At 40.7% G+C, this 105,068-nt stretch overlaps 2 protein-coding genes across 9 annotated transcripts; one reads left to right on the top strand and one right to left on the bottom strand.

Annotated features, from left to right (window-relative positions):
* Positions 1–2,512: 2,512 nt before the first annotated feature.
* Positions 2,513–11,469, bottom strand: LOC105010580 (serine/threonine-protein phosphatase 2A 55 kDa regulatory subunit B delta isoform-like). Its single transcript, XM_010869966.5, has 10 exons — positions 11,284–11,469; positions 11,039–11,113; positions 8,297–8,394; positions 8,018–8,183; positions 7,826–7,938; positions 7,524–7,701; positions 7,222–7,386; positions 6,127–6,296; positions 5,917–6,008; positions 2,513–5,809 (listed from the first exon to the last, which is right to left on the bottom strand). The coding sequence occupies exons 1-10, from the start codon at positions 11,288–11,290 to the stop codon at positions 5,530–5,532; spliced, it is 1,344 nt and encodes a 447-aa protein (XP_010868268.1). The 5' UTR covers positions 11,291–11,469; the 3' UTR covers positions 2,513–5,529.
* A 15,462-nt stretch (positions 11,470–26,931) lies between these two features.
* Positions 26,932–99,722, top strand: LOC105010579 (transcription factor COE3). 8 transcript variants are annotated; one of them, XM_010869961.4, is made up of 16 exons: positions 26,932–27,662; positions 27,934–28,090; positions 28,360–28,423; positions 28,663–28,718; positions 30,254–30,327; positions 31,675–31,743; positions 69,976–70,057; positions 71,795–71,936; positions 76,230–76,363; positions 76,573–76,699; positions 92,191–92,279; positions 96,995–97,060; positions 97,168–97,339; positions 97,427–97,612; positions 97,841–98,008; positions 99,148–99,722. In XM_010869961.4, the coding sequence occupies exons 1-16, from the start codon at positions 27,532–27,534 to the stop codon at positions 99,177–99,179; spliced, it is 1,749 nt and encodes a 582-aa protein (XP_010868263.1). In that variant the 5' UTR covers positions 26,932–27,531; the 3' UTR covers positions 99,180–99,722. The 8 variants fall into 8 exon arrangements, with proteins under 8 accessions (XP_010868263.1, XP_019902562.1, XP_010868265.1 ...); XM_020047003.3 differs by having other exon boundaries at positions 26,935–27,662; positions 71,795–71,912; positions 97,841–97,930; XM_010869963.5 differs by having other exon boundaries at positions 27,532–27,662; positions 71,795–71,912; positions 76,233–76,363.
* Positions 99,723–105,068: the final 5,346 nt, after the last annotated feature.

Below are 105,068 nucleotides of genomic sequence, written 5' to 3'. Positions count from 1 at the left end.
AGTGACATGCCAATTAGTCTATTTCCCCGGCCCTGGAATTGGACATTGGCGGTAATGATCTGGAGTCAGGTGGCTACCACTAGGTAGCCACTTGCAGTGACTACCTACATTTTCGTTTGTTTTAGGATTTTGCCATTTACTATAATGTTTACATAATTATAGTGATTTTGCCTGAACTTTCCTCATACAAACTTGCTGACTTGCTATCCTCAAGCTCCACCGTGGATGCTGCAAAATCCATTTTGCATGCCCCCAAGACAGCAACTGTAGATGAAGCAGGTGTGACTGGATTAGCCAATCAGCGGCTAATGAACACTCACTTGCCTTGATTGACATATCCCTTATTATTTTGAAAAAGGCCATGATATTTTGAAATATGTCTTGTGATGAATAAAAGCTATTGGGAAATGCATTGCATTCTAAAGAAATATAATACCATTATTTAAAACAAATATTTAATGAATGTGCCACTTAATATATATTTAAAAGTTTCATTATTTTCTTTATCATTTTGACTCCTTTGTTTCTCCTCCATATTAAAAAAATACAGCAATTGCCTGAAATAGTATTAGTCATAATCCCTGTAAAACCTTGCAGCAAACTCAAAAATTGTCTCAGCATTATAACAACATGTATTTCTTCCATTGGGGATGTTTAGATCCACATCAAATAAGGTCTTGGTTTCATCTAGGCTTACACCACCTCAGTATTTTAAAAGCTGTAAATGTCCATAGGACAAGGTGCCCAATATTGGCTAAAAAACAAACACATTTCTGGTAGATTTAATTGAATTTAAAGGTCATGATACAAACAGCAGGTCCTTCTAGAAAACTTTGCATCCTCTTGGTATATTTGCATATAGTTTGAACTACATTTAAGTTAAGCATGTATAGTTGTGCTCATAAGTTTGCATACCCTGGCAGAAATTGTGACATTTTGGCATAGATTTTGAAAATATGATTGATCATGGAAAAAAAACTGTATTTTATTTAAGGATAGTTATCATACGATTATGACTAATAGGCAGCCATTTATTATCACATAGTTGTTAAGCTACTTTTTAAATCATAATGATAACAGAATCACCCAAATGGCCCCGACTAAAAGTTTACATACCCTGGAATGTTTGGCCTTGTTACAGACACACAAGGTGACACACACATTTTATATTGCAATTAGTGTCTGTGTATAAATAGTCATTGAGTTTGTTAGCTCACACGCGGATGCACTGAGCAGGCTAGATACTGAGCCATGGGTTGCAGAAAAGAACTGTCTAAAGACCTGTGTAACAAGGTAATGGAACTTTATAAAGATGGAAAAGGATATAAAAATATATCCAAAGCCTTGCAAATGCCAGTCAGTCCTGTTCAATCTCTTATTAAGAAGTGGAGAATTTGGGGATCTCTTACCAAGCCAAGGTCAGGTAGACCAAGAAACATTTCAGCCAAAACTGCAAGAAGAGTTGTTCGGGATACAAAGAAAAACGCACGGGGTAACCTCAGGAGAATTAAATGCTGCTCTGGAAAAAGACGGTGTAGTTGTTTCAAGGAGCACAATACAACAATACTTGAACAAAAATGTGCTGCATGGTCAAGTTGCCAGGAAGAAGCCTTTACTGTACCAATGCCCCAAAAATCCTGGCAACAATATGCCCGACAACACCTTGACACGCCTCACAGCTTCTGGTACACTGTAATTTGGAGTGACAAGACCAAAATAGAGCTTTATGGTCACAACCATAAGCGCTATGTTTGGAGAGGCCTATAGTGAAACGAATACCATCCCTACTGTGAAGCATGGTGGTGGTTCACTGATGTTTTGGGGGTGTGTGAGCTCTAAAGTCATGGTGAATCTTGTGAACATTTTGGTCAAAATGAATGCATGTTATCAGAAAATACTGGCAGACAATTTGCATTCTTCTGCACGAAAGCTGCGCATGGGACACTCTTGGACTTTTCTGGTCATCTTGCATGAACCGCACGACAATGACCCTAAGCACAGGGCAAGTTGACCCTCCAGTGGTTACAGCAAAAAAAGGTGAAGGTTCTGGAGAGGCCATCACAGTATACTGACCTTAATATCAAGCCACTTTGGGGAGATCTCAAATGTGCAGTTCATGCTAGACGACCAAAGACTTTGCATGACCTGGAGGCATTTTGTCAAGACGAATGGGCAGCTATACCACCTGCAAGAATTCAGGGCCTCATAGACAACTATTACAAAAAACTGCACACTCTCATTGATGCTAAAGGGGGCAATACACAGTATTAAGAACTAAGGGTGTACAGACTTTTGAACAGGGTCAGTTCCTTTTTCCCCCTTTGTTGCCATGTTTTGTTTCATGATTATGCCATTCTGTTATGACCTACAGTTAAATATGGATCCCATAAAAAATAAGACATGCACTTTGCCTGCTCACTCATGTTTTCTTTATAAATGGTACATATATTAACAATTCTCCAAGGGTATGCAAACTTTTGAACACAACTGTATACTTTTAGGTGTCATTACGTGTTTTTCATAAAATAATTTATTGCCATGTTTTTGACCTGTGCTCCAGCATAATTGACCAGCTTCTAATAGTCATTAATGTCAAAAAATGAAGTGAATGACATTTTTTAAAATCATTAATGTAATGCACATGAACACAATTACATTTTATTAGACTTTGGTCAACAAATCAAAACAAGAGAAAACAGCGCCAGCATGTTAAGAATCATAATAAGAGACAAACTGTTTATTACCAGTGTTCCTGTTTTTAATGTTGTAATAAGTACATGTTTGTCTATTATTAAACCTTAATTTTTGCATTGATAACTTGGAAAATAAAGTATGCAGTTTTGACTTTATTGGCATCCCAATGAATGATCATTAAAGGGCACATGTGAGAGGCTTGTCTGGACCATCACCACGTACCACACAAAGAACCATCAAATTCCCATGTTTTGGAGGCACTCTGTATATAACTAGATCTGCGTGTGAAGTATTCTTCTTTAAACAACTGGTGTTTTTACAGACAGCCACAAATAGCAGCAGTAATGACAAATCTACAAAATAAAATTGAAGAAAATATAATGCACATAAGGTTTGTAAAAGTTTTAGGGACATAACTGGTAGCTGTCATTGGTAGACTTAGACAGATTAAGGCTGTATACAGTACTCCCTTTATATTGTCTCCTCCCATGCAGTTTCCAGCCTGAATCTTAAATGAGAGCAATAAATAAATTGACACTAGCACATAATTGGACTCTACTGTACAGTAGCTACAGAAAATGTATGCTCCATTACCCGTTACCAATGTTATATAACATGTAATTGTGTGTATATACATATATAAAAAGTATTCTACAAAGTGTAGAAGATTGAGACTGAGAAGTTATTCTGTCTCATCCCAAGCTGACATGTGTGACGTCAATGTTTTTTAACGGAGTTATCACAGTTTTTCTTTGGGTTGCTTACATGTCCAAAACTTGGGCAGCAGGTAAACCAGAGGTTAGGAGCACTGGGCCAGGAACCAAAAGGATGCTGGATAGAATCCTGAGACAACAGTGTAATAAACAAAATCCTTTCCATCTACCCTTCAGCCAGGCAGTCAAATTGCTTCCCAGGTGCCCAACCAGGTTTCCTAGTTTCTTACTCTAGTAGTTTTTTCTACCCACTGTGTAAACATTTCTTGGGGTTTGCTGTTTGGGGTTTTAGGCTGGATATCTGTATGAGCATTTTGTGACAACCGCTGATGTAAAAAGGGCTTTATACAATACATTTGATTAATTAAATTCAACATGACTGTCTGCAGAACTTTGCTCCTAAACTGTATTCATTACTTAAGTTCAAAACCTCACCTCAACTCAGTTTGTTGTCTAGGTTTAATTTGACACTAACGGAAAGAGAAAAAAAATATACCAGCAAACACAAGGCCCTCTGTGGAATGAGTAAAACATCCTGCTTTAATCCTACTCATCCATTTGGTACTCATCCATTTGGCGTGCAGCTGCACTAGACTGATCTTAATGATAGGTGGCAAAGTATGTTTACCTTTAAATATTCCTATGGGGCTAGTTAATTGGGGGATAATAAATCAAAATGAAAACAACTTGTCACTGTCAAACAACAACCGATTGAAATAATTTGGCAAAATATGTTTTTGTAGCCCCCTACGAACACAAAATAATTTCATTTTGCCATATTGGCTAGCATTTTCTTAATAAAAACAAATGCTACCAGAAGTGATAGCAGGACAGAAAGATATTGAATGAACAGAGGAAAGCTGTCAAGATGGTAAGCTCATTAAGCTGTTCAACATGACATTTCATAGGAGTACACAGACTGTGTGGGGTAACATGTCTTTCTCAGTCCAACTTATCCAATGAAAGGAAACTTCAGCTTCTCTATGACAGCTATGTTTGAAATCATCTGATAGATAGCTTAAATATTAATTCCACATTTTGCACTGAGTGGAGTTTCTGCGCCATTTTAGACTATTCCAAAATCTTTGCAAAAACCGGTACAGTAGAAGTAGTTTCATACAGTTTGACAATAAAAAGATCTACACAGATGGATGAGGCATTTCTCACTCAATACAAAGTTTGGATAAAAAATGTCAGAGATGTTAATTGTTTTGTTGATTATCACCTATATTTGGAAATTGACATTTAAAAACTGTTTTTGTTATATTTAAGAACAAAAAATGTATTGTCAAAAAGTTCCTTGCCAAGCTGTAATGGGTAAGGGAGCATAACCCATCCTGTTAAACATCCGTAATCATCTCAAATGGTGGTTCTGAATTGTCATATGGAAATTGCAACAACATTTTATAAATAAATAACAGATTTTTTCCCCCCACCTCTCTACAACATAAACACATGCAAAGCAATTAAGAACACGATTTAAAACAGCTAGTTATTCTTTTTATTTTTTTAGTTTTAGTTACTTTATTAACTGAATTCACCATAAAGGTGTATTTGAATAGATACAGTCAGTGAGATAACGTTACCATGTCTGGGAGATGAATTGAGGTAAAGAGTGGTAAAGAAAAGTCCACTTTTCAAATTCAACTTATTGCAAGTTGGCCTGAACACATAGTGAATATGGGGGAATGTTAACAGGTATAACCCACAGAATAACCATGTTCAAGAAAGGCCCCAAAATCTCATTGAGGATGTTCTAATAATGACATGGGTCATTTTCCAGAGCTTTCCATAGTTCAGTTGTTAGATAATGAAATGAAGGCTGAAAATGTCTCAAACACCAATGTTCAAGAGTCTGATCACTTGGGAGTGCCGTTCCATTGATTTACCGCAAGGTGGGATCTTAGGGTCCAATCTTTGCCCAGGCACTGATTCACCCAGGGCAAAATCAACAGACAAAAAACAAAAAGAAGAAAAATGTCTGGCCAATTGTCCTCCCGCCGCAACAAGGAGGAGAGTGCTTTCAACTTCACCAGAAGGAAGAGAGGGCAATATGTTTCTGTTACAGATCAACCACTAGGCTTAACTAAGAAGGAACAGTAAAAGCCTTTTTTTTTTTTTTTTAGTTGATCTTGTCCTGGAAAATATACAGGTTATTGGTGGCTGCTACGGCAATTACGTTTTCTTTGGGGTGCCAGGCAGTGTGCAGAATCTTCTTGTTGAAATCCAGGCTGTCCACACTGATTTCATCCTTCTTCCTCTTGCCACCAGTGGAGACTTTGCGGGGTTTGAGTGTGGCCCGCGGTTTGCTGCTCTCCCTGGACGCCTCCAGTGTGATGTCCTTCCTGGTATTGCGGTCAAACATCCGAAAGAAGTTGTTGTAGGAGCCAGTCATGATAGCACTGATAAATAAAAGAATCAAAAAAAGAAAAGAATCCTTAAAAACTGGACATTATCAGAAAAACTAGTTGTTGTAGACTGCCTTATAAAAAGTGCTAGGTTTTCTAACCTGTCGCTACCGTTCCAGCAGCACTCAAACTTGTCGAAGATGCAGTCATTTTCATACAACGAGCAAAGTTTGCTGCGAAGATATTCATGAACCTAGACCGGAGAAGATTAATTAGTGTATTTGGAAAAATAATGGTATTTTTCCAACTATGATACACCTAATTAAACAATTGTGGGAAAGTAGACAAACCAATATAACAAAGGTAGGTACCTGATATGTCTCCACTGGCCTGTTCTCCATGTTGAGGTCCCACACCTTGACTGAGAGGTAGTCCCGTGTCATCATGTAGCGCCCACTGTGACTGAACTTCACATCAGAGATGGAGGAGATGATCTCAGAGAAGAATGATCTGCTGCTTGGATCCTCAGGCTCCTCAAAGACTATAAGAACAGAGAGCCTCAGAATGACTAACAAATATCCTGACAATAGACAATATAAAATGTATCTGTGACTGAACATTTCCACTGCAGAGGAGAAAACTTTCCATTACAAAAAAAAGCTGAAAATAGAATGCTACAAAATGTTGTCACAAGTCCACAAATGTTTTCCACTAGTAGTGAACCAGCAGCAAACCTTTGGCAGCAATAGTATTTATTGTAATTATTATAATAATTTTTTGGCAAATTCTCAAGCTCAAAAGCTGACAATTGTTTGCCACAAGCAGCAAACAAGTTAACCAAATCTCTTCCTGATGAACACAAATTCCATGACCAAGAACCATTGATGGCCATTTAGGTAAATGTATCTGTAGGAAAATGGAAACCAAGATAACTAGTTAGATATTTACTAACTGAAGTGGTCCAGGGAATAATTTATAAAATCTTCATGTTAATCATGTTAATATGGTAAGCAAATGGATACACTATTCATATAAATGTAGTCTATTAATTAATAACGTAATATTTAATTGCTTTAAAATAGTAGCTACCTCTTTCTCATCTGTTATTCCTTCACTCCTTCAAAAAGCAATCTTTACATTACATATTAGGCATAACTGAAATTCCATGTTGCTTCTTTTTACACCAAGCCATCTCATGCATTTATAAATAGTGTTAATTTTTTTTTTATAAAAACGATAAAAAATTATAATAATGGTATATCTTGAAACAATCAAATACAAGCAAAAAATTACTTCAAGAGATCCATCTGAAGATTATTTTCCCAGAATTTAATGTAAAATGAGTAGTTTTATTTTCTTACAAATATTTCCCAACATAATTTTTTGTGTCCGTTTTAAAATATAAACAATATTAATATCAATGTACAAATGAATGTATAAATGAATGTGTTTATATAAATACTCACACTTGGTGTGCCTATCGCAGAGTGCTGCTGCTCTCATATCACATAGACGTATGGTGCCTTTGCTACTGCTGTACACAAATACATTGCATTGATTTGGATGGCACTCTGCAGCTGTGATAACCTCTGTCAGTTCTTCCATGTTGGCGGGCTTGATATCTACAATGTCTGAGATCACACTGTTAAGGAAAACATGTTTCTAATGGCTCATAAAGGCTCGTAAGAGACAGTTTGCACAAATCAAATATCTACATCCAAAAGTCATTATGTAATTTTTTTCTTTTACCGAAAACGTCAAAGGATACTAAAACTTCTGTCTGTTATTTCCAAATGCCAAAGGTTAATTCTTAGGTCATCAGCGGAGAGGTAAGTTTCATGATCACTATTTACAGATATTGAATTAATATGATATGTGTGAGCATTGGCAAACACCCTCCGAGGACTTGCCTCTACCATGAGATCCATGGGCATCAGCACTGGTACCTGTAAACACAACATATCTATTGTGGCGTGCACACTATAAGCACAAAAAGCTGACCTTTTTCCTTGTACAGTGTTCTCATACAGTTATTGTAAACATTTTAAAGGGCAGACAAACAAAACCAACCCGCAGTGAGGTAATTCTAAAAGGATCCCTGAGACGTCCATTTTCGTCTTTTAAGTTGTAACCCTCAGCCCTTTTGTCTCGTTCACTGATTTTCCACAATTTGATTGTTTTATCTGTACAAAACAAAAACAAAGAGTATGTTGATAGTGAACCTAACAAAAAGGTTAGTAGATCAAACCATAATGTTCTTACCATTTGTTGAAAGTAGAAAATGTGCTGAGTTTTGTTGTGGTAACCATCTTATTTTGTTAATCTTTTCTTCAATTTCTAAACTTTTCAAGTAGTCAAATTCAGGTTCATGACTCTGAAAAGTGCTATAGACATTGTATTCCCCTCGCAGCTGCAGTCGATTTTTACACTGAAAGAGAAAATTAGAGTGGGTGACAAACTTTGATTTAAAACCAGACACTGTATTTGGTATTTGTATTTATGTCATCCAGTTCATGAAAATAAATGTAGTGCAAAATTCACCTCCTCTTCATGTTGAAATATGACAACTCTGCCTCCCTTGTCTCCAGTTGCTAGTAACTCTCCAGAATGGTTGAATTCAACCGTTGAAATTATATCAGCTGAAAGGATGACATCACATATTAAATCTGGATTCTAAAGCATGACTAACACGCTCTCCTTATCTAATGCACACAGGTAAATAATATGAAATCTTGCTCATACTAATAATGGTCAGAAAGGGATTTTGGACCTGAATGCCAATGCATGACTGAGTGTTATGCAAAATCAATCTCATTAAACATCAGTGTCTTCCCTCAGAAGATTAATAGAATAATTTCCCACAGTCAACATTGTGGACCTAGGAGTTTTGGATTTTAAGTCTTGGTAAGTGCCAATTGAAAAACAATACTGTGAGGCGGGGCTCTAAATTGGAGGCAGGACTCAGGCAAAAACTTTCCCAGTGACTTATGACCAAGAACAACATATGCCCTGCTTCCAGCTACATTCTTAACCAATTACATATCTAGCAAGTAAATGGCATCACAAGAAGACTACCCCCTTAAAAATCTAGTTGATGTGCATCTCCTTTGTAGAGGAAGCTATCACAATAAGAACTGCAAACACCATCTCTTTATAGGCAAGAAGTTCAGACGGATACGATAATTCTAGGGCACTACACTGTAATGATTTTCCTAAATCAGACAATGATAATGTTAAAATGTTGACTTTGGTAGAGTACTAGTACTGCAGAGAAAATACAACAGAAGCACAACACAAATTCAATCTTGTGAGTTGCCAAATCACCCTCTTTCAAACATTTTACCTATAAACACATTACGTTAACCTACTTGCTGCATAAACGGGGTAGCAAACATGACACTGTAGCTGTATTATTGCAACCGTAGCTAATGCATTTTTGACTAACACGGAACACAATGCTGGTCATACCTGATAGACTAAACATTTAGCATAACCTGTTAGCAAGTAAGCAAACAAGTCTCTCCAAGGGTTTGCATATTGCACTGTTCTAGGTGTCCAACTGAGCCTTCTACTCAGCACATCCTCAGTGAATGCTGATGATTTGGTTTATAGCGCATTACTGAAGAATGAAAACTTAGTGCAATCTCTAATTAAGGAAAAATCCTCTCATTTTCATTTTGGCAGATTGTTTTTGGACACAGTGTAATGTTATCTATAATTGAATAATGATAGAGAGTTATACAACAGTACAAATAAATTCATTGCAGCTCTACCGCAACAGCAGAAGAGGCAGTTAATAAAAAAAATACTGCGTACTAGCCTACGCAGCTCCTAACACCTCAAACATGTTTACATCAGGGCATCCATTAGCCAGCTATAGCCAGCTTTTGGATGATACAAAATAAATAAAAAGCCAGTAATATGATTCAATGCCGGCCCAATTGTCCTTGAATTGTGAAGTTTCTAAAACTTCCAAACTGCTCGCCAAGTCCTCATAAGGGACTTCAGTGAAGTGTAAACTAACTGGGCAAAACAGTCAAAGATTGCCTTAATCACCTCGATTTACAGAACGCCCAAAGATTGGGGATTATCTCCAAAAACCAAATAAAGTCAATCTCAAGACCCCGTCTTCAGATGGAAAACTTAATCAGGTTAAACATTGTCTCCCCAATGCATTCAAGCAGCCTTAAGCATCAGTCTAATATAAAGACTGACAAAAGCAATGAGTGTGAATAGCTGCGGACATGCGCCCGTACTCTGTGGTTGAGAATAGAAGGTTTCGGCATCTTCTAAGTTGCTCCAGCCATGTTACAAATGTCAATGCATTTTTGACTTGTAACAAACTGTGACCCTCAAACTGCAACATGTACTGTACCGTGGGTTAGATGTACTATTGTACCCCTAGTTGCTTATGTTGTAGTTTGTTCCTTTTAAGGACATAAATGGAGTTGTCTCATATGTGAAAAGTTGCCAGTCTGCAGGTATCCATTGGTTACTGTGCTAGCTTGGAGGCGTTTCTGCAACCATTGCAAAAATGTTTGTAAACAAAGAAAAGGGTCTATGTTGACACTGCGTGTTTGGTGGACTGACAAGGAATACAAGACCGCCCTGGGACGCAGCGAACTCCCTGTTAACGTCTTGACTGAACACATCTCAATCAGGTGTGCGAAACAGATTTGTGCGATATTATAGAACAAAACCATTTCATTTCCACCGATCAAAATAGTAACGTAACGATGCTGACTTAATTAGAACTATTACGGATTTCTACCTAGTTGTAAAAAGTATCGGCAAATAATCACACAGCGGCAGCTCAAGCCACATAACGTTTGGTAGTGTCAAAGGAAATAGGCTAACATGGTCAGTTAGCAGGATGACTCGCTAGTTGATACATGAAAATAATGTGTACAACGTATTTTGACAGTCAAAGTGAGATTAGGTTACATACTTGATAAGTTACATGGCAGTTTTTTGGCTAACGTTACAATGTTAATGTCATAGTTTGCTTGGTTATGCTGCTAGCAAACTTAATTTGCCAGCAAGCGTTAGTTAATAAAACTCTATTGCCCATACAGTAGCATTGGTACTCAAACATTGTTTAGAAAAGGCAATTTTTTAAGTCTAACTTACAGAACTGCAGCTAACCAGTGAAATAATAGGCGAATGCCGTCATACCTTTGATGACATCTCAGTTCAAACTAGAAAGTTTAGCCAGCTAACTCGTTAACGTAGATATTTAGCTAGCTACATAATTTAGCTAGCTAGCATTAGCTAACTACTCACCTTCTGCAACGTCTTCATCAATCGCACCCTTCACTTGTGAGAAACACCACTGAAAATCATTTCCACTGGCAACTCCTGCATAACAAAAACAACACAAGCGTCAGTTCAACAACCCATTTACAGTAAACTGACGTGTTGTCGATAATGTTAGCAAGCCTAGCTAGCTAAGTTAGAACTTGCACCCAGGCCACACAGCAGCAGGTGAGTGGTATGAGGACCCTTTTCTGGTTATAAAAGTAGCTTACCTGCCATTCTTTCATTTAGCAGAGATAGCTATAACTGAACACTGCTTATTCAAGCAATGCAACTTATGTCAGGGGGGGAAAAAAAAAAAGTAAACCTCTACAGGCAGAGTAAGGAGTCCGGTGCAGAATTCTGTCAAGAGACCACGGAAATCTTCAGTGATTTTTTTTTTTTTCATGCAAAATGGCGCACATTGCATGATGATGACGTCGACATGACTTACCTCCAATCATTCTTTCTATCCATATCGATATATAAAGTCAGCTGCTGTATATACTCTCTATATCGGTTTATCAGCTCATCAATCCATAAAAGCAGTATTGTCTGTACTTAAGTCGGCCTTACTCCTTGAAACTTTAGACAGCAGTTAGATTGAAGCCTCACCTCTTAAAATTGTGCCAGCTACAGGGACTATATTAGGGACTATAAGCAAATAAAGAGCATCTTTCACATACTGAGTTTCTGTTATGAAACAGGTTGCTCAAACAATGAATAGTATTTCACAGAAAGGTGGATGAGATTGTACCACGGATATTATAAAATATACATTTTTACTGTTCTTGTTGCATTGGAAAATGGTTTATAAAATACCAGTTAGGCACCTTATTACCCTTATTTTACTAAGTAAGTAAACTGAGAATAATTTCTACTTAGCAGCGTTGACTAAGGAGTTCAGCCTCACTGAATCTTACTTAAATTTATGTTTTATTGGGCCTGGCCAAAGACACTTCATTAACATTGACAATGTTGCAAATTCCCTTTGTTGCTAGAAACAGCTGATTTTTAATGGAATATCTACATAGGCGTACAGAGGCCCATTATCAGAAAACATCAGTCCTGTGATCCACTGGCATGTTGTGTTTGCTAATCCAAGTTTATCATTTTAAAAGGCAAATTGATCATTAGAAAACCCTTTTGCAATTATGTTTGCACAGCTGAAAACTGTGCTGATTAAAGAAGCAATAGAACTGGCCTTCGGTAGAGTAGTTGAGTATCTGAAGCATCAGCAAATGTGGGTTCGATTACAGGGTCAAAACATTTTTTTTTTGAAAAACGAGATCAAGTTTTATAAAACAAAAGCATGTTTTATAAAACAAAAGCACACTTGAAAAAACAAGAGTATGTTTTATTTAAAAGATAATTCAATGTCACCTCTAGGACTCCGTACAGATGCAAGTCTGACTAAATCAAACACAAATGTGGTGTAGCTGGTAACTATGAATTGCACCTTTTTCTAGCAATGCCACTGAGGACGTTGCTATGGCAGCCATACTTAAAACAACAGTTTAACAATTGATTGGTACAGAATGTCATTGTCATCATTAGTCAAGCTTGAATATTGAAAATATTGTACCTTTGATTTGGGAACGTTTTAGTATATTGTTGAAAAAAACACACTTTAAAGGCATTTCCGCTTATATTATAAGTTCCGGCCCATAGTATACATAGAATTGTAGGCATTGTAGGCAACATGAAGCCTGAATCATGTGTAAGATCAAAACTGCATTGTATCTTGGTTACTAAGTCTGTCACAAAGGAACTGCCTTTCATTTTAACATTGATCTCAACTGCCTTTCATTTTAACATTGTTTTAATGTGTTAGCACACCTATGATAACATTCTAAATTCTAAAAAAATAAAACAGATATTTAAGTAGGCAATAGGGAAGCAACAGAAATAATGTACACTTATTCAAAAAATTAAGGGAACACTTAAATCATACATCAGGTCTAAAGGAATGAAATATTAAAGATCTAAATATTTACTGTACATTGTGGAATTAGTTGAGAACAAAATTACGTAACAACAGTTAATGGATTCAAACTCACACTGAAGTCTCAACAACGTCTGGGCATGCTCCTGATGAGATGGCGGATTGGTGTCCTGGGGGATCTCCTCCCAGACCTGGATCAGGGAATCAGTGAGCTCCTGGACAGTCTGTGGCGCTACTTGGCAGTGGTGGATGCACCAATACATAACATCCCAGAGGATCTCAATTGGGTTCAGGTCTGGGGAACACGAGGGCCAGTCAATGCCATCAATGCCTTCGTCATCCAGGAATTACCTACACACTCTGGCCACATGAGGCCAGGCATTGTCCTGCACCAGAAGGAACCCAGGGCCCACTGCACCAGTGAAAGGTCTGACGATGGGTCTGAGGATTTTATCCTGGTACCTAACAGCAGTCAGGGTACCGTTGGCTAGCACGTGGAGGTCTGTGTGACCCTCCAAGGATATGCTTCCACAGACCATCACTGACCCTCCACCAAACCGGTCATGGTGGATGATGTTGCAGGCAGCATATTGTTCGCCTTGCCATCTCCAGACTCTTTCACGTCTGTCACATGTGCTCTGTGTGAACCTGCTCTCATCTATGAAGAGAACGGGCACCAGTGGCAGACCTGCCAATTCTGGTGTTCTCTGGTGAATGCCAATTGAGCTTCACTGTGCTGGGCTGTGAGCACAGGTCCCACTAGAGGACGTTGGGCCCTCATGCCACCCTCATAGAATCTGTTTCTGACAGTTTGGTCAGAAACATTCACACCAGTAACCTGCTGGAGATAATTTTGTAGGGCTCTTGCAGTGCTCCTCCTGTTCCTTCTCGCACAAAGGAGCAGAGTCCGGTCCTGCTGCTGGGTTGATGCCCTTCTACGGCCCTGTCCAGCCCTCCTCGTGTAACGGCCCATCGTCGGTTGTCTCCTCCATGCTCTTGAGACTGTACTGGGAGACACAGCAAACCTTCTTGCAACGGCACATATGGATGTGCCATCCTGGAGGAGCTGGACTGCCTGTGCAACCTGAATGGGCTGCAGGTACCACCTCATGCTACCAGTAGTGACAAGGACACTGGCAAAATGCAAAACTAGAGAAGAATCAGTCAGGATAAGGAGAAAGCAATTGTCTGTGGACACTACCTACAAAACCTTACCCCTTTTTTGGGGTTGTCTTGCTGTTGCCTCTCCAGTAAATCTATTGTTACTTTCATTTGCACCAAAACAGGTGACATTGATTCACAGTCGCTTATGTTTCCTAACTGGACAGATTGAAGTTTAATTGACTTGGAGTTATACTGACTTGGAGTTATTTAATTTACTTGGAGTTATACTGTGATGTGTTCCCTTTTTTTGAGCAGTGAATTTACGACGCTAGACAGCCTTAGCAGCTAACTTAATAAAAAATAGGTTGTCAAACTGGCTAATATTACACAGAATGTGGTTTGAAATTCACAGGTAGTTAGTCTATCCTGCCTGTGGTATAACTAAAAACTGAACAAGCAAGAGATTGTAAAAAAAACTTGCCCTAGGCTATATTGTCGCAGGACAGAGAAAGTTCATAGGTTTAGCCTTAGGCGCTAACTGTATAACAGCTAGATAACTTGCCATTCTTTTTAATGTTATACAATGTGTGATTTGGAATTCTCATTTTTATAGGTTTGTCTTCCCATGGTATAACTTCAACTTCTAACTTTTCTATATATCCTTGGGTATTGGCGCAAACATCAATTTGGGTAGCACCTACAGGAAGTTGTGAAATTCCAGTTTTGGCTTCTAAGTAGCTTACATGTTTAGGAACAACAAGGTCAACTGCAAGATTTTCAACTGCACAATGACGCAACCAAATCAACTAAAGAAAATTGTTGGGAAGACGTCTAATTCACTGAGCATGAATACACCAACAACAACAGACTATTTGTGAAGTATTCCATTTCACCTAACATCTTTCCCTAATGCTGTTTATAATGTTATTAGCATTGTTTTGCTTGTGTATGGTGGAAATGTTACAAATGGTTCCTTTAAATAACAATTTGTAAACTAGCCACTAAAGTCGCCTCATATTTTGTTTTGTTGTTTTGTTGGCCATCCTCCACATATTATTCTATATTGATTACAAGTGTCACCACATAATTCTATATTTATTGATAAATGGCGCTATGCAATCTCTTTCCCAAAGGTTAATGGATTAGTTCTAGTAGTTATAATGTTTTTATTATTATTATTAAAATTTTGAGATTCATACACCTCAGTTCCCCTCAAAGAAGCAATGTTGGAATGCAACAAAATGAGTCAACCTTTAGAGTTTTGCGTGCATGCAAAGTCTAAGGTTTGCATGGATATATGCATACTTTCCTATGAAGTTAAACATTAATGAATACCAACCTTTCTGGAAAAAGTGGCCAGTGCAAGGTTTATTATGTTTTTGTGTGCACACACCTTTGGTAAATGAGGCACCAGTCAGTCTGAGACACAATTCTCTGGACCTGTCGGTTCTGCTCAAGGGCATGTGTTCTATCCAACCCTTGGTCTTCACTCACAACACAAAAGCCAAACACAATCAATTATTCAGTGCTGACACTTGTTTGGTTTCTGTGGTTTTCTTATTATTTCTTACAAGCAGAGAGCAGAAACAGGAATATATAAAGCCTGAGCATTTTCGTTTGGCTTGTTAAATTGGCATTGGTGGCAGTAAATATATGCATCATCTTCAAAACTGTCCTTACTGTAGACATAAAGCCTTGCAGGTTTCTACAGCCTGTAAGGTAGTATTCTGTTTGTTTCTTTATTTCTTTGGATAAGAAAAACACAGCCAGTTATTCACACATGTCAAACTTGCACAGGTGATAAATAGATGTGTAGAATGTATAGTTACCCAAGCCTGTAACTTGTGGATCTACTTTTGAGTTAAATCACACAAAAGCTTTATTGGTAATGCATATTGATGCTCTGTTTCAACAAGGTACTGACCTTTTCTGTAGCATATTATATTCCACTAGATGGCGGAATAGCACTGAGTATTCACATTACTTACAGCCTTATGCTCTGTTATGGCAAACAGGCTCCTGATCAGGATCTAAAATTGATAATTGTGCAGTTTCAAATTTGCATGTAATAGGTCAGAATGTATGGTAAGCATCAACTGTTTGTGTACCAGAGAAGGTCAATGTAGACACTTTCTACAATTCCATTAGTTCAATTGATAAGTGCATGGTAACTTCCAGGAAGCCAGTTTGAGAAATGCAATCAACATTGTAGTCTGGATAAGTGTGTATGCTGAATTATTGAAAAGTCAATAAAAGTATATGACATTCCACATATACTTGAAAAATGAATCTATTTGTGTACATCTGAACCATTCTTAGAGAGGCAGTTAAAACATGTTTATATAAGGCATACAGTTCATCAATAAGCTTTATTTGTTTCACAATCAACATAAACGGTGATCATATGCTGCTGAATTAATAACACCGTAAAAGGCACAATCGTTTCCCTGTATGAATCTTTCTGCAATAACCAATTATAGAAAATACTTGATAAATTCCACTGCAGTCTGTGTGTCTGTACAATATCCATAACAAAAATGGACAATGAAGCATTGGTGATTCCATGACACGATACAGGACAATGAAATGTCAGACAATCACATGTATGTGCAGGGTCAGTTGCAACATAAAAGGTACATTTCTGCACTATACTGGCCCACCCCAATGAGCTCATATACACCACATGTATCAAGACCACATTTCTGACAGGATTTCACAGAAACCACACATTTTTAATTGGTTGTTTACTGAATCCATTTAAGCTTGATCACATGGTGTTTGTGTACTTCATTTGATTGGCAGTATACTGCAGCTAAATACCCTTTTTATGCTAATTGATGTGTGTATTTTGAATAAGGTAGAATAAGCCGTGTTGATATTTTGTCACCAACACACTTAAATAAGAAAATATATAATAATACCAGTATAATTTTGACATTATTTATTTTTCTTAGTTAACATTAATTATGTTGCTTATTGAATTTAGTGGCTTCACATGTAAATATAATCGATCTACACAATTATATACAGATTATCCAGCTGTGTTTCATAAATACTGACCCTGTTTTTCTCTGGTGAACGTGTCCTTTACTTGAACACTGACACTTCTCCAGCATTTCCACCCACTTTGAGTCTTTGATCCACATTATTCCAGTTAAAGTTACACCCATGTGCTGCAAGTTGAAACTTTCGTCATTGTTGCTCAGGGGAACCTTATACCCGTGGTGCCTTCTGCTTTTGTCCTTCCCTTTAGCAACAAAACTCTTCAATGGTGCAGGACAAAAGACTACTCACGACACCATTTTATGATCTCTGTGATAAAACAGTTTTTTCTCTCCTTGCATGTTCCTTAGATCTGTCCCTTTTAATTGAGGATGTAATGTCACAGCACCAGAAACGGCAACGACAGTCTTGTGACATTGATTTGAAAACACCATGTTGAGGTTTAAACAGTTACAGCTGTTTAGCCTGAGAAGCAGTTCATACAGTATGGCTTTTCTTTTTTCTTTTGTTGATGGAAACATTGTTGAGCTAAATGGATTTCATTTGTCTATTGTCTCCTTGTGTTGCATCTTACAGGCTTCAGTGTGTTCCTGCAAGTTTTTCTACATTAAAGCTATATGGCATACAACTTAATTCATTTTAAAGTGCATCACACAGACAACTCCTTAGATGTTTACATTCCAGTATCTTATACCCACATAACGCACTCTTTACATTGCTGTTCTTCTGTACAGTTAGCTTGGTATGTTTACATCATATTTCTGTATTGGCCTTTCATTTCAAGTCGACCAACTGACGCTGAAAAGAGTATGATTATCAACAAGGCTACACCATATAGCGTATGCTTTCCAAAGAGCTATAAAACATTATATATAGAACATGCTCTCCTGAATGCTATTTCTCCTCTTCCCACGTCCCTCTGCTACTGACTGCTGTGGAAAGTAGGCCAAGTGAGCACCAGGGCGTTGCTTTTTTAAGATGATCATTTTTAAGATGTTTTTGTGTGTGTGTGTGTGTGCTTAGGATGGCTATTCATGTGGTTTGACTCTAAAAAGAACAAAGGGCAACATTATACAATTTTCACTGCTTCCAATAGCAAGGGAAAGAGAGAGAGATTGCAAAATAGGGACTGAGCTATTGCACAAGGAAATAAAGGGAAAAACTGGTTTGTATCATAACTTTATTTACTTCACAAATTGTACCGCTTAGTTAGAGCAAAATGGTTCCTAAACAGTGGCACATTTATAATTATAATTTATGGTGATAAAACCCTTGGAATGCAGTTTTCTTCAGTGCATTCTGGCACTAAAGGAGAGATCCTTCCATTGTCTTTGTGTTTTCACATTAAAGACTTATTGAATTTAAAAACAGCTTGCTAAAACAAGCATTCTGTCTTCTTGCTTTTGTCATTTAACAAAAGAGTACAATCACGTTATTGGTTATTCAAGCTATAAAGCATGAGGGGGTGTTGTGTAACCAGTAGCTGCCCTCAGTGCCTTGACACAGCATTAAGCCATGTATATTGGCAATATACCACAAACCCCCAAGATGCCTTATTGCAATTAATAAACCATTTATCAATGCAATTATAACAGTAAAAAATGATTTGACCTCACAGCTGTGGTATACCATGGCTTTCAACCAATCAGGATTCAGTTCAGGATTTAAACCACCTGGTTTATATTTTATATTTAAGGCATTCCACAGAGGCTCTTATCCAGACCTCTTGACAGTAGTGAGATTTTTTGTTTGTATATTGGAACCCAGAGGAAATACTGTAGAAACCTACAACACATTCTTATTGTAGAGATGTTTGGATTTGTTGTAAGCACCATGCTCAACCAAGGAGCTACAGTGGACCTGAACTGTCACACCTCATACTGCATATCCAGTACTTGCAAGGTCATCCTTACAAATAACCACTGATTCTCAATTGGCTTACCTGGTTAAATTTAGGTTAAATAAAAATGTTCCCATGAAGTAGGCTGTTTGTTCCTAATTAAAATGAATGTAATGTTGTTTGTTTATTTCTATGCTAGAAAATCTGCATTATTCTGGTCTTTTGACACAATGTTTTATAAGCCTGCATAGATAGAGTTCCTCCTACAGTATGCCCCTTAACACAACTCTAAAATTCTTCTTCAGACCTTGAACATTTCACAGGTTCCTGTAGGTGGGGCAATATCCCCATAGAACAACTTAATCAAGTGGCTCAATGAGTGAAACAGGAATCTCTAGATTCAGAGGGAACACTCCATATATATATCAGAAACCCTTTGGCGTGAAGACTCAAAATTGTGTTTTGCTGGCAGGCATCACTTGATGATGATTAGCATGGTTGTTATTATTGCCATGTAACATGGTTAAGATTAAGGTTTCATCGTTATTTTTAGATAAGTAAAACAGATTGGAATGAAGCTAGTACCGACAGAATACCATCTAAACGGTTATTTATAAAGAATGCGAAAATAACTTGTTACTGTTGTTTTGACAGTTTATGGTGTAAACATTTAACAATCTACTGACAGCATTTTAAATGAGGGATTTTAGTGCGGTGTAAATAGGAATGCTTTTGTAGGGCTCAATTTCCAGGGGATATTTTAGTTTTTAATTGCCCTGAAGTGGTCTTGGTTTCTTATTTAATTTCTCTCGCCTTTATGTGAATCGCCTGCAGACTGCGCCGCAAGGGTCGAACCCGCGCAGAATCTCTCCTAATTTCCAGCGGAATAGTAACGCAAATTGTGCTAGTAGCCAATGCCCTTGACAGAACTCACAACTGCCCAATTAACAAGACCACTCTCACTGAAGTTGCTTACGCAAATGAGAGCTCACAGTATTACTGTAAAATTCTACACATATAATAGGCCTAATATTAAGCAATAGCAATAATATAGAAAAAATCTAAATAAGAATTATTATTACATCATTATTAATTTTAAACTGAAATTGTCTTAAATATATTTATCGGATTTTAGATTCTGTCAAACTCGCAGTGCACGTTTTGAGAAAATGTTTTGACTTTGGGTGGGAAAGAGACTGCTTAAAGATGCTTCTATTTTCAGTAATAAAAAGTATGAATGGACCATAGTTCATACTCAGAGAAAGACAAAATGTAACAATCCATTTCTTTCAATCCATGTTCCATTTCTAATAGCCCGGGACTGGGTAAAACTCTGCTCATTCAGTTAACTTGAACTATAAATATTCGTAAAATGCCATCTATATCATGCTGTCAAGTCATTTTTCTGTCGACCTATTGAAAGTTCGCATCCAAAATGCGACTATTTCCTGCTATGGCGCGTTTCAATCGCACTGTCCAAAGTCTGTAAAAACAAAGCAAAGTAAGGACATAAACCCTCAAAAAAAATTTGTCCTGAAGAGACGGACCAGTTTATATTATCGATTTAGGGAAATTGCGCTTGACAGCCAGTATGCCATGTCCAGCTACCTGTTTCATGTCTCAGGTAGCCTAACCAGCAAAAGCCATGTACAAAACAGAATCATTTACGAATATTTTCCATATGACCATTTCGATTGTCATGTGCCCACTGTATTGTTATGGTGTTACTGAACACTCGAGGGTCTGAGATCAGCAAATATATTTTGGTCAAACTCAAAATAGAAATTCAGGTAGTATAAAATGCAAGTCAACATTTCTATGTATAGACAAATTAGACTTTTTAAACCAAAGTTAATTCATAATTTAATGTATAGGCTATTTGAGCTTATGGTAACGTGATAAACACGTGTCTATCATACCTTATTATTATTCTGCAATCATTAATTCTAGAAAAAGTTACAATTTCCATAATAATTTGTCTCAATAAAGACAAAATAAAAATCTATTTATTATAACATTTATTCGATCTTAGGCAAAGTTGTTCAATATCTGCGGTTTCCATTACAACTGTTTCAAGGATTATACTTGTTTTCCGAGATTTCTTTTGTCTAATAAACCTAAATCAGTGGAAACCTGCTTACTGAGGACAGCTGGCCTCAATCGACACATGATCTCTACTGTAACCAACGAGGGGCGCTGTCTATCAACTGTCCTGTTGCGTCTCCGCTCTCCACATGTGACTTCAGATATGTTCATCTAATATCTCTGTACAATTCTGCATGCGTTTTGCAAACTAAACGAACAAACAAAAATGTTTGAAACAGTTTGGATTTTGTCTAAAATGTCTGAAAGGGAGGATATGTTTAATGTCACCCCTAGGCCTACGCGTTTTTCGAAAAATTTATTTGTTATTCATAATATTTTTATTAAGCGTCTTTATTAGGCTGTCTCTATCTGCTTGTAACTCCTTTGTGTCATAGAGGTTATACAATCTAATCATTATGCTACAAGTCTTTAAAGCTGAATCCTTAGTTTCTACATCAATCTTTGGACTTGTAAATGAATGATATGCACCGATACATTTTTAAGAACCTAGACTATAACATGAATCATGAACTAGTTGAATGGTCATACCACCAGGAACTCAGCTATAACCTATTTTACTCCAACGTTTGTAAACAATGTAAACATAAAATATCAAAACATAACTAAATTATTTGTTATTTTAATACCATGAATGGCCAGGCTTTGCTTTCATAGTTTTAAAGTAGTTCGATTTTTCTACACACATTTCTATGCTTTTCACCCCAAAACTTTTTTGTTTTAAGTAAGGACCCCAGCCTAAAGAGTTTGATTACAGGCCTAAAGGACAGCCTTGTGTAAATTTAAACTCCATGCAACTTTGAAACAAATTTTAAATACTTACCTTCATAAACTTACCGGTTACACTATAGGCCAATACATCTTTAAGAAGTGATTTAATTCAACGCTGTGTTGTTTACAATATGGCACTTTAGGCCGTTTCAAATATTAAATGGCGTTTGAAATGGGTATTTTCTATTTTTGTTTCCTATAAAAACGACTGACAGTTCACTAAGATGGCTTATCCGTTAATTAATCAATTCAAAACATGTTGTCTAATCAATGCTTTTGATTATTATCGTTGTCCTTAAGTCCACAGTCTTCAAGACAGCTGGGCAGCGGCCGTCTGATTGACTTTGCCTTGACATCTGTGAGGCCTGCTGACCTGTGGCACGCGCGTCGGCTGATGTCGCCATTAACATGCAAATTGACCTCGCCCGGTAAATTCGAACAAAAAGAAAGACATCGCCCTGAGTAAGGTGGAGGCCACGCAAGATCTTAAGAAATATAGCTTTGTAATGTTACCGTATTTTGATTTATTGCTTATATTTTTACAACGTGCGAATTTCAAAAATACGTTATATTCTCTGTCATATATGATTAAGATGCTTTGAAAAACATGCAATTTTTCAGGAATCTAGCCCTTTTTTCAGGAATCTTGCTTTCCATTGTAATACACCTAAATGGAACGACACATTTTCGATTCGAATGTGAAGAAAATGTTTTCATGTATTGGATTATAATTGAGAAAAACAGAAAAACAATACATATCAGATTCTTCATCGACAAACTTTACTTAGTTTTATACAGAACATCAACATTATTTTATTTGGAACATGTGACTGCAACATTCTCCAAATGATAGCAAACCGTGCAGATGATCCCGGAGAACGAGCCGAGACGGATTCAGGCCTGTCGCCTGCGTGGAGCAGCTGAATGCTTCTCGCCACGTCCAGATGGCTTTTGAACACAGATTTGCATTCATTTTCCTCTAATATCTTCTGAAATAGCGGGGCAGCTGCATTTGTTGTCAAATAAGCATACGTTTTAGAGATCTCTTTCAGGACAGCATCGTTACCTACGTAACAGAGATACATTTTCCCATCTCCAGTCAAGAGAATCAGATCTAAGAGGATTTGTCTCAATGTATCCTAATTTGAAAATCAGATTTAAATCGCCTTTGTGCGTGTAATTAGGGTTTAAGTTCTAATAAATTACTTGAAGGCCATTTTACAAAAGCGGTTGGCTAAAGGCCTGTAAATAGACAAGTTGGCAATCTAGAATGCACAGGGCCTCCTTTCCAGGAGCCTTCATAGTGTTAGCTCATGTAAGCATTAACCATGTAAACACAGACCACCATGTATAATGAGTGGCAGAGATGTTCCCTGTAGCCAGATTGACAAATGGGCATGCAAAAGTAAGTAAGTAGGTGTAGCAGTGGTTAGGTAACCATGCTGAAACATAAGTATGTGTGTGTCTGTGTGTAACATCAATATATGTATGTTAATGTTATCTTTAAGTGTAACAAGTGTGTGTGTGTGTGTGTTTCTTGTGAATGTATATATTCAATTCTATTTTGGGGGGGCAAAAAAGACTGAGGCAGATGTAGGGGGTATCATATATAGTTGATAATCTTTTAGGTGTCTTGTTAACAGTCTTATGTCTTGGAGCTACAATCTGGTTCTGTAAGGCACTGGAACCAGATGTAATGTACTACCACTGCCTTGTAGTAGTATACAGAATAATCTATTACTTTAGTGGCAGGGTCCTTTACTATTATCAGGGCCTTCTTCTGACTCCACTTGGTAATTGTTTTGGATGACAAGGAGCTAGTTATGAGAGGATGTTTGCTAAGTCCGTTGCTAGACCTTAATTCAATACTGATACAATACTGAAAATGTTTCATCTGAGATCAGCTTTCTTCACTCATACATTAGAATCATCGAGCCTTTGTAGAATTAAAATCCCCATCATCTGATTTTGACCATGCACCAAAACCAAATTATGTTTATTTTGTCAACAATAGTTGACAAAATATTGCAATTGTAAAAAGACTATTGAATGATAAAACTATGCTTTGAATGAAAAACTGGATGTCTACATTAAAAGATTAATAAGCTACATGGGTTCATTTTGAAGGAATGGTCGATCCCAGGGTTCAATATGTTGTTAACATAATGTTCAAACAAAGTTATATTTTGCCACTGCTAATATCCATACTTCTGGACTGAGTATGTGTGGTAACGTGTGCAAGGATATGCTTACTCCAGAAAAAAATCCTGGTTCAGCAAGCTTAGTTGTAAGAACAGCTTTGTATGATGTGCATCTGAGAACACCTGTCTCAAACTTAGACTCTCCAGCACCTGCTATGGATTTGTTGTTATGAAACCGGACCTGAGAGCAGAAATTAAGGTAATTGGTTGACTCAATGGAGAGGCAGCACATATGTCCAAATTCTGAAGTCATTCAAATTAAGTTTAACACTGTACCTTGTGTTGTTTATGGCTCTGTTTGTATTGATGGCACAGACAGAGCCTAGAGATGGTAATGACTTTCACTCTCTAAAGAATATGCCAGTATTAAGTATTTGTGCAATGAATCACTGTTTCATCAGAGTGAGAGGTTCTGGAAGACAGTCTTCACTGGATCATTTGTAAAACAGCTAGAAGCACTGAATAGGAAAGCAGGGACTCAATGCTATACAATTGTATTATTTTTTCATATACAACTTTCACTTTCTTTAGCAGATGAGATTTCTTTTCAGGACTTTCTCTTCTTACAAAACTGACAGTCAAGTATTAATCGTTTGGGCTACAAAATACTACTCAGTAACCTCATACTAGTCAGATAAACCAGTTACATTCAGTGGATTCTGAAGAACACTGGTTTTCAAAGAAGAGATTAAATTACTGAAACAAGGAAAATTATAAAAAATGCCTCTGTAATAGCTTTGACCGCTACTAAAGTAGCTAGATGGCCTGACAGAAATGTTAATTTAATCAAAATGTGTTAGGACTCATCAAAAAAGTAATGTCAACTCTTCTTACCATCCGAGGGTTTGAATTTGTTCCTCGCAATCAACAATGTTTTTTCAGTCCGTTTTTTCACAGGTATTGGTACTATGAAAACTGAGACATCCATCTTTTTAATGGCGTCTTCTGCAATCACAGTGTATTTCCATGAGTTCACGAAAATCATTGGATTCATTTTTGCTGAGGCATAAAAAGTTTCAGTGTAATTACCTTTTCTGTCAGGCGGTGGAATCTTTTGCAACTAAAGATTAGTTAATATCTCGCTGCTAGAAGGGATTTTCCTATTTTTCAGATTTGAATACATAGTTTTGCCATGTACTCATTCTTTCTAAGAATCAATTTCTACAAAATGAAGAGAAAATACTTTTATGGGTTAAAATGGTAACAGTTAGAGTAGGAACAAGCATTCAAACAATTTGAATGCAGGCTCCCCTCCATTATATCCATTGATTTGACCAATCACATTAATTTCTTCCTTCAGGCAGATCTCCCTCTAGTACATTTTTAGTAAGTAGAACTCACATGTGTACAACATTGGGAGAAGTAAGAAATTATAGGGAAATCGTAGTCAGTAATATACATGCCCTCCCCCACAAATGATGTAGTGCCACTATTATTTACAAATGTATAATGTGATCATGACGTATAAAGGGTTATTAGTAATATGGTCATGACTCCATCTGGGTCATCCAGAGGCATCAGCCAATTATGCCCAATCAAGCTGTAAGTGCAACCCAGTTGACTACATTAAAATGGTGGCTGCCGGACGTCTATGCCAACGTGGAATAATAGCTACTTGAGGCCTCTATCCTACTCTATGGGCAAGACATTCACCCCAGTGCAATCATAATCCGCCTGATGTGTCTGAGATTTGCGTGTATATTCACTTGATTACTATAGCGCCCCCCTCGGACCGAGTCTCAACGGCAAGACAGACCATTCTCTCAAATTTCGTCAATATCGGGCCAGTGCTGTCTGATAGATCACGTGAGACTAACACAGGCGGAGACCGATCATTAATGTTGCATCTGTTACCATCATGGTAATGCAGAAGTTACATCGCATCTTGGATACAAGGAACATACACATTTCCCAGATCAATTCCTCTGTTGTACGGTTTGGTAGAAGGGCCAAGCCTGACTGCAGAGTACCTACATTCCTTATCATCATAAATTGTCCAGGCCAACATTTTGAAACCTTTTATATAAACAGAAGTAGAGGGATAGTGCATCTCATTACGCGGATTGGCAATAAAGCAATTGTGTTTAACTGATTAATATAATTTGGAACACACGTTATTTGTGCAAATTCCAAAATAATTTTAACTATTCTTACCTTACCGTTTTATTTGCAATGGTGTCAACAACAACTTGAGACTCTAAAAATGTTAACTACTGCATAGCAGTAAATTAAACACAACACAATCAGTTGAACTATTCAATCGACATTCATAGTTGATGCCTTTTAAAAAAAAATGTAGGCTATTTGAGATTAAATAAAGTTATGACACGAATTAATTCTTATCTAAACCCTTATTCATGAAGTATGGGCCTATTAAATGTATTCGTTGGCATAGCGTACATTCAAATCAATCTCGTATATCATAATAGCCTACCCTCAATTATCTAAACTAATTGAAATATGAAAATACTTTATTTGCCGACACATTTAAAATTTTGAAATAAAGTTTGGCTAGCATAATTAAAGCGTCAAAGAAAAATGACAGTTAAAGGAATAGGTTTATAAAATAGTGAATGCATGTTGTGTGATTGTCACACCTCGTTGAACATATAATTGAAAAAATCAACTCACCACATTGCAAGAGGAAAGTAGAGCGAGTGTTCTCTGGTTGCTACTTTAGGCTATAATCGTATCGTTGAGCACCATTTCTTGACAGGAACTGTCAGAGCTCCATATATGGTAAAAGACACGCCCCACAAGCGTAAGATTCTGACCACCCTCTGCAAAGTTTGCATATAATAGAAACATCCGGTATAAAGTGAAAATGTAATCTTCATCCTTGTCCGCTTAAGCCAAAAACCCGGATGTCGGTACACCGCTTAGGCGTTTCTTTTACGCCCAGTGCGTTAGGTTATATTCTGCCTGAGCCTCTCCCGTGGGTTTAGAGTTTTGGCTCCCGGGAAAGATTTCAGTCCTGGGGGAAAGAGGGCTTAGTTTTGCATGTTCCCATCCATCCTGCACGACGCGAAAGGCCCCTTATCCATCCACCTCTCATGTGTACCGGGAACACCTCCACAGTGATCAGCTCCTGTGTTTGTCTTTAGGAGAAGTAACCTAGCAGCTTTCCTTTTCAGGAGTTTTTTTTCAATTGTCCTGGAGGTTCTGGATTCCGTGCTTCAGGGATGTCGCTACTTTGAGAGCATCATCCACAAAAACTACCATTGCATTTTTCTATGAATAAGCAAAACAAAGGAACAATAGCAAAAAATCGGAGTCTGATGAACAAGTAACTTTTTGAGTCTGTGGATACCACTCAAACTAATTAAGAGTATAGACTACTTGAGAATTGTTCACATCTCTGCAACTCAGGACGGACTGAACAGGGAGACGAGACCTGTGGACTGGGTTTTCCTCTTGCAAAGCTGATACGGCACTTACGACTTATCCCGCAAACCCTCAAGGATAACACGTTTGGACGTTTCACAGGAGGCTCTTTGCACGTACATTTTTCTAAATGTTTGGGATTCAAGAAACTATATCGCGGGGTGGGACGACGATGAAGGAAGAACCGCTGGGTGGGCTGAATTCAGTCCGCTCATGGATGCACACAGCTGGGGTGGTGGATGCGAACACAGCCGCCCAAAGGTAGGCTACACATGCCAAATCATCAGATATTTGCACGCATTTCTCATATCGACCCTGAATCCCCTCAATACTCTGTAACAATTACGGTCTCCCAATGCCCCCCTTCTGCTCTCTCTTCTTTCATTACATCAGATTACCCTTATTGTGACAAATGAAGAAATCTCGCGTAGGCTACTCAACCGTGCTTCCACATCACTGTTTTCATCAGCTCCATCATCTATCCCCCGTGTCTGATACTTAACCGAGATGGTCTCTTGCTTTCTCCCCGCAGCGGTGTTGGTTTGGCACGGGCACATTATGAAAAGCAGCCGCCTTCCAACCTCAGAAAATCCAATTTTTTCCATTTCGTCCTGGCACTGTATGACAGACAGGGTCAACCCGTGGAAATCGAAAGGACAGCTTATGTGGACTTTGTCGAGAAAGAGAAAGTAAGCGCTTCATGAGAAAATCGTTTTTTGAATTTCATAATCTGTATTTTTAAATTAACTTGATGTAGCCTACTTAAGAGATGACTGTGGTTCAATAAGACAGGTCACGTGCAATATCGATTTTTAACCTCTTTTCTCGGTGACAAGAGAGTCAATTTTCAGACCTAAGTCTTGTTTTTGACCAATTATTCATTTCAAATATCAGATAGATATAGCCTAACGATGTTTTATATTCAACTGACCATCATCTAAATGTTGATAATTTTCAGGAACCAAACAGTGAAAAAACTAACAATGGGATACATTACAAACTACAATTGTTGTACAGCAATGGTGAGTGAAAAAATATTTTTTTTCAGTTCAATATCATCCAAAAGATTAAAGCTATAAAATAATAATTAATACATAACGTATACGCTGCATACTTCTTTAAATTTTCCAGGTAAAACAGTTAACAGAATATATTTGTTCAAAAAACTTTTAGTATCTTTTGTATTATTTGTATTTTATCCTACTTTTTTTTTTATACACCTCTATACGTTATTTGCCTTAACCTCATATTTTCCCCTCAGGCGTCAGAACAGAACAGGATCTTTTCATACGGTTAATCGATTCCATGACGAAACAAGTAAGCTACTGTTACTTGTGCTGTTATCTCTTACAGCTTGCTTAAGCATCGCTTATATACTTCAGACTTTGACACATCTATACTACCTATGAAATTCATATAAAATTAGATGTTTCATCTTTATGCAGTCATGCATTAACTGAACCAGCATGCTGGTGCTTTCTACCGACACTGATAAAATAGTATTTCATAAAAATATGTAGCTTTTTTTACAGGCTATACAATATTATAGACAGTATTGGAAAGTCCCTATGCTTGCCTGATTTTATTGATATCGAGTCACTTATTTTAATTTGTGACATAAAGACATCACTAGTCTTAACCCATGACCCATAGCCTATTAAACGTAGGTCTATCTAATATTTGTAAAAAAGCTTCTGCTGAGGCATTTGCATTTTTATAACAATTCACGCAATTACACCTGAAATCCCATTCCAATACGGTGACTGGACATCTGTCTTCTCACAAAAGGCCTTATTTTAGACGTTTTAACATGGTGGTTGTTATTGGGCAATACTAATTTACAGAGGCTTACAGTCTGAATAGAGCCGTTAAAGCTTCCACCACACACCTCTGCGAATGATCCAGCCAATGACGCAGAACAAGCAGTTTATGGATTTCTGTTTCTGCTGCTGCAAATAGCGACATAAATCAAAGTAATAATCGCTCGGTGCTCAACAAACAAAAACAGAGCCATCAAAAAAGTCAAGTGGATTTCCACCCCAGCATGAAAAATACGTCAAACCTTACAGAGTTTAATTGTGTATTTATTTCTTCTAATTACAGGCAACACTTTATATTTTATATGTCTTTAATTTAAGTGCCGTAGGCCTACTGAAAACATGGCAAGTTACCGTGCCGTTTAACATGCATGTTTGAGCCAAGCAAGTTCAATAAAGGAGAGCAAAGTGCCTCTCTTCAGAATAGTGGGAGGGAGGAACCCGGGATGGAGAACGGCACAACTGATAGCTGCACACCATCTGTTTCAGCCAATGCTCAAAAATTACTCAACCGTACCGCCAGACACCGCTTTTATCCACGGAAAGATCATTGTTAGCAGCTCCAAATAAACAACAGATTGCCCATTAACACTTTCCCCCAAATATCCACAGATTAAAACCATAGGCCTTAATGACAGTTCATTGGATCGTCTCTTACACAAAACTCCACCTAAATCTTAATAACGTAACGTCTTATAACAAAAATATCAACATAAATTATATTTATAATAATACTACTACTAATAATATAGTATAATCATCATAATCTGCTTTTATCATTAGATAAAAAGTACAACATTTTATTAATTTCGTCTTTGTACAGCATAACATTTAGTTTACATATATCATACTGTTATTTTTCCAACAATATAGTTATAGATATGACAGTAACATTTTTGGACGGACATGTTTTTAAATTTATTCTGTTCAAACACATGACGTTTAAATTTCGGCTACTATGAAGATGTTTATGCAATTGTTAATTATATGTATTTAGATATTGGGCAACATACTTGTGTCTTTTTTCTCCCTAAGGCCATTATATATGAGGGTCAAGACAAAAACCCAGAAATGTGCAGAGTTCTTCTTACGCACGAAATTATGTGCAGGTAAGTTTTTTTTAGTTTTTTTGCCTCTGAAGACCCATAGTTGTTAAAGAACTATACAATATGTTTCAATATTGTCTGTTCATTATATTGGCACAGTATCCGGAGTTGGCCTAAGTGGAAATTAAACCCACTGGTACCCAGCTTCTTGAGTATTTTTTGTCTGATGCCAATGAGTCTGCGCCTCAAAATAGGCGCTCAGTTCTTGGTTGATCCCACCTGTCATCAATGATCAGCGAGATTTTTAGCTTCATTTAACCACGTATATCTCAAGCTCTCATGTTGCTCTGTTATTCAATGTTGTCATTGATACTTAAAGGAAAAACGTCTTTTGTTGTTACTGTTGAACCCAGCGTGAGCTTTGTGAGAACTGAATTTGGATACTGTTGGTTTAACCTTTTTGTGGCACCGCCACATTTTTTCCTAGTTTTTCGCGAGCAAATGTACTCACCAAGAAATGATAATCATATGTACGTTTTTATTGCATAACATGCTCAATGTATAGATGCATACATTACAAATTTGTAACAAGTGGAATATGCGTGCGTTCTAGATGGCATTTTACTGTTAAACAGAACGTGCATTCGCGTTTGAGGACTGCAAAAGGATGTCATTCAAGAGTGCATGCTATTATAGTCTTGGCATACTAAAGTATATTTTTTGGGGGAATAATTTGCGGAACTAGAATCAAATCCACTCAACATATCGCTGCATGTTTATTAAAATGGAAACGGGACATCATATGATTTGACTGATATGAATGGACTCATAGCTTTTAAAATGCTTTGTGCTTCTTTTCTCACTATATGGCTTTTATTAATCAAATTTAGATCTGTAGCCTATTTACAATTGTACGTTTCCACTTCAAATTGTGTTTAATTTGTTTTAACTAAAGAACAAATCGAAGAACTGAAGTTACATTGTAGGTTTAGAGATGGTGGAGGAGTTGCTTTCAGGCCATACTTGATAAATACCCCACAGAAATATTGGTTGAGGGTGGCATCTTGCATTTCCCCACATTAAAAAGCAGCTTGGCAATTAGAGGTAAACAAAAGCTGAAGCTGTGAAAAGTGACTCCCCTGCCTCCTGGCCCAATCCCCTCTCTCCTCCCTCTCAACCACCTCTCCAGTGGTATGGCAAACAGTGAACCGAAAACATGTAATTTTTCCTGTTTAATTACCCATCAGCATCTATGAAAGAATAGATATGGTGAAACCTGTTCCTCTGTCATTTTCTGCAATTTCACACAATTGCCTTTTGCATTAGAAAGGGACTGTCTAATGCCAAATATGGTCATGTAAACAGTAACTGCTGTTGTTATGATCACAAACATGGTCTTTATTCCCCTAGCCGGTGTTGTGACAAGAAAAGCTGCGGCAACAGGAACGAGACTCCATCCGACCCTGTGATCATCGACAGGTAGGACTTGCTCCATGTCTCCTTCGTACTGCTGTGATTGTCAACCATGTAAGATTCATCCCCATGCTCTGCTGGGAAGTGAGGGAGTTAGAACTCCCCAGTGTTTGGGTCCCCAGTTGGGTCGGCTCCAACCTTCTGGTTCACTCTGTGGGAATGGGGGGGGGGGGGGGCAACGACTTGTGTTCAGAGGGGTGGTCACCACCTGGAGAACGAAGTTCAATCAGAGGGGCATCATGCAAGGTATTCACAGCTGAAAAGTGTGTGTGTGCGCGCGCGTGCGCACGTGTGTGTGTGTGTGTGCGTGCACGTGTGTGTGTGTGTGTGCGTGCGCGCATGCCTCAACATTGGGGCCATGTAACTCTCTATGCTGTGGGTAAAGACAGCAATGCTAATGGAGTGGATAGAGGCAGCAATACTAATATTTGACTAGCCAGAATCACTGTTTGCTTAGCAGAGAATGCATGGTATCTGACAGAGGGGACAACTCTCTTATTAGTATTCAAATAAGGCCGAACAGTTGTTCCTGCCACTCCAGCAGCTTCTCATGCATCAGGAAGTATGCTGCCCTCGGTGCCTCCTGGATTACCACAGCCCCTGCTCCTCTGGACGGCTCTTTTTACTAGAACTGTTGTAGCTTTACTATGAGGGTTGTTCTTGAATTACAGTAGCATATATGCATGGCAAAAAAATAAAATAATAAAACATAGTAGTAGTTTTCAAGATTAAAAAAATAATAATATGTTTAATTACTTACTTAATAAAAAAATTAAAAAATCATTATAATAATATTGTGCCACAAGTAGGAGTAGGAACATACATTGTGTTTGCCCCAATGAGACGTTATAGGTAAATTAGATTTTTTTTTGAGACAACAAAATTAAATCAAGATCAACTATCCTTCAAGATTTCACTAAAGTGAAATTATTAATCCTTAAACTAACAATATTATGCTCCTTCATTTAAATGGAGTAACACCAAGTGACACAAAATTATAATGGAATACTAAAATGTATGGTGCTCATAATAAAGACCCCTCCCCCGATAACAGTTTTCCACTGAATAGAATGGAGGACCTTGTACCTTTATTGTCTACAATATTAAAGGCAGTAACACCAATCACATAAAACTGAGCGACACATTAAACTAGGTGCATGAATAGGAATAATAATTATTAATAGCCTTATTTTTTTAATATAAAAGATTCAATACCTTGTTCACTGTCTAGCCTTCATAAAATTCCAAAAGTTTATAAAATTCCACATTTTGGGGCATTTAAAGGACATTTATTTTATAGATTGAACTACATGGTCACAAAGTCAGATTTATGCATTTAATACCTCAATTGAAAAATGACCTGCATAGGAATGGATGAAAAATAATATAAGGGGCAGTACTTTGTTAATCACTTTTATTTTAAGATGTGGATTCTGATTGATTAGATTAATGTATTTATTGGATACATTGTTCACACAGAAACCTAAAGCATGAGAGCTAAACAAGTCGCTTCCACTGCTTCTACCTTGTATTGCCACCTTTGTTGTATTGAGTTTTACACTCTATTGTTCTTAATTCTACAGTCACATCGTGTCACATAAGAACAATAGCCAAAATGAATGCATGCAGAATTAAAGTCAGAGAGAGAAAAAAAGAAAAGCGGATGGATATTGTAAGCCCAACCAGTTCAGAAAAAAAAGCTCAGATTTTCATTGTGACTGTAGTGAATGGGAGTAAAGTATCCTTTTCCTTGCACAATGAGGGGGTCTGTTGAATCACAAAAGCATATGTTCCTCATTAGACCCTCCCATTGTCTCCATGTCGTAACTATGAGCAGATCAGTTCACCCTCCCAGACCTATACTACTTCCCATTGACTTCCCACTGACTGGAGGGAATTGCATAAAGGCTAGTTGTGGAGTTTCACTCACGTGTGCTGTAGGCCTACTGCAGACACATTGCAATCAGTTTACCACCCTGATTTAGTATTTTTTAGTGAACATATGGGTGAGATTTTTTTTAAAGCTTCAATGTGTAACAGACTCTCCTGTTACATCTGTCAGCTTCTCATGCAAATTGTGAGTGGCACCTGTGCTGTGGTTGCTTCAGGCTGAAAGTGATTATTTTCTATTGAATTGTGCTTAAGGTTGATTGTGTGGGAGAGTTACAGTTTAAAACAACTATTTAAGCTCTGCTACATTTCCTAGAGGATCAGTAGTATCTTTAAGGCAGACTCAGTGAACTGACGTTACCAGGAGCAGCACTGCAGATACAGTGATGAGCGAGACACAAGATCTCACTTTAATACAGTCCTACACAGCTTCTCTGCTTGTGCACTTGTTCACTTCACGCTGTTGCAGAATAGGATCCAGGGGACCGAAGTAGAGAAGTTTAACATTGCGCATCATTGCTCTTAGTTTGTGTCTCAGAAACTGACCCACTTTGCTGTTTACTTGGTTTATCTACATCATATTTCTGAATTACCTTTAACAGATTTGGAGTGAATCATTGATGGCATTGCCTTGCTGTAACATTTTCCCAGATGGTACGAGGGGAAAGCGCACACAGCTAGCTGGCATCTAGCAAGACATTAACTGGCGTTCCCATGGATCTGGCATATCCGACTGAGTTTGGGAAACATATCATTCCAAATGTGTCCTATTTTCCTGTGGTCAAGCCAGACATCTGTTTACCCTATTTTCTCTCAGAGATTTTTTTGAGGGAAATTATTATTTTAAAAAGTTGAGCTTCAGTGCTGGTGGATCTTTAAATATTTCACAAGTTATGTTTGATGTCATTACATAATTTTAATGTGTTTTCTGGAGAAAGAAAGTGACTGTGTGTGTGTGTGTGTGTGTATGCTGCTGGGAAAAGACTATCTTCTGTTCAGACTGTAAAATTAAAGTATGCTATTTTTTGTATGCATATTTTAATCAGGAAATAATAATGTTGGAAACAATGTTTTCTCTAGCAGAAACAAAAAGACGCTGATTGAATTTGGTGACTAATTGTACCACTATTTCTATGACTACAGCTCTTTGTAGTCGGTTATAATCATATCTTCCCGGTAGGAAGTGAGTGGTGGAATGGATGTCACATCTATAAACTAGTGGCGCCTTAAAGTGAGTGGGGGCGTGGGTTTATACAGGCAGTAATTTGAGTCTCTAGAGTTATAGTGATGATGTGCCCAATATCTGATTAGCTGGTTTCCTCATTTACAGTATGTGTAGAGCTGTGTGCCAAACATAACTCAATTTGTGAGGACTCTCCTACCCTGGTATCTGTCTTCACTCTCCTGCATATTGACTTTGTTTTCTTCTGTGTGAAAGATTAGATATGTGGTCCAGGCTTACACATGGATTTTGTAATAAGAATGAAGAACATGCTGTTAGGAAAAAAAGGAAAGAAAATGACTCTTTCTAGCTGTCAAAGTTGAAAGGTCACTTGTATCACAGAGAAGATACAGCAGATTAGGTGAGGATAGCTGAAGAGGGAATGTGTTTTCAGAGCTCACGCTGCCCATACATGAATTTTGAATCTAATATACGTACACACAGCTTAACATCCGTGTCAATTTAAGCTTCCATCCAGAAAGGTGGACCAAACCAAAACATGTCAAGTCTTCTTCTTCATGTTTCATCTTCTATCCCTTTTACTTCCTGTCACAAAGGTCAAAGAGCATTGACCTCTGGAGGCTGGCCAGCTACTGAATTATTCATGACATTGACTGTTTTTTAATTTTACTCTACATGGTTGTGCTGAGGGATGGTTTTATTAATTAAGCTTATTTATAATGGCCTCTTCGCACCTGTTCGCCTGTTAATGCAATTAACGTTTTTTGCAAATTATGCTTAGCTTTTTGTTACGTCACTCATTATTTCACTTTGTTCTCTCTCTAAATGACTGCATTATCGTTAATTTGTGGAACACTTATGAAGTCATACCCAGTGTAATGAGTTGATGTCAAAATGTTTTGTGAGGAACAAAAGACTCAGATTTGGACCATCTCACATGTACTTTTTCTTCTATCTAAACAACTCATCAGATTTATTTGGTGGTGTTTTCCCATCTGTTTTTTTTCCCAAAAGCGTGATTAACTCCCAGGCTGAACAAATACATTTATTTTGCTGTGGAAATGCTACTGTATGTAAATGAGAACCAGCAATATAGAGAATTTAGGCAAATTGTAATTAATTGTGTCCTTTAATGTCATTTACATTTTTGGCTAAGCCCTGGACTATCAAAGAGGATTGCAGAGACCATTTTAATTACACATTGAAAAAATGGGCTGATTTTATTGAGCCAGTGTTTTGATAACCTGTGAAGAGTGTTTTCCTTATTGACTACCTAAATAACATGTTTTCACTGCATCTGCTAGGCTCATATATATATATATATATATATATATATATATATATATATATATATATAGTGATAATTTCTATTCTGCAAGTGAGAATAATGCAATGCAGTGATCAAGTAATGCGCAGTTTGTACTGTTGTGTTGAACACTGGAGGTGTTGCTCATGGAAGATGTAACTGCCTATGGGGCAAACACATGTACATGAATGCATGAACACACGCGCACACACACACACACACACACATCAGCCACACACCAGCCACACACCAACATTTCATATTCATGCCACAACAATATTTGCATCTCCCTGTTTTATTTACAGTTGTTTTCAGTGTAATTCCTCAGACAGATGTGGGTTTGTGACACCCTGTGAAAAAGGAGAGAAGAAACTGTCCGGCCCTGCCTGGACCTGAGTAATGTTTTAGTGAAGATCTCCTCTTGAGCCAGAGTACGAAGAGCAGGAAGTGTTGAGAGCAAAAGCTGTACTTGGCAGCTCTTTGTTGGCTTACACTTGCCGAAAAATGAAACCTAGAACCTTTCAGCCTTGGAGCCAGAAACTCCTTCTCACTCTTCCAACATTCTAGATTGGGTAATACTTTTCACTGGGTAATACTGTTCACTAAGCAAAACATTACCTCAAATTATTCTGCTCTGCTTCTTATTCCCTCCTCCCTCATGTCGGTTTTATCGCAGTTTGTAAATGTCAAAACGCGTACAAAGACGCACATTATAAATGATATTTTCCAAATTATGCTCTCATGTTTGGGTTCACATGAGTGGCGTCTGAAGGTAACATGGTGCCTGATGTTCCCGGAGGAGACCCACCTCACTGCGGTATGATTCCCCAGAGGCCCCAGCTAATGGCAAGACTTGACAACAGCATGGAAGACAGGGGTGTTGTGTTTTACTGGCGCTGAGCAGGGGTGATGACTTTAACATGTGTGGAGAGAAAGAGCGAGGTGTGTGTGTGTGTGTGTGTGTGTGTGTGTGAGAGAGAGAGAGATAAAGAGAGAGTGTGAGAGAAGTATATGGTACAAGAAACTAGTCCGGGCCAACCGAGCGACAGATTCGGCTCCAGCTTGACGGCAGTGAAAGACGAAACATGGTTCCACATGTGTTGAGAAAGAGCAGTCCATCTGTCCGTAGAGAGAACCCCTCCCCCCTTTCAACCCAGACCCCTGTCCCGTTCTCTTTCTCTCCCCCTCTCTTCCCCCATTCTACTCCCCTGGTTCCCTCTGCTGACAGAAACAAGGCCAGAGCTGAGGTGATGGGATAAAGGCTTGGCCAAGAGCAACACTGGCCCATACACTCACTTGCATGTTGCGCTCATATATCTAAATGGGGAAATCAAAATTGATTCCCCTCAAAAATTATGTATTTACTAATCCACAAAACCTAACCTTAACCCTAAAACTTAACCCTAACCGCTAAACCTAATCCCTAACCCTAACATCAATTGAAACCTTTAGCCTAAAGTAACATAAAGCAATTTTTTAAAATATTTTGTCACTGTTTAAATAGTAACACAGACACACACAAGCACGCAAAAAAACATTTTATTATTGTTGTGGACATGAGAAAACCAAATGACCATGTTGAATATCCCCTAAATGTACCCTAACCCTAAAACTAACCTTCCCTAATCATAACATAAGTCTAACCCTAAAAATAACTTCTAAACATTTTTGGGGATCAGCTAAAAGCCTTGTGGGATTTGTCAGATCCCAAAATCTTTTCTGCTGATGATGTTCCATTCTCTTCTATTACTGTAAATGAAGGTAAATGATATTGAAAAAAAAATATATATATATTGAAATTAAACACAGTTCTTGAAAATTACTAAATATTGGTCGTTAATAAATACATTTCTGTTTCCCAAAAAGTTGTGAAGCTGTGAAAATTTTAAGTAAAACAGAAACCAATGATGTGCAAATAATTTAAACCCTATATTCAATAGAAAATAGCTGGGGCAGGGGCAACAAAAGACTAGAAAAGTTGTGTAATGCAAAAAAAATATGTGTGGAACATCTCACAACTAATTAGGTTAACTGGCAACAACATGACTGGGTATAAAAAGAGTCTTTCAGAAGTAAAGATGGAGAGAGGTGCACCACTCTCTGAAAGACTGTGCCGGCAAATAGTGCAAAAAATGTAAGAGTTTCTCAATGTTAAATGGGGTTTGGGGAGCTCTTCATCTACAGTACATAAAATCAGAGAATACAGAGAAACCTCTGTACGCAAGGGACAAGGCCGAAAACCAGTATTGGATGGCCGTGATCTTCGGGCCCTCAGTCGGCACTGCATTACAAACAGACACGATTCTGTAGTGGAAATCATTGAGTGGGCTCAGAAACACTTCTGAAAACCACTGTCTGTCAACACAGTATGTCGCTGCATCTACAAATGCAAGTTAAATCTCTACAATGCCAAGCAGAAACCATATAAAAACAAGATAGAGAAATGCCATTGCCTTCTCTGGACCCGAGCTCATTTAAGATGAACTGAGGTAAAGTGGAATACAAACCTGTGGTTTGACGAACCAAAATTAGAAATTATTTTAAGGAATCATGGACGCTGCGTCCTGTGGGCTAAAGAGGAGAGGGACGATCTGGCTTCTTATCAGCACACAGTGCAAAAGCCAGCATCCGTTATGGTATGGGGGTGCGTTAGTGCACATGGCATGGGTGACAATATATACAGGTTTTGGAGCAACATATGCTGCCATCCAGACAATGTCTGGGAAGGCTTTCAGGGAAGGCTTTGCTTATTTCAGCAAGACAATGCCAAAACACATTCTGCACATATTACAACAGCATAGCTCCAAAAGTAAAAGAGTCCGGGTGCTAAATTGGCCTGCCTGCAGTCCAGACCTGTCACCCATTGAAAACATTTGGTGCATTATGAAACAAAAATATGACAAAGGAGACCCGAACTGTTGAACTGCTGAAATCCTATGGCAAGCAGGAATGGAAAAACATTTCACTTTAAAAACTACAGCAATTCAAACAGTTCCCTCCTTCCGTTCCCCAAGGCTAACAGAGTATTGTTAAAGAGGTGATCCAACACAGTGGTAAACTTGCCCCTGTCCCAACTTTTTGCTGTTGCTGGCATCAAATTCAAAATGGGCAGGTATTTTAAAAAAAAAACGATGTTGTCTTTGTACTATTTTCAAATAGTACAAAAAGTACTAAGTATAGGGATAAATGATTTGCACATCACTGCATTCTGTTTTTATTTGCATTTTATGCAGCAGCTCAACTTTTTTGGAAATATGTTTGTAATCATTGAATACAGTTAATGTATTCATACTGAATTTCCATGAAGCAGTAGTGCAATACAGTCCACAATGTCTGTATTCTTGTATAATGGAAATCTTACATTATTAAAAAATTCAATCTAACCTAAATAAAACATGTTGATCTCAAATATTTAACAGATCTCCTTTATAATTAAACTATGTAGCTGTTTAGAAATCTTTGTTTGGTTTCTTAAAGATGGTGGAAAAGCTTTTTTCTATCTTATCAGTTGCATTTAGGTCACCCCGTTTCTACATATTTTTTCTTCCTTTTGAAAAAGGGTCTTCTTTCTGTCTTTTGGCATGTTTTCCCCCCATTCAATCCTTATTAGGTTCCCCCTAATTGTCAAACAAACTGTTGGGTCAACCTAAGTTGTATCTGGCCGTAAAACAGCACATTAGGCCCTGGTGAGGGATATATGTGGTATTTCATCGGAGACGGAGTAATGCTGGGGTTTTACGGTTAAGTACCAGTTCACGCCCATGCCATTTGTTTCGCATTAGGCTGGAGGTTTTGTAAATCAGATCAATATGTTTGCAGTGATGTGATTCCTCGCCTGGATCACAGAGTCGTTTCTTTCCTCAGGACTTCTTGTGGGACTGGTTTAATCACCCCTCCTTTTATTTCTCTCTCTCCCCCTTCATCCTTCCATCTTTATCTTAATATATAATATATTTTTTTTAATGTAGCAATTTGTAGTTTGACATTATGATGGGAAGGAGTGGACAACTGCACCAGAAATGGTTGTTCCTTAAGGTGTGGGGTCACAGGACAAAGATGTGGAATTCTGGGATGTGGTCATCAGTTACCTCAAGGAAATAAGCAGGTCTAGCAGCTCAGATGCCCCTCATAGGTGCCTAGAATGGATCTTTTTTTTTCTTCTACGATTTGATTGTTCCCGGTTTTTCCACGAATCACCAAGGTATGATAAATGTAGGGATGACCCAGGCTTTTTATACACATTTTTGATTCAGTCTGGCGCCATTTGTGTTCCTTTTTAAAAAGCAAGAAATAGCTTAAAATCAAATTACACAGGAATAAATTAAAATATTTCAAGATACATGGAACAGTTTGCTTTAAAACCTTTGTGTTCTAATAATTGAAAACTTTCCTATAATATATGTCTGAAGTTGACCCCAGAAGCCTTCACGTTATATTCTTTTTTTCTAAAGCAAGCCTCCTTTCCAATGCGGAGTAGTGGCTCGTCCTCATCCCCCTTACATCCTGCCCCTACTGTGTTAATGATATATGACAGACATTTTCTTGTGCTGGTTCAGTGGCAGGAAAGGTCCTGGCTAGTCTCTGTCAATCCATCTGACTTATGTTCGCATGTCTTGAATTACTGCTTGATAGAAACCTGCTGCTGGCTCCTCTTGCCAATTGAAATCAGATCTCCTCCACAGCCTGGTGTGATATTGATCCATATTTAACACCCAGTCTGCAGATCGATCACTATTGATTTACAATAAAAACCACTCCTCTGCTTGTTCAGCCCCAGGTTTGATACGGTGAAAGAAAACAACTGCATTATGTCCTTACCATGCATGGACCGCAGCCGTAGAAACATGTGAGGAGCTATATCATTCCAATAACCAAAAAATAGTTATTTCTAAAAATGACAACATGGTTAGTGTGTTTCATGGAGCGCTTAAACCGAAACAACGATCCACTTAATTCCTGTGAAACAAAGTAACAGTAATGGATTTATTCGGATGACATGTCTTTTAGCAGTAATGTATTAAAGAAGACCTGCCCCGTTTCTTACTGATAACAAGGATCTATATTTCAGTTGGAAAGTATCACTCATATAACATCTGTCTGAATCTGAAATGGAATGCTTTAAGCTTGGGTTCATCCATGTTCACTTCAGATTGATTTCTGCGTGTTAACACGATGACATGACTTCCTATGGCTTTATATAAATCAGCCCCTCACTTGTTATCCCACCCTCACATAGACATGTTCTCTCCCTTCCACACCCTCAGTATTGGAGCCCAGTGTGCGGTAGAGAGCGGCACTAGCAGTTCCAGATCCTGGCCTCTCCGTGTCATGTCTTAGTCTTAATCACTCTGACTTCCTCCACTCTGTGAAATAACTGTTCCCATCCAGCAGGTCTGAGTCCCAGCGCAGGCCTTGCGGACATCTGAAAGAAATTATCCCCAATCTCTGACATCCAGGAGTTTACAGTTTTATAATGATTGGGAAAAACCACATGTCCTCCGAGGGAGCTCACATTTTTTAGATGCCTCCCCATCTGAGCTGCACTTGGAGCGGACTGACCGGACAGCCCGGCACATTTCACCGTTTCCATGGAAGTCATTACGTTACAGGGGGGTAAATCCCCACCCAAATGTTCCCTCCTCTGTGAGTGTGGCACCATCTCCACTGCGTTTGTCCCTGTGTTAGCGCCGGTTGTTTGTTTGTCCTGGGGAGGTTGACTGTGCTAATGCAGGGACCAGACCATGCCGGGTCGGGGGCGACACCAACCTGGAGCCGCCTGGCATTGCTCTGCACCCTCACCGCCGGGCTTGTTTGGACTGCAGCTCCGGTTTGCTTTCTTAGAGGGAAGCTGAGACTTCATAATCGCTGGCCCTACCCTCGGGTGGGGAGCGCTGCGCGGGCCAGAGGGAGTGATGACATAGTCCTAGGGGCCTTGCCAGTCCACCCTTGTGCTCTTAGCATATTTATTTTCTCTGCTCATTGTGTGGTTTAAGTCACACCATATTATGTTCAGCCCCAATGCACGTGCAGATCACTCTTATGTGATGAGGTAAATGCCAGAGACCCGTGGGCTTTGTTTTCACTAATTATTTAGGGGGATTACTGGCTGGCTGACCTGAGTGTATTTTTATTAGTCTGTTTTAGGGCCTGTTTTGGGGGTTTCATAACTGATCTAATAAAAGGAGACAGATAGAGAAAACGGAGACCATTTCCAAAGGATTCTTGGAAGATCCAGAAATATAAGAACCACAGAAAGTGTGTTTAAAATCTCGCTCAATGTCAAATGTGAGACCCGGTTGTTTTTCGGCTTTGGAGAATGTTTTTATTCAGTGCCACTGTTGTGTTCTGTTGTATTATTGAAATGGCTTGTTGCTTCGAATAGAGTCAACCTGGTCTGACAATACATTGTATCCAGTGGAGAGTGAAAGCCATCTGAGCAGCGTGGGCTCGCCAGAACACACAGTGAGATTGGAGGAGGGGGCTGAGTGCTCCTCCACATGGAGATCCAGGATAACAGAGAATGTCCAGGCCATTTTCCAGAGATTCAGTAATAGGAATCTACACTGGCTTGACAATTAAGTTGTGCACACAACGAGGAGTGAGGAGGAAGAGGCGGAGATTGTGTTGATTAAGATGGACAACCCACATGGGTTTACCTGTCTTAAGCCAAGTGTCAAACAGGGACTGACGGACATTTCAGGATATGCAGTCTGTTTGGTAGTGAACTGCCTTGCTAAAAGCTTTTTTTTTCCCGGGTCCAGTTGCAGAAGTGCATGTCAACATTTGCTTGTTGTTTTGGTTTTCTGTTCGAAAAGGGGAAAGTAAAACAAGCAGGTCAGAAAAGGTTAGCGGCGGGGGTTAAAAAGGTTGCACTATTTTTTTTTTCTTTACCTTTGCAACCTCATATGGCTAAGCCATTTTACAAGCTCTCCAAAACGTGGTGGAAGGTAGCGTGAGTGTGTATGTGTGTTTGTCTGTAATTGAAGGGGTTGAAGGGTAGGCGCTCCAGTGATCTATCAGCAGCAGCACAATCACAGACAGGATGGCAGCCACTGCCACTAAAAAGACAGAGACAGATTGGCAGGACTTTCTCAGTTAAGATACATAACACCAGAAGCAGAAGTCAAAAAGGCTGAGAACAGTGGAGGCTGAACTTTGACCTCTCGTGCAAACAAAATGTAGGACAACTATATACTCACTAAGTGATTTGTTTTATTACTAAAGTGTTTCCATCTTCCCACACTTACAAATTAGCTATAATTGTTCTAGTGTTAGTTCCACTTAGCACCGCAAGGTCCCCCAATTTCTCTGAAGCTGCATTTTTCTTGACGACAGTCTATTTGTGTAAAGATTGGCCTGTCACTTTGTGAAACAACATTCATGATTTTTTATTGTTGCTCTGCCATCACCTTCTCTTCCTTACTACAAAGTGGCTTTTTGTCATTTGAGGGAAGTCAACTTCATCAGGTCGACACAGAGGTGTGCTTCACATGTCATTCAGAGGAGCTCTCCCCTAATGAAATGCTGCATACAGATTTCTGCCTGCGGGCTCGGGGGGATAAGACTGTGGAAACAGAATGAAAAGAACCCCTTTCCGCACACACACGCACACACACGCACACACTTGCTTGAGTGCATCCATATGAAGAGATTCAAATCTTCAATTTATTCAAATATTGATATTTCTACTTGTCAGGAGAAAGGTGCTTTGAAATTTCCTATGAGTACTCCTGTCAGAAAAATAGCATGGAATATGTCAGATCATTCATAAATGGAGTTCAGCCCTGTGAAGTCAGTAGGGAACAGCACAAATATATATGCTTGTCAATAAAGAATAAGACCAATATTACAGAGACTAGGTAGTGCTCCCTCTTCCATCATGTCAAGGATGATCTGTTTGTTTTCTTTCTCCATCGAGACGCCATTTTCTATTCTGCTGCAGCCTATGGGAGTGTGGCCCTTCTGCAGAGGTCCGTAACTGGACGCTGCCCCTCCATGTGGTTTGAATTAGGGCCCCTGAAGCTGTGAAGGACGCCTCACATGACGTGAGGCACTAACACACAAATTCCAATCTGCTGAACGGTGGAGGAAAAGAGCTCTCTGGGAATCCTCCGAGGTTTTTTGGCACGGGTCCGGAGCGATTAAAACAGGGCGGAAACCAATAACTCAGTGAATCATGACTAAATGTCCTATGAAATCTGCTTCGCTCAGTTACATTCACGTCCAACACAACCACCTCAGATTAGAACCTTTCAAACCGAACCAGAGAAGTGTAGAGTTTAGTAGTCGTTTTGCTGAATGGAACTCTTAATGGTGGCAACAGATATCAACCAACCAATCAAATGTATTTATAAAGCCCTTTTTACAACAGCAGTTGTCACAAAGTGCCTTCACAGAAACACCCGGCCTTAAACCCCAAGTAGCAAACAACAGTAGTGTTGAATTTCAGGTAATCAGTCTTGTTTTCCTGTTAGCTACCTCTGGCCTTAACGACCAGGTTCAGATGATGCACGGGGCAGAGAGGCAACATTGTGCCAAGGCGACACAGAACCAGCATCTCCGGTGGTCATGTGATGCTATAGTTCATAGCTGTTGACGAGGAGCGGCTTGGCACAGCTTGGGACCCATCTGGGTTGTGCAGAGGAGCTGTTTTACAGCTAGGCATCTGTTTGGCTGAAGAGCTATTTAGCATATGCTGCTATATAGGAGAATTTGCTGTGACTTTGCCAACCAAGCCCCATGCTGCGCTTGATAGATGCAGTACAATCTAAAGCCGGCCGTGTGAATGATAATGTTGGTATTTATTTTGCTCTAGTAAAACTAGTTGACTCTACTTAGTTATGGCTCTGTTGAATGGTCAGTGTTAAGGCTGGGACCGTCACAGGAATCTCCGTGACACCATTCAGAGTGTCTCCATTGGGGGTATGTGAAACATGAACCAGTGCTCTGCTGCAAGGAATAGGGTTAACATTTACCGCTGCAATCCTCCGTTAATTCTGTTAAGGTCTTTCCATCCCTTTTGTATATAATATTATTGATTGGGTTGGTTTTTACAAAGCAAAGGCTTCCACAAAGAAATAATGGCTTGTTGGTAGTACTGTAGAGGTCATGGGAGTCTATGTCCATGAGTTGCGATACTATCTACTCTATCTGTCCTTCAACTTATCACAAGTAAACTGCAAATTTTTTTTTTTGCAAACCATTCAATAGCAGACTTAAACCCCCTGGTGGTAAGAGCATTGTCTGGTACTGGCTGACTTACACGGTAGACCGTTTAAGCTTCCATACCTCTTTCTCTTCCTTTCCTTTCTTCACAAGAATGCCACACATTGACTCCCTCACAGTGCTCCCCTCCTCAGAGATCAGGACCTGTCGGCGGCGCTCCGTCACGTAGCAGAGTGGCGTTGAACTCACCCAGAGCTGTTGAACAAACACGAGCACAGCCTGTCAATAGCACCTCCGCAAATTAAATGTCTTTCAAATGAACCGTTCCCAGAGCCGCCTACGCACGCTTTGACTCCGAGCGTACCTTTTTAGAAGACAAGAGACGTCAGTGGCCCTTACACTCGTGAGATTTTCAGTCATTAAGAGAGGAAATGTAGTGCACATTTCGCTTGGCGTGTTATTACCGCACAAAAGCCAGGGTTTACAGGACGTAACCACTCATTACATGGTCGGAGACAGCACACCCCGCACCAACTGTTATTGTCCCGTTTCTCCTGTAGTCATTAGATGGTAGTGGTGTAGTAGCCCGGTTGGGTCGTCTCTGAGGCTGTGGTAACAGTGCAGCAGGAGTGACACAGCTGGGGAGAGCAGCTTGAGGCTGCACGCTCAGGAATACACAGGGGCGTTCAAAGTCCCTCTCTGAATCCTGATCAGAACCCTGCCCTGGCCAACTGATGGCCTATTAAATATACATGGGCAGGGGTCAGATCTGGAGGTCCCTGCTTCCTCACAGCCATGTGCACTTAGGTGGAAGGGCTGGGCAACAATAAAAACCTCCTCTCGCTCCAGTGAGCTGTCCCCTGACACCTCCACCTCCAGCTAGTCCGTCAAGTACAGAGCTGGCCTATCACTGCGTACAACCTTGCCTTTGTGAAAAGGCTGAATGATGCTTTTTTTTTTTTTTTTTTACATCGGCCATTATATATTTATATTCAATAACACCCAGGACTGCCCTGTCTCTCCCTCCTCTCGACACAAAGCCCTGGTTGACACTAAGAGAGATCGGTCTGGAGCAGAGATGGAAAGGAACGCTGGAGTGGCTCTTCATGCCTGTGCGTGATTAACATATTCAGTGACAGCCACTCGGTGTTGTTCGTTAAGCCTGCTCTGTTGGCCTAATGAACTGCCGTAGCAGTTTTATCAATTAACTCAGTGGTAAACCCACTCGCGTCAGGAATAGCCCTTTTACCAGACCGATCAGGTTGGTGACCTTTCACCGCCGGCGAACGTCAGACGAGGTTAAAGCCAGTGACAATGACATCTGTACTCCAGCTTTCTACTGAACGGGCGTTCGGGATTGTTGGACGCTGTTTTAACTCGGCGGACGTACACGAAGATGTGACGTGGACCGACCCTCTGGGTGTCCAACATGGAGCCGTTGTGTCATCTGCTCTAGTATTTCACTCTCTATATACACTTAGTCACAAAAGCGCATGTTCTTCAGATCAGCTCATGTGGTTGCAGTATTGATCCACGGTTCTTTGGCAAAATATGTCAATGTAATCATGAAGTATGCATTAGTACAGGCACCAAAAGTTATGATAAATAGGTCAGTCGGACCGCTATATGAAATAGGTAGAAATACATAATTACATATTTAGTTAGTGATATGTCATCACTTCTTCTGAGTCTGGAGACGGCAGATTTACATGTCCCACCATGCAGGGAGGTCTGCTGGATGGAATGGAAAGCATGGAATGTCTGCACTGGGCTCTCACTTTGCTGGACAAACCGCTTGTTGCCAACTGGATACCTGTTTCCTCCTCATAAATCCTAACGAATTCCTCATAGTATGTTGCATATGTAAACCATGATTTAAGGCAGTGTTATATCACAGCTACAGTGTTTTTACTCCATAGCCACCCAAATCCAGTACTATTGAAAGATATTGAATGAAACTTCCAAGCAGGCTATACAATAAACTCTTATTGTTCTGGCAAAGATGTGTTTTAGATTAAACAAAAAATCTAGAAAAAACCTTTGCTATAACACACTTTGCAATTGGTCTAAGTTGGGGGTGTGAAAGGCACCAAAATTGAGCAATAACCACAGTGTGGATTAGTGCACCAGAGCAGAGGGGCCTGATGGCGGGGAATTAATGTTGCATAACAATGTTTGTCATTACTCATGGCCTCTGGAAGGTTTGTAGAAAGCATAGTAAAAGAGAGGAAAGAAAAAAATTGGTATTTGTTCAAAATTAATAGAACAATGTGGTTGTCCTGTGGTTGTCAACAAGCAGCCTCCATGCAGTCTTTAAATTTGTATTTTGAAATCATAGATGTGTAATTCATTACGGTGTGTATTTTATAAAAATCATTTATTTTCTCGAGCCTCCTTTGGCCTTTGAAAACCTCAGGACGGTTTTGGTGTTCGGCGGGAAAACAAATCAGAAGACAGTTACATACAGGCCTGACTGTCTGATAGACTAGTGTTAAGCCCAGCCCTTTAGCCCAATTCATAGTCATTGGCCTGTTATATAAGATACAGTTACATTTGTAACTGTAATAAGTAAACCCAAAGGTTTCTTTTAATCTGGGGTTACTTTGAGGTGCACATGAAGAGGACTTTTCAAACATGCCCATTATTTACTCAAAAGACAAGTAAAGCTGATGTCTCATACCAATCTGCCTGTATGCGATTTTACGTATAACAATGCCTGAACTTAGTGCCTACCGTCTGTTTCTGTGTACTGAAACAGCAAACTTTCTGAGTCGAATCAGACGTGTAGCTCAGTGTTGTAGCTCCTAGTGATTATGGGGTAAAGGACAGGTTCCCCTCAGTGATATGCTGACTATGCCTGTACTTCATACATCAACAATTCCCCCCTGCATGTACCCCCACCCCCAAACACACACATTGTTTCTTCCTCCACCCCACGTCGCTAGTGTTCATTTACACTGCAGCAACCTGCTTTACACACGTCACCTTTCTCTCGTGAGTAACTGCGATGGTCTCATGGAGGATAATGTGGTTTAAACTCCATATTGCCTGTCTATTAGGAGAGACATGATGGCCACCACAAATAATAAAAGACATATTTATTCGTCTGTGTGTGACGCTAACTAGGCAACATATCAAGCTGCTGCTAATGGTCTCTTCCTGTCAGATATTGCACCCTCTATTCCAATTCCCCAAGGACCTCACCGCAACATTTTTTTTTTTCATTTTCCAATGGAGCCTGGCCATAAATGCACATGCACCTCATATATATTTGATAGTTAATATTTATCCTCGCCAGGGAAGTGCACTCTACATGTGGTAACATACGATTACCTGCGATTTGTATGGAAAAGAAACAATCCATATGTATATATAATTCATGACAGAGGGCCTATCAGTTTTTATGGCTCTCTATCCAGGCTTATTAAAGTTTTATCGTAATTGACTGGAAGCAAGAGTTTTTTTTAGCATGTTTCGTTGCATGACTTTCTACCTTAAATAATTAAGTCAAGTTTAATTGGTTGTATTTTGAAGCACCTAGATGATACTAGTCCCCAAATTCAGAATCCTGAATTGTAGACAATAATGTTATGCGTTGTAGCAATTTATTTCTTCAGTAAGGCAGAGAATGTATGAAATCCAGAGCCAAAAACAACCCAATTCAAACCCTGTTTTTGCTGGTTAATGCTATGACATGACATTGTCAATCAAAACTGATTCACCGACTATAACCCCTGAATCGACTCCACTGATTGGTGGTCAAGTTGCTCTCTTGACGGCAGATTGACAGGAGGAAAATTGCGCTTTCAAATTTCACCCTTCATTCGTTGCAGTTGTTCTTCCACACCTCAAACCTCTTCTCCATGCCTGAGACAGACGGAGGATTTATCCGTTAGGCGTTAGCAGGGTGAACGGCTGGACAGATTGAGGTGGGATGCAAGAGGCGGGCCTGGAAGACAATCCTACATTTGAGCACTGTGAGGGAAAATCAATCATGTCGTCATAAGTGAGAAGTATGGATTCATTTCATCAGCTGGTTCTTGTCCTGTTCATGCAACCGGCTCACTGACTGTTCCGTCCTGCTGATGGGCTGCCTCCGTGACCCCTGAATTTGAGAAAGGAGGGATTTCAAGAGCTGTTGTAATAAGGTTTCTAGTGCATTCAGTGCAGTAGTCTGCTGGAAACCTCTGGTGCTTTTCCTTCAGTATGTGGTAATGGCCTAGCCATCAGATTTTTTTTAGCAGAACATTTTGGATAGTTTTGTAAGACAATGTTTTGCAACTATCTCCAAAGTGTTTTAAAGGGCACCAAGTTTGTCTGTTGACATGTTTACCTCATCGTTTCACGGGGTTACATATGGGCGATAAAAGCACTGCGACAAAGCACTGCACTTAAAATGAAGGTGCTAGATTCTGAAAGGGTTCTTCAGATGTCCCCATAGAAGAACCCTTTGTAGAACCCTTTTGGTTTCAGTTAGAATGCTGTTTGGTTCCAGTTAGAAAACATTCCATTGAGAACTCTACATGGAACCCCAAATGTTTCTGAATACACCAAGAAAAGGTTATCCATTGGTGCCAATCAAATAACTCTTTTGGAAACCTTTTTTCGAAGAGGGTATAGGGTGTGAAACACTCCAAAAGGGCTGTAGGTGATGACTTGGAAAGCAGCAAGTAGAAATCGACAGCTAGTTTACAGCCTTGTTGTTGATTCAAGAGAGCGAGATGGAGAGAGGATCAGAGAGATTGAGCAAAGAGAGAGAGAGATAGATGGAGGGAAGGGGAGGGTTAGTGGTGATAAATTTAATGGAAAAATCAAATACAAAACAAATTCATTCCTCTCCCCTTGATGCTCGAGTCGTTCCTTTCTTTGCCTGTGTATAGACCTTAAAATAAACTCACTCCTTATCGATTGCATCTGAATTGTTACAGAGATTTCTGAAAAGTAGTCTTGACACACCACAAAAAGTCATCTCGGGAGATGAGAGCATACAGACTGAACAGCTAACAATTCTTTTCTTCTTGCCTTTCTAACTTAATTCACTAAGGTTGCACGTTTCATTTATCAGTGCGCGGCATTACAGAATGGGCAATACGTGGCTCTGTATCAATGCCATTGCTAATAAGCGCAGGTCTTGCTGTCAATGTGACGGAAGAAAACAATGTTCCCTGTCATCGGAAATGTTCGATGAAAACCACAATATAAAAAGGTTGTGTCAGTCTACTGTTTGTCCCATAACAATATTTAGTTTTCAGCAAAAAACGTAGGTCCAGTGCTGTTATTAATAGCGAGGGAAAATGTGTGACGTGGTATGCTTCATTATACAGTATGTGTGCAGCGTTTTGTGTCACTCCCACCCAGATTCAGCGCTGTAGCTGGGATTCAGTGGGAGTTGGAGAGACACTGAGCAGTGGTTGCATCCACTCATCCCCTGGCTGACAGGCCTGAAGCTGGAGCAAAGGATCTATTCGGATTGACTGCCATTTTCTCTTCTTTAACAAGGAAATTAGTGTGTAAAGGAGATCTGTCAGGATAAAGTGCAGCTTGACTGCTGCCACCCTCCCTTGCTGTCTCTCCTCCTCCCCTCCTCTCACTGGCTCCATCTCCCTTCTCACACTTCTCTTCTACTCCTCTCTGTCTCTCTCTCTCTCTCTCCACTCAATGACTCCCTCAGGGGATCTTCCCTGTGCATTAGCAGAACACATCCAATGTCCCAGCTACATGATTTCATGATATGATTTGTACCGGGGATTTACAATAATCCCCAAATAAAGTTGAAAGCGATTGACTCTCAATATAAGGCAAAGACGAGCAAAACCAAACCTTTTAGAATTTTTATTTATCTTCAACAGCATGACAATGAATTGGCTTTACATTAAATTACAGAATATTAGTAACAAATCCAACATGTTGTTTTGGCTTTTTATGCTGATAATTAATTCCAACAGAGGAACCTCTCTGATATAAATAATGCATCACACGCTCATTTAAATGTTCAGTTCCTTTGTTTTTGTAGTTACTTCTCATTACCTCTGTTTTTGTAGTTACTTCTCATTACCTCTGTTTTTGTAGTTACTTCTCATTACCTCTGTTTTTGTAGTTACTTCTCATTGCCTCTGCTTTTGTAGTTACTTCTCATTGCCTCTGCTTTTGTAGTTACTTCTCATTACCTCTGTTTTTGTAGTTACTTCTCATTACCTCTGTTTTTGTAGTTACTTCTCATTACCTCTGTTTTTGTAGTTACTTCTCATTACCTCTGTTTTTGGAAGTCTGCTACTCAGTTGTAGTCAGAGATATTTGCTGGCATTGCAGGATGTCATATTGACATTCCAATTACAGCCATTTCTCAACACTGTCACCACCTTCACCCTTCTCATCCTAATCCTCTATTAAGCCCAGAATCAGTAAGATATAACCTTTTACCTCAAGTGGACTGGGATAAGATTGACCCACGTGTTTTCATCAGTCTGCTAGCTTAGGGTTATGAGGTAAAGAAGAAAAACCCATGCAGGCTAATTTGAAATGTACCCTGAACCTGTGATTGAAAGCCCCCTTGCAGGTAAGCAAGAGAGAGACAATTAGTCAATTTCCATAAGAGAATATACAGCACACTAAAAAACACTGAGCGCTGGTCCTCCATCAGGCCCCCGGTGTGTGGGGAGTAGCAGCTGAGGTCTGGTTTCAGCAGTCAATCACTGCCGTCCCACCGTGGGGTGTGTATCCTGGTGAGACATTCAAGCGCCAGTCATTAGCCAGCGCTGCCAAACTGCACTGGGAACGGCCCCGCGCGCCTCCGCGCCGCAGTTCGAATATCCCCCCCCCGCGCTGTGACGGGATCAGTTCAGCGATCTACCGGATTGATCTCCTCTTTAAAGTTTGGCCTGAGGCGACTCTAATTGGGAACGAGGTCGACTCCCACTCCCACCTCTCCCTCGACTGTCAGTCAGTGCTTTGTTTACTGAGGACATGCCCAAACCTATTTACTGAATAATAAGGAGACGTAGTGGGGAGGCTGCTGATCTCGCCGGAGTCCACAGCGGGATCTCACCACTTTGTGGAGGCAACTCGGTTACAGGCTTTTCCAGCTACTGACAGTTAGCCCCTACAGTAATCATAACACTGAGTGTCTTTTTTTCCCTTCTTCTTCTTTGTTTATCCTACATGGCACGGAGGGCGAACAAGGTGCTTGTATACCTCAGGGGAATGGTTTTCTTCTGGCACCTTCCAACAGTATGCAACATATGAGGGGCATGTTTATGAGGCAATGTACAGAAGAAGGAAAAAAAAAAACTGTCTTGCGTACGTACTGCGTATGAAAAAATGAAAGCCCCATTCGACAATCCTCTTGAGATATCTGGAGATATCCTGATACACAACAGATTATTGTATTTGTTCAGCTTGCTGCAGAGCAGAAACCCTGTAATCTATAAAACATTAAAAACAAACCATGTGCAGGTGTCTTGGTTAATACCTTCCAGGGCACCACTCTGGAGGAGAGTGCTCTCGTCTGATAGGCCAGTTCCTACTCCCTTTGAATGAATGCCTCCTCAGATTAACATACTCATTTAAGATGTTTTCAGTGGCGGTGAATGACAGAGCCTTTGGCTGGTCTGAATAGCCATGTCCATTGATGCCCACAGGGATTTATGAATGATGAAGTTGAGGGCCAGCCACTATCAGAGGGACACAACACTGCTCTTAATAGAAAAGCATTTACAGGGAGATGGGAGGGGGGGCTGGGGGTCTCTCTGACACTCTACTGATAAGAGACAGCTCTTCAGAGGTGATGGCGGTTACAATGAAAGATGCTGATGGGGATACAATGACACACATGTTGCACCTGACAGCCGCTGATTTAGACGTGGGGGAACAGCTGGACTGGGGACACAGTTTCTCCATGATCCAACCTTTTTAGCTCCGCAGCACAGCCATACAAAACATTTACAGTAAATGCCAAAATAAAGGAAACACTGTATAGTGAAAATGAACATCCCATAGTTTGTGTGAAAATGTTCGATATGTCCAGTGGTCTATTTGTTTGGTCAACGTGGTTAGAAGAAGTTAATTTCGAAGAGATGCGATTGTCGGTGCAAGTTTGGAAGGAGCTTCAGGGATGAAGACTGCCTAACTTGCTGAGGTTTGACGACATGCAGTGGGTCAACCCAATCGACACCTGGGAAATGGAGTTTTTTCGTCTCCACCAAAACAATAGGTTTTGGAAATGATTGTTGAAGTATGGTGTCACATCATTCCGAAGGGGTTTCATGCACTTGTAGAATAAAGCTGCTTGCCTTGAAGCTGTTCTGGCAGCCTATTAAGACACTATACTGGTGCTTCTTTTATCTTGGAAGTTACCTGCACCTTCTGCAGGACTAGAGTCAATTCCCGTTAATTCAAAAGCGAACCAAACTTTTTGTTTACTTCCTGAATTGACTGGAATTCAAATTGGAATTGACCAATCCCTGACCTAGCAGGCTTCATGTTGTAGTACGCCCAAACTGAGGAGGACAGACAGAAGAGAGAGCAGTGTAACAGAGATAGACAGCTTTCCATTTTTATATAATGAGCAGGATAAGAGTGAGATGGTCAGTTGAACTAGGTAGAGTACTTCTCAATGAAACATGTAAACAACAAGCAGGCATAAACAAAGATAGTTAAATAAACAGTACACTACTTTGTTATTACGGTACACTGAAATGTAAACTATTTGAAATGATTCATATATCTTTTAAAGATTAAAACATCGGACTTGGCCTGAAGAAGGCCGTGTTCAATACCCCTGCCTTGTTGTTTTAGGCCAGAACAAACAGTCTCATCTGTCTCATCTGTTTGCTGACACATTTTGATTAAATTAAATCCAATGCGGTTGGCATTATCATGTTGCTGTTGTTGTTTGCTCTTTAAAACATTATTGATTAATTACGGACTCCTCCTTCGGCAGGTTTAATGGCCACAGTGTTGGAGCTCTCCAGGCCATTTGAGAGGAGGGGAATTTCAAGAACATTCTGACTTTCTTTCCTAAGTCCATAATCAAACAAAGTCCCAATACTCTTAATAATCCTACAACAGTGATAATAAATTATTTCCAGTAATTCTTATTATCTTTAGGTGTTTAGTAGTATTGCTGCAATGTTAGTAGTAAGGTGGTGTGGTACTATATTACATTACTGTAAGTGGTGGTTCTATAACGGTGTATTTTGTTGAGGAGTGGCCAAAGTCATTTATCTTCTGTCAGCTCTCCTCAGACCTGTATCTATTTCAGGTGGTGTGTCAAGTGAGAGCAGCTATATCTGGTTGGCAATTAAGCTGGCCCTGCCTCCCCTTGATGCTTGATTAGTCCGATTGATGGAGGAGGCCATATGTGGCGATGTCAAAACTTGGCAGCCAGGCTCCATCCTCTCAAATGAGATGCTGGCAATAAAGAGGCAGGCTGCCAAGGGATGCTGTACGTATGTGGGCCCGCAGCGCCACAATGTGGAACCCCTCTCCGGGGCCCTTTCTCTGGGGCCCTTTCTCTGGGGGCCTGACGGCCACAGCGCTGTTCAGCCAAGTTCCAATAGTGGCGAGAGGTGTCACTCACACTGGACAACGCCTCTGCAGGCTTGAGAGGGAGTTTGCTTCACAGTGGCTGTGTGAAGAGGCACAGAGAGCCGAAAGCCATGGCCTCTTTCCCAGTCTTGCTCTGAGACAACAAAAAGAGAATGCTTGAGAAGGGGAAAGCAGCAGGAGGAGAGCACAAAGACAAAGGCGCAGGCAAGGTCAGCTCAGCTAATAGGCCTGAGCTGCAGGCTGCCTGGGGCTAGGCACACTTCTGTTCTCTCTCCCACACCTCACCGGGCCTTGAAATACCCCTGTCTACTCCTCTCCTCACATCCTTGGGTGAATCACCCCCAAAAACCCCATACTGGTTCCTCAGAGGGAGGACTACCGTGCCATGTTAAAATTAGAAGTTTTTCCATGTCCCCAAAACATTGATACGCCTTGGAAACTAGGGACTAGGCATTGGTGAGCACTATTACAATCAGATAGGCTAGTGGTTTTGCTAGGATGTCGTGGAAGGGGATGGTGAGACTCTGGATGGGGATGAGGCTGTGGAATATGGTTGTGAGGGTTCTGGGTTTAATTCCAGTGGAATTACAACCAAAATATAACCTTGACTTCACACTATCCCAAACCTTAAACCCTTAATAACTTAGAATGAATAACCTAATCTAAATATAACCCTTGACTAAACCTTAGAGAGTTGACCTGGTATAGGTTTTACAAAATGCATCAGAGTTTGTTGTAGTTTTGGTTTCAGAGTTGCAATAACAACGTTTCAACTTAAGCCATAAATATGTCGCCCACAAATGCAAATGCCTGACTCAAACAAGTACATTTCTGATAACACACCTCTTGTAGAAGACAGAAATACACGTGCTGTAAGTGGCGTTGCTACTTGGAATGCGTGTTGAAGATCATTACTCCCCTCTGCGCAACACCCAAGCTTCCAGCTTATCGAAGTCCCTTCCAGTTGTTCTCATATCGTCCTGTAAGTCACAGAGGAGCTGAACTCTTCAGTTTGCCTGTTATCCTCGACGTGGCCTAATTCCTCAGAGAGACAGACAGGCAGAGAGGCAGGCAGGCAGGAAGGCTGGCATTGAGTGGAGTTGTTCAAGGAGGCACAGTGTTGTCAGGTTGGCTGCCGTTGCTTGGCTCCACTCACAGGCTGCTTTAATGTGCAGCGGAGTAGAATAAGTGAGTGGTTGTGGGCACCAGCTGAGCTCAGCCTCGTCTCTGCCTGGTCGCGGTGGGGCGAGCTGCTGCCACCTGACACTGGGCACCCTGCTCAGTGCTCCTCTTGGCAACATGGCACAGCACACATGTCCCCTCATTTGGATGGAGGTTCAGACACACAGCACACAAAGCTTTGCTCCACACCCCCCCCCCCCCCCCCCCATTGCCTGTCTCCCTCATTTTTTTTCTTTTCTTTTACTTTTGACAGCATCGTAATAATATGGGTATCTTCTTGATCATGCCTTGTATTTCTCTTTTTTTTCTTCTTTTATCCTTCTTCTTTGAGACGAGTTTGAAATTGCCTGCGTCAGGACTTTGCTAATTAAAGTCATACTTTCAAAAATGCCATAATAACAGTTAATTAGCTTGATTCTATTTTCAGCATAATTTGCTAATTAGTGGAAAACCTGTACAGCGTTTCTCTCTAATTACAGTATGGCTCTGCACAGCGCATCTGTGCCTTGACTCCAAAAGATACCATTACAAAGTCCCATATTAAGCATTCTCAAAACAGATAATTGCCTCCACAGATACTGAGATACTTCCGTCAGCTGATTTCATGGTAACAAATGGACAGGCACAGACCCAAGTCTCTCCTAGTCCATGTTTAATCAATATGGAAAGAAAAACATATTCTGGTCAAGTGATTTAGCTTAGGTAGTTAAAGCACATTTTACAGGAAACTACCAAAATCTGATAATTCTTTGAACATGAATACTATAGTGAAAGAAATTGCTTAGCGATCACTCGTCTGCCTAGTGTAATCTAACAGGTAGAGTATCACAGAATGGCAACATGACCGAAGGATGACCCCAGAACATGTGTATACTAGAGATAAATTATGACTCACTAAGTGTGGGGACTGGCATGATTGGCATGACCTTTGACTCCACTCAGCTGTGCCCCTCCTCCTCCGTGCCCTATTCCTGACAGCCACCAGCAACCTGACAGGAGTAGCATCGGTGTTAGCTAATTAATGCACCACTTCAGAGCCCCTTTCATTTATGGCTTCTGAAAGGCATTATTAAATTAATTAAAGCACCAAGAGTTAGTCATTATGAAATCAGGAGGTTTACATGGATGACAGCGTTTATGAATTAAACATCCCAAAGTTCCTCGCAGGAGATACCCGAGGATGAATGTGAGTACCTAGTGCGACAGATGTTTGCCCCCCCCTCCCTCGAGCTAACCTGTATCGCAAGCAATTTAGGTCTCGTTTGGGGGTTTCAAAACTGAGAAGGAAAGAAAAGAATGTTCAAGGGTAGTTAATGAGCAGAAAAAGAGAGGGGAAAAGGAGGTCATAAGCTCTGTTCATCTGTAGATAGTACAGGTGTCACTTTTTCAGCACAACCCTCAATACAAAGGCAAACAACAATGGTCGCTTGAATGTTGTCCACTGGAAAAACTGTAGCTAGGTCACTGTTAGTTTATCATGGTTATGTGATTTAAAACTACAAATACTTCCAGACATTAAGTCCTTTAACTCTGGTTTAGCTTGAGTGCACAGAGCGGAGTTAAGTGACTCAAGAGCTTGGACGATACATTCCTTTTCATCTGTCGATTGGGATTCACTGAGAATCTCAAGAGGCTCTCTGTCTCTAGCCTTTTTCTGTCTTTTTTTACATTGCTCTTTCAGCCCTCTATTTAGGAAGTTTGCCAGCTAGTGTCTTTGTTTACCATGCAGTGGTAAAATCATGAAATAATTTGTAGAATATTTTATTTACTTTTTCATCTTCCTAATCCAACAGTTTACTGAACTTGATAAGTGTCCTATCAACATGCTAATCAAATTACTTCAGAACCAAAATTGACAGTTTTCATTAATTATACAAGATTATTCTAATTGCAATTCAAATTTATTCATTCCGAACAGAAGGTATTCAGTAATATTTTTACAAAATTTGCATATTAAATGGACTGAGTAGTGCATTATGCATGGTAATGTATGCACAGCTTCTTATTTTTAACTTCACGGCCATATGTGGTGTCGTTGTAGGAGCAGGTGAAAAGTCTAAGTGTGTTTAATTTGCTTGACAAACATTGGGCTGGAGCTTGTCAAGGGGAGTATTGTCGAATGCCAATCTTTATTCCCCCTTTATTGATTACCCCAAACTCTAAACATCTGGAAGTAAATGGCACTGAGGGAGATTAACAGAATCTTGGGATTAGTCCCTTTGATGGCTGAATCACTATACATTAATCTTATAGCATAATTTAAGTGCGCTGTATAACTAATCTTATGTGGTTTCATCTGGGGTTATTGGAACATCTAAGAATTTCCTTTTTAAAGCTTGGGGACTGGAATTTATGCAACCTTCCATACCTTGATTTAGATTCACCGATATGATATGATGTAGGCGCATAAAGTTAACAGCAAAATAGGTCAATTTCTGCAGCGGCTAATTGCATTGAAGCACGAAGTTAAACATCTCCACTGTTCGGGTCCTTTAGCTTCCAACACTGTCACAGCATGATGCGAAACCAGTGCACATGTGCAGATGCTGTGAATGCCTTTATGGGAGTTAAGTCATGCGTCCTGCTCAGCTGAATATCTGTGGTGCTACTCATGACAAGTAATTTCGCTGAGCCAATCTTTAAATAATATACCTCTATTTCAAAGAAATTGTGTTCTCATTTGTACACTATTAAAGCTTTAGTTCAAGTGTTCAACTTGGTAGAAAAAGAATGTAAAAAAAAAAAAAAGAATGGGTTAATAGTGTAAAACAGACATGTTTACTTGGGACACAAAACCTCCCAATTTGCTTGTTGTTTTTCTTTCCTAGAGCAGCCGCTGAAGTGCAAACAGCTTACTGGGAGGCCGTTTACTATATAAGGAAGGAGGGATGTGTGTGTCTGTTCGTGTACGCGTGTGTGTTCTAGCTCCACAGGCAGGGGCTTGTACTGTAATGTAAGCGTAATAATTATCAAACAGCATTGGGGGCTCGGGGTGTGGGCTTAACACTGGGGAAGTATGTTTGATGTGTAGAGGCAAGCCACAGTGCATCCATACAGCATGACTACATCTCACGGTTCAGGGAGCACATTAGTATGGCACTACATCTACCCGCTTTCTAAAGGGGATTTCCATTTAGACACACATTTCCTCATGAAGATAAATATGACTTGAATCGTAATTTCCTTGAAGTGAATAAAATAGAAATGCAATGTAATACAGCGTCAGGCCAAGCAGCCTAATAGATTACTGGCATGTTTTTTCATTTGCGTGGTGTTCTAGCAGGTAACAAATTGAATGTTTAATCCATCTCAGGGCAAATTGAGGATATCAACAGACTGGTAGGTAGCTAGTCTCCTGTGACTGCTGGTACATTAGATATGTCAGCTCTTCAGGGGCTTGTGGAATGCCTAGAAGTGCAAAGTGGAAGATACTTGCAATTCTTTTTCTTTTATAAAGGCATCTGCTATTTCTCAAAATAAGCATTTGGAGTTGTGGGCAGGTTACTCAGTAGCGGGATTTTAAAATAAGGAGGAATACCAGGAAGACTTGCCTTTCTGGTCAAGAGTCAGGCTTTTTATTTCTGGGAGACGAAATAAACATGAAAAACCAGGAAAACTTCAATATTTACAACAAAATAATAAACCATTCAGCAAATACAAGATAGGCCTAATGACTGAGCTGCCTCAAATAAAATAGACATACAGCATAATGACCTGTTCTCTGCCCTTTTTGACAACCAATGAACTGATAAGATTTATGCATGCGTCAGCCAATGGGAATAAGACCTAATGGCTCAATGACCATCAAAAGGCAATAAATGGAAGATATTCATGACAGTTGTGTATTCATACCAATCAATATATGTACTGCACCCTGCTTTTATTAAGTATTATAATCAGTGATATAAACATGTGTCCCCCGGGAACATGCATTTTCATCTTTCTAGTTTTAGTGTACAATATTGCACTCAAGTGTCAAATTTTCCTATCAAACTCAGATCAGAAAATTTACTCATACTCCTCTTTAGGAGGACAATGTTAATAAATGTTTAATTGTTAAACCAAATCACTTTTTGTTTGTAAGATGGACAGTTAATAGCGTAACACTACTGGTGCATGCATAACAATAGGTTAACCCAAAACAAAAGACAGCATTTGACCCAAATCTAAAATGACACAGCTGAATGGGCTGAAGTGTAACCATTTGTCTTTAAAAGTCAACTAATGACTTGAGTCCACATGTGTGCAATTTTTAAGGTGTTTCACATGATTCTGGTTAAATATACCTGTCTCTGTCTCTTAACATGTCCTAAGTGCTGAATAACCCTCAGAGCACAGTGAAGATCATTATTAAGAAACACAGAAGAATGTGGCATAGGTCATAGGCCGTACGCTGGCAGCATCACGCTATGGGGATGCTTCTCTGCAACAGGGCCTGGACAGCTGGTGAAGAGAGAGGGCAAAATAGATGCTGCAAAGTACAGTCCTGGAAGAAAATTGTATAATGTTGGGAAAAACATATCTAAATACTCATGGCTGTAACTGCTGCCAAAGGGGCCTTTACAAATGTTGACTTAAGGGGATGAATACTGCAATCATGAATCTCTGTTTTGTATTTGTAACTCATTTAGAACAATTTATATATTACATTTTTCCACTTTGACAGTTTGAACTTTTGTGGTTCAGTGGCTGTATTTAGCCTGTATTTAGCCTGCTGGTCCAAAAACACTGTATCATTGGAACACTTATCATTTCATTCTGGTCTTTGCGTGTCAAAGATCGGAATGAGACAGTAAGTGTTCACGTTAGCTTTAGCTTGATGCCTGGTTAGCACAATGAAATAAAAAAATATATAATTAGTAATCTATGTGACTAGTTGTTTTATTAATATCCAACTTCAGTTCAAAAAAAAATACAAAATAGATGCTAAATAGATAATTATTTAAACAAGCTATCTAGTCAACTACCTAGCTCTGTTGCGAGGAAATGTTGACAGGGCAAGGCGCTGTGCATGCATGTTTTCTGCTTTTGTCAGCATGACATGTTCCCGTTGCAAGTGTTAATAGAAAACTGTATTTACATATTATGTTAATGTTATTTAAATTTAAATGCAGTCCAGATAAATGTTGTAGTGTAAATAAGCACTTAGTTCCACATTAACCTCAATTGTTTGTTGTCAGATACGGGTATGGCAGTCTGAAGTGGCCTAAGAGGTTCTTCCTCATTGCCCCTATAAGCAGCAGGGTGTCTTTCAACAGATTCCTCCCCTTAAGCAAGTCAACCTGGATGTGGCAGACAGACACACACACACACAGGCACACGCACGCACGCACACACACACACACACTCGTGTATACAAGCCAGGAGGAGCGAGAGGCAAAACACTGTCTTTTTATCTGTCAGTGTTCCTGACAAAGAACTGAGCTGACAAGTCAGGGTTTCCCTCTGTGGAGTAGATGGGAGGGGGGCTGCACCCGTACTCTATGCCCAGTTTCATGTTATTTGCAAATCACACTCTTTGCAACTCACACAAACTGGTTAGATGTGGCACGCTAGGAGTTTGTCAGCTGCCTTCACAACTGCTAGCGATGGCTAACAGTGTGCGGTTCAGTGGGAAGCAGCTTTCTGTTAGCATTTGCCTCGCTGTCACTTCCAAACACACATGATGTGTGTCTTCATGCTGAGCTCAGCTAGCCTACTGCTCTAGAAGGCATCTCTCCTCCCTCAGAGACTTCTCATACCCAATTTGGACTGAAGGACTCTGCATTTTACAACGACATAAACTCCCTAAAGAAATCAAACTCCAAATGAAAGCTAAATTAATCATGAAGAAACATCCATAAAAGGGATCCACATTTTCTGATTAACCCTCTCACCATGAAAAAAAGAAAATAAATGAGAAGGGTCTGTTCATCCCCTATACCATTTTCCCACCACGGACAAAATCCCTCTCCTAAACATCCGGACAGAGAAGCACTTGTGTAGCAGTGATGTCACAGAGCTACCTGGCCTCAGTCTCACAAAGGCTAAGGTATCATTAACTTGCTCTGTACAATGGCCATTCAAGCAGCTCACTGCGCTCCTCAGGACCCCAGAACAATGTTATTATTTGTCTCCGAATTATAAAGAGAGAGTTTTGCAGGAAACCGTACAGACCAAAACCTTTAGAGGGAAATGCTTCGGGCGGCTTTTGGGGTTTAATCTTGTTCCATTAGCATTCATTTCTTTCTCTTGGATACAAAGACCATATTTACAGGGTCAAAAGTACATGCATTAGGTCTCACGAGCCAATTACTTTATGTATCAGTATAGTGGCAGATAATTACATAATTACACAAAATGAAGCACTCAATATCAATATCTCATCTTCGGAAATGTACAGTAGAAGATGTAAAAATACTTATAATACCTTAATGGTGTACAAATCTTGCTTGTATTCTATATAATTGCCAAAAAAATAAAAAATAACATGTATTAAGAATAATCTGAAAGGAGAATGTTGTCGGTCAATTGATGTTGTCGTTCAATGTTGTCGGTCAAATGATGGCAATATTTCTGTTACATTTAATAATAACGCATTCAAATTACTTTTGAGTATTTTGTCATTTGTATTTTACTGCCATAGATTAGTCATATTGTTTCTGGTAAAAATATACTTTTTGCGTAGTAATAATAATAATACTTTGAAGGCTTTTAAATGTTTTTAAATTTTTTACATTTACACCTCTACTTTCCTTATTTATTATCAAGAGTGGCTTATATATAGTTATATGGTGCTAGAAAATTAGCAATGCTGAAAATGCAGATTGAATCACAGAATCTATGCAATTAAACCATATATATATATATATTTTTTTTTAGGTATACTACATTGAAATTATAACCCATAAGAACTGAACAGAATCCATTAGTTATTTGTATTTCCTGTAACTTACTGAAGAAGCAACAGATGACCCTGCCTATGTTTGTGCATGCAGTTAGCAATTATGCTAATGACAACTGTCTACAACTAAAAAGTACCCTTCAAACACATATATGGCAGAAACATAGGAATAATATTTGTATCATTCCAATGGGTATTTGTTTTGCACACTATACCAACATGCATGCAGCAGAATCAAAAGTGTCTTGGTAGCTGCACGCTTTAAAAAAGAAGGTAATATATCCACAAAATTATAAATATTGTATTTTCCCCAAACCTCAGAATTGGTCTCATGATATGGTGTAAGGATTGTTGACGTAAAACAGAAGACAGAGCCTATAGTTGTTGGACTCAAATTTAAAGAGATTAACAAACATGTTACAGCGAAAGCATTTTTTCGTTTTGTTGTGACAGGTATTTTGAAAATATAAGATACCTGTATTTGAGTTGAAATAAATACTATACCAAACAAGTATAACATATTTTTTGGCTATTTTGGAATTATATTTTGTCATTTTTCCAATTTCTGCATGTGAGCGGGAGCATTTTTTCCACATTATTTTCTGGGTTTATAGTGATATTGTCAACAGTACAACAGCTGTGCGAAGGGTACTTATGTACTACCTGTGTGTGTATGAGTGTGTGCATGAGAGAGTGAGAGAGTCCATGTGTGTGATTCATTCCAGGGCAGTTTTAGTCCTTATAAAATATTCATTTTGGTTGTGCAGGCCCCTGTAATTGCCATCTCTCACCCTGAATTATTTATACCTTGCACAGACTGACAAAGCTTTGCCATACGGCCCCAGATGAATCAGAAAGCAGCCATCTCTGCTGCCAACAGCACTGGCAGCTACATCTCTCAGCCTGGCCCCTCTTAATTTGACATTTTATTTTCCCTCAGCCTTTCTCCTAGGAGCAAAGAAAGGTTACCTGTTAGCTTTAAGCACACCAACCTGCTTCCTCTCTTCCTCCCTTTCTTTCTCTGTGCCTTGCCTACATGACAGTCCACAGTGGCTGTGTTTTGAGGCAGACTTTGTATGGCAGCGGTAGCAGAGTGGCTGTCTCATGCTTTATGATGACTGACCAGTCCTGGCAGCCACTTTAGATACATATATTATACATTTGTAGCAAAAGTATACACGTACAAACATGCATACACACAGAACATAGGATTGCACGCATTAATACCACAACTGCGTGCATGCACCCCCCCCCCCCCCCCCACACACACACACACATACACACACACAGACAGATACACACCCCAAGACACACACACACACGTCTTATAGCAACCACAACCACTCTGCCCCGGCATGCAATGCTGCTTGGCTGTCAGTGAACGGTCAAACCCCCATGCTAAGCTCCCCTGTACAGCTGCTGGGTTCCACTGCGCCTGTCCGCTGCCTGATCACTCCAAGGTGCCTGTGGAGGAAAAGGCCCAGGGAGCTGGCTGTGTATGAGCCTCATTGTAGGCCAGCTCTTGGGCCTTCCAGACACCCCTGCAGTACGTCCAACACCCTAAATACCGCTATTCACTCCAGCATATGCTTATCTTCCATCTCGCTAGTGCAGAGAGGTGCTGACTGGTATTTCCTCAGGCCCCAAGCCCAAATGCTAACCAGTAATCAAAGACCCATATTCCCTCTTGCAGAAATAACCTGGAAATATCCTTTTTTTTTTTTACATTGCTATCCCAGCTGGCTAGTAGTAAAGCATGTATTCATGCAATGTGTTTGTGTATGTATATATGTACATATGTATAAACTACATTTTTTATAGTAAGGCTGCACTAGACAAACAATGATTGATTAATTGTAAAAAATATGATACAAAATAGAAGCATACAGAATATAGGTCGGAGTGTAGTAACAGTACAAAGCGTGGTGCTAAAAGTGCACTTTATCTTGGACTAGATCTAAGAGCTGCATAAAGCACAGTCCAAGTCCATTGTTAACAACAGTGTGCCTAGTTAAGGATAATTTATCACCTGCTACAGTTGACCTGGGCTGGGTCTTGAAGACAGTAAGCTGGAGTTGGGTTAGAGAGGGTTTGACGTGAATCATATGTGAGACTAGCACCAGGCCAAGAAACTAAAAGAGTTAGAAGAGAGAAGAGACAAAGAGGTGGGAGAGAGAGAGAGCTCTGTTATGAACACAAAGGCCATTAAAAAATGAGGGATTTATAAAGTTGGGATCCACAAGTGCATTCGTGTAAATGTCGCTTTGACCTTTAAAGAACACTGGGATGGGCTCTTCTGTGTGCTTCAATGATCTAAAACACTGCATCAATGCCGTGTTCATTCCGTAGGGTCGCAGCATCCTGACTTTGACTGGGAGTTTCACAAATGGCGGAGCAATTTGGCCCAGCACCCTCTGGCATGGAGAAAGAAAGGTTGGGAGGGTTGCCTTGTCAGGTCGTGCTTTAGCGACTCCTTGTTGGGGGTTGGACCCCTGCAAGCTAACTGTGATTTGTCAGCCAAAGGAGTGGACTCTCAAGTACTTGGTCAGTACTAACTTCCTAGTTACTGGGTGCGAGAAAAAGCAGCAAGAGTTGTTTCTGAGGACAGAGCACAATAAAACGAGGCTGCGGTCATTAATAAGATATTACGAAATTGGGGAAAAGAACGATGGTGGAAGAATGGGTGTAGACTACAGAGGGGCGAATAGTGAGGGTTATTACACGTCTCAACAGCCCACCCTACCCAGTTATAGTAGATGTTTGAACACAAAAACAATGACGGTGAAATGTTTCAGCAATAGCATGCTCAGGAATAGCATTCTCAGAGGATGGCAACAGCCCCTAGAGTGGAAAGCGTTTATTTTCCCCAACCCAATAACATTGGATAGTAAGGCACTTGTTCCCTCATAAAGAAGTGATAGGATCTTCGGGGCTGGTCCCTGGGTGCTTGTACAGGGGTAGAGCAAATATTGTTAATGCGCTGTGGTTACTACGGGGGAAGGGGAGGAAAAACAGCTCTAGTTGACGAGCGCAAACAACCGTAGCACGACAGCAATTACCAGATTACTCAAAATCACTCTGAAATATCAAAGGTTAGTAGCGTCTTTCATCTGTAAGTTCAATTAAAATGTGTTTGTACAGGACAGGTAGCCCGCAGGTAGACCGAAACACTTTTATCATAAGAACAAACCAGTCAATGGACCCTGGCCTGTCAAAACAGGGACCGGAGTGGTACGTAGATGAAGTACTGTGAACTGCCTTACATACTGCAGCTGGAGGGGATGCAGATGGCTTGACATTAAGACCCGGGCGTTTTGGAAATCCAATACGTTATTGACCTGTGTACTATTGTCCCAGTGAGGAGATCTGGTGTCAGCAGATCATAGTGGGTTGTTGTGAGACGCTTGTTCCCGGTCTCCTCCATCCTCACCGAGGCCCATAGTGATGCGCCCACACCGGAGTCTGGTGGGCCGTGGCTGGGTGACGGTCGATACACCCTGCCCTGAAACAAATGACCTCACTGTCAGGACTGTCATCTGTTGATGCCCCATGCTAGTCGTTACTGTTGGGACACCAATCAGGACCTAAGGACTGTCAATACCTGACACTCATGGATGTCTCAGTCCAACTGTCAGGGCATGTCGAACTTCTGAAATGGCTGGTTTATAAAATGCCGTGAAAGGAATTCTCTGCTTTATAAGTGCCCTAATAATACAATGGACTCATTGCTTCCCATTTTACCACAAATCAAAGGCAGAGGTGTCAAGGAGTGATTGACAACCCCCCCACCCCCCGCCCCCCCCCTCTAATTAGCTCCTTAAATCTGGAAGCATCTCCTCACTTCATCTGTTTTCTCAATTTCTCTTCTGTTTGATGATGGAAGTGGGCCGAGCTAGAATATGTCCCCCCTTTGAGTGTCAGCCTAAAATGATCAGAGTAGAGATAAGAGGGTATAGCAGCCCTCAAATCAGTCAAAGTGCCAAAGTCAGCCCTTTTCTCCTCAATTACCAGGCGTGTGGAAACCGCAGAGCATGCTGCATTACTAAAGACACAATCTATTTCCCCTTTGACCAGAGGGAGATAAATCATTATTGCATGATTAGTAGCTAGCCTCGGCAGTATAGCAAGCATGGAGGTACAGGCTACAGGAGAATCCGATTAATTGCCCTAGTCTCTGTTAGAAGTGAATTGTTTTAGCGTTGATTTGTGGACTTGTAACTCTGACTGTCGGAAGATAAAAGCTGATGTCAGGTCTTAGTTATACTGGCAGACTTCAGACAGGGAGAGGGTTGTGTCAAGATGAGCAACGCTTTCCTGTCCTGGAAGTCTATCTCTTTAGGCTTCCGCCTGTCTCCTTCTCTCTCTTTTGTCTTTCTTCACACTTCATAGTTTCCTCCTCCCTTCTTCTCTCCCGTACTCCCCCCCTCGATTTCTCTCTCCTCTCTCTGATAAACTGCGGCCCTGTCTCCTTCCTCAAACCGATAGCTGCCTGGGCCGATTATTTCATCCACAACGGTCCGTTGAGAGCCTCACTTCGACTCATGGCTTTGGAGGAGTTGCTTTAATTAGCCATGTTAATATCCCCTTCATTGGCCTTAATATCATTCTACACCTTCCTCCATCTCCACAGCCACCAGGGTCCTCCTGTCCTGTCAGAAGCACTGATTATTGAGAAGGATAGCTTTAATCAAACCTAATTGCGGTTCATTCTTTCACTCGATCCCCCCTTTGCCCTCAGTTGCCAAAATCTAATGGCATCGTCGCCTTGATATCCCATTAAAAAGCAATTAAACAAGCTAGTTTTTGTCTCAGAGCATGCCAAAACATCAGCACAAAGTTCTGGATATATTTAAGAAGTGAAAGAGAGAGCTTGTCTTAATTGCTTGCCTTTTCACCAAGGACCAATTGACAGTGTTCTCAGAAGAATGTACAATGTTAACCAAGTCTAATGTAATGATGCTATACTGTTACCACTAACGTGAACTACCGGTAAAATGAAGCTTATCTATTAGCTGGGAAATTGTGGTTAATCGTCTTCATAACAGTTAACATGAATGAGCTAGTTCAGGATAGTACGACTGCTTTCTATTCCCAAGTTCTCCGTTCCTGTTTATTGCTCACTTTTTGTTTTACTGCAGTTTTACAGCTGGAAAACAGAGGACGAAGGAAGTGGGAGGACTCATGTTAAAAATAACATATAGAATCTATGTTTTTGGCAAGATTTTTTTTTTCTCTTAATCAATTTGCCCCCATTATATGTATATCAATATACAGTAGTGTTTTTTTGCAAAAGTGGATATAAATGCCGAGCACATAAATCTTGTGTACACAGGCACTTACCCATAAACGTACTCACACACAACTCCATCTGTATGAGTGGCGACAGACATTTTGTGTTGTATTTTAGGTTTCCACAGATGTGTACTGCTCTACATTATGACTCTGTGGGGAAATAAAAACAGGGTCAGAGAGTTAGAGTACTTAATGGTCATTCTGATGATCGGCCAACAGATGCAGCTGAAAACACAGTGAACACAATCAGTCGGAATGGACTAATGTAAAAAGTCAGGTAGGATTTTATGGCCTCGCCGCACACAAACAGATAATCAGGATTTTGGTTTGCGTTAAAACGTTTTTTATTTTCTGTTTTTATTGATGTCGGAGCCAAAGCCTCTTGGATGAGGAGTGAAAATATTTTCCCACCTCTCGTGCTCTTAGGGGCTGGCAGCAGTGCTGAGGGTATTGGAGTCTATTGGAGAACACTTCTAAATGACCAGCGCATGTGTTAATGTGGCCTGGGTTAGGGGGGGTCGTTTCAATCCACTGATTTATTGCATTGGCCCAAAACCCACAGTGGAGTAAGAACTAGGAGGCTAAAGGGCCTTTTTAGGCAACAGGCAATGTGAAGCAAAAAAAAAAAACATTCAATCCACAGTAATGCAATAAATGGCATCAGTGCCAGTTTTTGTTTTTCAATGGAAACCATGAAATTGTACATAAAACCAGTGAATGACGGGGAGATATAAGCATCTGTGTTTATATCAAACTTGTAAAGTGCCAAGAAACATGAATCGTTTATGATTCGGTAACATTTATTTACTGTTCTTGACAAGGAAGTCGATTAAAGTGTGTTGCAGTATGTTCTACCGGTATAATCATTGATCCCACTGTCAGGTTTAGGACATATTGTTGTCATCAATTGTAGTGGTAATAGGGAAGACATTTGTAGTAGGACAGAGCAAACCAAGTCAGGGACCGTTAAGCCTTCTCCACCTGTCTCCTTTGTCATGTTATCTACCGGTACACGGAAAGGTTACGTTAAAAAGCAGAGCTCATGATAGGAGCCTTTCTCAGTAAAATCACAGGGACCCGGCGTTCGTCTGACTGGTGTACAGTTGGCAGCTGAAGTCCTGCATGACAGAGGCTCACTGACTAACCAACCCCAGGACTCTCTCTCACATGACATTTGTTCATAGACAATTAGCCAGGCTGTAATTTGTGGTATAATTGCCTCTCCCACTCACCAGAGTGTGTGTGTGTGTGTGTGTGTTTGTACGTGCGTGCGTGTGTGTGTGTGTGTAGCGTGAAGGTCCCAGGAGTGGCCACCTAATTGTCTGACAGGACTATAAGTTTTGTGTGGCGCTCTCACCTTGTTAGGTCCTTTATCCCTGATGCTCTTCAGACAAGACCTGGTCACAGGTGGGCCTCATTTGCCTCCCTATTGAACAGCACAACTGTAATTGCACAGGGGGTGTTCTGGGATTAAATAGGTGGGTGGAATATCAAGTGACTTCCTGTATGTAAGTAGCAGATGGATGTGGGAACAAGCTGGGAACTCAGGTGAGAGGATGATGTGACAAAGCGTTGCTGCTAAGGGACATTAGAAGCAACAGTAGTATATCTATGGTAATATCTACTGTATATCTATCATTTTATATTGGTGCACTAATGTATATTGGTTGCTGACAGGTTAAATGGCTTTTTGGAATTCCCTTCCACGTTAATTATAGAATAATTAGACAATGTGTATAAATAGTAGTGCTGTGTACTTCAATTCTATTTGTCATTTGGGCTGTCTTTCAGATTCTTCCTGAAGTTTTTCCTGAAGTGCAATCAGAACTGTCTGAAGAATGCAGGGAATCCCAGAGACATGCGCAGGTTCCAGGTAACTGAAAGTTACACAAAATAGAAAAACATGCACATATGCACACTCTCTCTCACACACACACACACGCACACACAACAGACACGAAGGTATACACTCAAACGCACAATCACAGGTTCATGCAAACACCCATTCTGAGGGTGTCATTGTTCTACTGAATATACGTATGGAATATTAATAGTGGAATACCATCTGACACGAATATGGATACGGGATTTACTGTGGCCCCGACCGCTCTCTGAACCACAGCACGAAAGGGAGGATGTCTCTACCACATGTAACAACAGTGTAACTCAGGGTTAGCCTGGCAGGGGTGACAGACATGCCTGCCCCCACCCATAAACCTGCCCCCACCCATAAACCCGCCCCAACCGATAAACCCGCCTCCACCCAGTGTGCAGCCAATGAGAACCACTCCAGAGGTGATTTTAATTACACTGCGGCCAGCACTGATGTCATAGTATGACCAAAGAGACATTCATCTGGGGTGAATTCCCTCATGTCTAATCGACCACAGAAGCTCAAGCACATTCTCTGTAAAATGTGGAGGTGCGCCAGAAGTTAGTGATACCATACCCATTCCCATATACCCCAGGTAAGAGGTCAGGCCTGAATAATGTGGAGCTATTCTATCTATCTTTGCCGCAAAATACAGGGGGCATCAGTCCCTGCCAGTCATAGACCGTGACGGACACATCTATCTTGCCTTCTCCAATAAGGCCTTGGGCATGAAACAGAGAGACCTCCCTCATCTTCTCCCCCGCACGGGGTAACTGGACAGAGACAAGATCTCAGCAGACTGCTCAGGTGTTCACCCTACCACTGCAATACGCCTACATTCAGTTCAGTTATCCTGCAAACTAAAACAGGCATATGTTACCGGAAATGGAGGAGGTGATGATTGGTCTGTTTATCTGTGAAAACGAGACAAAAAGCTATAATATTTCCACAATACAATACAGGTAGGATTTAAATTCTATGAATATTATTTTTTATTATTTTTGGAATATTATGGGTTGGGGGGTATTATGGGCCAAAGATTACACTATTGCGGTTATCCTCTCTGTTCTCCATTACAAATGGCCAGAATGTTTTTTTTTTTTTTTTTTACCAGATCTTTTTACCAGATGCTCGACTATAGGTGTTTCTCCGGCCAAGGTTGTGTATTCTGCAAGCCTTTCACTCTACTTATTAGCCCCCAAAACCAGCTGGAGGCCAGAGAGGGCCGCATCCATCATCCCCAGCTTGGCCCAGCTCTGAACCTGCCAGCAAGAATGGAACTCTTTCACCTCCCTGCTCCCCACAACTCCTTCCCAACCCCACCCCCAAACTAACCAAAAAAAGAACCCCCCAAATTCCACGGCTACATTGAGGTCACTCACCGGCAAAGAGAACCTGAGAGGTCTCTCCTTCCGGCTCGGAAACACTTTCTCCATTCATTGGCGAGCCCACTGTTCAGAGACGTGGCGGAGGGAAAAAACAATAACAAGTGCTATGATGTGTTCAGGCTGGGGTTTTGTCTGAATGCAGCTTCCAGCTACAGCTTTTAAAGGCCTTTTCACTGAGCTGGCGTACATATGTAGTGTTTAATGCGGACGGTACTTCTGTGAATGTGGTAGCGTAAACCTTCACAAATCGTAGGAGAGTTGAGCTTGATCAGGCTGATGTTTGGTACATGATAGTGTCCCTCTCCAACAGATTGCTAAATGACACGGTTTACCTTCACTCTCGTTGCAGGTCGTCGTCTCGACAACAGTCAATGTAGACGGCCATGTCTTGGCTGTCTCAGACAACATGTTCGTTCACAACAACTCCAAGCACGGGCGAAGGGCTCGCAGACTCGACCCTTCAGAAGGTACGCCTCCTTATCTGGAGAATGGTAGGCACATTTCACATCTTATTATTTGCTACGCTTTCCTTTTTTTGTTTCAATTTCAGTTTTCTTTTTCTCATTCCCGTTTCTTATTTGCTTTTTACCTCCCCCATGCATACTGTTGGATTGGAAATAGTATACAGTACTATACATTGAGCATTAATTATTTCTAATGATGCAAATAATCATGGCAATAATGGTATTGGTTATGAAATGATATACTATTTCCAATTTGTCCTGGTGTTATTTCTACACAAACATGTTTTAACCTGTGTGTGAAACATAATGAATTTGGCAAAAAATCACAGTGACGTCAATTTCCTTTAATGGGTGCTGCAGTTTCAGCTGTAGAGGGGGGGGGGGGGGGGGGGGGGGTCTATGAGAAAACCAGAAGTTACTGTTTTCTTTCCAACCTATTCCATATGATAGACTGACTGCCTGGTCAGCCAAAAGAGAGAGAAGCAGGACCACCAAAACCATGGGAAATCCAAAAAGTAAAAATGCACTAAACATGACTTTCTGACCTCTCCTGGCCTCCTCTCGCAGATGGAAACACACAGCTGAAATATCATGGAAAAAGAGCAGATCAATTGTGCAAATTGCTTATCTTCAGATTTCAAGGGGGCAATTAGGGCAAAGTAAACAGTTTATATCCACACACACGCCACTGACTGAAACGCTGTTCTCTCCACTTTAATAGCCATTAATAGTCCTATCACTAAAAGCAAATGTAACGTTTAATATAACAACGGATGGAAGACAATTAATTAATATATCTGATGTACTCCAGTCCTAGTGGGGAAAAAAGCTAATCTATTTGTTTTTGTCTTTATTAATGACTCTTCTACTGGAGAACAAAATCAAATAATTATAGTCCTGCCCTGAGCGTCCAAGTCATTATACTCAGTGACGTTCTGTTGGTGTCTGTGTCTCACGTTTATGACACGGTAGGTGTGGATCGCCTAGCAACCTGCGTCTTAATGAGGAGAGCAATTAAAGAGGTTGTCCTCTCCTCCATGTTTCCCCTACCCCCTGGGACTGTGTGTGTGTGTGTGTGTGTGTATGTGTGTTAGGAAGGTTCCAAACAGATTTCCCCTGCCCACTCTTTTCCCCCTCTCCTCAGTCTTCAAAGCGCAAGAGCAGGTTTGCCTCAATTTATCATGGTATCTGTATGGGCTACGTAATTATTCATATGGTATACTCCGATTAACAGTTCAGATTTTGAGTGCCTAAATCTCCAGATAACTTTTAATTGTAGAGTTAATTTACTCATTTTCACTGTTCAGTATATCTATATTGTTCATCTCAGCCTAATGTAGCGTAGTGTATAGAACTAACACTGTGTCTACTACCAATGTATCATATCCCATTGTTTATGTCTCCCACCACAGACACTCATAAACATGACAACTGAAAACTCTGTGCCATAAAGCGTAATCCCATCCATGTCTTCCACTGAGTTCTGACACCAGGCAGACAGACAGACAGCGTGCTTTAAATTAGTAACACATTCTTCACTGCGAGTTCACTGGGTGAGAAGCCTCGGATATGTGGCTGACTTAACTGCCTGTGTGTCTGAAAAAGCAAGGGTTTTTATTCAATTCATTGTCTCAGCGCTGGGGTGACGGCGTCAGGCTGACTATCAAGTGCTGCCCCCTATTGGCGCTGAACAAGAGATGATTTTGCTGACATACTAAACTGAATTATGCATGTCTGAACTGTCACACAAGCGATGTGCATTTGGACATGAATATACAGAAAATCCTTCACTAATACACCCTGACTCCACACTTTCCTCAGGAGTGTTCCACCTCCGCGTTGGAGATGTGGAAAACGTGGTGGACTAAGTACAGCACCACAGTGTCCCAGTCATTTGCATGCCAAGTGGCTGTAATGCAGTTAGGGTCTATGCAATGAAGACATGTGAATTCAGTCTGTTCCATCTGAAAGAGAGGGAAAAAGAGAGAGAATGGGAGAAAAAGAGAGCGAGGAAGGGAGAGAGAAAGGGGTAACAGATGGTCCAAAGAGAGGTAAAAGGTATAATCCCATCAGCTGCACTATCAGCCAACCATCTGGACATCCCACAGCCCAATTACAACACATTTGTGCAGGCTAGGGTTGCAAGATTTCGGTAACTTTCCTAAAATTCCCTGCTCTCCCAAAAGTCCTGGTTGGATGATTATTTCCTCCTAAGAAAACCAGAGCATTCTGGGACCGTTACAGGAATGTATTAACAACAGACATAACAACGCACTTCACAGTCATGGACTCATCCGACCTGTTTCAGCTGGACCTGTTTCAGCTGCTCAGTAGGCCAACAGAAAGTTGGGCTCTAAGCTCATCCCTACGATCAGTTTTCTTCTCTGGTGCTAACCTGAACCTTAAGGAAGTAAAACAATCAAAACTGATGTTGGCCTTTTTGACAACAGGGCCGTTATGTTGATGCCTTTCATGTTCACATTTGTTTACTCCTTCAAAATATCCGTTAAGTGTTCCACAAACAGGCCCCGTTTCAGCAGTCCTCGTTCCCCGTTTCAGCAGTCCTCGTTCCCTCCATGTAATCGTCTGCTGTGGGACCATTGTGTGTGTCTGTCATAAGATCACCTGCACTGTCTGTGTAATCCACTTGGCCACGGTTCCCATTCAACACACACTCCCCTCTCTGTCAGTGCATTGAGATATATGCAAATATATCTTTCAACGTTCGGGGAGAAGGGTGGAGGCTTTGGGCCCTGGTCGCTCCCTCTCCATGGGTTCTTTTTGTGTGCAGGAGAGGGGGGGGGGGGGGGGGGGTCAGGATTTCCGAGGTTGTGTGTGTGTGTGTGTCTGTGTTTGTTTGTATGTAGGTTTCTGGCTCCAGCTGCCCCCAAAAAACCATCATTGTCACCCTGCTTTTTCTCTCTGCCTTTACCTCTCTTTCTACATCCCTCTGTCCCTCTCTCTCTGACTGTCAGTCTTTTTCTCTCTCTCTGGCTGTCTTTCTGTCTTTTTCTCTCTTTCTCACTCTCGGCCCCCAAAGTCAATTTGTTTACAGTAATTTTGAAGGGGGGAATTATTTGCTGTAATCGGCAGCACTGATGAAGGTCAGCTCCTTTGAGGAGACGCAGCGATCCCATGGAGAGATGGTCTGCTTTCAGATGCTCTGCTTAGCAATTAAGGAAAGCAAATGTCAGTCGTCCAGACCTCAGAGATGAAATTCTGTAAGAGGTGATTAGCATGAAGTCAACAGAGCCTGGTAAAGTCAGATTTCCTGCATTGTGTGTGTGCATGTGTGTGTCTGTGTGTGTTAGTGTGTGCATTCTCTCTTCATGGGAAGCAAGCAAACATAACCTGCACAGCCCCAACAGAAAAGCAAACAAAGGGAGATGTCTTGTCTGTAGTGATCCATACAACAAAGGCTGATGCTAATTCACTTTCTACTGAACTGGAGTGATAAGTACAGCAGTGTTCTCATTAGAGATCAGGTTGAAATAGTACAAAATGTTTAAAGAATCTACACAGATTACATTGGATTAAAATATATATTGATGTAGAGAGATAACATTTCATAGTGCTGTTTTATGGTGTGCTGAAATGCTATCTGGGCCTGTTGTAAACATGGTGGCAGGGTAAACATTATATTAAGGCAATATTTCAAATGACAGGGAGAGTTTGGCATGAGCCCGCTCAAATTAGATTATAATAACACATAGCACTCTGATGAATCGCACAGCAATGTAGCAAAAGTCATGGAAGATGAAAAGCGTAGTAATAAACAATGTAAAATGGATTGAATTCATCACAAAAGGCAAAAGCTGAGCCTGAATAATTCATGAATTTATTCATGTTGCGAAACGTGAAACTGCATTCCAAACAACATGCCAGAACGTAGGGAACAAAGACAATGGACTGACATGAAACCAACAACACAGCTTTGCCTTGTCATTTTCATTCAACGTCCTTATTCTTGACTCATTTGAGATGTGTTCAACTTGGAAATTATACTGTACGTACAGGGCTGTGCTTAATCAATTGTGAGCGTTACATTTGCCCTGTCACACAATTTGCTACATCAAATCATTTTCCCTCACGAGCCCAGGCGCTTAGCCTTTGGGATGCAGACCATTTGAAGGGTCTGCTTAACTACATCACTTCAACATGCTGATTAATGATTTCTATTATTGTGGCTAAATGGACAAATCCATCATATTTTCTCTATCCAGGCTTATTTCCATGATATGTCTTTCTACTGGGATAAAGACATCCGACTGTGTAGAAGTGCAGGTACTGAATAGTATTTTTCTCTCTCTGTGTGTTAAGCAGCCACCCCGTGCATCAAGGCCATCAGCCCCAGTGAAGGATGGACTACAGGTGGGGCCACCGTCATCATCATTGGGGACAACTTCTTTGACGGCCTGCAGGTCGTGTTTGGCACCATGCTTGTCTGGAGCGAGGTACAGTATGACGTCTTCTTTCATCGATTTGACGGACCCTCAGCCTGGGCGCTATCGTTTCTCCCCCTTCAAATTAAATCCCATTTGAAACGGATCAAAGGCCGCAGGATGACAACCAAAAGTGATGATATATCGATTTTGTAGTAAGTCTGTAAAACACCTTGGTCGCTTATTGTCAGACTCAACGGTTCCTGTGTCCCGTCTCGCAGTTGATCACTCCCCACGCCATCCGTGTGCAGACTCCTCCCAGGCACATCCCTGGTGTGGTGGAGGTCACGCTGTCCTACAAGTCCAAGCAGTTCTGCAAAGGGGCTCCAGGGAGATTTGTCTACACTGGTGAGTCAGGCTGTTCCCCTTTTATTCTCTCCTTCCAGGGCAACTAAAGCCTCTTGAGTGCCTCGATTGTCCACCCTAAACGCAGACCGCTGAAATACTTAGAAAAAGGCACACTTCTTGTTCTGTGATGTGAGGGATTAAAAGCAAGGTTGCCTTAATGCTTTGCATAGCTTGTACTTATTCAGTTATTTCAAGTTCCTGGCTAAGTTGTAAATAAGAAAGCATTAGAACAGAACCCCAGTGTCAAGGCGGTAATTATGAACTAACCAGGCCCTTCTCTCAGGGGCTGGAATGTTGGATGTGAGAACTGCACAGCTAGCTGAAGGTGTTGTTCAGTGGAAGTAGTGCCATGAGTGCAACTTGATCTCTGAACTGCCATTAGCAGGAGGCGCTGCCAAGCTCTGTAAAAATCAGGATAATTCCCTCTGACAATTTCATTTGTGCGCTCAGATATGCATCTATTAATCAGCAGATGCCAAACAAAAATCATATTACTATTTGACAAAGAGCATTGAGGAAAAAGTCAATCTCCGAATGTGTGTGTGGACTATCTTGGCTAACAGAGGGTGGTGGCGGTCTTATCCGTCATCATTGGTGAGGAGTCGGAAGTCATGGGGGTCAGAGCCTGTCTGACCTGGAAGCCTCCGTCTGTTCTAACATTGACGGCTGGAATGGGACGGAGTGCGTCACAATACCCCCCCCCCCAAACCCCCCACCCAGACCTGGCCTTAAGCACAAAGCTTAAAAGTAGACCCCTTCCACCCTGGGACAGCTGTTTCTCATCAACCCCCCCCCCACCCCGTCCGTCCCCTATGCCTCCAACCGTGCAGTCTGGCCGGGCACTCCTGTGTTCATCCTCCACAGCAGCAGCAGAGCAGGGGGGCCAACAAGGCACCGGGATAATGAAACAGGAGTGTAGTGTGCTATGTCTCCGCGTGCGCACGCGCGTGCGCGCGCGTGTGACGCCTGGAAAGGTGTATAAGTTAAGACATTAATGGCTTCTATAGCAACCCGGAGAAAGTGCCAGGTCCCTTAAGAACAGACCCCATTAGTCACAAGGGCTAAGCGGATAGGGATGATTACCATAAGGTTTTACTGGGGGAATGTGTCCCCTTATGGATCTATGTTGATTTTCTTCCTTCTTCCTTCCTTGGTTCCTGCTCTGTTCCAGTTAGCAGAAAGATAAAATTACCCTGGGAGGCAATAGTGGTGCAATTGATTAGTGGGGTGAATTAAAAGAGGGAGCCACCGATAAGACGAGTCTAGCTCCTCAGTCTCCTGCCATTCCCACAGTGGATCACCCTGAGTGTACCAGGGTCGACGTGTGAGGGAATGAAAATGTTAGCTGGCTCCTGGCACTTCCAGACAGATTAACAGGGACTTCATATGTACTGTAATTGCCAGTTGATGGGGGAACATTAAGTCACAGACAGTTAAGTAGGTTACAACGTGGATGGGCAACAAAAAGAGCCCACATACTGTAATGTAGTCCCTTCATCTAGAGGGCACATAAAATGTCATTTCGGTGGCCGAGCAACGTGTGCATATCAAAGGTCCATTTATCTAAGCTGTGCTTCAAGCGTGACTTTCGAGTCATGACGTTGAGGGAAGCGTTTTCTGGGCCTTTTCATGTTGACTCTTCTCGCCCGACCGGCCCTAATTGTGGAGATTTAACTCGCTCAATTTAAGAAATTATCACAAATTACCAAGAGTCAACATAGAACGTAGTCAATTCTAACAGCAAAGGGTGGTCTCTTCTTGGGTTAGTACTCTGGACTACCTCCAAAACTAACAATTCACTGAGAGGATGTGAGCACCCGTAGTAATGTGTACATCAATAATCCTGTATGCGTTGTGTATGTTTAGTCATGGCAACATCAGCTATAGACACAGATGTCATAGAATGTTTTAAAGGGGCACTCAGCGGTTGAAACGGTAACATAGGCTGGAGCCCGCTCTTGATCCGATAAAAAGCTGCATGATGGGGCTGGAGAAATGTAACCACTCACAAACCCGCTGCCAATTGATCTTTTAATGAACGCAATGATAACTGTGGCGATAGGTTTAATATGAGTTCTAGAATCTTAATCATGACCAAAACATGCTGTATGTATGAATGTTTCCACTTCAGTGGAAGGACATAGTGTACTATCGTCACATGGAGGTGGTTTGTCATGTATTTGGTCTATGTATTGGTTATCCATTGTTCAAGGTGCCTGGAGGATGAGTCTGTCAACAAGGTTGTAGAAAATCAAAAGGAGACAGGTCCAGCTGTCCATTAGTCAATACTTCACACTTTATTAAGCACTGCGAGAGGATCTGTTTGTGTTCGTACAGGGTTTTAAAAATAGCCCTAAAGGTGGCTTCAGCTGGCTAAAATCTATGTGATTGCTTTTTCAGTATATACAGTTGACGCAAGTGTGAAAGGGTAAGCTATCAGTAGATTACTTAGAGACATTTTACTGCGCCCAGTGTTTTGGCCTCCGGTGGAACTCCTTTCCCAGGACCCATAGTGATATGAAGTGCTAGCACTGCTGCCAACACACTCAGCTACAATTTATTCTAATCAGTGAAATCCCTATACCGGAGATTGGGTTAAAATGGACCGCTACTCTGCCCCAGAAACCACGCATTTCACGGGACCCCATTTGTCATGGCTAAATTGAGGGTCAGTAAACTTCGCCTGTATCCTCTTGTGGGGATCCGGGACATGCATCATAACGTTAGGAGAGAATGACTGGCGAATGGTAGCTGTCATACATTTTTCAGGGGGAAGGGAACATTATTTGCTAATTTCCCAAGCTAGGGAGTGACAGGGTGCTTCGTCTTCAGACCTTTGGTGACCAGCTTGGTTTCTGGGCTATTAGTACAAGTCAAGGCTGCTGTAACTAGAGCCATTTATCCGGCCTCACAGAGGGCGGCTATTTAACACACTGGGTGAAGGATTTTAGATGATGCTGATGATGTCTGTCCAGTGAGCGTCTCATGCCAGGTTTGGGTTGAGGCTAGACATCCTTGAAGGCTGATTAATCACAAAGTTTTCTTGTCAAGGTGACAGTATCGACTCCACTGCACCAAACTCTTACAAAACGACTACAAGGCAGTCATTCATCAACATAAGGACAAAGCGGTCATGAGTGATTCACTTGTTACTATTGGCGATAAAGATACCATATATACTGTAAGGAGAAATGTTATCCAACACTGCAAAGTTAACAATAATGAATATGTACATTTCGATTCGTGTTTAGGGGTTTCTATTTACTGCAATGCTCATCAAGATCCAATTGCCATGAATTGCGACGTGTACTTTGACTGACCTCATTATCCTCACTCAGTTGGGAAGATATACAGCTGTGCACTTTAATTCCCAAGCGGAAATTGGCGGGTAAAAGAACCCAGCAGTTCAGTAAACGTGGACTGCTTTATCAAACCTCATCAGTCCAGTCTTCTGTGCTCTCCAGTCTTAGTCCGTGCATCGGTCCTAACCCTACAGCTCTCCTCCGCCCTTTAGCAACGACACTCTTTGAAGTGCAGGATTTGGCGCTGATCAGATACAGAGCTTCCCCTCGATTTCCTCCCCTGCAGGGCAGGGTTTGGTAGCAGCTCAGCAGAGATGGGCAGTGGCCTAGACGCACTGTGAGATACGCTGTAATCAAAGACACTCACCGAGGTATGTAAACAGATTCATTTAAGACAGGAATTCAATGGCATCCCTATTAGTGTAAGGGTGGCATATTTTGCAATATGAGTAATGTATAGATAGCTCATGTCATGGTGATTGTTACTCAGGCCCTCTGTCTGTCTCATTACAAGATGGTATTTAGCTCAAGCTCCTCAGGAGTGACTGGGACACTCCTCATCTAGTCAGACAGGCTCAGCCAGAGAGCCTTTTGAGCGTGTGCAGATAGCGTCGGGTTTTTGGAGGACAGTCCTTTTGTCCAATTAGAGGGCTGACATGACACACACTCTCCCACCCCCCACTGTCAAGCAGTTTGTCAGGTAGAGTTTGAGGAGTGCACTGTGACATTATTCCACATAGTGGAATCATTAAGAGACCTGGGAAACCCCACTCTGGAAAATGGATTTTTTTTTCCCCCAGCCATTTCATAGTATAGGTACAGGAGTGTTTCTCCAAGAATGAGATGCCTATTTATTGACGTGGATTTAATTGGCACTACTTTGATGTTGGACTGTAATCGTTACATGTCTTGTTTGGTAATGGTGCTCCGTATGGATGGTCCTCGGTGTCGCACAGCAGTGTTGTGCAGCAAGAAATATAGACGAAAGGAGCGCGGCTCTTGATAGAAGAGAATCCCCCTCAGACACACCTTGTTTGGAAGGCTTTAACAAAATTCCATCCCCCTGTTCCCCCCTCCACTTTCTCCGCCCATCCACCTTCTCCGCCCATCCCAGTGACCGGCTGTGATCCAAAATTCATCCGCAGGTTTATTGAGAAATGAATGAGAGGCTGCAAGGTATTGACTGTGAAAGGAAAACACAACTCATCTTGAATGAGGGAGAAAACCCATCTGTAATTTGGCTGTCATCGATTTGGCCCTGTCGATGTATTGATCTTCATTTTACAATATTCATTTGCGCCTGCAATCAGCTGTGAAGGGAGGCCATTTGATTCCTGTTGGCCCGGTAACGTGTGTACCCCCTTGATGTTCTTAGAGGTGAGAAACATTGACTTTAGATGACATTGAAGTGGAGAGAACGGGAGTTTCCGCCCACTTTCATTTAACCTTTGTTATTAAAGGTTGCAGAAGACATATCTGATGAAACTCTAAATCAGCTGTCTTCATCAGTTGTCAGTATCAGCTCAATGTTCATGAAATCTCAAAGAATACTGACACCTTCCTACTGAGTAAACTTAACAGCCGATCGGTTAATTTCCAGCTCAGTGATAACTTGAATGGAGACAATAATAGTCAGTGGCAAATCGGAGAGGAAGAAACTAACCCAGAGGTCTAACTTATTAGACAGTGTTCTCCAGCAGCTGCTGTTTTGTGTTTCTTCTTTCTCCCATCAAAGCAAAGAGTTTTTGAATGGAGGTGTTGAATTTTGTGAACATAAAATAGCATGGTTTACTGGCTATGTAGTGTGGTGGTAACAACAATCCAGCTGCATACAGACCCACTCCCCACGAGGTTCAGTCTCCATGTTCACCTTTCCAACTGTTGCATGTTAATGAGGCAATCACAGCATCTCACTCTCCATTGAACTCACGCAGTTGTCAAGAGTATTGCTAATTGTTAGGGCCGAGTGTACCGTCTCAGCATTGAAATACGTCCGGGTAAATGCAGCGTGTGGGTTGGTTTGGGTTAAGTTTGAAGTTGGGCTCTGACTGCATCTTTTAGTGTGCAAGCTCCGCCCATGTGGATGATCTCTCCTTTTTGCCATTTGAGGGTTGCAAAAGCAATTTCAATTACAATCTTGCTAGATTGATTGCTTTCATTTTAATCTGTTGGCTCTTTCCAATTCTGGCTTGTACCATTTCTTTCTTTCCTGTTAGCTTAACCACCAGGAAAATGTTTGTAGTGACCCGTCAAACTCACCTGATAATGGGGTGAAATGGGCTCAGCGGAATTTTCCACTGACTGCATCAACAACTAGCTACTAGCCTATACAACCTCATCACAATAAACAGACTAATTTACTTGTGGAACATGCAAACTGTGTTAACTATGTCAGCTTTTCTCCCAGGCGGTACTAAATGCATTATGCCAGCCCTGTCCGCCTGCAGGGAACATCAGCCTTTGGTTACCAGGCTGACCTCATTCAGTCGACTAGTCAGCTGTTTGGTTAGTAGGCTGTTGGTCGACTAGGATTTTTATCTTAGTAGAGCAGTCGCATGGCCACGTGACACTTATCAGATTCCCGTCGTTCCAGTCCATCGCTGAGGGAATGGGGACGAGGTAATCCATCACTCAAAAGCAATGAAAGTTGTATATGGTCATATTATGTAAGAAAATGTTGCAACACTAATAAAAATTATAATACTTTCTAACAACCATCTTTTCTGAATTGGTACTGTATGTTAGGCCTAGCCATCAAACATCCCCCTTCATTTATCTATGTTATGAGCACACGGCACATGTGAGCTCAGTTGCTGCCAAACATTTCTGTCTGTTGCACACAGTTCCCCACTCGTCTGACAGTTGGGTTCATGTTGGACATCAGTAAGCCCGTTTTCCCGCAGCAGATACTTCGGTTGCTGACTTGGGTTCTGAAATAATAGTCTCCAGTGTGCTGTATTTAATTGAAGCGCTCTGCTCTTGTGGGAGTTAAACAATATTTTTTTAATTTGAACTTGGATTTCACTTCTCATAGAGTGACAACATGGTAGTTTGGATTCAGGAACATCAGGACAAACATGAGGGGTGATGTTATAGTGGCTTAATCTGGGAAGACCAGCATCTGCAGTGAGTCAGGTCAGGAATTTATATTTCTGGTGATCTTGTCAGTACCTGTCTTTGGTTATTAATTTGTTCCTTATTATTTAATAATGAACAATTTGGTTTTATTAAAGGGGAAGATCATATAGCGCTTGAAGTAACTGTTGGACTGTCTCTCTATACACACAACTCTCTCAGGCAGAGCAGGGTCAAGATAGCGTGTGTACAGTGTCATCTGGTTATGGCCCCCACCCACCACTAATATGATTTGATAAAACATAGTGAAATGACAATTGTCTACATGAACAAAACAAATGCTCGGTCACAACCAACATACAAAATTAGGGAACCCCAATTAATTGTAGTACGTAACATATACAGTTCATGTGATATATGTCAGTTGTGGGTCTTGAAGTTGACCTTCTCCATAGATGTCTGATGGGCTTATGAAAAAAAAAAACATTTTACATTTCAATAACCCTATCAATCAGAAAGATCAGTTGAATTTCGGTCGACCACAAAAAAATCTTGGTCGATGACGGCCCTAGTTACCATGGTTACCCACTGTCTCACAACAAAACGATTCTGTTTGATTTAGTCAGTTACAAAACAACATTTAAGAGAGAACCTTGGTAGTGCTAGCCGCAGACTGTCTGGTATGATGTAAATTGGCCAGCATTACTCAGGAAGTGGAAATGCATTTTCAGCTGGGATTTACTGGTCTCATTGCACTTCAGCTTCTCCCTCAGACAGCTTGTCCGGTGAGTTAGCATGCTCTCACACCTGTTGACCTTTGCTAAGAGTGTTTTGAATAATTGCAGAGCGGCTTGGCACATATCCCTACAGTGAGGGAGTATTTGATCCCCTGCTGATTTTGTATGTTTGCCCACTGACAAAGAAATGATCAGTCTATAATTTTAATGGTAGGTTTATTTTAACAGTGAGAGACAGAATAACAACAAAAAAACCGGGAAAAAATGTATATCAAAAATGTTATAATTGAATTAGCATTTTAATGAGTGAAATAAGTATTTGATCCCCTCTCAATCAGAAAGATTTATGGCTCCCAAGTGTCTTTTATACAGGTAATGAGCTGAGACTAGGAGCACACTCTTAAAGGGAGTGCCCCTAATCTCAGCTTGTTACCTGTATAAAAGACACCTGTCCACAGAAGCAATCAATCAATCAGATTCCAAACTCTCCACCATGGCCAAGACCAAAGAGCTGTCCAAGGATGTCAGGGACAAGATCATAGACCTAAACAAGGCTGGAATGGGCTACAAGACCATCGCCAAGCAGCTTGGTGAGAAGGTGACAACAGTTGGTGCGATTATTCGCAAATGGAAGAAACAGAAAAGAACTGTCAATCTCCCTCGGTCTGGGGCTCCTTGCAAGATCTTACCTCGTGGAGTTGCAATGATCATGAGAACGGTGAGGAATCAGCCCTGAACTACACGGGAGGATCTTGTCAATGATCTCAAGGCATCTGGGACCACAGTCACCAAGAAAACAATTGGTAACACACTACGCTGTGAAGGACTGAAATCCTGCAGTGCCCATAAGGTCCCCCTGCTTAAAAAAGCATACGTACAGGCCCATCTGAAGTTTGCCAATGTACATCTGAATGATTCAGATGAGATCTGGGAGAAAGTGTTGTGGTCAGATGAGACCAAAATCGAGCTCTTTGGCATCAACTCAACTCGCCGTGTTTGGAGGAGGAGGAATGCTGCCTATGATCACAAGAACACCGTCCCCACAGTCAAACATGGAGGTGGAAACATTATGCTTTGGGGGTGTTTTTCTGTTAAGGGGACAGGACACCTTCACCGCATGAAAGGGACGATGGACAGGGCCATGTACCGTTAAATCTTGGGTGAGAACCTCCTTCCCTCAGCCAGGGCATTGAAAATGGGTCGTGGGTGGGTATTCTAGCATGACAATGACCCAGAACACACGGCTAAGGCAACAAAGGAGTGGCTCCCGAAAGAAGCACATAAGTTCCTGGAGTTGCCAGTCTCCAGACCTTAACCCCATAGAAAATCAGCCTCAAAACGTCACTCTCTATTCGCTCAGCACTAATCAGGAATTAAGAATGTTCAGCTCCAAAAACTGGTTGTCCAGGGGCTGCAGCAGTATTGCAGTTATATATAATAAGTTGTCCATGAGTAATGAAAAGAATGAATCAGTGATTTTGACTCTTTAAAAAGTTTTTTGTCTGTTTGATTGAGCCCTAACATGTTGTGTAGCCAGTTAGTGGTCCTTTCCTAGGATTTCCCTAAAAACCTTGAAATGGTTACAATTAAGTGTTGACTCCAATGTATAGGTACCTTATGCATGTATAGGTACATATTCATCATAATCTTTTCAAATGTTATTGTTCTAAGATTTGGCTAAATTCTACAAATAAATGCTTGTTTCGAAGCAACAATACCATGACGTTCAGAGCCTGATGACGTTCAGAGCGTGATGACGTTCAGAGCCTCAGACATCAAACAACCATTTGACAGTGGTTCGAAACTGCTGGTTTGACAAAAGTGCCACTTTCCAACCCAAGGCAAAACAAAATAATGTATCCTCATCAGAAGCACATTGCCAAACATCATAATAAAACAAAATGTTACACTTCACCATCTTTGTCCACACCTTTACACAAGCAAATCCCTGTAGCTCTCTAGTCTGGACACTCAAAGATCTGTATGGCTGCCACCGAAGCTGGCTCACTTTTCTTCATTGATGTTGTCATCAACTGCTGATGGCAGCAGTAGAACTAATTTTGGAGTGTACTGAATCATCTTGTCTACTTAAGTACATGCTGCTGCCTTAACTCTTTGGACGGTACAGTCAATTTAAGTCCAGTAGAAAACCCCTGTAATTTGCTTTTACATTTCACTCAAGGCAAGACCTGGCAGAGCATCACCATAGAAGATACCCAGCCCCTTGTTGGGGTCAATGGGTCACACACTTCCGGCAGTTACTGTATGCAAGCAAATACTGAGCCTAATTAGTTAATTTGGGCATTATATAAATCCGGCACACAACTGTTGGTGCCCTGGGGGACTATGTATAAAACATTTTGTCACTTCTATATGGGGAAACCAGTGTACATGAATACCTTGAAAAACAAGCTTCAATGTCGCAGTCATGAACAATAGGGGGTGACTTAAGGGTCTCTACCCTCATTTCAGTTGGTTTCAGAACCATACATTTCAACGTTAAAGCTATTGAGAGGAAAATATATTTAGCTTTCACTTAATGTTTGATCATCCCAAAACTGAATATGCTCATGTTGTGGAAATTACCCCCCCCCCCCCCCCCCCGGTCAACAGAGTTCTGTCTGTATTATTTAATGTATTAAGTAATTAATCTGATAACTTTTAACAAATAGGCCCTTGATTATAGTGATTTTCTATTATCTAGCAAACAATGTAAAGTGTAATCTAGAGACAAGTATTTTGATTCTAATATCCTTCTCCTGACACACTTGTTGAATTATGCAGGAGAATGTGACAATAACAGTATGAATAATTAATAAGGCACAGTCTAGACACCATAGGTGAGCACAGGTAGGCATAGACAAAGCACATTTTTGTTACTTGCACCCTTGTTTCACTCATTTATATTAATATATTCATGTATGCAAATACACCACGTGTATATATGAAAACTAGGCATTTTACTTAGTTTCAGATATTGTTTTAATGTTTTGTAATATCATAAAATGCATGGGCATGCATGAATTAAAACTGAAATTTGAATTGAATTCCTGAATTCCCACCAGAATCCCTTAAGTGTACTATTTGTCCACTCTAATTTATTCAATATCGGATAAGTATTATTTATTTTAAAACTGTGTCTAGAAGATAACATTTTCCTCCATTGTATTTTTTAGATAGTTTTTAATATTTTTTTCTAAAAGTTTTAATGAGTATTGCTACAGTTAGATTTCTCTCCAGTGGAAATCTCCAGTGAATGTATCCAACACTGTGGTTATATTATCCCTCAAGCCTCTATCACCTAGTCAAATTTACCTTTTTAACTTTAAAGAACCCTGACTGTGTTATCCTACTGATGTCAGTAAGACAACCTATTGCCATCAGTGAGACGTCATACAGGCGTCAGTGAGACGTCCTATTAACGTCAGTGAGACATCCCAATGGTGTCAGTGGAACGTCCTATTAATGTCAGTGAGATGTCCTATAAACATCAGTGAGATGTCCTCCTGGCGTCAGTGAGACGTCCTATTAACGTCAGTAAGACGTCCTACTGGCGTCAGTGAGACGTCCTATAAACGTCAGTAAGACGTCCTACTGGCGTCAGTGAGACGTCCTATAAACGTCAGTAAGACGTCCTACTGGCGTCAGTGAGACATCCTATAAACATCAGTGAGACGTCCTATTAACGTCAGTAAGATGTCCTACTGGCGTCAGTGAGACGTCCTATTAACGTCAGTGAGACGTCCTACTGGCGTCAGTGAAACATCCTATTAACGTCAGTGAGACATCCTATAAACGTCAGTAAGTCGTCCTACTGGCGTCAGTGAGACGTCCTATTAACGTCAGTGTGAGTATAGATGTACTTCAGCCTTAAAATCATCTCAGGTGCCCATGAGGCTTCACCTGGACACTCACAAGTTACAAACTCAATAATGGTTGAATTAACTAACTCATTGTATCTTCTACTCCTCAAACTCCCTCTCCACCTGTGTATAATTTTATGTTAGGGGAAAATAAATCAGAAAAAAAGCTTAATGTGTAGGAGGAGTGGAGATAAGCTTCAAGCAGTTAAGTATAATTACCGAATGTAATAGCTGGCAAATGGCAACAAGGCTAGTTTTTATCTCCTGGAAAGATAGAGTTATCGTAATAACCAATAATGGCTGGCAGGAATGCTAGCACTCTATGCACGATTCCATTCAAGCCAAGAGACTTAACAAGGAACCATTTCCCTTAAATGAGTGCAGTACTATGCCACATACTGAGAGCATGCAGGCGTATTGCCATGTAAGCATTTTCACCTGACAACAACGGCCATGTTACATTGTTCCTCTAGGGCGTTTATGCATGTCCTATTTCTAGAAGACATGGAGAAGGAGTAGACCATAAATTTAGGCATTAGATCAAAATAAGACAGTCAGGAAGTGTACATCCAACTGAAGTCCTTCCTTTGTGTGTGTGTGTTTATGTGTGTGTGTGTTATGCGTAAAGTTTGAGATGATACTTTATGGTCACAGCTGCCCACCATGTTATGGATTCATTTCCCCACATTCTGAAATATGACTGTTCATTCGCTAAACTAAAGAAATGACTGAAGTATTAATTGTTTCGCCTCAGCTTGTACCTGAAGAATGAACTCTGCTTTGCAATAAGAATTTTTTTCTGTCAGACATCCTCATAAAATTTCCTTTTACTACTATGAATAAAACTCAACATTAGCATTAATTTGCTTGTTGTTAAATCATAAAAATGTTATTATAAATACAGTATACAGTGTACTTTCATAACAGATGAGGAAAATATTTAGTTGGATTAATTTAATTCCAGCTGAACTTGTTAAGTGATTCCAGCTGAACTTGTTCAAACTGTTGTTCAAAAGATGAGCAGTGACGAAATGTTATCAGTCTATATAATTCACTCTCCTTTTACTAACTTTTATTCCTGTAAAATATTTAAATGTAACAATTAAATTAGCTATATACAGACATATACATACGTACAATGTTTCCAAGTAGTTTGCTTCCTTAGATTGAACTTTTCTGTGCATCTATTTTGGAATCATGTAATTTTGCTCTTTCAACTGCCAAATGAAACATTAGAATTACTTAATTTATGTTATGTTATGTAGTAATTTTTGTTGTAATGCTAACCTTAAATGTATGTTGTTTGAATAAAAATTGTTTTATTATAAACGATTTACAAATGACTTACAGCTTCTCAAAAGTGATAAGAAAAATAACTAGTAGGCTAAATGTTTCAAGCAAAACTTCTATTTGAAAAACAGTAGGTGCGAAAATCCTAATAATGGATTCAGGCTTTCTTCACCCTCTCTATATTGCTTTCTTCTCTTCTTTATTCCTGGTGAAGTATTCAAATGCAGCCCCTGCCTTACCTCACTGTGTCTCTTTCTCTAATTATCTGTGAGGTCAGTAAGCAAAATGGGGAAGAAGCCAGGAGATCAATACAAATTATCCCTGAGCAAACCAGTGCTGACAGTTTGAATTGCAGCATATGTTTACCCAAAATCAGGCAATTTATCTTAATATCAGCCGAGTAATGCAGCAAGGGTGAGAGGTCAGACAATCTCTCCACCTCATAATTACCCTCCTCTAAAACAGGAAAGTGGTATTGATTGGCCGCGGGCCGGGAAGCGGGCGTGACTGGAACGTGCCAGCACCCCCCCTCTACCCCCCTCCCCCAACCCCCACCCAGACTACCCACCCAGACTCCCCACCCAGAGCAGAATTTATGGGATGTGTGTGGAGGGTTTCATGTTCCCTCACCATGGCTGAAAACCCTTGCAGCTCTGATGGCCAGCTCCGCTCCCAACGTTAACCCCCCCCCCCCCTCCCCCTCCCTAGCTACATCTCTCTACACTGTGCTGGCAGCTTGAGGGAGAAGACGTTATTGTTGCAATGCAGGCCAGCATTCACAGAACACCCTAGTGTAAAAGAGCAAAAAAGTTCCAAAGGGTTACAAAGAGATAGGAAAAGAGTACAGGAAGTCACTAAGGAAGTGAATGTATGGTATGAAGCTAGAAGTTAATGTGAATGGCTGTTAAACTATAGGACCACCGCTTCTTAAGAAATGTACTGAAATTGGATGAAATATATTGAGCTCACATATGACACACTGTAATACAGTTTATTCATAAATTCCATGTATCGAATAAATTGCTTAAAATTTGATATGGTCATCAGCCTTTAGAGGATATTGACAGTGTCTGTCTGTGTGTGTATACGGTCCCAATACAGGACTGTCAACTCATCAACTGACAGCACCGTTTAGCGCTAATGCAAGTCTCCATCAACTGTCAACGTCATTTGCATTCAATCGATAGCAGATGGGGGTCTATGTCACCAATTTCATTACGTGGGGTTGTTACAAAGATCATCTCCATGATAGATGAGATGGCGGCACGTCGAGATGTGCTTCTCATCGCCCAGGGTTGCATTCCAATCACAGAACCTTGAGACATTCTTTAATCCTCATTGTGAAGAGCGAGAAAGATATCTTGTTTACTGTCTGTGGTGTTTCATGCTAACTTTCTATGGCCCCTTCCCCCTAGCAAATATTAATGTAGTTTTAAATCAGAAATCCTAGAGAATGTAACCTCAGTTACATTTAAATGTGTATCAAAATGTTCAAAAAAGTGAGTAGCATTATGGGAAAAAAACACGGCAAATTGCTATTTCAGCAATAACCCATTTTTCCTAACACACTGTCTCTACTGAAAAGCATAAACATTTCTGAAAATGTAACTTAAAACAATACAGTAAAAGCAATGCAGTTCATCCTGTGTTTCAAACTGCTTTTGTGATACTAACAAAGTAGATTCTCTTCATTGTTCCAATTTGTGTAGCTACTGTCTCTATGCCCAACATGCTGGGCAGTAGCATTTTGTGTGTGTTGTTGTTGTTGTTGTGCGTGTGCACACGTGTGTGTGTGTGTGTGTGTAGTGTAGGCCCCAGCTGAGACAGAGGACAGGAGAGCGTGATGTATCACCCTGAGAGAGCCTACTGACAGCCTGTGATGATGGATGGCCTGAATATGGAGTGCTTTTTACACATACACAATTTACATCACACTGAGCAGCAGGAGCTTGCATGCCTACAACACACACACACACACACACACACGCACACACTTGTTCTAGTGTGTACAAACAGAAGGGGCTGAAAAACACCTAAATAAAGAGCCCAACATTCCAAACAGAGTCTTGTCATGTACGATCAATACGGATCAATCATTTAAGGAGAAAACGGCATTCCCTCACTTTCCCAAGCGGACCTTCCCGGATGCGTCCTGTCAAATCAGATTGCCAGGATTGTGTGTTGTTACGCGGTGTGTTGGGTTGTTCACTCCTTTGGAGAGCATTTTACATCTGTTTTCGTGCGCATGCATGCATTTCCCTGGTCCGTGTGTCACTGGCCTGGCCTCCGTGTGTAGTGTTAGTGCTTTTGTTTTCTTGTGCTCAGCAGGTTCAGCGAGCACTGTTGAGTTAATGCTGAAATTACACACTGAGTAATGAGTGATGGGCAAAATTACAGGCTGAACAATGAAGAGGCGAACAGCTCTTATTAGTCTCCACAGAAAGACATTGATTTATGAAGCGCCCAACGCTCTCATCTGAGTTACTTGGCTGAAAATGATATCTACATTGAGAAGTGATGTTCTCTATTACGTCGATCCTTCACCTCTTTGCCCATCTCTTTCTCCAGCCTGCTTTCCCTCCTCCCCCACCACATCCACGCTGGTCCAGCCATTGAAATGATTCTTTAGAATCAGCGAGAGCCGTAAGGAAGCCTTAAATGACCCATTATGACTGTCATACATAAAGAGCCGTAGTCTTACCGAAGTCTGGCTTATGATTCATTTACTTTGTGCCGCTGATTCACAGCCCAATATGGCTCGCCGCTCCAGTTTACCATTTAAGGGGTGGGTGGGATTGATTGCTCTGTGTGATCTCGCGCAGTATTTCAGCAGAACAGTCGGGTGGTACAGTAGGTGCAGCTCTGGAGGGACAGCAACTCACGCTAGATCAATTTGTGGACAGGCCTTTCACAGATTATTAAAGCTTGGTTAGATTAACTCACCCCGCTATGTCGTTTGCACTCAATATTCCCAAGCACATAAAAAGAAGCGGGTCCTCGCTCTGAGCGGTTCAGCAGGAGATCGGTACTACACTTATCCAGTACTGAATCATGTCATGACAACTGTTTTTGCTCAGTGAGAATGTAACTTTGCGAGTTTGTAACTTGTGAGTTACATAGACTAAAGTTTTATAGTGAGTAGCTGTGTATTGCAGACATTTGTTTACAGTATGCATTTAACCACACATCGTCTAACAAACTTGTTCCATTTTCATTTTTTCCAGCTCTCAATGAGCCAACCATCGACTATGGATTTCAGAGGCTGCAGAAGGTCATCCCCAGGCACCCAGGTGACCCTGAGAGGTTACCAAAGGTCAGTGTTTGGTCTCATTTTCACATTAAACAAATAAAATAAACAAGCACACCTGCATACACAGCTATGCTAACAAAACACAGAGCAACACGAAACAAAACAACTTAAAATCCAAACATTTAAACATACAGAAACAGGACACTTTTGTGCGTCCATCTAGCATTTGGAAATGTATTTGTTTAAATAGAAGAGATAGAGGGATGTAGGCGTGTGGTAAACTTCCTGTGTGGTAGAAAAGCTTAATCAGATCTCATCTTTCCTCTACAGTAGTCTGGATAGGCTATCTACTTTTCATCTGGCCCTCACTGCCCCACTCATGTTTTCCTTTCATTCTCCGTAGTTCCATTTGATTTAATCTGTTGTTTACATGACTCTGCGCCCGTAAACCCTCCAAACTTTGTGTCTAATAAGCCCAGTGCACAGTTTTGTTTTAGGTCTCACTGTTTCCCTTAGAAGTTAGTGGAGTCGAAAGGCCCTTGATTTCCACATGCTCGTGACACATCAGGTAGCCTGCCATTTTGGCAGATTTCCACATGAAAAGGAGGCCACATATTTCAGCCCCTCTTTGATTCCTTAGTATTCCCATTTCCTCTGATCTATTACCGGGCTCGTCCGATTGCGACCCTGATAATTCACATTTGCTATAACCGCCACTCCAGATGCGTCAAATGCAATATTATGACTGATTAGTTTGCACAGACTCCCTTGGCATGCAGTAAAGTGGTGACCACCTCAGAGTTTTAATAATACCGTAAAGCCTTTTAAGACCGTATCTATTAAAGCGCAGCATGCAACAGTGCAATATCATTAACGTCCAACAGAATATTTAATAAAAACAGGCTGTGTGGTATAGTGTGGTCACTGGTCCAAGTCAATGTGAAGATATACGACAAGGCAGCCAGCAGTCTCCAGTGCACCAGCTTTATGAAGTGTTTTAATTAGACGTCTGCCCTAATGGAGAGTCAAAACAACACCTGGACCTGAAATGTAACTCTAATTTAAACAATTTGTAAGAGCAAAGGAAATGTTTACTTAGCTTTTATTGCTGTGAGTTTCCCTGCCATTGGTCTCTCGGCCGGCACACACTCAATGAATCAGTACATCTGTGAAATCGACAGTTTGAACCTAACAGTAAGTATTGTGATGCATACTTTTATTGCACCATTCAGTCTTTTTCCTTGCTGAATAAAATGCCTTTCGGGAATAAAACAATATTTTACTGTGAATCTGAAATGAGCTTCCTCCGTGTACTTACTTAATATAGCCAGTCTCCCCCGGCCCTCACAACATGGCTCAATCTCAGACTGAGATGAAACCCTGCACTTCCAATAAACAATATAAATATTTGATTTGGTCTCTAATGGACCCAAATACAGGGTTCAGGGGGCCATGTAAATGATCCTACAGAGAGATTCATCATTGTTAAGCTTGCCATCTGAGGGTCGCCTCTCGGGGTCAACCGCACATTCCCAATATAGGAGTTTCAGCCTGGCTGGCATGTACATTTGGAACAAGAAGACAGCGTTAAAAGAACAGCCATTACTGGCTGCAGGTGAGGCAAGAGACTCAATAAAAATGAGATAAAGCTGGAGGAGGTGAAGTGTGCATTAGCAGAAAGGCAAATCGACACCGGGCCCCTCCCTCAATGACTTCACCCTCCAGTTGATAATATTACGGCGCTATTGATTTCCACCAGCCTTTTCCCCAGGACCAGTAAGACACGTGGTAATTGTGGGGAGACAGAAAGCCAATATGAGAGTGCTCAAGGATTGCAAGAGATGCACGCTAATATTGTTGCTGCACTGAGAAAAAAAAAAAGGGGGGGGGGGGGGGCATGCTCTGATTGAAGTTTACCTTGTATTTTAAGACATCACAGATGACAGACTGACCTATGGGAGGAGCAGCTATAACATCTAATGTAAGTTAGTCCAGAGTGAATATGAAAGTAATAAGTGTGAGCAGTCAAGTGGTGCAAAAGGAGATTGGTTTGCGGGCATGGCGTTAAGTGAACAGAGACTTTGGAATTCACCCTCCTTTTTAAGATCTTGTTAAAAAACAATTTTCAATTCATCATATAAAAAAGAGAATCTATAACACCATTCTGTAGCCTGTGGCAGTAATGGACAAATAGGCTGGATATCACATTATACCACACTCAATTTCTCCTTTCTTCTGTAACAAATTAGATTCATTACAAAATTAAAAGCAGAAACCCAATATTGTTTTATTATTAACCTAAATGCATTAACTTCTCTTTTTCCCCCCAAAATGAACACATACCAATTCTCTACCAATTCTTTGTGTAATCCTCAAGGAGAAAAAGTCTTACAAATCTGCCCATGTCAAGCAATTACATATTTAAATTATATATTTGAATTTTGCGTTTTTAAAGTACCTAGATCTAATGGCCCTATCCTTTTGAATGTATTCATCACCTCAGGCTAGCACAGTAATTGGCTTACAGTTTTATAATGGCATTACCAATCCAAGCTACATAACCTGGGCCCCGTTTTATGTACTGTGATAACATAAATACACAATACTAGTTAATTTAGCATGTGGAGAATCACATTAAGAGATTTGAGGCTACTTAGTAAACCATGCAATACCTAAATATTTGCCATGTCTTTGTCCGGTAACAAGAGAGCTAATTTGAGGGTTTTAATAGTGTCAAGGTTTTAGCTGACCTGTGAATAATCACTTTCAACTACAGTAGTTATTTAACATATGTAAAACAAGGACTACCAGAATATGTGTCATGCCTTTGTCACAAAACAACCGAGATCATCTATGGGCTTTAATTGTTTTCAATTTAACATGGTGTTCTGATATGTCTGTCTCCATGACAAGAAAGCCAATTACATTTTATGCTGAAGCAGTATCCAAATTTACATGGAAATGCCCCCAGAACACCACTCGGTGCTAATCGTATTCACAGCGTGAGCCGATACGCGTGAAAGTGTCTCGTCGGAAACAAAACAAACTCCTTGGTTGATTGGGTACCACACTTCCCATCATCCTTGGATATGACTAGGCCACCACTTAAGCATAGCCCTGCGAGTGAGCTTGGTTAGTTAAGACGCCACGGGGTAAACGACAGATTAAGGATGAGAGGCAATATCGTTTTCTCTCTCTTTTTTTTCAAGCTGTCCTTATGTTACTGCTGCAAAGTACCATATGGACAAGAAGGAAGAGGAGGTTTACAGAGAATGAAACATGGCTTGCGAACGTGACAGTCTTAATTGCTTTAATTGTTGTTTGAAATTGAGAGGCATGTAGAAGATCTTGAAATATGATAGAATAGATTATTGGTAATTATTAACTGCAGGAAAAATAAAGAAAAAACACTTTGTCTCACTCAGTGAGCGGGAGAGGAATCTGTTCTGCCTGATGAGAACACAGGAAGACAGCTGGTCCTCTCATTTGCTGTACCTGCCTCACGAAAACCATAATTCTTTATTTGTATGCAAACTAGATGCATGCAACGTTGGGCATACACACCAATTTCAGAGCTAAATGCCCATTTTAAAGAGATCCACCCGTCCGGTGACTTGGCGGGTTAAGCTCGAGCGTTTCTACAAGAGCATGGCGAATGCTAGAGGTGGCTCCTACAGTGATTCATCTTGATAAATCAAGGACTTCAGGAAGATGTGTCTCTTCAGGATAAAACAACGCCCGTATATGCTCCATACACACTGCATATGTGCTGCCTTGGAAACACAGGCCAAGTCTTGGAGGCGACGTCTGTGTTTCCGTCCATTTACGGCAGCTGCCGTCTTAAACCCAGATTAATTGCTATTGCCAAGTGATGGAACACTTCACACAAATTACTGAGGCCCGCGAAGGAAAACATGCAATGTGGGAAGAAAACAAGCGCCATCTGAGTTGTTTCTGGTGACAGATTTGCATCGCTTTTAACTAGGGTTCTAAGGGAAAGTCAACAAACTGCAGCAATACAGCAGGTGACAGTAAACAAGCATTCGGATAAAACACCGCTGCAATATCTAAAGCTTTTCTTCGTGAGAGTAAACGCTCCTAAATGGAGGAGACGGTTTTCTTAACATATTGCTTGGAGCATCACACTAAACAAAGCAGTGTGGCGCTCCATGAAGGATTTCATTAAGTGCTCAATTCAAAGAACGGATAAAAACACACTAACAAGCCAACCTATTCTGAAGCAGAGCAGGGAATAGGATCCAGGGCCAGAGCAACATGGCTAATCCTTATTGTGAAGCGGGGGGCAAGCATGCAGACATGGATAAGACTAGATCCCATGCCTCCGTGTCCCCGAGGCACAAGCACCCAACACTCGCTGGATGGGAAGTCAATTGTAAAGTCCTTTACAACAGCCAGTCAAAGAGGTTAATTGAAAAATTCCGTAATGTCATTACGGCAGAACTAGATTAACCCAAGCTAATTCACTTTATTGTTCTGAGGAAAAGGAGACTCTTGTGTCGAACTCCTGTGCAAACAGAAACCCCGAATCAGTGGGTGAGATGTTGTTTCCTAAGGTCTATGCCAGTTTTATTAAGAGATTTGACAGTATATATTGTTCCCAATAGTTCTGTGGGCTAGGCGTTGGTGGCATAAAGCATTGTTGGTAATCTTAAAGAAAGGTCGTCTTTAATTATATATATACATATATTTTTCCATGTCTTGGGGTTTGTTGAACGGTGTTGAATTAAGTTTCTGTCTTTCCTCTGTTGTTCCATTAGGAGGTATTGTTGAAGAGAGCAGCCGACCTTGTTGAAGCATTGTATGGAATGCCCCACAATAACCAGGTAGGCAAACCTCATACAGGACATAAGAAACAAAGCCTTCATAACTGTTGTCTGGAAGGACAAACAGTTCAGTAACCCCTTTGTGCTTTCTCCATAACGTTTCGAAGGAGATCATTCTGAAGAGAGCAGCCGACATAGCTGAGGCCCTGTACAACGTTCCCCGCAACCACAACCAGATCCCTTCCCTCGCCAACACGGCCTCCCATGGCATGATGGGAGTCAACTCTTTCAGCGGCCAGCTAGCTGTCAATGTGTCCGACTCGCAGGGAAATGACCAGGGTAGGTTGACGTCATGCATCGTGTTCAAGGGTAATTCACAAATCAAAGAATATACGAATCCTCTAAACAGCCAATTCTCCTCGACAGGCTACAGCCGGAACACCAGCAGTGTGTCTCCACGAGGCTACATCACCAGCAGCACCCCACAGCAGACCAGCTACAACACAGTCAGTAACAGTATGAACGGCTACGGGAATTCTGGCATGTCCAACCTGGGTGTGCCCGGCTCCCCTGGGTTCCTCAACGGATCCTCGGCCAACTCTCCATACGGAAGTGAGTAGAGCTCCAATCTCAGACTCGCTCGGGAGGGCACAGAAGTGAAACGTGTCGCGTGGAAACGCGCTGTGCAGGGTGGCAGTTAGACTCGTCCGTCGGGTGGGGAATCTGAACGAGCGAAGCACTGTTCTTTACATCTCTGTCAGCAATGTTCACGAGCGTTTAGCCTCACCGAGTTCTTATCCCCCCCCACCCCCCCCACCCCAAAACAAATATTCTCTGCAGTTAAACAAAAGAGCGCCTTTGCCCCTGTGGTCCGACCCCAGGCCTCCCCACCCCCCTCCTGCACCAGCGCAAATGGCAATGGACTGCAAGGTGAGCCCCCCTCACCCCCTCATCCATTCCCTTCGGACTACTGGGCAGATACCGCAGCTCATGCCTCTGTCCGGTTTGGTGAGGGACTAATCATTACAAATATGCATTTTAACAGGCTACAATTTCTTATTTAAACCTTTGAGTTTCCATTCAAATACACTCACACACACACGCGCACGCACAAACGCACGCACGCACAAACACAAACAAGCAGGCAAGCACACAACACCACACACAACCCATCCAGTGTAGCGAATTAGATTTTGAGGTAGAAGGAAAACACCTTCCCTGAATTGCGTTAGTAATTATGTTTATTCGATTTCGTGTGTGTGTGTCATGACCAACATGATTGCTTTGAAAACAAGCTTAGCTGTAGCGTGTGCCCCAAGATTAATAACATTGAGCCTAATGAAGTGGGAAATTAAAGTTCATCTTGCTACATGAACAGACTTATTAATACATGTTGTGCAGAAATTAATGAGCAATGTCTTGGCATCATCTGTGCTGGCAAACTTAAAAGCATTCCAACCATGACACTGCAAACACGGAGTACAGTGCAATAATTCTTCATCCTGGCATTTTTCTTGCCACCTAATTGTTCAGATTGTCTGTAATACTAAGTATATCAACTACCTCTATAAGGTAGAGTTGCTAATGACATCCAAGCAGATGGTCTGTGTAAAAGAATGAAAGCTACCTTTGATCTTTGTCTAAGTCTGTAGATAATTATTTTGAACTTGCATTAGTGTAGTGAAAGTGTATAAAATCTGAGGGGAGTCAGTGTGAGGAGAGTCCAGCCCTTGAGTGACAAGAAAGAGGGTTGTAGCTGAGCATTGTGGGTAGCGGCTGTGTTGTTGTTCCATGGTCGGCAGGGCAGTCTCTCCTGGGAGTCTGGTTCACTGTTTGCTATTACCCCAACACTAGGAGGAATATCACACATAGCCACGCTGGCCTGCTGGGGCCTGAAATGTCAGCGCAAGAGGGAGGCTTTTGAAACTGTCCTGTTAGAGAGGCTTGTACTCATACATGCACAGACACACCTCATGAGCTGCACACACACAAGTATCACACAGGCGCACACTCATGCACTTACATCAACATTACATATTTTATAGTTTTTTTGATGAATAGTAAATAGCTAAATATTTTGCTTATCTAATTTAATCCAACTGATAGGAGGATTGTGCTAAATGCAACTTATGTCTGTTTTCTTCCAGCTATGTCCGGCCTGGTTGTACCTCCAATGTAAATGCACTTTTATCGTCTCGAGCACCAGTATACTCACCACGCCACAGGACACCACTTTATCACACAGCAAAGACACTGGTGTGTTAATGAAGATAAAAACATGATTTTCTTTTGAAAGACTATAGAGCAATTCATTAAGAACTCAACAATTTTTGCTTTTTCACTTATATTTTTCCATTTGATCACGCTCAAAGAAGAAAAAGGATGGAGTGTTTATTTTGGACTTTTTGGGTTCAAATATTACTTTGGCTCTGTCCAGTGAACCATATACTGGAAGGAACTCTGTGAACTCACTTTGTTCACATTTGGTTTTAATGTAAACACTGATGAACATTTACCTATGGATTTGTTTGCCTCAGAAATTTTGTTTCAACTCTCAACTTTTAATAGATTCACAATAGTGCGTCTTTATAATGTGACTTTTTGTATTTTTATGTGTGAGAAAATACAGTGAGGGGCCAAGAAGGTTTACGATTTTCAACTGGAAAATATATGAGATACCTATATAATGTAGAAATCCTTCATAGAAGCAAATGCAAGTAAATTGATGGGGCTGGGTGGGTGGGTAAGATTGTATCATGTTTCATTTATACATCTTAAATTAAATTTGTAATTTATTGTAGCTAGAAATTCATCTTCGAAAGTGAAAATTATCTTGGATTCAAGAACACTGGCGTACATAGGACGTCTGGCTTATTTCATGTCTAGCTCTTCCTTTTAAGCAAGTGTGTTTTGCCATGTTTTTTTTTTTTTTTTTTGCTAGCACTGTATATTAATGCATTCCTTGGATACTGTGAAGTCTTTCTTGTTGACGAGGGCCATCCTCTTCCAGCTCCAAATCCCCTTATGTGTTTTCTATGTGGTTATAAACTTGTAGACTATTGTGATATTGCCAAAATTGCTAAATATTCATTTGTCCTTTTTCATGTTCTTTTAGGTCAACAACATGAATTAAACTTCTGAAAATAGAATGTAGTTCATTGTCATATTTCCGTTCCAATACACACTTGCGCTCATTTGAGGGACATTTTGTATAAAATCAACTATAAATATTGTATTTATCTCTGAAATTTTGTATATTGCTTTTCATTATGTATGTATTAATTGTCATGCCCTTAGTGATGCAGCACAGAGAATTTCAGCTAAGAACTGTTGCATTCATGTTTTTTTTTTTCTATTTGATAAAATGCAATGTCCATGTATTTCACATGTATCTTCAAAGTTTTGTTACTCTGTCAAGACTCTCTGTCCATTTTTTAAAAGGGAAGTCAAACTTCACTGTTTATTTTTATATTGATTTTAAATTATCTATACAGATCATTTTTGGAGAAAAAAAACTTTGTTGGTTGTATTGTAAAATAAATTGTTTGTGACCCATATGATAGTTGTTAAGATATGATAGAAACATTGTGCATGAGGGACAACCTTGGAGCGACCAACTCCATTTGTGGTTGTATTTTCTTTCTGTTTTGTAGGATGTATACAAGTCATTTTTACTCCCCACCGGTGACTCTGCCACATAACTGAAATGTGTTTACAGGGAACACATTGAACATGTCAAAATCTGGAATGGAAACAGAAAAGAATAAATGAAGTTTTATTAACATTTTTAGTAAAAGAACATTGCTGATGCCTGTAAATTCCTTTAGTTAACCCTACCTGTGTGACAACAACAACATACACAACACTTTTCTATGTGAAAAGCCAGAAATGCCCGCCTCCTAGCCTTTCAGATTGAGAATCATGTTGAAACAATATACGTTTTTCTATTTAAACCTATATCTAATCTTCTCTAAAAAGTTACAAATAATGTCTGTGCAGTTCTGTTCTATTGGTGCAGCAATCTGACATTGAGGTATGTACATTCATATTGATCTTTCTATCTGCATCTCTCATTACAGCCATGCTTAAAAATGGCCTTTTAAATGCATTGTAGCCTTTCATAAATGGTGTGAGCTTTTTATTCAAAGCACCCTAAAGAGACCCCATTCAAATCCCTCATTTCATTGCATTAGGCAGCCTACTTAATAAAGAATCAATACATTGAAAGAGCAAGGTTATCCTTTGTCTATAAAGGGTTGGTATCGTTTTGAATCTCATAGTTTGAGTGCTGAAAGGGGGCCCTGTGAAATCTATACTCATCAAGTGGGTCAAACGGAGAGATAGAGAAGCCACAGGGAAGAATAGTGTTTCTCCTTTAAAACAACTAAACATCTTATCTGTCTTTCTGAGTGGGCCTGGAGACCAGGTCACAAAATGTCAATTTCTCATCAAGGCAATAGTGTCCACGACCATCCCTGACTACAATGCACAATTAAGGCTAGAACTCGGTCAGACTGAATGTGAAGGTAATGTTTACGCAATGCATTTATCTACAATATATTCATCCCATGCCCACCCAACCGAATGGAGAAAAGTTGAAGCATAACTGTGATCAGGGTCATCCTGGTAGCAGTAGTTATTTATTTTTTTATACATTTTTTTACAGTATCCACAATCAGTCTGGTGTCAGAGTCCCAGCTGTGTGCCAGCGGCGAGCATAGATCTCACGTGTAGCCCACACGATAATGTAGGTGATGCTGAGAGTGTTAGGTCAGTTAACGATTACATTTCATATGTTTATCACTGTTTGTGTCAATAAACTCCTTTGATAATCTGACACATTTGATAACTACTGATAATAGTCACAAATATGCATACCGTTAACTATTTCAGTTTTAAATCTACAGCAGCTTTGGAAGGTATTCTGAACCCTTTCTCCACATTTTGACACTCATATTCTTCCATCATGTCCAGTCTCTCAATCATTGGTGCTAAGAAGTATCCCCATACATGATGCTCCCACCATTATTCTTTACCTTAGAAATTGTAAGAGTCAGATGATGAGCAGAATCGTGTTTTTGCTAGATGTAGCGATTAGCATTCTGTCCTAATAGTGTAGTTTCGCTCATCAGACCAGAACATCATCTTTCTTATGCTCTCAGTCTTTTAAGTGCCGTCTGACAAACTCCAGGCAGCATGTGGCTCCTATCTAGCTGTTCTACCATAAAGGCCCAACTGACCTCTTGGAGGTCTAAGGAGAGTTCCCTGGACTTCATGGCACTTTATATAGACAAGTGTGTGATGTCCATAAAATGTGCCATAGGTGGTTCAATCAAGTTCAAGATTCATCTTAAGGAGGATCAAAGGAAACAGGATGCCTTTCAGCTCAGTTTGGAATGTTATGTCAAAGGTTCTGATTACGTTTGAGCATTTAACATTTCAGTTATTCATTTTCAAAACATTTGTAAAAATGTTTTCTTTCGCTTTGCCATAGTCGGGTATAGTGTGAATATATAAATGTCATCAATTACAAATTGAGTTAGTTTATAGCACAATAAAATACAAATCACCAGTAAGTACTCCATAAGTACTCCATATAAAGACTTCCCAACTTTTTGGGGGTTAAAGGTTCAATTCAAGGGCACAAGGCTCAGTGTCTATTTTTCCAATGGTCAAACTAAGATAAACTATTACTAACAGGGCAACGTCCTTCAGAGTTCTGGATTCACTTTTAGAAGTGTGTTAGAACAAGGCTAAGTGGGGCAGGGGTCTCAAGACCCCGGTTGACCTTGGTCTTATGGCACATTTGAAAAAATCTTCTTGCAGTTTAACACAGTGTGTTTGCATAGCTCTAATCTTTTGCTTAAAAAAAAGGGGACAAGAGGGGGGAGTGGTAACATTACCCCGGGACAAAGGGAGATGCATAAAGCTCTGACCAATCACACTATGCAAACTTAAGCAAAATGAAAGGTAAAAATAATGTGCACAAACTGCCCAAATCCCTCCCTCGAAGCACAAACCTCAACAAAAAGAACCATATTCACACAATCCATGCACAAGTAGTGACCACTATCCCCTAGGTGGAAGTATAAATGAAGCTTAAGGCACTGCATCACAGTGCAGAGGTATCCACTACAAACAGGTTTATGTCTTTGCTGGGGACTTACTGTTGTCTGGGGTCCCAAGGGGCAACACACATTGGTTCAACAATGCCTTTAGTGGATGGATTTCTTAACTTATTGCTCTATAGTGACTCCTCCAGGTGGGTCAGTTTCCTGCAAGCTGAATGGAGGTCATCAGTCATAAGACTGCTCCTGCTGATGCACTGATTTCCACAGACTTCCTGGTTGAGCAAGCAGTGTGAAAAGAAGCGTGGCATGGGAAAGGTTGTGTCAGAGGATGGATAAACATAAATAAAGAAACTGCATTAAAATTGCTGTTGGGAGTCCTAAAGAATTCCACCCTGGCATAAATGAAGGGTTAGGCGCTGTCTATGTCTGTCAATGAATAACGATTTAATATGCATGCCAGACCTTCTATAATAGAGTAACAAAAACAGTTACAAAGCATTTCGGCACATGACCAGTAATTCCAGGCAAGAATATACGTGTGCTAGGAAAAATCATACCAGGCACTCTCTTTACCACTAGCCAGCCAATAGCCACAGCACTCAATCATGGTGAGAGCCTCTTTATGGAGAACTCTAATGGCCACCCTCCACCATGATCTTAATGTGTGCATTAAATATTTATAAATCCCGAGTCAATAACGCCCTGTAACCAGGGCCTTACAGACACATAGACCATGTGGCCATCGCGCTCTCTGACACAAGCTAGGGTCAAGAGGTCATGCAATCAAAGGAGGCCAAAGCTCAACACATCCATATGTTGCTACTCTTATCAAGACTTTTGTCAGTAGTGGCTATCTGTCAAAAGGGAGAAATATTGAAAGCAATATTGATCTTAACTAGCCTTGTGTTGCAGAGGGACCCAAGCTTCAAGCATCTGCTTGCATATTGTTCTATTCAAGAATATCCTATTTTCATTAAAAAAAAGAGAAGGTAATGCTGAGCACTTCATATACTATTTTACTAGCAACCTATCTAGCTACAGTTTTTCTACATAGTTTCTCTCTCTTTTATTCCTCTCAGGTGTGGGTATCTTAGATGCAGTACCTGGTCATACAGTATCGCTAAGATGTTCCTATGGTGTTCAGGTGAAAGATTGTGCTCCGATGATAGCAACACACAAAAGCTTGACTGGACAATGGGCCAGTCAATAGAGAGTTTCAGCTGAAAGAGTCACAATGGCTGTGCATGCTGGGAATTGGGCTGGAGGATATAAAGGAATTAAACCTACATTGAGGCAATGGAGGACAGGCATTCAGAAAATAGGTTTTGTTTGGTATTTATCAATCCACAGCTTCCCCTGAGGAAAAACATTTCAAGCTGACCTTAAAAGTGAATATTATCTTATGCAGGCACTGTGTAGAACTTATTCAGGTGCATATATGTTCACAGTCAGGGGTGCTGATATGATAGCTTAGTATCCCTGTGCATACATAATCAATTTAAAGGGTGATTCTTTGTCTTCGCTCCAGTTAACACTGACAAAGACAGATCATTGGTTTGTCTCTCTGCAGTCCACAGTTTACAAGACAAAGTAAGTTGGATCTACAAAAGATTAACTGAGTAATAGCAGGACCACCAGTGCTACAAAATACCCATTTTGGCGTCATTTAATGATGTCACATTTCCTTATTTAATGCATCTGACCCACAGCTACAGAATTGCACTCCAAAGCACTCCACCAACAGCAGTGGCAGTACAGAAACCCCTGGTCAAAAAGTGTGAGACAACAGAGATTAAATATCACTTCAACAAACATGTTTATTCCACACTCTGACACAGAGCCTTTTACAGTGCTTTGTGCAGTAGTTCTGGATAGGATATAATCTATTAATAATGTATTGGCAATGGATTACATAAAAAAAGATAGCAGAAATAACATCCAATATTCATGCCCCCTGAGCTTGACTATGTCCAATCCGTTTGTCCCATAAAACCTTA

This window comes from Esox lucius, chromosome 6, assembly GCF_011004845.1.
Source record: "Esox lucius isolate fEsoLuc1 chromosome 6, fEsoLuc1.pri, whole genome shotgun sequence".
NCBI classification, from domain to species: Eukaryota; Metazoa; Chordata; class Actinopteri; order Esociformes; family Esocidae; genus Esox; species Esox lucius.
The sequence above is the reverse complement of the archived record's forward strand: the minus strand, read 5'-3'. Positions and strand labels throughout refer to the sequence as shown.

Excerpts from the sequence above, each read along its gene's own strand:
- LOC105010579 (XM_010869961.4), top strand. The coding sequence starts at position 27,532 with ATGTTTGGGATTCAAGAAACTATATCGCGGGGTGGGACGACGATGAAG. Across the intron at positions 28,719-30,253 it reads TCGATTCCATGACGAAACAA|GCCATTATATATGAGGGTCA; the intron begins GTAAGCTACTGT and ends TTTCTCCCTAAG. Across the intron at positions 71,937-76,229 it reads GCCTCCTTATCTGGAGAATG|CAGCCACCCCGTGCATCAAG; the intron begins GTAGGCACATTT and ends CTGTGTGTTAAG.
- LOC105010580 (XM_010869966.5), bottom strand. Across the intron at positions 6,297-7,221 it reads CTGCGATAGGCACACCAAGT|TCTTTGAGGAGCCTGAGGAT; the intron begins GTGAGTATTTAT and ends CTGTTCTTATAG. Across the intron at positions 5,810-5,916 it reads TGCTGGAACGGTAGCGACAG|TGCTATCATGACTGGCTCCT; the intron begins GTTAGAAAACCT and ends TTTATTTATCAG.